The sequence below is a fragment of the Heptranchias perlo genome, chromosome 20 (genome assembly GCF_035084215.1).
Source record: "Heptranchias perlo isolate sHepPer1 chromosome 20, sHepPer1.hap1, whole genome shotgun sequence".
NCBI classification, from domain to species: Eukaryota; Metazoa; Chordata; class Chondrichthyes; order Hexanchiformes; family Hexanchidae; genus Heptranchias; species Heptranchias perlo.
Genome location: NC_090344.1, coordinates 13,367,318 through 13,511,496, shown reverse-complemented (window position 1 = coordinate 13,511,496; position 144,179 = coordinate 13,367,318). Strand labels below are relative to the sequence as shown.

At 44.2% G+C, this 144,179-nt stretch overlaps 2 protein-coding genes, 1 long non-coding RNA gene and 3 other non-coding genes across 6 annotated transcripts; all 6 read left to right on the top strand.

The window, feature by feature from the left end:
- Positions 1 to 26,093: 26,093 nt before the first annotated feature.
- On the top strand, positions 26,094 to 26,166 carry trnav-aac (transfer RNA valine (anticodon AAC)). The gene has a single exon. It is a non-coding gene; the product is annotated as a tRNA-Val (tRNA).
- Positions 26,167 to 33,163: 6,997 nt separating this feature from the next.
- On the top strand, positions 33,164 to 33,234 carry trnag-ccc (transfer RNA glycine (anticodon CCC)). Its single transcript has one exon. It is a non-coding gene; the product is annotated as a tRNA-Gly (tRNA).
- An 8,682-nt stretch (positions 33,235 to 41,916) lies between these two features.
- On the top strand, positions 41,917 to 41,998 carry trnas-gcu (transfer RNA serine (anticodon GCU)). Its single transcript has one exon. It is a non-coding gene; the product is annotated as a tRNA-Ser (tRNA).
- Positions 41,999 to 53,907: 11,909 nt separating this feature from the next.
- On the top strand, positions 53,908 to 70,685 carry LOC137336072 (uncharacterized). The gene is made up of 4 exons (XR_010966557.1): positions 53,908 to 53,946; positions 55,366 to 55,492; positions 60,709 to 60,872; positions 70,631 to 70,685. It is a non-coding gene; the product is annotated as an uncharacterized lncRNA (long non-coding RNA).
- Positions 70,686 to 77,842: 7,157 nt separating this feature from the next.
- On the top strand, positions 77,843 to 91,972 carry LOC137335930 (deleted in malignant brain tumors 1 protein-like). Its single transcript, XM_068001444.1, has 5 exons — positions 77,843 to 78,342; positions 89,082 to 89,114; positions 89,779 to 90,093; positions 91,007 to 91,203; positions 91,844 to 91,972. Exons 1-5 carry the CDS (start codon positions 78,297 to 78,299, stop codon positions 91,970 to 91,972), a joined length of 720 nt encoding a protein of 239 aa, XP_067857545.1. The 5' UTR covers positions 77,843 to 78,296.
- Positions 91,973 to 92,154: 182 nt separating this feature from the next.
- LOC137335929 (deleted in malignant brain tumors 1 protein-like) lies at positions 92,155 to 121,282 on the top strand. The gene is made up of 15 exons (XM_068001443.1): positions 92,155 to 92,344; positions 98,056 to 98,370; positions 100,847 to 101,155; positions 103,549 to 103,863; positions 107,882 to 108,196; positions 108,356 to 108,673; positions 108,757 to 108,834; positions 108,917 to 109,234; positions 109,371 to 109,412; positions 112,065 to 112,181; positions 116,714 to 116,821; positions 117,584 to 117,688; positions 119,451 to 119,582; positions 119,898 to 120,057; positions 120,651 to 121,282. The coding sequence occupies exons 1-14, from the start codon at positions 92,155 to 92,157 to the stop codon at positions 120,029 to 120,031; spliced, it is 2,796 nt and encodes a 931-aa protein (XP_067857544.1). The 3' UTR covers positions 120,032 to 120,057; positions 120,651 to 121,282.
- The last annotated feature ends 22,897 nt before the right edge of the window (positions 121,283 to 144,179 follow it).

The following is a 144,179-nucleotide window of genomic DNA, read 5'->3' as shown; positions in this document are numbered from 1 at the left end:
TTCTGAGGCAACCATGGGTATGCCTTATGGCCGCATATGAAATACGTACCATTATATGCAGTTAAATTTCCCTTTTTAGCCATATATATAAGAGGCTGAGAGTCAAGGTGATTCCACAGCAACCCACTGGTTTTATTAAGCGTTGGGGCCCATTGGCCCTGGAACATGCCCTGGGTAGTCAGGTTGACTATGGGCGGTAGCCAATAGTGGGTGGTGCTGCAATCACTATGTCCCATAAAAGGGCCATTATTTGGGGCATTCTTATTCCAACATACCGTCCCGTTTGGTCTAGACGTATTGGTCAAGAGCAAGAACGGGGGCTTATGGGCTTGATTGTAATTAGGCTGGTACCATCCTCTAAACTCATTAAGACTATACCCCGCTGATGCCCATTCTATTGTTTCCGGGGTTCCTATCGCATTTCCCGAATTGTTTCGTCTAATGACCCATTCCGCAGATTCATGGGACATAAAGGGAATCGGCTTTAAAGGGATACCTCCCTTGGAATGGATAGGAATGTGAGAACACACCCAACAGCTAGAGATACCCTGCCGTTTGGCATACACATAACTCATGTACAGGAAGGTGTTAACGTGCAGTTCGCGCTTTTGGAGTTGGAGATCTCTCTTTCGTCTCTGTAGCAGAGAACCCCCTAATCTTGGATAGTTAAAAATCTCTATGGGGGCTAACCCATTACGCTTTCTCCCTTGGTTAAATCTCAGGTACCGATCGTACCTCTGTGTATCTCTCTCTTGTTCACACAACTCAGAGGTCTTTTCCCCTTCACGTTTACAAACATAATCATATTTGCACTCAGTCCAATAAAAAGGTATTCCTCCATGCGATATTCCAAACTCTATCGAGCGGTGGGGCTGCCTCAGGAGCCCGGCACATCCATCTATCCGGGTGATGTTCCACCTTCCGAATCCGTCTGGGTCATTATCGTTGCATCGAAGTACGTCTCCTTTACATAAGTGGTGTATGCACTTAGGCTGGTCCCGTCGACATGTTCTCTCTTTGGTTACTCCCAGGGTCAGCAAGAGTTCAAGGCAGAAGATCCAAGGGAAGACTTTCATAACTGGTCACGATACCTATATAGGGAAGATTTCTTAGAAGAAAAGAGAAGTTAGCATTTTAAGTTTGAGACATGGGACTGATAGTTTTACAGTGGTGGAGGTGAACCCAAGCACTCTTCCCCTCTACCTTCACAGCGGTAGGGGTGGTGAGTAGAACCTGATAGGGCCCCTCCCAACGAGGTTCCAGTCCTTTCCTTGTCCAATTCCTGATTAACACGTACGTTCCCGGTTCAATTTTAGATGGACTGGCGATAGGAGGAAGTTCGACGTAGGCAGCTCGTACCCGAGAGTGGAGGCTTCTCAATGCCTTAGTTAATGACAAAATATAGTTAGTCATTTCTGTCGTCATGTGGTGAAAGTGGACAGTTTTCGGAACGTTTTGATTCCACGGGGTCTTGAGGGGTCTCCCGTATATAATTTCAGCAGGACTTAACCGTGCTACCCCAGCCGGAGTAGTACGTATCTGAAATAAGGCTATAGGAAGAAGTTTAAGCCAAGTAGTACCAGTCTCTGCCTGCAGTTTAGCCAGTTTATTTTTCAAAGTCTGATTAGCTCGTTCGACCAACCCAGCGGCCTGTGGCCTGTAGGCACAGTGTAACTGTTGTTTAATGCCCATTTGGGTGCAGAATTCCTTGTTCACCTGACCCACAAAATGAGGGCCGTTATCTGAACTCAATTGATTTGGGATTCCGTATCTCGGGATGATCTCTTTCATCAGAACTTTTACAACAGTGGAGGCTTTGTTATCTGTTGTCGGATAGGCCTCTATCCATTTACTAAATACATCAACAATAACTAGGACATATTTATAACCCTGACATCTTTCCAACTCAATGTAGTCCATCTGGAGGGTCTCAAAGGGACCTTCCGGCAAAGGGGTCTTTCCCCATTCGCAAGGCACTCCCTTCCCAGGGTTGTATTGTTGACAAATGAGACAGCGACTGCTGATGCTCTGAGCTAGGGCTTGCAACCTAGGATGCCACCAAGTGGCCAGCAGCGTACCACTAACAGCTTTGGCACCACAATGAGTTGCAAAGTGTACACATTCAATAACCCATACTGCTAATTTATCTGACATACAGGTCTGCCCCACAGGGGTAACCCATAATTTAGATACACAGTCATAAGTACAACCAAGTTGTTTCCACAATTGTTTATCACAGTCAGGAGCGTCCTCCTGTAATTTAATGACGTCTTGGATGGTTGGCATTGGCTTTTCAGAGGGAGACTTGCTCTGTTTTGAGCTTTTAGTCTGACTCATCATTCTAGGGACAACCACCCTCTGTGTCTGGGACACTTCCTTAGCTTCCTGATCAGCATATCTATTCCCTATATCTACTGGGGTCTGTCCTGTCGTGTGGGCGGGGCATTTTATAACCGAGATCTGTCTTGGTAGCATAAGGGCTTGTAACAAATCTGAAACTAACTTCTGATGGGAAATCTGCGTACCTACAGAAGTCAGAAACCCTCTGTTTTTCCATAACTGTCCAAAGTCGTGAACTACCCCGAAAGCATATCTCGAATCTGTATAGACATTAACCCTTTGGTCTTTCCCGAGGACACAAGCTCTTATCAATGCAAACAGCTCCGCTTGCTGGGCAGAATATGGAAACTCAAAAGCAGCAGATTCGACAGTTTTACCGTCCTGGTCCACTATTGCATATCCAGAAAGTTTCTCTCCAAAGGAACCAATAGAGGCACTCCCATCCACGTACATAGTTATGTCCGGATCTTTTATTGGGACATCAGATAGATCATCTCTGACAGAAGTGTCTTCCTTAATTAAAGATAAACAATCATGTCCTGGATCAGTCTGTTCCATGGGTGGTTCTGTGAGAAAACATGCTGGGTTGATAGTAGTACAATGTTTAAATCGCAGTCTAGGATTATTAAGCAGATATATCTCATACTTATTCTGTCGAGCCATGGTAAGATGTTGAGTCTGCAGCTGTCCTAATAATGCAGTTACCGAGTGTGAACTGTATACAGTAATGTCCTGTTGTAAAGTCAGATTAGCCGCCGACTGTAGGCTATTGTAAATGGCCGTTAAAATCTGAGTACAAACTTTGAAGAGTAGTACGCCACCGGTCTATGCTTGTCGCCATGTTTTTGAGTCAAAACAGCAGTCGAGAAATCAGCGAGGATAGTACAGTACAACTGAAATGGTCTGTCATACAAGGGTCTCCCCAATGCGGGTGCTTGTGACAAAGCTTCCTTTAATCTCTCAAATGCTCCCAAGGCATCAGAATCTAGTTGAAATTCACTCTCTATGCTGGTGTATGGCGTTAATAATTTAGTGTCCAAAGCAATGTGAGGGATCCACTGTCTGCAATAGTTTACCATTCCCATCCACTGCCGTAACTCCTTTGCAGTGCGAGGCACAGGGAATTGACAGATTGGTTCAATCCTGCTTCTTTCTAGGCTCCGCTCAGTTGCTGAGAGCATAACTCCAAGAAACTTAACCCTCTGTTGGCCCACCAGTACTTTCGACTGGGATACTATGTACCCTAGCGAGGATAAGTGATTTAGCAATTGGGCAGTGTCTTTTCGGTTACTCTGCTCATCAGGGCTGGCTATCAACAGATCATCCACATACTGGACTAGTTCAGACCCTTGTTTCAAAGTCAAGGTCTGTAATTGTTCCTGTAAGCATCTAGAAAATAATGTTGGGGAGTTAACAAAGCCTTGTGGCAGTCGGGTCCAAGTATATTGCTGTCCCTTGTAAGTGAAGGCAAAAAGGTACTGACTTGATGGGTCTAGCGGTAAGGCGAAAAAGGCGTGTTGAAGATCGACTACTGCAAAGACTTTGGCTGTTGCAGGAACTTGAGCCAGAATATGAGCTGGATTGGGCACTAGCGCGTGGAGTGGCTGTACAATGGCATTGATTGATCGCAAATCCTGTAGTAATCTGTACTGGTCTGGCTTGCCTGGCTTTGGAACTGCCAGTATCGGCGTGTTACACGGGGACTGACATTTAATCAAAATCCCTTGTTTTAACAACCCAGCGATCAATTTGTCAATGCTTGGTATCGCCTGTTGCTTTAGTGGATATTGTCGAATAGAGGGTAATACAACATTTTCCTGCAGGGCAATATGAATAGGAATCATTTTAACGCATCCCACCTGTGTGGGATCCTCCGCCCACACTTGCGGATTAACATATTCTGTTTTTTCATTGCCCACATGGTGGCGCAATTGTGCCCTGTTAACCCTCGGTGTCTGGTAAAACAGAATAGTCCGACCGCATGACAGGGTCTGTTTCTGTCGATTATTTGAATCAGCTTGTTCGACTGTCTGTTTTATCATGGATCCTAAATCTTTCGCATGGTACGGGTAATTCACTTCCCAGGTGATATGTGGGGCTCCCTTTATTTCAAAGGGTCCTGGGTCCCATCCTATTGTTTTTGCAGCACCCCGAGGGATCTAACCTGTAACAGGTGCTTCCTTCCACAACTCTGAGGGGATCTCAACATACTCTGCTCTCTCTTCTGGTCCTGTAACCATAGCCCGGCGAATAACCTCCCATTCCGTTCCTATATAGCTTCGGTAAAAGTCCTCCAATTCCTTATTTCTCCCACTCATATCGTAGGCCAAGGTTACATGAAGGGAACCCTTATCTTCGAAGTCTAGAGACCACCATTGTGGGGTGATGGAAACATAACACTGCATTTTGGGAGCCCATGGTTTCACAATCAGTCCTTCGTCCCCGCATTCAATGCTCAGGCGGAATGCACATAGCAAGTCTCTAGCCATGAGGTTACAGTCTAGTCCACTTTTAATTACAAATTGGTGTTTCACTGACTCATTTCCAAATTGTACTTCCACTGGTTCCACTTGTCCCTGAAAACCAGACAGACTCTGTTTTTCCCCGGACTCAGGGAGATTGAGCTCCGATCGGACAGATGACATGGTTGCTCCGGTGTCTACCAAGAATGTATGTGGGTTTCCTTTAATCATCAGTGACAAAACGGGCTCCTGCTCTGACTGGATCCCGTTTATCACAAGGTTAGCTAGTCAATACTGGGGGAACGGATTGTTTTGGGAAAAGTCCGTATATCTTCCTCGTCCTCGATTCCCTTGCCAACCTCCTCTTCGCTGCCCTTGCATATGGCCCCCTCTTCCCTGTCTACGGGAGGGACATTCCTTGCTCCAGTGGCCTAGCTGACCACAATTGAAACAGGCATCTGACCCTGTTTGTCTCCCTCCTCCTCTTTTCCCTTCAAAATTACGTCTCGGAGGAACGTAGGGTGGGCCATAGTTAGGGGCGGTTGGTCCGTTAGGGTGTGTATCGTACCCATACCCTTCTCCATTAACCCATCCTGGAACACAATACTGAGGCTCCATCTGATATCCTGTTCTGTCTGAGGTGCGTTTCGGCCCTTCCTTTTTCACCACATACTCAGTTTTAACTCTAACTTGGGCCTGACCTTCCTGGTGCTTATTATCCATCCAGTAGTATTTTACTGCCCTATTCATCTGGCTGGAAGTATTCTCTGACCAGTCCATATTATTAGTCCTAATTGCTTGAGAAACCGGAATCGGTAGGCAGTTCAGTAGCATGGCGCAGTACTGTGGTGAGTCTCTTCCCTCACGGTACGCTGTGTCTCCTGATTGATTCCGGTATACTTCCGAGAATCTTTCCAAATATTCATCTGCTCCTTCTCCCTTTTTAGGCCTGGTGTTTAAGATCTTAGTTATGTCAATTGGTTTTTGTAGAGTAGCACTAAGGGCACCCAAAAGACGCTCCTGGCGCTCAACATCATTGTTTGGTATCTGTGCGACCAATGCGACATGAGTCCGGACATTCAATTGGTCCAGGAATTTGGTATGTTCAGCATGGGTTAAAACTTGCTGTATTAGCGACCATAAGTCCCTTGATTCTGCATTATAGACAGAAACGGTAGTCTTAAGGAATTCTATAAATGCGGTAGGTGACTTTCTCCTATCCGGCACCCCAGATAGAATGGCCATTATCTCGTTAGGTTTCCATGGACAGTACACATCTATCGTTCGGGAGTTGCCGGCTACTCCAACATTGTCTGGGTTTGGGTCAAAAGTACGATTAGGCATCGGCCTCATTGGTAACTGACGAGGGGTCGGCTCATCCCTAGCTAGTGTCTCAGTAGTACGTTCTAAGTTTAGTGATGGCAAGTCGTCTCCTGACTCTTCGGTTTCTGCGTCTCTAAGTCCCTGACTGTCCAATCTCTGATCTCTCTGCTGACTTAAACTAAATGGGCTGACTGAGAATTTAAATGTTGGAGCCAATAATTCCCTAGTTTTACTTCTAGTACGGGAAGCAACCGGGGAGACAGTTTGAGGCATTATCACAGGGGTCTGAACAGTCTGTACCGTAGGCCCTGAAGAATAGATATTACTGTACTCAGGAGGGGCACTAGGACCCTGGGGAGCTACACGGGACCTACAATTCCACTCATCCAAATCATCATCGTCTCCCCCAGCCAAGGCAAGGCCAATCATTGGATTACATAATCCACTTTTCTCAACCAGTTTGGGCTCGCCCGAAGTCTTTTCGGACCTCTTTTTAGAGCACTTTTCATGAGCACATTCTCCTTTTAGGACCTCTACGGACTTGACCACCCCTCCTTCAGTGAGTCCTATCCCTAACTTCAACGCATTATCCTGCCAACTTGCTAATAACGAAGCTTCTTTCAGTTCTTGACAGTACTGTCTCCATAAAGCAATTAAATCTTTGGCTACTTTATTTCCGTTATTTTTCCAAATTAATTCCTGTGCTTTTATGGCAGTATCTAGGTCTTTAACTCCTCCCAATGGCCATTGACCATTCCCAGTTTTTTATTCAACCCGCCTGACAATTGTCTAAATTGTTTTGCCTTGTCCGGATATTTTTCACACAAAGTCTGTAAGGCACTCCCTGGTTCTGCAGAGGTATCCAGACAACTACCCATTCTATGTCCCGTTTTCCTTTACTCTTAGTCAACTAATTAATACAACCGTATTTGAACAGAATTCAAAGATGGACCTGACTCCTTGTGCCTCACAATCCCAAGTGCCTTTGGTCTCTACGCCCACTTCAGGGTCCTGACCTTCGCGTGGGGGATCTCCCCTCTTAACAACCGGTCGAAGGCTGCGCGTTGAGACAGGCACTTCCTCCCTTAGTCGATCAGCACAAGCAATCAGTTCCTGTTTGTACCCACTCACCAGGAACTCGAACTCTAACTCTCAGTGATAATTTTAATCACTGACTCAAGATTCTAGTTCGATCACTGACCCGAAGTTCTAGTTCGATCACTGACCTACCGCTTACAAGTTATTCCCTCAGTCCCTGTACTGACCCTCAGTGATATTCAACCATTGACCTCTTTCTGCTATTTCTGTGTATTCGCCAAACTGACCTGAATCTCGTAAAGACGCCACTCGAGTGTTAGCGATTGGACGATTCGTCGTCAGACTTAACAGATTTAGGAAAGCCGATATAGTAAAGAAAAGTTTACTCACACCGGGCGCGCCCTTCCCGTCCTCTGTGTCCAAGACAAACCGCCTCTTACTCCGCGAACTCTCGGTGAACGACCGTTGAAATCCCCGTAAGGGCCACCAAATGACGAACCGGATTCTTTGCCCTCAGTCTGGTTCAGCAAGAACTGATTCGAGTACAGCGTAAAGTTCAAACAACTTTAATAGCAGATCTTAGTCTGTAGCTTCAATTCAGATTCCTGAGAGAATCCGAACGATTCTAACAGAATAAGGAGAGACAAAGACAAAGACAAAAACTCATACCTTTATACAAATCCATAGAGGTTGGAACATCATTAACACAAAAGTCAACACCAATCATAAGCCGGGCACAGGCTACCATGCGGGGTTACATTATTTCCGGCCAATCATAGACAATCCATGTGCTGACCATGTTGCTATTAGACATCAAAGGGGTTACTTCCTCACTTTCCAACTTGGAAGGTTCTTCCCTGTTCCTTCTATTCCTTATCTCCCAACCTGGAATGTCTTTCAACTTTGGCTAAGCTCGTTCCCTATATTGATCTGCCATAAACATGGAGACATTCAGACCAGTCCTTGACTCACATCAAAGACCTATCATTGATAAGACAATGCAGGCCTGCTGACTAAGCAAACATCTGGCCCAGCAGGAGGGCCAGGCCACTTGTATCAATCTCAGTTACTAACTAATTAACCCTTTCTAACCATTTTGCATTCTGCTTCTTTGCCACATAGGCATTTTAATATTTTACTAAAAACTGACCACGTAGGGATTCTCACAGCCACCAATATAACAGTTGCCGACTGTCAGTTTACTTCTCCAAAATGATTGGTTGAAGCTTGCAGGAGTAAAAATCTAACGAGCTGGTCTTCACTCTTCAACCAGCAACTGTGAAGTTAAGAGAAACGTCCTCGATTACAGCGCGGTGACAAGGCCAGTGTGAAGCTCAGTTAATATTATCGCCGAGTGTCGAGAGGGTGGATTTGAATGCCTGAGCGCCCGCACTGCGCATTTTCCAGATCTGCTTGGAGCACCAATCCCTTCAATTCTTCACTTGCAGGAACAGTTCGATTCTCGGTTTCTTTTCCCTGAGGCTTGGTGAAATTTCAAAAATTGATAGAGACCAATATCAAAGCTAACCTTGTCACCGACATGCTCACAGATGCAAAGCGGACACACTCTGCTTCAGTGAGATGAAAGCCCAGAGCGGTTTCAAGGTCGAATGCAATTGCAAGCAAAGCTCGTTCAATGAATGTGGAAGTCATTGAGGTGCCTTTAAGGTCCTGATTGTTTGAACTGAACTTCTTCCGAAAGCGTTTGAGATTCAGGTAGATTCAGATTTAGGGACTTCTTTTCCCTCTTTGCAGAAGTCAACCGCAACTAAAGATAAAAAGTCAAGGGCTAAATTGGGGATTCTACGGGATATGGACCTCGAATCGAGAATTGTACCCCAACCTCAACGAGCCCAGAAACAAGAACGTGTCCTTACATTAATGTGTGACGCTCACATTCTATGAGAGGTCTGTCTGTAAAATAAAAGGGCATTTTGAAGAGATATTCTGAGCAGTTCCGTATTGGACCCTGAACAAAGTACAAACACCGCACGATGTTTTTGCTGGTCAAATTCACGACACATCATAAATGCCACAAAAGCACCACCGGGAGCTGAATCTTGGACCGGAGTTCTTTAACCAACGAAGCCAATTCACGGGAACGCTTCTCACTTCCTCTCATTAATATTTGTGCTACACATTCTGTTAGGGGTGCAGACGGTTTTATCTTTGTCAATTTCATCGAAAATAAGTGCAAGAGTAGATCATTCTGCTCTGCCATTCAAAATGATCATGGCTGATCGTCTAATTCAGTACCCTGTTCCCACTTATTCCCCATATCCCTTCAACATTAAGAAATATATCTATCTGCTTCTTGAATACGTCTAATGAATTGGCCTCCACTGCCTTCTGTGGTCGAGAATTCCACACGTTCACCACCCTCTGAGTGAAGAAATCTCTCATCTCGGTTCTAAATGACATACCTGTATCCTGAGACTGTGACCCATGGTTCTGGACTCCCCCGCTATCGGGGACATCCTCCCTGCATCTAGTCTGTCTCGTCCTGTTCGAATTTTATATGTTTCGATGAGATCACCCCTCATTCTTCTAAACTCGAGCGAATATAGGCCTGGTCGACCCAATCTCTCCTCATCCGTCAGTGCTGCCATCCTCGGAACCAGTCTGCAAAACCTTCGTTGCACTCCCTCCATGGCAATGACATCTTTCCTCAGATAAGGAGACCAAAACTGCACACAAAACTCCAGATGTGGTCTCACCAAGGCCCCGTACAACTGCAGTAAGACATTCCCTGTTCCTGTACTCAAATCCTCTTGCATTGAACGCCAACATACCATTCGCCTTCCTAACTGCTTGCTGAATCTGAATGCTCGCTTTTAGCGACTGGTGTACAAGGACATTCAGGTCTTGTTGCACCTCCCCATTTTCCTAATCTATCACCATTCAGATAATAATCTGCCTTTCTGTTTTGACAAAAAAAGTAGATAACCTCACATTTATCCACGTTATACTGCATCTGCCATGTTCTTGCCCACTCACCCAACTTGTCGAAATAACATTGGACCCACTTTGCATCCTCCTCACAGCTCGCATTCCACCCCAGCTTTGTGTCGTCTGCAAACTTGGAAATGTTACATCCGTTCCCTCATCCAAATCATTGACATATATTGTGAATAGCTAGGGCCCAAGCACTGATCCCGGCGGCACCCCACTGGTCACTGCCTGCCACCCGGGAAAAGACCCGTTTATTCCTGCTCTTTCCTGTCTGTCAACCAATTCTCAATCCAGGCCAGTCTATTCCCTGAATCCCATGTGCTTTAATATTGCACACGGTCCTCGTGTGGGACCTTATCAAAAGCCTTCTGAAAATCCACGTAGACCACATCCATTGGTTGTCACCTATCTATTCTACTAGTTACCTCCTCAAAAAACTCCAGTAGATTTGTTAAGCATGATTTCCCTTTCATAAACCTATGCTGACTTTATCAAATCCCATTAATGCCTTCTAATTGTTCTGTTATCACATCTTTTAAAATAGACTCGAGCATTTTCCCCACGACTGATGAGGCTAACTGGTCTTCAATTCCCTGATTTTTCTCCCCCTCCTTTAAAAAAAAAAAGTGTGGTTACATTTGCAACCCTCCAATCTGTAGGAACTGTTCCAGAGTATGGATGTTCAGTTCCCATCCTTGGTCACCCTGCAGCCATGTCTCCATAATCGTAAATTTTTCATACCCATTAATATCTGTGCTGTTAATTCATCGACCTTATTGCGAATGCTCCACACATTAAGACAATGCCTTCAGACTGGTCTTAAAGATTGCTAGTTATCTAGTATTTTTTTTTTGCACTATGGCCCTATTTGTTTTTTGCTCTTGTTGTCTCTGCCTGCCACTATTGCTTCCTCCCTTTGTCTTGTTTCTATCCTTGTTTTCCCCTCCTGTCTCCCTGCTCAGGTTCCCATCCCCCTGCCATTCTAGTTTAAACCTTCCCCAACAGCACGAGCAAACTCCCCTGCGAGGACATCAGTCCTGGTCCGGCTCCGGTGTAACCCGTCCCACTTGTACAGGTCCCACCTTCTGCAGAACGGTCCCAATGTCCCATGAATTTAAATCCCTCCCTCCGACACCATCCCTGCAGCCACACATTCATCTGGTCTATTCTCCTGTTCCGATAGCCCGAGAGACCAGCAGCCAGTGGTCATGCGAGGAGAGCCCAACACTTGCCAGGCTTGGCAAATTGGTCAATCGATGCCGTCAGGGAAGAGCCAATTCCGGCGACATGTGCCCAGGACCAGTGTTAGAGGCAAGTGAACCAGTCATTCCTGCCCGACACCATTTTGCTACAAACCCACCACAGCTTTGCCCTGGATCTCAATGCGAATCGTTGGGGGGGGGGGGGGGGGAGGGGGGAATTGTTTGCTGCAGCCGTGGGATTCTGCAAAAACAATTCTCAAACCAGATACCAAATTAACTCACTGCAAACAGTACAATCCAGCGAGCATTTGAAAGATAACGAGACCAGCAATGGTCTATAACAGGAGTTTATTATCCAACAGAAACATCTACAGTTCCATGGAGCTGCACTCGGAGCCCACCCTGCGGCCCTGCTCCATTTTCCACAAAGCAACAGTCCCGACCAACACGGCCACGGAGAGCAGCGCTACCCCAACCGCCAATCCAGGAACACGGGAGGGGGAATCAACAGCAGCATCTGTGGGGAAAAGCCAGGGTTAGATGGGCACCAGTCACTCCATCACGAGAGACAGGTGGAGCATCCTGCTTTACCTTTCTCATCCTGGTGGATCCGAGCAGCCAATCTCTCCTCACCTTCCAGGAAAAGGATGGGTCCATCAGCGGTCACCAAGGCCCCAGACCGGTTATCGGCGCTTCTTCGCCTCTCTGGGGGCGAAGGAGAACAAGAGACAAGAGTTGATGGTGAATAATTAAATCTACAGTTGTCTGCAAATCCTGAATCAGATGGCCTCATGCAAAAAACATCAGGGCCCTGGGTACCGGACAGAGTTTAGAGTTCAGGCTATAATTGCATCTGGTTCTCACCAAACCGATTCTCAGAAGGACGCACCAACTGAGCAGAGTTTGCAATTGCTGCTGCTACAATGGCCATAGAATCATAGAAGTTACAACATGGAAACAGGCCCTTCGGCCCAACATGTCCATGTCGCCCAGTTTATACCACTAAGCTAGTCCCAATTGCCTGCACTTGGCCCATATCCCTCGATACCCATCTTCCCCATGTAACTGTCCAAATGCTTTTTAAAAGACAAAATTGTACCCGCCTCTACTACTGCCTCTGGCAGCTCGTTCCAGACACTCACCACCCTTTGAGTGAAAAAATTGCCCCTCTGGATCCTTTTGTATCTCTCCCCTCTCACCTTAAATCTGTGCCCCCTCGTTATAGACTCCCCTACCTTTGGGAAAAGATTTTGACTATCGACCTTATCTATGCCCCTCATTATTTTATAGACTTCTATAAGATCACCCCTTAACCTCCTACTCTCCAGGGAAAAAAGTCCCAGTCTGTCTAACCTCTCCCTGTAAGTCAAACCATCAAGTCCCGGTAGCATCCTAGTAAATCTTTTCTGCACTCTTTCTAGTTTAATAATATCCTTTCTATAATAGGGTGACCAGAACTGTACACAGTACTCCAAGTGTGGCCTCACCAATGCCCTGTACAACTTCAACAAGACATCCCAACTCCTGCATTCAATGTTCTGACCAATGAAACCAAGCATGCTGAATGCCTTCTTCACCACCCTATCCACCTGTGACTCCACTTTCAAGGAGCTATGAATCTGTACTCGTAGATCTCTTTGTTCTATAACTCTCCCCAACGCCCTACCATTAACGGAGTAGGTCCTGGCCCGATTCGATCTACCAAAATGCATCACCTCACATTTATCTAAATTAAACTCCATCTGCTATTCATCGGCCCACTGGCCCAATTTATCAAGATCCCGTTGCAATCCTAGAGAACCTTCTTCACTGTCCACAATGCCACCAATCTTGGTGTCATCTGCAAACTTACTAACCATGCCTCCTAAATTCTCATCCAAATCATTAATATAAATAACAAATAACAGCGGACCCAGCACCGATCCCTGAGGCTCACCGCTGGACACAGGCATCCAGTTTGAAAAACAACCCTCGACAACCACCCTCTGTCTTCTGTCGTCAAGCCAATTTTGTATCCAATTGGCTACCTCACCTTGGATCCCATGAGATTTAACCTTATGTAACAACCTACCATGCGGTACCTTGTCAAATGCTTTGCTGAAGTCCATGTAGACCACGTCTACTGCACAGCCCTCATCTATCTTCTTGGTTACCCCTTCAAAAAACTCAATCAAATTCGTGAGACATGATTTTCCTCTCACAAAACCATGCTGACTGTTCCTAATTAGTCCCTGCCTCTCCAAATGCCTGTAGATCCTGTCCCTCAGAATACCCTCTAACAACTTACCCACTACAGATGTCAGGCTCACTGGTCTGTAGTTCCCAGGCTTTTCCCTGCCGCCCTTAAACAAAGGCACAACATTTGCTACCCTCCAATCTTCAGGCACCTCACCTGTAGCGGTGGATGATTCAAATATCTCTGCTAGGGGACCCGCAATTTCCTCCATAACCTCCCTTAACGTCCTGGGATACATTTCATCAGGTCCCGGAGATTTATCTACCTTGATGCGCGTTAAGACTTCCAGCACCTCCCTCTCTGTAATATGTACACTCCTCAAGACATCACTCTTTATTTCCCCAAGTTCCCTAACATCCATGCCTTTCTCAACCGTAAATACCGATGTGAAATATTCATTCAGGATCTCACCCATATCTTGTGGTTCCGCATATAGATGACCTTGTTGATCCTTAAGAGGCCCTACTCTCTCCCTAGTTACCCTTTTGCCCTTTATGTATTTGTAGAAGCTCTTTGGATTCACCTTTGCCTGATCTGCCAAAGCAATCTCATATCCCCTTTTTGCCCTCCTGATTTCTCTCTTAACTCTACTCCGGCAATCTCTATACTCTTCAAGGGATCCACTTGATCCCAGCTGCCTATGCATGTCATATGCCTCCTTCTTTTTGACGAGTGCCTCAATCTCCCGAGTCATCCAAGGTTCCCTACTTCTACCAGCCTTGCCTTTCACTTTATAAGGAATGTGCTTACCCTGAACCCTGGTTAACACACTTTTGAAAGCCTCCCACTTACCAGACGTCCCTTTGCCTGCCAACAGACTCTCCCAATCAACTTCTGAAAGTTCCTGTCTAATACCATCAAAATTGGCCTTTCCCCAATTTAGAATTTTAACTTTTGGGCCAGACCTATCCTTCTCCATAGCTATCTTAAAACTAATGGAATTATGATCACTGGTCCCAAAGTGATCCCTCACGAACACTTCTGTCACCTGCCCTTCCTTATTTCCCAAGAGGAGGTCAAGTTTTGCCCCCTCTCTAGTCGGGCCATCCACATACTGAATGAGAAATTCCTCCTGAATACACTCAACAAATTTCTCTCCATCCAAGCCCCTAATGCTATTGCTGTCCCAGTCAATGTTGGGAAAGTTAAAGTCCCCTACTATTACCACCCTATTTTTCTTGCAGCTGTCTGTAATCTCCTTACATATTTGCTCCTCAATTTCCCGTTGACTATTTGGGGGTCTGTAGTACAATCCTATCAAAGTGATCTCTCCCTTCTTATTTTTCAGTTCTACCCATATGGACTCAGTGGGCGAACCCTCGGATATATCCCCTCTCACTACTGCCGTGATGTTCTCCCTAATCAAGAACGCAACTCCCCCTCCTCTCTTACCTCCTGCTCTATCTTTCCTATAGCATCTGTACCCTGGAACATTGAGCTGCCAGTCCTGCCCCTCCCTTAGCCATGTTTCAGTAATAGCTATAACATCCCAGTCCCATGTACCCATCCATGCCCTGAGTTCATCTGCCTTGCCCATCAGACTTCTTGCATTGAAATAAATGCAGTTTAATCTAGACTTCCCTTGGTCTTTGCCCTGCTTTCTCAGACCATCTGTCCGGTCATGTTCTGTACACTCTCCCTTACTGCGTTTTGTTTCTGTCACCACTTTATTTCCCACTGACTTCCTGCATCGGTTCCCATCCCCCTGCCACATTAGTTTAAACCCTCCCCAACAGCACTGGCAAACACTCCCCCTAGGACATTGGTTCCAGTCCTGCCCAGATGCAGACCGTCCAATTTGTACTGGTCCCACCTCCCCCAGAACCGGTTCCAATGGCCCAAGAATTTGAATCACTCCAGCTTGCACCATCTCTCAAGCCACGTATTCATCTTAGCTATCCTGTCATTCCTACTCTGACTAACCCGTGGCACTGGTAGCAATCCTGAGATTACTACCTTTGAGGTCCGACTCTTTAGTTTAACTCCTAACTCACTAAATTCAGCTTGTAGGACCTCATCCTGTTTTTTACCTATATCGTTGGTGCCTATATGCACCACGACAACTGGCTGTTCACCCTCCCCCTCCAGAATGTCCTGCAGCCGCTCCGAGACATCCTTGACCCTTGCACTAGGGAGGCAACATACCATCCTGGAGTCTCGGTTGCGTCCGCAGAAACGCCTGTCTATTCCCCTTACAATCGAGTCCCCTATCACGATAGCTCTGCCACTCTTTTTCCTGCCCTCCTGTGCAGCAGAGCCAGCCACGGTGCCATGAACCTGGCCACTGCCACCTTCCCCTGGTGAGCCATCTCCCCCAACAGTATCCAAAACGGTATACCTGTTTTGGAGGGAGATGACCGCAGGGGACCCCTGCACTGCCTTCCTACTCTTCCTCTGTCTGTTGGTCACCCATTCACTATCTCACTCAGTAATTTTTATCTGCGGTGTGACCAACTCACTGAACGTGCTATCCACGACTTTCTCAGCATCGCGGATGCTCCAAAGTGAATCCATCCGCAGCTCCAGAGCCGTCAAGCGGTCAAACAATAGCTGCAGCTGGACACACTTCCCGCAGGTGAAGGAATCAGGGATACAGGAAGGAGCCCTGAATTCCCACATCCCACAAGAGGAACATGACACGGCGCTGGGATCTCCTGCCATGACTTAACCCTTAAATTAGCTTAAGAACAACTACAATGTCAAGAGAAAAAAAAAAGAAAAACTACTTACCACTCCCTTTAAGGAGTTTACTCCTTTAAATTGTTCTCAATTTAGAGAATGTTAACTACACTAGGGACCTTGATTCACTAAAAAATAAACGCTACTTCCTATAAGACCTGCAGACCTTCCCTTTCCTTTTACTTCAGTTACTGTGGATAAGGAGAAATACTCACCTGAACCTACTCACCAATCAGGTGCCTCCCCTGATCTGATTCCTGTCGTCACTTCGAACTCGGTCGCAGCTCCGCTCGGCTCCTCTCAGCGCTCTGAAATCCCGCCTTTTATCGGACGCTCCCTCCGCTCCGCTCGGCTCCTCTCAGCTGTTCTCAGCGCTCTGAAATCCCGCCTTTTATCGGACGCTCCCTCCGCTCGGCTCGGCTCCTCTCAGCGCTCTGAAATCCCGCCTTTTATCGGACGCTCCCTCCGCTCGGCTCGGCTCCTCAGCTGTTCTCAGCGCTCTGAAATCCCGCCTTTTATCGGACGCTCCCTCCGCTCCGCTCGGCTCCTCTCAGCGCTCTGAAATCCCGCCTTTTATCGGACGCTCCCTCCGCTCCGCTCGGCTCCTCTCAGCGCTCTGAAATCCCGCCTTTTATCGGACGCTCCCTCCGCTCGGCTCGGCTCCTCTCAGCTGTTCTCAGCGCTCTGAAATCCCGCCTTTTATCGGACGCTCCCTCCGCTCCGCTCGGCTCCTCAGCGCTCTGAAATCCCGCCTTTTATCGGACGCTCCCTCCGCTCCGCTCGGCTCCTCTCAGCGCTCTGAGAGGACCAGTCTGGTCTCCTGTGAAGGAGACAGTGTTTGATGCATTACTTTGACCCGCAGTTTCATGAGACCTTCAAATTGGCCAGGTGTCCGGCCCCGGGACATCCTTTCAGTTGCACCCTGAACTCCCGGTGTCAGAAAGACGACAATTAGATGCTGGTTAAATGTTCTCCAATGCCAAGGGTGGACTACTCCTAACCGGATGCGGAACACACCCATGCCAACAATGGGAGGATTCTGCTCTTCAGCGGTCGGCAAGGAGGGCAGCTCAGCATCCGGGCAATTAGCAAGAAACCAGAAATACTTCATTCATCCCATTTCAAGGATCAGAGCATCCTTCACAATTACTGACCTGATGCAAGATGTGCTCAGACCCGCTGCCCTAGATTGCCATTCGAAATGGAAACCTGCACCGAATGCAACTGGGAAAGTTCCCAGAACCGCCAGATTCAGGACACTCCTCCTGTGCCCAGTGTTCGGCCTCTTGCTGAGGGAGTCCCGTGTCCAGATGTCCCACACCCACCCCTCCCCATCAGGGTTTAGTTTCTAGTCAGATTACAGGTACTTACTGGGGCTGCAGGGAGCCGTGCAGTTCTCTCGAGTGGAAGGGTAGCAAACCTCAGCACTGCAGTGGAAATAAACCTGCAAAGCGACAGTGCAGTATGGTCAATCCCACAGCTCCCAGTTCGGAGATTAATGCTTCTACAGTCAACCGACCGACAGGGGCCTGCTCACTTAACACCCAGGGAACAAGTGATACCAAGTGACCGGGAAAGAAGCACTGAAGGAAACTCACCTCCCCGGACAGAGCACGGCCCGAAACTCGGTCCCAGAAAGCGAACGTGCTGACTACAAAACGATTATGGTGAGTTGGGAACCGCAAATGGGAATCAGCGTTTACCGGAAGGAGGCGGGTTTTGTAGTTATCACCAGCAAAGGGGCACCTGGAACAGAGACAACGAGTGAGTCACACGATTATAGGTTGACATGAAACCAATTATACCAGCGTCTGGTACAAAATATCAACTTCGAAGGAATATTTCCCCAATCACTAACCCGGACTGAAGTAACGATTTCTGTATTAATCCCCGCCCATGTCGCCCCCTCCCCAATTTGCCTCAAGCCCCCTCACTCGCTCCCTTACCTGTCCACCAGGAGGTCCCATCGGAGCCCCGAATACGGCTCGGCAGTGGGGGTCGCCCAGCAGTCATTGAGCAGCAGCACAAGGGACGGATCGTTCCTGTTCAGAACACGAACCTCCACAAACACGGGGTCCCGGAGCACACTCAGGATCGGGTAGTCACTGGCCACATACCAGCTCCGGTAGCCACCATCTGAAAAGCGAAACATGAAGGGTGGGCACTATTTGGAGAGAGCCTAAAGTTGGACACTACTATCAGCGAGCACTCGTTACCTCTCGCTATTCTCAGCTCCAGAAGCAGGATCCCGGCCTCAGTGGCTGGCAGTGGCGGAGAAAGGGTGTAAACTCTGGGCTTCACCTGCAGATCAGACTCCTGGCTTCCCTTGTAACTGCACCGGACATGGAGCCTGCAAGAGAACGGACACGGCTGGAGAATTCAGCTGCTCACTGTCTCTACCCGCTGAATGTGCTCCTATTCTCACCTGAAAGGGCTGTCCCGGGTCACCGATCCCAAAGCGCCATCCAAGATCTCAAACTCACCCAACACATCCGTTTCATACAGGACGTTCACGCCATCCAGCTACAAGAGACAGAAGACCATCAGTCCCGATCTGAGACATTGATGGGACTCCGAGCCCGCAATACCTACCCGCTGAGTAGCGCCACATTCAGTGACTGCGAACTGAAAGAGCACAGTGTCTGCAGAGGCCACGGTTGGACTGCACTCAGCTCCGTCTCCATCCTTCAGATGGAGGGTTGTTAGGTTTACAGGCGGCAGCGTCAAATCCTTGGAGATCGCGATCAGGACCCGCCCATCCTTGGTGCAGACTGCAAGAGAGGCAATGGAAGGCGGTTAGTTGCCCCACGGGGAGGGTCAAGGGAAACGTTACCGGGAGGGGGACAAACCCCATCCATGTTTCAGTTTCTATCCCACCCCATTATCTGTCTAATGGAGACCAGTGGACCAACTACAGCTCATCACCGCGCTGCTTGGACTTAAATTGCCCGCATCTCCGATAGAAATCAAATATCAAATCCAAATGGTCAGTGGCAGCAGGGGCCGGAGCTCGTTCACTCTGCCCTTCCACAGTGTCACTCCCAAGTTATCGAGCAACAGTAGAATGATTCGAACTCCAGATACTGGGTCAAAGGGCGATTAACTATTACCCTTTCTATATCTGATTAACAGCCACCCCCCAATCCCACCATCAAATCTACTCTGCGGGATTGGAAGCTCCCAATCCCACCACCGGTTCCACTCTCCGGACCGGAAACGTTTGAATTTCGAACTGGCGTTGTAGGACAAGGAGAGAGATGAAATTGTCCAGGGAAACCGCGTGCAGCTGGATTGCGGGTGACCCTGGAAAGTCCTGGCCCAGAATATCGACAGACCAAGAATACACCCACCTGGCAGATTGTCCAGTGAATAGAAACACGGCGGCGCATCCCGATTACCCGCATCGAAGCAGCAGCCTCTCTGCACACACTCACTAGCTTCAATTCCCAGAAATCCGCAGTCTTCGCGGTTTTTAGGAGACAACCAACATTTATCGGCGGGGAAAAGGAGAGGGCGGCTGAGCTGAACAGATTACAACAAATAACAAAACAAGAATCCCCAACCCCTCCATTATAACAAGCAAACTCTGCGAAGTAAGTGATAATGGAAAACCGGCTTCCCCTTTTTATAGCAGCGCTGTTTAACCCGCAGTAACGGAATGTCCCAATCAGCATGAGGCAGAGTCCGTGGCCCACGAGCTCCCGAACATCAACCCGCATTCGCACGGCTCACACGGATGGGCCTGTTTTTAATGGCAGAATAAAGGTGAGACTGGGTCCAACGACAACTTTATTTCTTCATCACAACAAAACTGGAACCAAATCGCATTATTTGTTCTTTTTTTGCTTTTTCAGTCACCTTTATTTTTTGGACCCAACGTCACCTTTAATAGTTTATTAAAAATAGGCCCCATCTCCGTGTGACCGGTGGGAATGCGGGTTTTTTAAAAACTAATTAATAAACAGAGTGAAATTAATATGTCATTGTCCAGATAAGGGACGGTAGCAGAGTGGTTATGTAACTGAAATAGTAATCCAGCAGGCCTGGCTGAATAATCTCCAAGTCATAAGTTCAAATCCCGCCACGGTAGCTGAGGAATTTAATTTCAATTAATTAAATAAAATCTGGAATTAAAATACTGGTATCAGTAATGGGTTGCCATGAAACGACCGGATTGTCGTGAAAACCCATCTGCTTCACGAATATCCTTCAAAGAAGGAAACCTGCCGTCCTTACCCGGTCTGGCCTATCTGTGACTCCAGACCCACAGCAATGTGGTTGATTCTTAATTGCCCTCTGAAATGGCCGAGCAAGCAACTCAGTTGTATAAATCTCGCTGAAAAAAAGTCATAATAAGAATAAAACCGGACGGACCACTCGGCACGGGACACGACAAAGGTCAAAACAAGCCCAGTTGACCCCGCAAAGCCCTCCTCACTAACATCTGGAGACTTGTGCCAAAATTGGGGGAGCTGTCCCACAGACGAGTCAAGCAACAGCCTGACATCGCCATGCTCACAGAATCATGCTTTTCAGCCAACGTCCCAGACTCTTCCATCACCATCCCTGGGGATGTCCTGTCCCACCGGCAGGACAGATCCGACCAGAGGTGGCGGTACAGTGATATACAGTCAGGAGAGTGTGGCCCTGGGCAGTCCTCAACATTGACTCTGGACCCCATGAAAACTCATGGCATAAGGTCAAACATGGGCAAGAAAACCTCCTGCTGATTAGCAGCTACCGTCCTCCCTCAGCTGATGATATCAGTCTTCCTCCATGTTGAGCACCACTTGGAGGAAGCACTGAGGGCAGCAAGGGCACAGAATGTACCCTGGGTGGGAGACTTCAATGTCCACCACTGACCGAGCTGGTCGAGTCCTGAAGGATATAGCTGCGAGACTGGGCCTGCATTAGGTGTTGAGCGAACCAACACGAGGGAAAAGCTTACTTGTCCTCACCAATCAACCTGTCGCAAATGCATCTGTTCCATGACACCACTGCACAGTCCTCATGGAGACGAGGTCCCGTCTTCGCACTGAGGATACCATCCAACGTGTTGTGTGACCCTACCATCGTGCTAAATGGGATAGATGCAGAAAAGATCTTGCAGCTCAAAACTGGGCATCCATGAGTTGCTGTGGGCCATCAGCAGCAGCACAATCTGTAATCTCATGGATCGGCATATCCCTTACTATACCATTACCAACAAGCCAGTGGATCAACCCTGGTTCAATGAGGAGTGCAGAAGAGCATGCAAGGAGCAACACCAGGTGTCCAAATAATGAGGTGTCAACCTGGTGAAGCTACAACTCAGGACGACATGCATGATAAACAGCTAAGCGATTCCACAACCAACGGATCAGATCAAAGCTCTGCAGTCCTGCCACATCCAGTCGTGAATGGTGGTGGATAATTAAACAAGTAATGGGAGGAGGAGGCTCTGTAAACCTCCCCATCCTCAATGATGGCAGAGCCCAGCACATGAGTGCAAAAGACAAGGCTGAAGCCTTTGCAACCATCTTCGGCCAGAAGTGCCGTGTGGATGATACATCTGGGCCTCCTTTGGATATCCCAAAATTCACAGAAGCCAATCTTCAGCCAACTCGATTCACTCCATGTGATATCAAGAAACGGCTGGAGTGCACTGGATAAGGCAAAGGCGATGGGCCCGGACAACATCCCGACTGTCGTGCTGAAGCCTTGTGCTCCAGAACTAGCCGCCCCTCTCGCCAAGCTGTTCCAGTACAGCTGCAACACTGGCATCTACCCGACAATATGGAAAATTGCCCAGGTATGTCCTGTCCAAAAAAGCAGGACAAATCCAATCCGGCCAGTTACCGCCCCATCAGTCTACTCTCAATCATCAGCAAAGTGATGGAAGGTGTCGTCGACAGTGCTATCAAGCGGCACTTACTCACCAATAACCTGCTCACCGATGCTCAGTTTGGGTTCCGCCAGGACCACTCAGCTCCAGACCTCATTACAGCCTTGGTCCAAACATGGACAAAAGAGCTGAATTCCAGAGGTGAGGTGAGAGTTACAGACCCTTGATATCAAGGCAGCATTTGACCGAGTGTGGCACCAAGGAGCCCTCGTAAAATTGAAGTCAATGGGAATCAAGGGGAAAACTCTCCAGTGGCTGGAGTCATACCTAGCACAAAGGAAGATGGGAGTGGTTGTTGGAGGCCAATCATCTCAGCCCCAGGGCATTGCTGCAGGAGTTCTTCAGGGCAGTGCACGAGGTCGCAATCCCTCAAATAATGAAGCAGTCCGAGCTCGCATTCAACAAGACCTCGACAACATCCAGGCTTGGGCTGATAAGTGCAAAGTAACATTGGCGCCAGACAAGTGCCAGGCAATGACCATCTCCAACAAGAGAGAGTCGAAACACCTCCCCTTGACTTTAAACGGCATTACCATCGCCGAATCCCCCATCATCAACATCCTGGATTCTCCATTGATCAGAAACTTAACTGGACCAGCCATATAAATAGTGTGGCTGCAAGAGCAAGTCAGAGGCTGGGTATTCTGTGGCGAGTGACTCACCTCCTGACTCCCCAAAGCCTTTCCCCATCTCCAAGGCACAAGTCAGGAGTGTGATGGAATACTCTCCACTGGCCTGCATGAGTGGAGCTCCAACAACACTCAAGAAGCTCGACACCATCCAGGACAAAGCCGCCCGCTTGATTGGCACCCATCCACCACCCTAAACATTCACTCCCTTCACCACCGACCCACAGTGGCTGCAGTGTGTACAATCTTTGGGATGCACTGCAGCAATTCGCCAAGGCTTCTTCGATTGCACCTCCCAAACCTGTGACCTTTTCCACCAAGAATGACAATGGCAGCAGGCACATGGGAACAATGACACCTGCACATTCCCCTCCAAGTCACACACCATCCCGTATTGGAAATATATCTCCGTTCCTTCATCACTGCTGGGTGAAAATATTGGAACTCCCTACCAAACAGCACTGTGGGAGAACCTTCACCACACGGACTGCAGCGGTTCAAAAAAGCGGCTCACCACTACCACCACTCAAGGGCGTTTAGGGCTGGGCAATAAATGCTGGCCTTGCCAGCGACGCCCACATCCCATGAACGAATATATGTAAAAAAACTTAAATACTGTGGCAACAATAGCAGGTCAGAAGCTGGGCATTCTACGGCGAGTGACTCACCTCATGACTCTCCAAAATAATTCTACCATCTGCAAGGCACAAGTCAGGAGTGTGATGGAATACCCTCCACACGTCTGAAAGAATGCATCTTCAACAACAATCAAGAAGCTCGGCACCATCCAGGACAAAGCAGCCCATTTAATTGGCACCCCATCCACCATCTTTAACATTCACTCCCTCCAGCGCACCGTGGCTGCAGTGTGTACCATCTACAAGATGCACTGTAGCAATGCAATTCGCCAAGGCTTCTTCAACAGCACCACCCAAACCCGCGACCTCTACCAGCTAGAAGGACAAGAGCAGCAGGCGCATGGGAACAACACCACCTGCACGTTCCCCTCCAAGTCACAAACAATGCCGACTTGGCGCTGGGTCAAAATCCTAGAACTCCCTGCCTAACAGCACTGTGGGAGAACCTTCAGCACACGGGCTTCAGCGGTTCATGAAGACGGCTCACCGCCACCTTCTCAAGGCAAATTAGGGATACACAATAAATTCTGGCATTGTCAGCGACGGTCAAATCCCATGAAATCATAGATTTCGGAGAAAGGTTGCAGCACGGAAGGAGGCCATTCGGCTCTATATAACAGCAATCCAGCTCGTCCCACTCCCCTACCGTTTCCCCGTAGCCGTGCAATTCTTTTCCTTTCAAGTAATTATCCAATTCCCTTTTGAAGGCCATTATTGAATCTGCCTCCAACACCCCCTCGGGCAGTGCATTCCAGGTCCTAACCATTCGCTGTGTAAAGAAGATTTTCCTGATGTCACCTTTGGTTCTTTTGCCAGTCACCTGAAATCTATGTCCTCTGTTTCTTGACTCTTCTGCCAATGAGAACAGTTTCTCTCCATCTATTCTGTCTGGACCCATCATCATTTTGAATACCTTGATTAATTCTCCTCGCAACCGTCTCTGTTCCAAGGAGAACAACGCAACTTCTCCAGTCTATCCAAGTAACTGAAGTCCCTCATCCCTGCAATCATTCCAGTAAATCTCTTCTGCACCCTCTCGAAGGCCTTCACATTTTTCCTAAAGTGCGGTGCACAGAACTGGACACAATACTCCAGTTGTGGCCTAATCAGTGTTTGATAAAGGTTCATCATAACGTCCATGCTTTTTTACTCTATGCCTCTATTTATAAAGCCCAGGATCCCGTATGATTTTTAACGGCTTTCTCAACCTGCTCTGCCACCTTCAAAGATTTGTGCACATAAACCCCCAGAACTCTCTGAACCTGTGCCCCTTTTAGATTTGTGCCCTCTAGTTTATATTGCCTCTCCTCGTTCTTCCTACCGAAATGTATCACTATGCATGTTTCTGCGTTAAATTTCATCTGCCATGTGTCCGCCATGCAGCCAGTCTGTCTATCACCTCTTGAGGTGTATCACTATCCTTCACGGTGTTTACCGCCATTCCAAATATTGTTTCATCTGCAAATTTTGAAGTTGTGCCAGTACACCCAAGTCCAAGTCATTAATATATATGAAGAAAAGCAGTGGTCCCATCACTAACCCCTGGGGAACAACACTGTACACCTCCCTCCAGTCCACAAAACAACCGCTCACCACTACTTTCTGTTTCCTGTCCCTTAGCCAATTCTGTATCCATGTTTCTATTGCCCCCTTTATCCATGGGCCGCAATCTTACTGATAAGCCTACAGTGGGGCACTTTATTAAATGCCTTTTTAAAGTCCATATACACCGTATCAACTGCATTGCCTTCATCTACCCTCTCTGTTATCTCATCAAAATATTCCATCAGGTTAGTTAAACTCGTTTTGCCTTTAACTAATCCGCGCTGGCTTTCCCTGATCAATCCACACTCGTGCAAGTGACTGTTAATTCTGTCCCGGATTATCGTTTCTAAAAGTTTCCCCAACACTGAGGTTACCTGACTGGCCTCTTGTTGCTGGGTTCACCCTTGCACTCTTTCTTGAACAAGGGTGTAACATTTGCAATTCTCCGCTCCTCTGCACCACCGCCGTATCTTTGGATATTTGGATGATTATGGCCAGTACCTCTGCAATTTCCCCTCTTACTTATATCAGCAACCTAAGATGCATCCCATCCGGATCGGGTGACGTATCTACTTTAAGTGCAGATAGCCTTTCAAGTACCTCTTCTTTATCAATGTTTAGCCCATCTGGTATCTCAAATATATCTTTCTATACTGAGACTCAGGCAGCATCTTCATCCTTGGTAAAGACATATGCAGAGTATTCATTTAGTGCCAACCCCTCTGCCTCCATGTGCAGATCTCCTTTATGGTCCATGATCAGAGTAGCGCTCTTACTACCCGTTTAATGTTTACATGCCTGTGGAAGTCTTTTGGATTACCTTTTATGTAGGCCTCCAGTCTATTCTTATACTCTCTCTTTGACCCTCTTATTTCCTCTTTCACATCCCCTCTGAACTTTCTATATTCTGCCTGGTGAATGAATACATAAAAAAAAAAGTTAGGATTTCCGTCAGCCTGAAACAAAAAGTTATCAGTTGATTAATGGCGATTTGAACAACTATTCGTCTTTTTTCAGAGTTTAATGAGTATTGCGAAATTAATACAGTGAACTATTTTGTAGAAGTTAATCCTCTGAACGGGAAAGGGACCCGTCTCCCACACTGAGAGCATTTGTAGACGGCAGCTATCTTCTGAGGGTTTCCTATAAGATCGTGTGCAACAGCGTTTCTGTAGTGTAGTGGTTATCACGTTCGCCTAACACGCGAAATGTCCCCGGTTCGAAACCGGGCAGAAACATTTTGAAAACGTTACCCACCAAAAATCAATCGGTGTGAAAAAAGCAAGAATTCAGTCTGTGGTGAAATGTGAATAAAATACCACACCTCACAGAACAGGTATATTTTCCATTCTCTGTATAGTTCAATACAAACTCAAACTCTACACATATACAGACAGTGTTTCACACTCACTCACGTTTCCTGCACTGACGGTGCAGAAAGCCCCTCTCAAAGCTGCACATTGCGAATAATTTAAGCTGATTTGTGAGAGATCATTGAAGGCTCCTGCAGTGCAGCTTCGGTTAATAACCACAGTTATAGACAGCATTGCGGCCGCGGCAACAAACATCAGTTTTTCGATGTTTGATCTTCCCCAGCTCCCGGATTGATTGAGGCCACGACAGAAACAACATTAAGCCCCTCTTTCGGCCCCGCTCTCTCCAATCACACGTTGCTGGCGGGAAGCTGCAATTCCAGCTACAGACAGCGCATTACTGCCCATCCCTGGAAACAAGACACCACCGAAGCTTTGACGACACATCGCAGGCATCATCTGTCCCGGAGCTGTTGCTCAGCAACAAAGGCAGAACTTACCAGCTGTTTCAAAATTTATAGCTTGAACACTGGACCCTGATATCACTACCCGCTTTAAAAGTTTGATGCTTTAACGAGTGATCTCCCCAGGCTCGCTAGTCGTTAAGTTCCTATCTTAAATATTCATAAGAGGACTCTGAATTATCCCTCGAAGACGTCGAACAGGGGGGAGGGTCCCTGTTATAAAATTCTCAGTCACGTGTTGAGGGGAATCCTTGATTTTATTGAACATGATCTGAGAAACATGGACAGCGAACTCTTGTTTGTGCCAAATGTCTTGTCATTCGTTAGCTCCAATTAAAATAACACTTTACCCATTGGCCCAAAAGCTGAACTTGTCCCACACGGGAGCTGGAAAAGGCCTCTCGACCTTTCAGTCTATTAACATCTGAAAGCTGAAGAATTTCACCCGTTATACAGGGACACCAGGCAGCAGATTTCCCTTCCAAATTTGCCCCACACGAAAATTGCAACCGATGAATATCCGCTTGACGAACAGAATAATCGTATGTTTGGTTCCTTCGATTTAAAGATCTCATCACGGCCCCTTTGCCATGACAGCTGACGCTGAGATCCCCCTCTCCCTCGAAAACAACGAAACTCGCATCTGCTCAAGCAAGACGGAAGGCCAGAGGAACCCAAGTGCCCACACGGGAACATTAAGAAGTCGATGCATCATGGAACTTACCAGTTGTACTTTGAACTCCGGTTAAAATGCTCGCAGTGAAATGTTTGATTGTTGAAGGTGAGACTCGAACTCACAACCTATGCACTTCCAGAGCCCAGACTGCTTAAAAAGTACCAAAGTATCAGTGTTTCTGTCAAACAGCTTGATTTTCGGTCTCTCAATGATCGCTTCGGGATCTTAATCAAAGAGAAGCCGCCAATCAAGAGGCGCTTCGTCAAATATCCGCAATGATCTTTAAAAGCCGTGGAATCTGAACAAAACCCCAAAAGATAAGAACTTTTATTTATATTATTATTAACTGAAGGACATTTTTCCATAATACTTTAAGGACGATTTAGGCAAAGTGGGACCTGAGACTCAGAAACTCTCTCTGGGCTGTCCGTGACTGAAGAGATGGACGTTATTTCAATTGAAAACTGAGGCGAGGAACTTTCTGATGGAGAAGTTTTACAGAAGATTGTGGTTAGTGGCAGTTGCCGGGGAGATCCAGAGGAGAGGGTGAAAAGTCAAAGTCACAGCTGCGACTGCTCAAGTGCTCTGCTTAGCTGTAATATTTAAAACGTAATGTACAGTACATGGCAGTGTCCTCGGCCCAACCATCTTCAGCTGCTTCTTCAATGACCTTCCCTCCATCATAAAGTCAGAAATGGGGATGTTCGCTGATGATTGCACGGTGTTCAGTTCCATTCGCAACCACTCAGATAAAGAAGCAGTCCGTGCCCGCATGCAGCAAGACCTGGACAACATCCAGGCTTGGGCTGATAAGTGGCAAGTAACATTCGCGCCAGACAAGTGCCAGGCAATGACAGTCTCCAACAAAAGAGAATCTAACCATGTCCTCTTGACATTCAACGGCAATACCATCGCCGAATCCCCAACCATCAACATCCTTGGGGTCACATTGACCAGAAACTTAACTGGACCAGCCACATAAATACTGTGGCTACAAGAGCAGGTCAGACGCTGGATATTCTCCTGACTCCCCACAGCCTTTCCACCATTTACAAGGCACTAGTGAGGAGTGTGATGGAATAATCTCCACTTGCCTGGATTTGTGCAGCTCCAACAACACTCAAGAAGCTCGACACCATCCAGAACAAAGCAGCCCGCTTGATTGGCACCCAATCTACCACCCTAAACATTCACTCCCTTCACCACCGGCGCACAATGGCTGCAGTGTGTACCATCCACAGGATGCACTGCAGCAACTCGCCAAGGCTTCTTCGACAGCACCTCCCAAACCCACGATCTCTACCACCTAGCAGGACAAGGACAGCAGACACATGGGAACAATACCACCTGCACATTCCCCTCCAAGTCACACACCATCCTGATTGGAAATATATCGCCGTTCCTTCATCGTCGCTGGGTTAAAATCCTGGAACTCACGACCGAACAGCACTGTGGGAGAACCTTCACCACACGGACTGCCCCGGTTCAAGAAGGCGGCTCTCCACCACCTTCTCAAGGGCAATTAGGGATAGGCAATAAATGCCGGCCTCGCCAGCGACGGTCACATCCCATGAACGAATTAAAAAAACCCTCAACCAAACAAACAGAACTTTTGGTTGGGTTCACTAATTGGGAATCGGATTTAACTGCAGTGGTTCGGCACACGGCCCCACACTGCTGAACTCCCAGCCCCTTCCATCAGCACTCGCTTTCTTTCACACACCGACTGGATTTCAATATGTTGCGGTTCCATCTGAAATTCATCCACGGACTCTCTGCCAAAATATCGAGTTAATCATAATGCTTGGTATCCTGGCAATTCCCTACGCTCACCATAAATCTTTGGTCCTTCCAGCATGCTGCAAGCAGTGACTAAATCTGTTCTTCCACCGAAGTTTTCTGCTGACTGGATATTTTCAACATTCTCGATTTAGGTGCATGGGCAGGTCATATTGTATGGTCAGACTTTCTTGTCCTCAGAGTCCAGGGCTTTGCATTGAAAAAAAGAAAATAAAAGCGCTTTTATTCTGACTCAGCTCAGACGAAAGGTCATCGACCTGAAACATTTACTCTCTTTCCATATCTAAAGATTCTGTCTGACCTGCTGACGATTTCCAGCATCGACTGTTATTATTTCAGATTGGCAACAGAGCCAGTATTTTCATTTTGAATAAAAGGGCTTTCCAAGTTCTGCTTATGTGATGTGGTGGCCGAGAGGTTAAGGCAATGGTTTGTTTATCTATTGTGATCTGCACGTGCAGTTTCGCTTCGCATCCCATCTTGTGCGGTGTTATGTTCAAGTCTTGTTTCTCTCATTCATTCCATCCAGAAGGTGTGGTTGCAAGTCCAATGCTTCTCGAAACGGCAGACGGAGGTTTTTGCGTTGTTTGCTGCAATCAGCAACAGTTCTTTCCACGAAGGTGTTGAGATTGAGAAGATCGCGACGCAACCAACGTACAGCGGTAATCATGGTAAAAAGAGTCCATCTTGTGGTCAACGTCAGAGAAACTTATCGACCAAAATTGTGATTTGTATCCCGGATCATTCCGTGTCTGTGTCTGTTCAAAAGGCATGTGCGGTAAGTCCCGGATCATTCCGTTCTGTGTCTGTTTAAAAAGGATTTGCGGTAAGACCCGGATCATTCCGTGTCTGTGTCTGTTTAAAAAGGATTTGCGGTAAGACCCGGATCATTCCGTGTCTGTGTCTGTTTAAAAGGGATGTGCTGTAAGTCCCGGATCATTCCGTGTCTGTGTCTGTTTAAAAGGGATGTGCTGTAAGTCCCGGATCATTCCATGTGCGTTTCACCCGATTTTCTTGATACCTTTTTCCTTCTGAGCTGAAATGACGTTCCTCCCTCGAGAAGAAGGTTCACCGCCTGCTTCGGGTAACTGGTAGGAAAAATAACAAAAACTGATGATTGTAAACAATTTTACAACACCAAGTTATAGTCCAGCAATTTTATTTTAAATTCGCAAGCTTTCGGAGGCTTCCTCCTTCGTCAGGTAAATGTTGATGAGAAAAAACTGATGAGACCAAGTTCATTCCGCTGGGCTTCTATTCCAATCTCCGCACTCTATCCCCCATTCAGTCCCACCCCCGCCTGGACATTATAATCTGCGATATTCATAAGGGAATGGAGAAGACGAATATCATGGTTGTAAATTTCGTGGTTCCTCAACACTGAATAGCATCAATTGTAATGATTCAGAAGGTAATCATAGAATCATAGAATCTTACAGCACAGAAGGAGCCCATTCCGCCGTGATACCTGTGCTGGATCTTTCCAAGACTTGTCAAATTAGACCCACACCTCACATTTTTCCCTGCAAATTAGTCCTCTTCAAGTACATGTCCAATTCCCTCTGGAATGATTCTACGGAATCTGCTTCCACCACCCTTTCAGGAAGTGCGTTCCAGATCTTAACAAACCCTCAGTGTGAAAAAATTCTCCTCAATTCCGGTCTCCTTCTTTTCCAATTATTTTAAATCTATGACCTCTGGTTACCGACCTACATGCCAGAGGAAACAGTTTCTCCCTACTTGTACTTTCAAAACCCCTCATTATTTTAAATATCTCTATTAGGTCTCCCCTTAACCTTCTCTGCAGTAAGGAGAATAATCCCATCTTCTCCAATCTCTCCACATAACTGAAGTCCCTCATCCCTGGTATCATCCAGATCAACCTGCTTTGAATCCCCTTCAATGCCTTTTGATCCAAAAGTGTGGTGCCCAGAACCGTACAATATATTCCAGCTGAGGCCTAAACACTGATTTGTAAGGATTAATATGACTTACTTTTTTTGTATTCACTGCCCCTATTTACAAAGCAAAGTATCCCTTATGCTTTCTAATCCGCCTTATCAACTTGCAGTGTTTTTTGAATATGCACCCCCAGGTTCCTCTGCTCTTGCACAACCCCGCCCCCACCCCCCTATAAATTGTTCCATTTAGATTATACTGCCTCTCCATGTTCTTCTTCCAAAAGTGCATCACTTCACACTGATCTGCATTAAATCTGTCACGGGACTGCTCATTTCACCATTCTGTCCATGTCCTCCTGAAGTCTGCGACTATCTTCCTCACTACTTACTATTTTGTCAAGTTTTGTAATATCCGCAAACTTCGAAACTGTACTCCCTATTCCCACATCCAAGTCATTTATATGTAACTAGAAAAGCAATAGTCCTAATACCGACCCCTGCGGGATCCCACTGCATGTTTCGCTCCAGTCAGAAAAACATCCGTTCACCACGACTCTCTGCATCCTATCCCTTAGCCAATTACGTGCCCGCATTACCACTGGTCGTTTAACCCCGCGTGCGTCCAGTTTTCGAATAAATCTGTTGTGTATTAATTTCTAAAATGTGACCTGAGAATAGCTGTAACCCCGTTATCTTATTCTTGAGCAATGAGAATACAGATATTAAGACCGAGTAATAGATCAGGTTCATTCCCATTACCCGCAGGTGACGGGACGCGAGGAGGGGAAATCCCATCTGGGTTTATATTTTCCGAAAACGGAGACGGAAAATCGCAAAGATCATCCCGTCGAAATACAACATTTGACTGAAGATCCGACAGCCATATTCTATCCAGACCTGCCGTTCAAGGAAGCCTGATAAGTCCATCAGGGGAAAACACAGAGAGAGAGAAGAAATGCAGACAGAGATAGAGAAGCACGCAAAGAAAATAATAGAATAAATCTCCACATTCGGTGATTAAGCTGAATTTAAGGTTCAGCTTAAATTAAACCCCATATCGTGAAATCTTATAAGCAAACATTTGGCTGGATTATCTCTTTATCTCTGAGAGAAGCACTGCCTGGTCATTACAGCTGTTATTTATTTGAGCATTACGTACTATGAGCGTGAGTTGGTTTTGAACGCCCAGTGAATTTCAAAGTCCACGCCTTGCCTCATTCGCTCAGTTAACCCACAGGTACCGCGCGGCTGTAAAAGCAGGCTGCACAGGAGCTTTGCAGACTGCGTATTCAAGACATATATCCAACGCTACACGTGCAACCTGCAGCTGTGTGTACATTAGCGGTTCAGTGGTGGAACCCTCGCCTGCCGGTGGGAAACCAGGGGTTTGGTTCCAGGCCAATGCAGCATCCTTTACCTTTTCATTCTGCACATATGAGATCGACTGAATTGTGATAAATTCACGTGCCGGCTTCAATCTGTAAAACTTCTTGAAAGATTATCTTCATTTCGTCTACGTGTGTTCCGTGGACAAACCCTCTGCATTCTGTCCTCTGGTGCTCAAACATGCTCTGCTGGAGATAAGTCAAACCTGCCTTCTGCTCCGCTGAAAAGATGTGAGAAACCAATTGGTGATTTTGATTAAAAATGGGGACACAACGGGGTTCATCCGGTTTGAACCAGTGAAACTCCCTGAGCGAGAATCAGACCCAAAGGCAACGGAGACGTTCAGCCAGGTAAAATTCCGTTCCCAGAAACCCGATCCGCCATCCTTTCAGAACTCCCTGTCCATCCAATCTCGCTTTCTTGGACCATGTACGATGTAGAGCAATATCAGGTTCGACACCAATTATTTCATATCAGCAATATTAGCCTCTCTTTATCAAATTCGTTTTGAATGTACGACTTGTAATATCAAGTAACACTTTGCCGAATGAACTGCGCTGAAACGACATTGTCGTCTGTCTCGGTATCGTCACAATATGCACTCGACCGGAAGTAAACTTTACTCAAATTGCTACTTTCATTCACTATGAGAGCGAAGAGACGTAAGTGGACATTTGCAGTTAGTAGATGTACCAGCATTGGTGGTTCAGTGGTAGAATTCTCGCTTCCCACGCGAGGGACTCGGGTTCGATTCCCGGCCAATGCAGGATCGCTTTGTTTTCTGCACCAATGAGCAACTTGGGAACTGGCAACGGCCATTTTGCCCCTCGAGACTGTTCCGCAATTCAATGAGATTATGGCTGATCTGTGACCAACATCCATATAACCGCCTGAGCATCATATACCTTAATTCCTTTGGTTCACAAAAACCTGTCAAACTCAGGTTTAAAATTAACAATTAAGCTCGCATCAACTGCTGTTTGCGACAGAGAGTTCCAAACTTCTACCTCCCTTTTCTTGTGGAAGTGTTTCCCAACTTCACTCCTGCAATTGCTGACTCTAATATTGATGCTTTGTCCCCTCGTCCCAGGAACCCAACGAGCAGAAATAGTTTCTCTCTATCTCCCCCAACAATTCCCTTAATATCTTGAAAACTTCGATAAAATCAGCCCTTAACCTCCCAAATTCCAGGGTAAACAACCCTAGTTTGTGTAATCTCTCGTCGGAATTTAACCCTTTTAGTCCAGGTATCATTCTGGTAAATCTACACTGCACTCCCTCCACAGCCAATATATCCTCCCTCAGGTGCGGTGCCCAGAACTGAACATAGTACTCCAGGTGTGATCTAACCAGAGCTTTGAATAGCTGTAGCATAATGTCTATTCTCCAGTATTCTATTCCTCTAAATATAAAGGCCAGCATTACATTAACCTTTTTGATTATTTTCTGCACCTGTCCATGACATTCTAATGACTATGTAGCTGCACCCCGAAGTCCCTTTGGACCAGTTTCCAGCATTTCATCATTTAGAAAGTATTCTGAAATATTATCTTTTGGTCCGAAGTGGATGACCTCACACTGGACTAAATTGAAATCCATTTGTCACAGTTTTGCCCATTCATTTATTATATTAATGTCTCTCTGTAATATTGTTCTTCCATCTGCACTGCGTACAATGCTGCCCATCTTGGTGTTATCGGCTAATTTGGATATGTGGCTTTCTATCCTGTCATCTAATATCAATGAGGCCGCCTGAAGGTAAATTCACATCGAGCTTCAATCTCCTCATCAGCTTGAGACATTTATTTACTTCACATATGTTTCGCCTTGGAAAGTTCCGTACTCTCTCCTCTGGATCTTAAAATTGCTCTGGATATAATTCAATTCGACCAACAGCAACACTGAAAAGGTATCAGAAGCCAATTTGGTGACTTTTCACAAAAAGCCTTGTGGTTGTAAGGGTCGTCGTGGATTCGAACCCGGCATCATTCGTATCATTAATCAATAAAATCCCCAAAGTGAGAATCATACCCCGAGAACAACAAACCACTGCAGCTGACGTCGTGCAGCCAGTATAAATGTCCGCTGTCTCCCACAGCCGATCAGCCATCTTTCAGACCGCTTCTGTCCATCCCATCTCGTTTTCTATTCAGGTGTACAGCAATATCAACTTGCACACTAACTATTTCCAATCACCAATATTCGTCTCCCTTTACCAAATGGTTTTGTCTGGACGACCTGTATTATCAAGTAAGACGTTTCACAATTAGTTGTTCTGAAACTACCTTGCTTGGGAGGATACTGAGAGGTGTAGATGAACAGAGGGATCTTGGAGTGCATGTCCACAGATCGCTGAAGGTGGATGGACAGGTCTATAAGGTGGTTAAAAGGCATGCAGGATACTTTCCTTAATTAGCCGAGGCATAGACTGTGACAGCAGTGAGGTTATGCTGGAACTGTATATAACATTAGTTAGGCCACAACTTGAGTACTGCGTGCAGTTGTGGTCATCATATTACAGGAAAGATGTGATTGCACTGGAGACTCGTGACTCCCCAAAACCTTTCTAACATCTACAAGGCATAAGTCAGGAGTGTGATAGAATACTCTCCACTTGCCTGGATGAGTGCAGCTCCAACAACACTCAAGAGGCTCGACACAACCCAGGAAAAAGCAGCCCACTTGATTGGCACCTCATCCACCAACCTAAACATTCACTCCCTTCACCACCAGCGCACCGTGGCTGCAGTGTGTACCATCCACAAGATGCACTTCCCAAACCCGCGACCTATCCCACCTGGAAGGATAAGGGCTGAAGGCGCATATGAACACCACAACCTGCACGCCCCCCTTCAAATCACACATCATCGTTACTTGGAAACATATCGCCGTTCCTTCATCGTCGCTGGGTCAAAATCCTGGAACTCCCGACCTCGCAGCACTGTGGGAGAACCTTCACCACACGGACTGCAGCGGTTCAAGAAGACGGATCACCTCCATCTTCTCAAGGGCAATTAGGATTGGGCAATAACTGCTGGCCTTTCCACCGACGCCCACATCCCATGAATGAATAAAAAAAATGTTAGGATTTCCTTCAGTCTGAAACAGAATGTTGCTGGTTGATTAATGGCGATTAAAACGCGTATTCATCTTTTTACAGAGTTTAATGATTTTTGCTAAATTAATACAATAAACTATTCTGTAAAAGTTAATTCCCTGAACGGGAATCTGACCCGGCTCTCGCACTGAGAGCATTTGCAGACGGCACGTATCTCCTGAGTTAAGCCGATATGCATTTGCACAGTTGACTTTTCGTTCTGTATTAATTATCACGTTCGTCTAACACACTAAATAACCCTGGTTCGAAACCGAGCGGAAATATTTTGAAAACGTTATCCACTAACATTTAATAAATATAAATAAAGCAAGAATTCACTCTGTAGTAAAATATGAATAAAATACAGCACCTCATAGAACCTCTGCACAGTTCTGCACAAACTCAAGCATTACAGAGATACCGACAGTGTCTCTTCCTCACTCCCGTTTCCTGCCTTGACGGTGCAGAAAGCCCCTCTCAAAGCTGCAAATTGCGACAGTTTTCCGTTGATTTGTGAGAGATTATTAAAGAATCCTGCAGCGCTGCCTCGGTTAATAACTGCAGTTCTAAATAGCACTGCATCCATCAGTTTTTCGATTTCGATGTTCCCCAGCTCCCGGATTGAGTGAGGCCATGACAGCGATAACATTCAGGCCGCCTGTCCGGCCCCGCTCTCTCCAATCACACGTTGCTGGCGGAAAGCAGCGAATGCCGCCGAAGAAAGCGCATTCTGTCCATCCCTGGGAAATAAGATACCACCGAAGCTTTGAAAGCACATCGCAGCATCGTCTGTCCCGCAGTTGTTGCTCCGCTGCAAAGACAGAACTTGCCAGCTGTTTCAAAATTTACAGCCGAAACCAGACTTTGAACCTTCAGATCATTATCGGTTTTAAAAGTCCGATGTTCTCCCGACTGAGCTACCCGGACTCGCGATGAGAAAAGTTTCCATTATGCAGATTCCTGTACTATGAATTGTCCATCGTTGACGTCGAACCATGATGAGGATCCCTTTTTGAAAATTCTCAGTAACGTGTTGAGGAGAATCCTTGTTTCTGTTGAACATGATGTAAGAAACATGGACAGTGAACTCTTGAGGTTACAATTCTTCTTGTTTGTGCCAAATGTCTTGTCATTCGTTCGCACCAATTAAAATAACACTTTACCCAATGGCTCAAAAGCTGAACTTGTCCCACACGGGAGTTGGAAAAGGCCTCTCGACCTTTCAGCGTATTAACATCTGTAAACTGAATAGTTTCACCCGTTACACAGTGACACCAGGCAGCAGATTTCCCTTCCAAATTTTCCCTACACGAAACTTCCAACCGATGAATATCCGCTAAACGAAAGGAAGAATTGTTTGTTTGGTTCTTTAGATTTAAAGATCTGGTACCGGCCCCTTTGCCATATCAGCTCCCCCTATAAACAAGTAAACTCACACCTGCTATTGCAAGACGGGAGGCCAGAGGAACCCAAGTGCCCACGTGGGAACACTAAGAAGTAGATGCGTGACGGAACATATCAGTTAACCTTGAACTCCGGTCAAAATGTTCCACTGTTCTAGGTGAGGCTAAAACTCACAACCTGGGCATTTTTGGAGCATCATAAGAGTACAGCACGCTGACCGTTTGCGCCACAAGAGCAGCGCACAATCGGTAACATCTGTGCTCCCGTCAAACAGCTTCATTTTCCGTCTCCCAATTATCGCTTCGTGATCTTTCTCCGATTTCTCCAAGAAGCCTCCAATCAAGATGCGCTTCGATAAATATCCGCAGTGAACTTTCAAGGTCGTGGAATCTGAAACAAAACCCCAGAAGATAAGAACTTTTATTTATATTATTATTAACTAAAGGACAATTTTTGATGGTACTTTAAGGAGGATTTGGATAAAGTGTGAAATGAAACTGAGAAACTCTCCCTGGGCTGTCGTTGATTGAAGAGATGGGAGTTATTTCATTTGAAAACCGAGGCTCGGAACTTCCTGATGGAGAAGTGTGACAGAAGATTGTGGTTAGTGGCAGTTGTCCAGGCGATCTGGAGGAGAGGGAGAAAAGTCAAAGTCACAGCCGTGACAGCTCAAGTGCTCTGCTTATCTGTAATATTTTAAAAGTAATGTACAGTACAGGGCAAACCGATTTGGTATCGGTTATCAAAAATACTGAAGGATACAGGTTCAAAGGCGGATTTGTGAAGAGGGAACGGATTTAACCGCCAGACCGAAATCATTCCACATGAATCTGAAGCGTCTTGAGGAAAACGGCAGCGCGAACTGTGATGTTCGTGTCATGACTTCAAAGACCCTCCAATTACCGACAGTTTCTTTGAACGAGTTGTGCACAAAACCGTGAGTGAAACCGATTTGCATTTTTCAAACGTGTAGGTGACGATATTGGCGTTAATAAGGGTCGATTTCAATTATTTGAAATCTCACCATACCTCTTGACCCGAAAATCGACGATAAAATCGGGTTTTTCCTGTAGGTCGTGAATTGAAGGGAAAGCCGCATCAAACAGATCAGAGAAATGAAGAGCAGAAAATGTGGATGAAATTTGCACGAGTGAAAATCCCTGTTTTTCGGAAGACTCAGTCCCCAATGGTGGAGAGGATTGATATTTCGAGCTGTTATTCACCAGCCTAAACTTCAGTAATTTCCTGTTTGCTGACAATGAGATGAGACGGAATGAACAGGTCTAACGATCCGGTCTGTAACACAGGACAATGATTCAGTGCAGCTCGTTACCCAGTCACTGGGCTCCGTTATAGCCGCTCCTGTCAGCAACACACAAAGATAAATAGTAAATCGGAAACAGAAAGAGTTAATATATAACACTTTATAGCAATCACCATTTTTTCCCTCTTCCCGGCTTTTAAAACAATCTGTTTCACAGTTTGTCAAACCCAAAACAGCCTCTGGGATTTGCTGATCGAGAATTTCAGTGGAAATTGGGACCGTCACTTAGTATCGGAACAAATATACCCGCTGAGGTTTCGGGGTTGTTACTGGTGAGTGACTGGTTTTAAACTAGGTGAGGATCTAAACCTGAGGTGAGAGCCTGGGATAGACAAGAGATTCTTCAATGTATCAAGTTAAATTACACTGATTCCACCAACACTGGACATCACATCCCTTAAACATTGTTACCTGTTACTATCTAAAACTGGTGAGGGTGGAAATGGGAAATAACTGAAGAAAACGTTCATTGTATCCAACTTATTATTATTATACAAACAATGCACAGCCTATCCCATAAAACAGACTCAATGTAAAACCAGTCGCCAGTTCCAGAGCCGCTGTGCCTGTTATGTGATTTGCATCCGATTCTGACTGACTTAGCATCAGACGCGCTCCCGTCAACAGTAAACGGACGGGGCCGGATCCATAAGAGAAAAATGAGGACCGACCTCCGCATAACCTGTCTTCATAATTTAACCATTTTAGCCCTGGTATCATTCTGGTCATTCGGCGCTGAACCCACTCCAAGGCCAATATTTCCTTCCTGATGTGTGGTGCCCAGAGCTGAATGCAGTACTTTAAATGGGGTCTCAGCAGAGATTTCTATCTGTAACCTTCTCCCCCCCCCCCCCCCCGCCCCCTTGAATACCAGCTTCCTTGAGATAAAGGCCAACATGCCATGAGACATTTATTTTAATTTTTCTACCATTCCATTGGCTTTGAGCGATTTCTGTACTTGGACCCCTAAACCTCTCTGCTCCTCCACAGTTCCTAGCTTCTCACCATTTAGAGAATACTCTGATCTATCTTGCTTCAGTCCAAAGTAGATGAACTCACACTTCTCCATATTGAAAGGTTGAACAGACTGGAACTCTTCTGTATAGAAAAGAGAAGGCTGAGGGGTGACCTGATATAGGACTTTAACATTATGCAAGGGTTTGATAGGTTAGACGTAGATAAGGTGTTTGCATTTGTGGAGGTGGGGACTCCAAATCATTGGGGCAATGAATATAAGGTAGTCACTATTTAATTCAACATGACATTCAAGAGGAACACATTTACCCAGAGAGTAGTTAGAATGTGCAATTCGCTCCCACAAAGAGTAGTTTAGGCGAATAGCATGGATTCGTTTACAGCGAAGCTAGAAAAACAAATGGAGGAGAAAGGAATATAAGGGTTTGCTCATAGGGTTAGATGAAGAGGGGTTGGCGGAGGCATGTTTGCAGCATGAACACCGGCATTGTCTAGTTGGGCCGAATTGCCTGTTTCCGTGATGTACATTCTCTGTAATTCTATGTTACTCCATCTGCCACATTTTTGCCAACTCACTTAATCTATCAGTTTCCATTGGCAACTTTATGCTTCCATCCACACGACTCACTGTGACACCTATCTTGGTGTCAGCGACACACGTGGATATACGGCTCTCTATTCCTTTGTCTACATCATTTATATGCCGGGTCTCTGTCTCCCATCTTCTAACCAACTCCCTACCCATTTCATTAGGTTGCCTTAAATTCTACGCACCGTCATTGTCGTTAACAGTCTCTTATATGGTACCTTATGGAATACTTCTGGAAGTCAATATCATATATAACAACCATGGACACTCCATCATCTGCCACGTTAGTTACATCTTCATAAAGTTCAACTAGTTTTGTTAGACTTGACTTACCCTTTACAAATCCATGCTGGCTCTCTCTGATCAATTCATGTTTATCCAAGTGCTCAATCTTTCTTTCCCTAATAACGGATACTGGCAACTTCCCCGCAACGGATGTCAGACTAATAGGTCTATAATTTCCAACATCATCTCTGCTACCCATCCCAAATAATGGAGTGACATTGAAATTGTTTCCATCAAAGGAACAATTCCTGAATCAAGAGAGTTTGAACGATCATGACTAAAGCATGTACAATTTCCTCACCGAGTCCTCTCATTCCCCTGGGATGGTAACCATCAGGTCCTGGAGATTTGTCTATCTTTAATCTAATTATTTTCTCCATTGCCATTATTTTACTTATACTGAATCCCCTTAATTTATTTACAGTTTTCCTCATATCTCTGATATGTTAGCCTCATTTATTTCTGTGAAGAACGAAGCAAAGTAAATATTTAGCAACTCGACATTTCATGATTTTCAATTACAATATCACCTCCATCTGTCTTTAAGCGGCCCACATTACTCTAAGCCTCCCTTCTTTCACTTAATATACTGGTAAAAATCTTAACTGTTGTCCTCATTTTCCAACAGGATTTTCTCCTTTTCCCTGTTTGGACCTCTTCCGGTTTTTAATTTTCAGCACCGCAATAAACAATACTTTGCTGTAAAGTTCGTCTCAATAGTTCTTCACTTTCAGAGCGAGAATTGTCTAAACTGGTAATTTATTTAATGTAACAAACATAAGTACACATACTCATCCGTATATCAACGCATTGATGGACACACAAAGATGAACACAATGAGATATGCAGGCAGCATCGGGATGCACAGGTGAACGGACAAGCGAAACAGACAAAGATGAAACGGTCTGAACCCCAAACAGACAGTGACGTATCGCTGATAGATATTAGTGAGAGGAGTGGGGGGTCAGTTGTTATGAATGGGCGCTGTGGCTTAGTTGGTTAAAACATCTGTCTTGCAAACAGGAGTTCCTGGGCTCAACTCCCAGCAGTGCTTTGCATAACTAGTTACTTTTAACTAATTTGTGGAATTCAGCGACAAAATGACACTTTGGAATTGGTATTTGTTCAGGTTTGAGGAGGAAACGGATATCAAATTGACTCTTCGAAAACGCCCTTTCATTGTTCAGTCAGACCTCTCATAAAATGTGTCTGTAACGGGTTAACTGAAAGACACGTTCTTGTTTCTGGGCTCGTTGGGGTCAGGGTGGAATTCACGATTTGAGGTTCACACGCGGAAGTAGTCCTAATTTGGACCGAGACTTGTGATCTTGACCTGCGGTGAAAATCTTTGCAAAGAGGAAAATTAAGTCCTCAAATCACTCAACCTGAATCTTCAGACCCCGATGAAATATATCCCAGGCTGTTAACAGAAGCAAGGAAGGAATTAACGGAGGCTCTGACCATAGTTTTCCAATACTCCCTGGTTACATGTGATATGCCGAAGGATTGGTGGACTGCTAAAGTTGTACTGTTGTATCAGTGCAGGTCAAAGGCTGGATATTCTGCGCCAAGTGACTCACCTTCTAATTCCCTGAAGCCGTTCAACCATCGACAAGGCGCAAGTTGAGTGAATTGGAGTTTCATGTGATTGTCATCGACCTGAAACGTTAGCTCTGTCTCCATGTATAAAGACCTGCTGAGGAAAAACACATTTGCAGTTTTTGTTACAGTATTTTCATTTTGAATAAAGGGGCTTTCCCGTATCTTCGCATGCGACGAGGTGGCCGAGAGGTTAAGGTGATGGACTGCTAATCTATTATGCTGTGCACGCGTGGGTTCGAATCCCATCCTCGTCGTCATTGTGTTTAAGTTTTGTTTCTCTCATTCAGTCCACCCAGTTGGTCTGGTTGAAGTCCCATCCTTCTCGAAACGGCAGACGGAGGGGTTTGCATTGTTTGCTGAAATAAGCAACAGTTCCTTCCAAGAAGGTGTTGAGATTGTAAAGTCGCGAAGTATCAAATTATACATTGGTGTCATTGTAAAAAGAGTAAATCTTATGATCAACATAAGAGAAACTTATGTACCATAATTATGATTTATGTCCGGATCATTCCGTGTCTGTGTCTGTTTAAAAGGGACGTCCTGGAAGTCCCGGATTATTTCGTATCTGTGTCTGTTTAAAAGGGGTGTGCTGTAATTCCCGGATCATTCTGTGTGCGTTGTACTCGATTTTCTTGATACCTTTTTCCTTCTGAACTGAAATGACGATCCTCTCTCGAGAAGAAGGTTCACCGCCTGTTTCGGGCAACTGGTGGGAAAAATATCAAAAACTGATGAGACCAAGTTCATTCTGCTGGGCATCCATTCCAATCTCCGCACTCTATCCCCCATTCAGACCCACCCCCGCCTGGACATTATAATCTGCGATATTCATAAGGGAATGGAGAAGCCGAATATCACGGTTATAATTTTCTTGGTTGCTCAACAATGAATAGCTTCAATTGCAATGATTCAGAAGGTAATCATAGAATGATAGAATCATAGAATCTTACAGCAAAGAAGGAGGCCATTCGGCCGTCGTGCCAGTGCCGGCTTTTTCGAAGACCTTTCCAAATTAGACCCACACCCGAGATTATTCCCCATAACCTTGCAAATTAGTCCTCTTCAATTATGTCCAATTGCCTCTTGAGTGATCCCATGGAATCTGCTTCCACCACCCTTTCAGGAAGTCCGTTCCTGATCTTAACAACCCTCTGTGTGAAAAAAATTCTCCTCAATTCCCATCTAGTTCTTTTGCCAATTATTTTAAATCTATGACCTCTGTTTACCGACCCACTTGCCAGAGGAAACAGTTTCTCCCGACTTGCTCTTTCAAAACCCCTCATTATTTTGAATATCTCTATTAGGTCTCCCGTTAACCATCTCTGCTGTAAGGAGAACAATCCCAGCTTCTCCAATCTCTCCACATAACTGAAGTCCCTCATCACTGGTATCATCCAGGTCAACCTGTTCTGAATCCTCTTCAATGCCTTTTCATCCTAAAGTGTGGTGCCCAGAACCGTACAATACACTCCAGCTGAGGCCTAACCACTGATTTGTAAGGATTAGTATGATTTCCTTTTTTTTGTATTCAATGGCCCTGTCTGCAAAGCCACGTATCTCATACGCTTTCTTAACCGCCTTATCAACTTGCCCTGTTTTATGAATATAAACCACCAGGTCCCTCTGCTCTTGGAACCCCCCATAAATTGTTCCATTTAGATTATACTGCCTCTCCATGTTCTTCTGCCAAAAATGCATCACTTCACACTGATCGGCGTTAAATCTGTCAAGTGACCGCCCATTTCATCAGTCTGTCCATGTCCTCCTGAAGTCTGCTATTATCTTGCTCATTATTTACTACGTTGCCAAGTTTTGTATCATCCGCAAACTTCGAAATTGTACTCCCTTTTCCCACATCCAAATCATTTATATATAACAAGAAAAGCAATAGTCCTAATACCGACCACTGGGGGATTCCACTGCATATTTCTCACCAGTCAGAAAAACATGCGTTCACCACTAATCTCTGCCTCCTATCACTGAGCCAATTACTTGCCCACGTTACCACCGGCCCTTTAATCCCACGTGCTTCTAGTTTTCGAATAAGTCTGTTATGTGTTAATTTCTAAAATGTGTCCTGAAAGTAACTGTAACCCCGTAATTTTATTGTTAACCAATGAGAATACAGATATTCAGACCGAGTGATAGATCGGGTTCATTCCCATTACCCGGAGGTGACGGGACCCGAGGAGGGGAAATCCCATCTGGGTTTATATTTTCCGAAAACGGAGACGGAAAATAGCAAAACTCATCCCGTTGAAATCCAACAATTGGACGAAGAACCGACAGCCTTTTCCCATCCCGGATTTCCAGACCTGGCCGTTGAAGGAAGCCTGATAAGTCCATTAGGGAGCAACACCGAAAGTGAAGAAACACAGACAGAGATAGAGAGATACATGCAAAGAAGAATAGTACAAATCTCCAATTCTATGATTGAGCAGAATTTAAGCTGCAGCTTAAATGAAATTCGTCGCATGTCGTGAAATCTTAGAGGTGTATGTAGGGCTGGATTATAAATTTATTTCTGAAAAAAGTAAACCCTGCCTTGTAACTACAGCTCTTATTTATTTAACCATTTCACAGTGGCGGTGTAAGCCGATTTCGAACCCCCAGTGAATTTCAAGACCTTGCTTGACCCACTCGTTTGGTCACCCACAGGTAGCACGCGGCTGTCGAGCAGACTGCGCAGGCTCATCACAGGAACTTTTTCAAACTACATGTTCTAGACACGTATCCAACGCTACACGTGCAGCCTGCAGCCGTGTGTGGATTGGTGGCTCAGTGTGGAACGCTCGCCTGCCGGCGGGAAACCAGGGGTTGGTTCCAGTCCAATGCAGCTTCCTTTACCTTTTTTATTCTGTACCCATGAGATCGCCTGAATTGGGATAAATTCATGTTCCGGGTTCAATCTGTACAACTTCTTGAAAGATTATCTTCATTTCGTCTACTTGTGTTTCGTGAACAAACCCTCTGCATTCTGTCCTCTGGTGTTCAAACATGCTCTGCTGGAGATTAGTCAAACCTGCCTTTTGCATCGCTGAAAAGATGTGAGAAGCCAATTGGTGATTTTTGACCAAAAACGGGAACACAACAGGGTTCATCCTGGATTTGAGCCAGTAAAACTCCCTGAGCGGGAATCAGATCCAAAGATCAACTGGCAAAAGAGCCGTGCAGCCCCTGTAAAATTTCGCTGCCACGCAGCCGATCCGCCATCATTTCAGCACACCATGGCCATCCAAACTCGCTTTCTTGTAAGATATACGATGTAGAGCAATATCAGGTTCTACACTAATTATTTCAGATCAACAATATTGCTCTCTTTTTATCAAATTTGTTTTGAATGTACGACTTGTATTATCAAGTAACACTTCACAGAATGAATTACTCTGAAACGACATTGTCGTCTGTCCAGGCATTGTCATAGTTTACACTCCACCATAAGTACACTTTACTCAAATTGCTGCTTTAATTCACTATGAGAGCGATGAGCCATGAATGTGGAGACATTAGCTACGAATTTATCAGCTGGGTTGCACCTTTCCTTTTCCTGCTGTCTCAGTCTTTTTTTTTCTTTCACATTCTCTGCTATTGTTACAGGTTCGATCAGCTCTCGCCGTTCAAGGAAGCCTGAGAAGTCCATTGTGGACAATACAGAGAGACAAGAGACAGAGACATGGAGAGATAGAGAGATGCAGACAAAGAAAATAAAGAGTATAAATGTCAGGTTATGCAAACGAGCAGAATTTAAGTTACAGATTTGGAGAGATTCCTTCTTGGGTCTTGAAATCTTGCAAGAGAAGATTGGACACAAGTTAAAATCATAGGCCTCGCTGTAGAATCTCTCATTCTGGGAGAGAGATAAATGCAGTCAATTAACTCCAATTAATCTATTTCAGCACTGAAGTAATCTTTAAACAGTCGCTCTGCGAGCAGAATTCAAACCTGCGCAGGAAAACCTCAATTGAATTTTGAGTCCAACGCTTTAAACACTCGGCCTCCGCAGCTGTAAACGGCATGTTCATTCAGTTAGGGTTCCAAACGGACACATGCTGCTGTTACAAACGCGCGCATTGATGGTGCTCGGGCTCTAATTCTTATCTGTTACGCTGGAGACCTTGGTTCGATTCCCAATACAATGCAGGATCATTCTGCAACAATGAGGGGCTGAGGAGCAAAAGTATACCATTTCGCCCCTCGAGCCTTATGCGCAATTCAGTGAGATCCTGGTTGATATGTAACTTAACTGCATATTATCGCCTTAGCCCCATATCCCTTAATGCCTTTGGTTGACAAAAATCGATCAATTTCAGTCTTAAAATTGACAATTGAGCTCGCATCAACTGCCGTTTCATAGAATCATAGAATCATAGAAGTTACAACATGGAAACAGGCCCTTCGGCCCAACATGTCCATGTCGCCCAGTTCATACCACTAAGCTAGTCCCAATTTCCTGCACTTGGCCCATATCCCTCGATACCCATCTTCCCCATGTAACTGTCCAAATGCTTTTTAAAAGACAAAATTGTACCCGCCTCTACTACTGCCTCTGGCAGCTCGTTCCAGACACTCACCACCCTTTGAGTGAAAAAATTGCCCCTCTGGATCCTTTTGTATCTCTCCCCTCTCACCTTAAATCTGTGCCCCCTCGTTATAGACTCCCCTACCTTTGGGAAAATATTTTGACTATCGACCTTATCTATGCCCCTCATTATTTTATAGACTTCTATAAGATCACCCCTTAACCTCCTACTCTCCAGGGAAAAAAGTCCCAGTCTGTCTAACCTCTCCCTGTAAGTCAAACCATCAAGTCCCGGTAGCATCCTAGTAAATCTTTTCTGCACTCTTTCTAGTTTAATAATATCCTTTCTATAATAGGGTGACCAGAACTGTACACAGTACTCCAAGTGTGGCCTCACCAATGCCCTGTACAACTTCAACAAGACATCTCAACTCCTGCATTCAATGTTCTGACCAATGAAACCAAGCATGCTGAATGCCTTCTTCACCACCCTTCTTCTCCCTTTGCTTGCAGAGGTGTTTCCCAACTTCACGCCTGAAAGTCCTGACCCGAATATTTATGCTCTGTCCCCGAGTCCGAGGCACGCTAACGGGCGGACATATTTTTATTCTGTTTACCCCATCAGTTCCCCCTGAACCTTGTACTCCAACCCCCCTGCAATAAAGGTCAGCATACCATTTGCTTCCCTTATTGCTTGCTGCACCTGCATGTTAACTTTCTGTGATCCGTGTACAAGGACACACAAATCCCTTTGAATACCAACATTTCTTAGTCTTTCACCTTTTCAAAGATATCCTGCTTTTCTATTCTTCCTAGCAACGTAAATAAACTCACATTTCACCACTTTATACTTCATTTTTCATCTTCTCGCCCACTCAGTTAACCTGTCTTTATCACTTTGCATCCTCTTTGCGTCCTCCTCATAGCTCACTTTCCCAACTACCTTTGTATCGTCAGCAAACATGGACACATTACACTTGGTCCCCTCATCTAAGTCGTTGATAAAGATTGTAAATAGCTGAGGCCCAAGCACTGATCCTCACGGCAACCCACGAGTTACAGCCTGCCTACCCGAAAATTTTTCCGACTTTATGTTTTCTGCACGTCAACCAATCCTCAATTCATGCTAATATACCACCCACAATCCCATGAGCCCTAATCTTGTGGAACAACCTCTTATGTGACACCTTGTCGAATGCGTTTTTAAAATCCAACTGTACTACATCCACTGGTTCTCTCGGATCTATCCTGCTAGCTGCTCTCTAAAAAGCTCTAATAGTTTTGTTAAACACGATTTCTTTTTCATAAAACCGTGTTGCGTGTGACGAATCAAATTATGATTTTCAAAGTGTCCTGTTACCACGTCCCTAGTAATAGATTCTAGTATTTTCCCTATTACTATTGTCAGGCTAAATGGCCTGTAGTTCCCTGTTTTCTCTCTCCCTCCTTTCTTGAAAAGCGGGGTTACATTTGCTACCTTCCAATCCAAGGGGAACGTTCTAGAATCTCGGGAATTCTGGAACATCGAAACCAATGTATCCACAGTCTCTGCAGCCACCTCTTTTAAAACCTTATGATGCAGGCAATCAGGTCCAAGGGATTTGTTGGCTTTTAGTCCCATTAATTTCTCCAGTACATTTTCTTTACCAATCTTAATCTTTAAGTTCCTCACTCTCATTTGCCCATTGGTTCCCCACAATTTCTGGTATATTTTTTGTGTCTTCTATTCTGAAGAGAGATAAAAGTAGTTTTTTTAACGTCTCTGCCATTTCCTTACTCCCCACTATAATTTTCCTGTCTCTGCCTCCAAGGGACCCATGTTTACTTGTGCTAATGTCTTCCTTTACACATACTTGTACAAGCTCTTACAATCCATTTTTATACTTCTTGCTAGTTCACCCTTATTCTATGTTCTCCCTTTGTATCAATTTCTTCGTCATCCTTTGCTGGTTTCTAAAACTCTCCCAATCCTCAAGCTACCAGCCTTGATGGCAACATTGTAAGCCGCTTCGTTTAACGTAATACTATCCTTAATTTCTCCAGTTAGCCAAGATTGGACCACTTTTCCAGTGGCGTTTTTATTCCTCAAGGGAATGTATTTTCATTGAGAATTATTATTTATTTATTTAAATGTTCACCATTGCTTAAAACCATCATATTTTTAATCGAATTTCCCAAACTACCTCAGCCAACTCGCCCCTCATAACTACGCAATTGGTTTTGTTTAAATTTAAGACCCTAGTTTCGGACTTAACGAGATCATTCTCAAACTCAATATGAAATTCTATCATATTATGATCATTCTTTCTCAGAGGATCATTTACTATAAGATTTCTAATTAATCCTGTCTCATTACACAATACTAGATCTAAAATAGCCTTTTCCGTGGTTGGTTCCTCGACATATTGTTCTAGAAAGCTGACTCGAATGAATTCCATGAACATAAAACAGGTTATCTTGTGTTGCTAACATGATGTTAGCATGTTGGGGTGACTTATGACTCGAAGACAAGGCCAGATCTGCCAGTTGAATTAGATGTTTGATGCAAACATGGAGAATTAATGAAACCAAGACTTCCCTGCAGGGAGTGGGAAAGAAAGATGCTGGGCATTGAGAGGCGAAGGATTTTGTTTGTTGCAGGATGAATAGATACAAGGACCTCATCTCCCTGCTTCTTTCAGATACTGACTATCTAATGTTGAAGAGATGCTCTCGCTGCCCAAGGCCCATAATCTCCAGTCGCACCTCCTTCCAATCTTGCACACGTTGCTTCGCTTTGAAATTATGCATTTTTTCACACTGGAATACCATTTGAAGACAGCACTGCTGTGATAAGCTTTTGTTGTAAAGAGCTCCGACTAGCTCCCGGCAGTAGTGCTGCAGACTTGTGCTGCAGAACTGGCCGCGCATCTAGCCAAACTGTACAGCTACAACACTGGCATCTACGCGACAACATGGAAAATTGCCCAGGAATGTCCTGTCCACAAAAAGCTGGACAAATCCAACCTGGCCAATTACCGCCCCATCAATCTACTCTCAATCATCAGCCAGGTGCTGGAAGGTGTCGTCTACAATGCCAACAAGCGGCACTCACTCACCAATGATCTGCTCACCAATGCTGAGTTTGGGTTCCGCCAGGGACACTCGGCTCCAGACCTTGGTCCAAACATGGACAAAAGAGCTGAATTACAGACGTGAGGTGAGAGTGACTGCCCTTGATATCAAGGCAGCATTTGTCCGAGTGTGGCACCAAGGAGCCCTGGTAAAATTGAAGTCAATGGGAATCAGGGGGAAAACTCTCCAGTGGCTGGAGTCATACCCAACACAAAGGAAGATAGCAGTGGTTGTTGGAGGCCAATCATCTCAGCCCCAGGACATTGTTGCAGGAGTTCCTCAGGACAGTGTCTTCGGCCCAACCATCTTCAGCTGCTTCATCAATGACCTTCCCTCCATCATAGGGTCAGAAATGGGGATGTTCGCTGAGGATTGCACAGTGTTCAGTTCCATTCGCAACCATTCAGATAATGAAGCAGTCCGTGTCCGCATGCAGCAAGACCTGCACACCATCCGGGCTTGGGTTGATAAGTGGCAAGTAAAATTCGCGCCAGACAAGTGCCAGGCAATGAAAATCTCCAACAAGAGAGACACTAACCACCTCTCCTTGACATTCAACGCATTTCCATCGCCGAATCCCCCACCATCAACATCCTGGGGGTCACCATTGACCAGAAACTCAACTGGACCAGCCACATAAGTAATGTGGCTACAAGTGCAGGTCAGAGGCTGGGTATTCTGCGGCGAGGGCTCACCTCCTGACTCCCCGAAGCTTTTCCACCATCTGCAAGTCACAATTCAAGAGTGTGATGGAGTACTCTCCAATTGTCTGGATGAGTGCAGCTCCAACAACAATCAAGATGCTCGACACCACCCAGGGCAAAGCAGCCCGCTTGTTTGGCACCCCACCCACCACCTAAAAAACTCACTCCCTTCGCCACCGGCGCACTGTGGCTGCAGTCTGTACTTCCAAAGGATGCACTGCAGCAACTCGCCAAGGCTTCTTCGACAGCACCTCCCAAACGCGCGCCCTCGACAACCTAGAAGGACAAGGGCAGCAGACACATGGGAACAACACAACCTGCACGTTCCCCTCCAAGTCACACACCATCCCGACTTGGAAATATATCGCCGTTCCTTCATCGTCGCTGGGTCAAAACCCTGGAACTCCCTTCCGAACAGCACTTTGGGAGAACCTTCACCACACGGACTGCAGTGGTTCAAGAAGGCGGCTCACCACCATCTTCTCAAGGGCAATTAGCGATAGGCAATAAATGCTGGCCTCGCCAGCGACGCCCACATCCCTTGAACGAATGAAAAAATGATATGGAGTGCAAGGAGATAAATCGAAGGATCTATATCATATGATAACAGTGCCTGTTCGGACACTGTGAGCTACAGCTGAAGTTGAGCAACATTTAAAGTGTCAGGCAGCAGGTCTTTTCCAAATCTTGACAGAAATGGCAAGAGAACTTCACGCAGACTTTGATCAGCGTCAACACTTGAACAAAGACGGCATTTTATACAGGCATTCCACACTCTGGGCCTTGACCCTTCCCCTACGATCCTCACTTCGAGCAGCTGGGATTTGTTTTGAGACAGGATGTCCCAGCTCTTCACCTTTAATGGGACAAGGAAAGCCCAGATGGGCTGAGTGGCACTGTTTATGACATTACAGCAGTGGCTAGAAACCCTTCTCAGTATGGTCTCTGAGTGTTTGATGGCTCGGTGTAAATATAGTTTTAATCTGTACCGAACAAATGCTGTACCTGCGCTGGGAGTGTTTGATGGGAAAGTGTAGAGGGAGCTTTTCTCTATATCTAACGCTTGCTGTACCTGAATGGAGAGTGTTTCAAGCAGATACTAGGTGCTCAGAATGCCAAATTCTCCGAAGCTAACATACATCACCTCGACGAGAACATTCAACCCGAAGATAGAATCATGGAATCATGGAATCATGACAGCACAGAAAGACGCCCGTCGGCCCATCGAGCATGTGCTGGCTCTTTTTAAGAGCAATCCAGTTGGTTCCAGTCCCCCGTTATTTCCCTGTTGCTTCCGTAGATAAGAGAAAACCATCAGTTTCTCCCCTGACACAGATCTGGAAGGACAGTGAGTGTCCCTAACATTTTTGTAGTTTGTTCGATATTTTATCCCTGGAGCTGAGTCTTTTGGTGAAGATTTGAAATTGATTCCCTCCAGTTACTGACTCACCGACCAATGGGAATAGTTTTTCTTGATTTACCTGATCAATTTTTGAACACCACGCACCCTTCTTTGTTCTAATGAAAAGAGCCACAGTTTCTCCAGTCTCTCCTCATAACTAAAGTCTCTGGTATCATCTCCGTCAATCTCTTCTGTACCCTCTCCATGGCCATGACATCTTTCCTAGTGTAAGACGACCAAAACTTTACACCATATTCTAACTGCAGATTAATCAATAATGTGTACAGTTTTACATGACCTCTCTTCTTTTGTACTCTATACCCATATTTGTGAAACCTTGGTTTTCGTTTGCTTTTTTAACCACTTTATCAACTTGCCCTCCCACTTTTAAAGATTTGTGTATCTGAACCCCTTGTAGATTTTAGAGATATTAACATAACATGTTTAAAACACATTGACATAAATCTGATCTAATGTGTATTATGGGAAAGAGAAATTTAGTCTGAGTTAGAAACTCAAACAAGCGTTTCACAGAAGACAGGTCGCCATGGCAACATTGATCAGACATTCCATTCCACAGAATCGGCGAGTTGGAAACTCTAATCTGATAAGGAGAAAGAATAGGAGTTTGTCTGTTATTAACCACACTATAAACTTAAACCAGAGCGAGCAAAATAATAGATTGGATGATAACGTGTGATGTTTCTACCTATAATTGTAAAAGTATAAGAAATAACATAATTAACAGTAGGCAGGGTAGCTTAGGGATAATGAGAAAATTACTGAACAAAAGTAATCGCTGGGAACCAAGGAATGTGTCCTTGTAAATCACAGATTGGAGAAGCTCCAGCTGTCATTTCCTCACTTCCGGCCTAAACCCAGCAGAGAAGACAAAGAAAATTCAGGTGACAGAGATGGATCACTACAGGATATAAAAGTGAGGGGATGCTGATGGAAGGGGGCAGTGGGGACTGGAGACACCAGAGATGAAGCTCAGAGCATCCGAGGTTCCGTCCAATGGGCTGACCTCGTTTAAGTTACTGTGGACACCAGGGTCTTGCATGTTTACTCTGATTGATGGATCAATATAAGATACTTTAGAAGACAGAGAATCTGCTCATCCTGTATCTATTAATAAAGTATTAAAGTTGCTAACGCTAGACACTCGAATCTGCTAATTAATAAGACAAGGCGTTAGTTAGAATCTTACACCCAGCTACTGTTCTGCTCCTCTACTCCTTTTAAACTTTTATCATTTAGTCCCGATTTTATCTTTTTTTTAAATTACAAAATGTATCACCTCATATTGCCCTGCTTTAAATTTCATCTGACACCCACCTGCCCCATTTACTAACCTGTGTATGTCACACTAAAGTCACTGACAGTCCTTTTCACAGTTTGCCTTGATGCCTTTTTTGGCGTCAACTGATGATTTTCATCTTGTGCCCATATACCCAAACCCAGATCGTTTCTTTATATTGAGAAGAGCAATTGTCCCAACACTGACCCTGGGGGACACCATTGTTTACATTCCTCCAGTCTGGAGAACATCCATTCACTACTACTCTCTGTTTTTTGCCCTTTCCCCAACTACCTATCCGCGCTGTCCCACTCCCTTTAATTACTTCAGCCTTAATTTTATCAACAAGGCTCCTGTACGGAACCTTATCAAACACCTTTTCACAATCCATCCACACAACATCCGCTTCATTTCCTTTGTCATGGTGTCCTTAATTAATCCATTTTACCAACAAATGTTGAAACGTTAGATCTGCTTCAAAGGGTTTCATCTGTTGAAAGCCACAATATAAAGCTCCGATTTTCTCCTGGTGCTTAAGATAAATTAAGTTTTAAAGATGATGCAGAGTTTCAGACAATTCGGGTCATCCGGACTCAGACCCGCCCACTCCGTGCCGTCAGTCCCGCCCCTCACACACTCCGACTGATTGGAGGACAAGCCGCCCGCTCGGTTCTCCATGCCATCGCCGCTCTTCCTATTGGTTCCGAACTCTCCTTAGTCACCAAAACGGGTTAATGGTGACAGTGACGTCCTGAGGGACAGTTGGGCAATAAACATTAAATGAACCCGTCAGTTGCAACATTTAATAAAACGAAATTAATAGTAACGGGAAAAAAAATCATATGTGCCGTTCACCAAAGTAGCGGGTCGCGGCTGCATTGAGTATTTGTTGCGGTTTTAATAGCACCAAGTTTTGGGGTTTCAGTTTATTTTATGACCCTTGGTCCAAACGCATTCTCCCTGATTCTAATCTCTTTGCTTTCAGTCCGGAGATTAAGTGCATCAATGGCGGCTGCAGCCCCCAGCAAGCAGCGCGGAACAGAATATCACCTATCTGAATCAGAGGAGAACGGAGCGCAGGCGCAGTAGAGGCTCTTTGTTTGGCTGTGTGTTCTGAGCATGAGCGGTCGTGGAGGCTGCGGGAGTCGGAGCGATCGGTGCAGGTAAGAGGATCGGAGGGAACAGGTTAATAAACCATTGGGTGAGCGGGCCCCAGGCCCGAGTATAAAGCAGTGAACGTTATCCCCGCACCGCGACCCACCCCGACAGATTCCGGTTTCTCCCCTTTCGCTTCGGTCCAACTCTCAAACAAAGGCCCTTGGCCCCGCGCATGCGCCAAACTCTGGGACAGCCTGGAGGTGCTCTGAATTCTCAGGGAATGTCAATAAATGAAGGAGAAACGGAAACATGTCAGGGAGTTTCCTCAATTGAAGGAAAAGTGTTGACATATCAGGTAGCGTCTGTAAATGAAGAGGATATGGTGACATGTCAGGGAGTGTCTGTAAATGAAGGAGAAATTGTGACGGGTGAGGGAGTGTCTGTAAATGATGCAGAAATGGTGATGGGTCAGGGAGATCCCTTCAGCAGAGTTGGGAGATATTGCAAATGGACAGTTCACAAGGAGGGACAGGGTGATGGAACGTGGGGAGAGAGAAAGAGAGAGATCATATTGATGGAGGGAGACAATTAAATATGAGAGTATATCAGCAAGAAATATAAAAAACAGATTGTAAGAGCTTCGTCCGGGAAGTAAAAATGAAGAGATTAGCGGAAGTAAACGTGGGTCCCTTAAAGGCTGAGACAGGAGACATTATAATGGTGAATAAGGAAATGGCAGAGACGTTAAACAAATTTTTTTTAAATCTGTCTTCACAGTGGAAGACACAAAAACATATCAGAAATAGTGGGGAACCAAGGAAAAAACATCCTCTCCCTCTCTACTCTATCGAATCCTATTATCAGTTTAAACACCTCAAGCAGATCAGTCCTCAACTTTCTAAACTCAAGGGAACACAACTCAGGTTTATGCAACCTGTCTCCGTAATTTAACCCTTTCAGCCCCGGTTCATTTTGGTCAATTTTCATTGTTCTCCTTCTCAGGCCAATCCATCCTTCCTGAAGTGTGGTTCCCAAAACTGAACACCATTCTCCAGATGTGGTCTGATCAAGGCTTGAAACAACTGAAGCATCACTTCCGCCCCTCTGTATTCCAGCCCCCTCGAGATAAAGGCCAACATTCCATTCGCCACCTCGATTCCGTGTTATACCTGTTTAGTAGTTTTTAATGATTTGTGTCCTGGAACTTAAATAATATATTTGGCAATTGTTTGCTTGTTTAAAATAATTGGCAAAATTTGGGGATTCCCTAACAATGTGGCACAATCATAAAATTAGAGCAAGGACATTCAGAAGTCAAATCAGGAAACACTTTTTCACCAAAAGGTTCGTGGAAATCTGGAATTCACTTCCCAAAAGACAGTGGAGGCTGGGTGAATAGATATTTTCAGAATGATAGAATATTTTGATGAGATAATTGTCTCCAATATTATTGATAAAAATTGATATATTGAGTTGAGTTGCAGATCAGCCACGATCGAATGAAATGACGGAACAGGCACGAAGGGCTGAATGGCGTCGTCCTATTCCGGAGTTCCCTCTGCTGGTGAATAGTGGACGGTGCAGCAGCTAGTCTGAAAACGCCCTCTGTTGGTGAGTAACTGCATTATTTAGCTTTTAAAATTAAAACCCAAAAACATTGGCCCTGAAATTGTGATCAGATTCTCCTGATCTCCCGCCACACTCCGGAATCCCCAGGTATAGATGTAGGGCAGTGAAAAAATATTGTGGTGTGTCTGGGAACCAGTTGTAGGGAAGTGTACAGTGGTGTTCCCCAGAGGTCAGTATTAGGACCAGTGCACTTTTTAACATATATTAATGATTGGACTTGGGGAGAGAGGATTTAATTTCAAAGTTTGAAACTCGGAAATGTAGTAAACATTGTGCAAGATAGTAACAGACTTCAGGAGGCCATAGACAGTCTAGTGAAAGGGGCAGACACATAGCGGATGAAATTTAACACAGAGAAGTGTGAAGTGATACATTTTAGTCGGAAGAATGAGGAGAGGCAATATAAACGAAATGGTACAATTTTGAAGGGGGAGTGCAGGAACAGAGAGACCTGGGGATCTTTGTGCACAAATCTTTGAAGGTGACAGGACAAGTTGAGAAGGCTGTTAATAAATCTAAGTACCCCATATGCTTTTTCAATCTCTGTTTAAAAATGCATATGGGATCCTTAGATTCATTAACAGAGGCTTACAGTGCAAAAGCAAGGAATTTTTGCTAAACTTTCATAAAACACTGGTTCGGCCTCAGCCTTATTGTGTTCAATTCTGGGCACCACACTTTAGAAAGACATGACCTTAGAGAGGGTGCAGAAGGGATTCACCAGGTTTGTACCAGGGATGAGGGACTTCAGTTATGTGAAGAGACTGGAGGAGCTGGGGTTGTTCTTCTTAGAGCAGAGAAGTTTAAGGGGAGATTTGATAGAGGTGTTCAAATTCATGAACTGTTTTGATTGAGTAAATAGAAACAGAAAAAATAGGAGCAGGAGTAGGCCATTCGGCCCTTCGAGCCTGCTCCGCAATTTAATATTATCATGGCTGATCCTTTATCTCAATACCATATTCCCGCTCTCTCCTCATACCTCTTGATGCCTTTTTTGTTAAGAAATCTATCCATCTCCTTCTTAAATATATTCAGTGACTTGGTCTCCTCTGCCTTCTGTGGTAGAGAATTGCACAGGTTCACCACCCTTTGAGTGAAGGAATTTCTCCTCATCTCAGTCCTAAATGTCCTATCCCATATCCTGAGACTGCGACCCCCAATGTCTAGAGCCCATAGCCAGGGGAAACACCATCCCTGCATTCAGTCCGTCTAGCCCTGTCAGAATTGTTTACGTATCAATGAGATCCCCTCTCATTCTTCTAAACTCGAGTGAATACAGGCCTAGTCGACACTATCTCTCCTCATACGACATTCCTGTCATCTCAGGAATCAGTCTGGTGAACCTTCGCTGCACTCCCTCCATAGCAAGTATATCCTTTCTGTGGTAAGGAGACCAAAACTGCACACAATACTCCAGGTGTGGTCTCACCTATGCCATGTATAACCGCAGTAATACATCATTGCTCCTGTGCTCAAATGCTCTTGGAATGAAGGCCAACATATCATTTGCCTTCCCAACTGCTTGCTGCACCTGCATGTTTGCTTTCAGTGACTGGTGTACAAGAACACACAGGTCCCTTTGTAGATCAACATTTCCCAATCCACCACCATTTAAATAATACCCTACCATTCTGTTTTTCCTTCCGAAGTCGATAACTTCACATTTATCCACGTTATACTGCATCTGCCATGTATTTTCCCACTCACACAACTTATCTAAATCGCCTTGAAACCTCTTTGCATCCTCCTCACTACTCACGATCCCACCTAGTTTTGTGTCGTCAGCAAACTTGGAAATACAACATTTGATTCCCTCATACAAATCATTGATATATATTGTGAATAGCTCGGGCCAAGCACCGATCCCAGCGGTACCCCACTAGTCACCGCCTGCCACCCCGAAAAAGATTCATTCATTCCTACACTATATTTCCTGTCTGTTAACCAATTTTCAATCCATGCCAGTATATTACCTCCAATCCCATGTGTTTTAATTTTGCACACTAACGTCTTACGTCGGACTTTATCAAAGGCCTTCTGAAGATCCAAATGCACCACATCCACTGATCCTCCATAATCTATTCTAACAGTTACATCCTCAGAAAACTCCAGTAGGTTTGTCCAACACGATTTCCCTTTTATAAATCCGTGTTGACTTTGTCTAATCCCGTTAATATTTTTAAGTGTCCTGTTATCATATCCTTTATAATCGACTCAACCATTTTCCCCACGACGTTCCCTGTTTTCTCTCCCTCCTTTTTTAATAGTGCAGTTACATTTGCCACCCTCCAATCTGCAGGAACTGTTCCATAGTCTATAGAATTTTGGAAGATGACAACCAATGCTTCCATCATTTCCTCTTTAATATTCTGGGATGCAGAATATCAGGCGCTGGGGATTTATCGGCTTTCAGTCCCATTAATTTCTCCAGCACTATTTTTTTTACTAATACTAATTTCCTTTAATTCCTCCTTTTCACTGAACCCTTGGTTCCTTCGCATTTCTGGGAAGTTATTTGTGTCCTCTTCCGTGAAGACAGATTTTGTTTAATTGCTCTGCCATTTCCTTGTTCCCCATTATAAATTCTCCCGTTTCTGACTGTAAGGGGCCTACATTTGTCGTCACGAATCTTTTTCTCTTTAGATACTTGTAGGAGCTTTTACAGTCCGCTTTTATGTTCCTTGCAAGTTTACTCGTGTAATTTATTTATCCCCGCTTGATCAATCTCTTGCTCATTTGTTGCTGAATTCTAAACTGCTCCCAATGCTCAGGCTTGCTACTTTTTATGGCAACTTTACATTGCTCCTCTTTGGATCTAATGCTGTCCTTAAATAAGGAGAAATTGTTTCCAGTGGCAGAAGGGTCGGTAACCAGAGGACACAGATTTAAGGTGATTAGCAAAACAACCAGAGAAATACGAGGAAACATTTTTTTACGCAGCAATTTGTTATTATCGGAAATATGCTGCCTGAAAGAGTGGTGGAAGCAGATTCAAGAGTAACTTTCAACAGGGAATTGTATAAATACTTGAAGGGAAAACATTTACAGGACTATGGGGAAACAGCAGGGGTGTGGAACTAATTGGATAGCTCTTTCAGAGGCATGGTAGGCCAAATGCCTTCTGTCTGTGCTGTCCCATTCCGTGAGACAACGATACCATGTTAATAACTTGAATATCGTAAACAGAATTACACCAGTAAAGGCACACATTCCAACTAAAAGAGTGAACAAACGTATTTTATTTTATTATTGAAAACTATTACGCTGTACATCACCACTTACATTATGAGTCTGCAGCAGTCTCTGCACATCGAGCATAAGGTGGGAAATCATCTGTTGTTTCAGCTTCTGTGGCTCTGGAGGGACCAGTTACAATAAAGGGGGAGAAAACAGACAGACCATTCATTGGACCCCCTGCGGGTTCTAAAACTCCTTTAATGATGAGATATGAAAAAGTGAAGCGATCAAATAATGAAGTTCCTGTAAATCCACTGTTAATAAACACAGGTTCTCTATTACAAAGTTGGTCCATCGATGCAGAACAGTATTAACACAAACTGAGCAATGATCAGAAATACATTGTTTCTGTTTTACATTTGTCAATTAATCAGAACACGGACACTTTCAGACTGAATATGGAGAAAAAACAAATCCAGTTATTTCAACACATTATGATCGATTAAAATAAAGTGATGTTCATATCGTGATGAAAAGCACATTCAGCATGTTCACACTGATGGATAAGTTAATGGACATTCTCTCAGAATTAACACAGAACATTTCCCGCCAGTCTGTGACACGTATCGGGACATCACATCCTGGATTTCACGTTGACTTTTACCTGGAATACAAACAAACGATGAGAGAGAGAGTGAGAGGGGGAGAGAGAGAGAGAGATCGCGGTGAAATCAATTCCCCCCAGCACACCCTAGAATCAAATACAGTTTTCTTCATCACTAAATATTCAGAATATTCTCTCTGATAGTTTCTGTATCATTAACTGTAATAACTATATCCCCACTATCATACAATAGAATAAAATGCGGTTAGTATAAAGGGAACAGGTTCTCTTACATAGTTTATGAATCATAAATTGTAGGAAACACACTCCCCACAATCAGACAATATAATTAAATACAGCCAGTATTAAAGGGGATTTATATTTAAACAGTAAAGACACAGAATATTCTCTCTGATACTTTCAATCACTCTCCATTATAGGACAGTCGATATCACCCGGGTCTCAACGCTTAACCAACACTGGGATATCAGGGAGAGAAACAACTGCAGCCCTTGTTTAATATGTGTATCATTATATCATAGTAGGTACAGCACAGAAAGAGGCCATATGGCCCATCGTGCCTGTCCCGGCTCTTTGAAGGAAGTCCTGCTCCCCCTGCTCTTTCCGCATAGCCCTGTAAATGTTTTCCATTCAAGTATTTATCCAATTCCCTTTGAAAGTTACGATTGAATCTGCTTCCACCACCCTTTCAGGCAGTGCATTCCAGATCATAACAACTTGTTGTGTTACAATAGGTTTCCTCATTTCGCCTCTGGTTCTTTTGCCAATCACCTTAAATCTGTATCCTTTGTTTACCGACCATTCTACCACAGTTTCTCCTCATTTACTCCATCAAAACCGTTCATGATTTTGAACACCTCTAACACATCTGCACTTAACCTTCTCTGCTCTATGGAGAACAATCCCAGCTTCTCCAGTCTCTCCACATAACTGAAGTCCCTCATTCCTGGTACCATTCAGGTAAATCTCTTCTGTACCCTCTCTTAGGCCGTGACCCTTCCTAAATGGTGGGGCCCAGAATTGAGCACAATACTCCAGCTGCGGCCTAACTAGGGTTTTATAAATGTTTACCAAAAGTTATTTTCTTTTATACTCCATACCTCTATTGATAAAGCCCTGGATCCTGTATGCGTTTTTTTAACGGCCTTTTCAACTTGTCAATGTCCCGGAAACGGGGTGGAGGAGGGGGACGGGGTCGTGGTGTGGGGGGGTTGGTGGGGGGCCACCTGTCAAGTTGCCAGGAAGTAAGCTGCCTGTCCCATCCCGTTGGGCATGAGTGTCCAAACTGCAGCTCATGGACACATGTCAACCCTCACCAAGCGCTGGCAATTGGGCCCTCAAAGCCCAGACAACTCAGTCCTCTTTACACTTACCTTTCTCATTTGCATTTGTCCAGCTTGAATTTTGTGGATCTAGAGGTTTGCACAGGGCTGCTCTTGACACTGTTGGTGGATAAACTCTCAATCAGACACCAGGATGGTTCGGATTCACGGTTTGAGACTTAACGCAGATTAACAGGAACAGGGATTTAAACTTACATGTGGCCCAGGAGGCTCAATGGTAAGTAGCTATGTCGCCCTTGAGGACGAAAAGCTTGTAAATTTCTGCTTTGGGTACATGAAGTCCATGACTCTGAAGTGACCAGCAAGGGGGATGCAGGATGAATGGGAACAGAGGAACATTAGGAACAGGAGGTGGCCGTTGAATCTCTCGACACTGTCTCGCCATTCAACTAGATCGTTGCTTTTCTGCACCTCAACTGCTTTTACCCACCTTTGCTCCATATCTCTTCATACCTTTGCCGAACATATATCTATCAACCTTCGCCTTGAAAGCTCCAATTATCCCGCAGCATCCACAGCCTTATGAATATCAATAACACCCGGGACTGGACACTCCCCCAGCACTGGGATATCAGGGATAGAAACAATTGCAGCCCTTGGTTAATGTCTGTAATAATCAATATCACCCGGGACTGGACACTGATCCAGAAATCAGCCTAAACTTCTTCTGGTTTCTTCTCCTTCACTTTAAGACCACCGGGAGAATTGCTGCTCCCGCTCTACCTGAATTTCCTGATTGATTTCGACACAGAAATATTCTACTTATCTGGACCTATGGATATTTGTTGTTGTACATTTGGGAAAGTTTACACAGAATACCGTCCTCTTGTGCTGGGATTCAGTCTTTGCGATAAGGGTTAAGTTTTTTTGCAGACACTAAGCTGTCATGTGTTTTCAGTGAATTAATGATATTACCCAGATATACTTCCCTCTGCCTGAAGGGGTTGTGGAGGCAGGAACCCTCACAACATTCAAGAAGCATTTGGATGAGCACTTGAAATGCCATAGCATACAAGGCTACGGACCAAATGCTGGAATATGAGATTGGAGATTGGAGTCGACAGCGCTTGATGGCCGGCGCGGACACGATGGGCCGAAGGGCCTCTATCCGTGCTGTATAACTCTAATGCTCTATGACTCTATGACCTGCTGGAAGTTATGCCGCCTATGTTCAAATCACAAGGGGAAAGTTCCAGCAGCATTGTGTCAATATTTCATGTGAGCAGACAGCAAAACTCGACCACAGAAATCCCCACAACACCAGGTGCTTCCTGTCAGTTCAACAGAACAGCAAAACACACAGCGACTGGTCTGAGACACTGCAGACTGTGAGCGGCTTTTCACACACTGGGGTTCGGGAAATTCATCCTCGATTCCAAGTGATCACCTTCTATAAATCACTTCCCTTTTTGTTTACAGGGAACACACCTTGTCTTTCCCTTGTACATTTCATCGATGGTGATAATGTGCAACTTCTGATTCCCAGCAAACGTGTCCGTCGGCTCTGCTTCTCTGTGAGAGTCTCACTGAGGGATCACAACACTTTTCCTCTAAACTTTGGCAAGTTGCCATCAAAAGTTACAAGCTCATTTATAGATTGTGACTGTTAAACTGTTCAATGGGTAAATACAGCAAAACTGGGCGATAAACAATTGGGGGTCCCAGTACAGTGGATAAATGAAGCATCACTACATTCAATGATAATCATCGGAGCAGGATCGGCTCCAATGCGAAACCGTTCACTAAACGATGGGAGTTCCTGTACAGTGGGGAGATGAAGCATTACTTCAGTCAGTGAAAATAGTCAGAGCGGGGTCAGCTCCAAAACAAAACTCTTCAATAAACATTGGGGTCCACATATCCGACCACATCCCCACTCCAAACCCAAAACCTAATTCCATCTTTGTAATCTCGCCCGTCAAAGCCACTGCCTCAGATGATCTGCTGCTGACACTCTCATCCATGCCTTTGTTACCTCTAGACTTGACTATTCCAATGCTCTCATGGCCGGTCTCCCATCCTCCACACTCTATAAACTTGTGCTCATCCAAAACTCTGCTGCCTGTATCCTAACTCACACCAAGTCCCATTCTCCGATCACCCCTGTGTTCGCTGACCAACATTGGCTCCCAGTCCGGGAACGCCTCGATTTTAAAATTCTCATACTTGTTTTCAATCTCTCCATTTCCTTGCCTCTCCCTATCTCTGAAACCTCCTCCAGCCCGACAACCCTCCGAGATCTCTGCGCTCCTCCAATTAATGCCTCTTGTGCTTCCCCAATTTTAACCGCTCCACCATTGGCCTTCAACAGCCTAGGCCCCAAGCTCTGGGATCCCCTCCCTAAACCTTTCCGCCTCTGCACATCTTTGTCCTCTAAGACGCTCCTTTAAACCTACCTCTTTGACCAAGCATTTGGCCTCCTGTCCTGATACCTGCTTATTTGGTTCGGTGTCAAATTTTGTTTGGAAATTGCTCATGTGAAGCGTCTTGGGGCGTTTTATTACGTTAAAAGCGATGTTAAATGCAAGTTATTATTATTGTTGTTGGTCCCTATACAGTGGGTAAATGCAGCATGGCTTCAGTGATAATTACATAGAATTGCATTGAATTACAGTAATTTACAGCACAGGTACTATCCATTCGACCCAACTGATCTATGCCCGTGTTTACGCTCCACACGAGACTTCTCCCAGGCTAGTTAATCTCATCCTATCAACATATCCTTCTATCCCTTTCTCCCTCATGTACTAATCTAGCTTCCCCTTAAATGCATCTGTGCTATTCGCCTCAACCACTCTATGTGACAGCGAGTTCCACATTCTCACCACTCTCTGAATAAATAAGTTTCTCCTGATTTCCTTATTTGATTAATTAGTGACCATCTTATATTTATGCCTACTAGTTTTGTATTTCAACACAATTGGAAACATCTGCTCTACGTCTACCCTATGAAACCCCAACATTATTTTAAAGACCTTTGTTATTTCAACCCTCAGCCTTCTCATTGCAAGAGAAAAGAGCACCAGCCTGTTCAGTCTTTCATGATAAATATCAACTCTCAGTTCTGGTATCGCCCTCATGAATCTTTATTGCACCGTCTCTAGTGCCTCTATATCTTGTTTGTGATATGGAGGCCAGCATGCTGCACAGTGCTCTTTAAGTATAGTCCAAACACGGTTCTATATAAGTTCAACATAACTTCTCTGCTTTTCAATTCGATTCGTCGAGAAATGAACCCCAGTGCTTTGCTACCATTTTATGGCCTTGTTAACCTGCATTACTACTTTTAATGATTTGTGAATCTGTTCCCCTAGATCACTTTGCTCCTCTGCCGCTTATAGAATCTTATATTCCAGGGTGTATGTGGCCTCCTTATTCCTCCTGCCAAAATGTACCATCTCACATAATGAGAGCCGGATCAGCTCCAATACAAAACTGTTCAGTAAACAATGTGAGTCCCTGTATAGTGAGTAAATGCAGTATCATTACAGTAAGTCATAATAGTCAAAGCAGGGTCAGCTCCAACAGAAAACTGCTCAATAAACAACCACAAATCTGTGTCCTTTGGTTACCGACCCGTCTGCCACTGGAAATAATTTCTCCTTATTTACCCTGTCAAAACAATTCATGATTTTGAACACCTCTATCAAATCCTCCCGTAACCTTCTCTGCTCTAATGAGAACAACCCCACCTTCTCCAGTCTCTCCACATAACTGAAGTCCCTCATCCCTGGTACCATTCTAGTACATCTATTCTGTACCATCTGTAAGACCTTCAAATCCTTCCTAAAGTGCGGTGCCCAGAATTGAACACAATACTCCAGCTGAGGCCTAACCAGTGTTTTGTAATGGTTCAGCATAACTTCCCTGCTTTTGTTTTGTATGCCTTTATTAATAAAGCCCTGGTTCCCATATATTTTTAGTAGCCTTCTCAACTTGTCCTGCCACTTTCAAAGATTTATGCATGTGCAACCCCAGGTCTCTCTGTTCCTGCACCACCTTTACAATTATACCATTTAGTTTAGATTGTCTCTCCTCATTCTTCCTACCAAAATGTATCACTTCACACTTCTTTGCGTTAAATTTCATCTGCTATCTGCTAATTCACCAGTCTGTCTGTGTCCTCCTGAAGTCTGTAACTATCTTCCACATTGTTTACTACATTTCCGAGTTCAGTGTCATCTGCAAACTTTGAAATTATACCCTCGATGCCCAAGTCCAGGTCATTAATATATATCAAAAAGAGCAGTAGTCCTAATACTGACCTCTGGGGAACACGACTGTATACTTCCCTCCAGTCTGAAAAACAACCGTTCACCACTACTCTCTGCTTTGGGTCCGCTACCCAATTTTGTATCAACGCTGCCAATGTCACTTTAATCCCGTGGGGTTTAATTTTGCTAACCCGTCTATTATGTGGTATTTTATGAAATCCTTTTTGAAAGTCCATAAACTCAACATCAGCCCTGCTACTCTCATCAATCCTCTCCGTTACTTCATCAAATAACTCAATCAAGTTATTCAAACATGATTTTCCTTTAACAAATCCCTGCTGATTTTCATTTATTAGCCCATACTTTTCCAAGTGCCAATTTATTTTGTCCCGGATTATTGTGTCTCAAAGCTTCCCCACCATCGACGTTAGGCTGACTGGCCTATAATTGCTGGTTTATCCCTCTCCCCTTTTTTAAACAGGGGTTTATCATTTACAATCCTCCAGTCCTCCAGCATCATCCCCATATCTGAGGAGGATTGGAAGATTGTGGCCAGAGACCCCGCAATTTCCACCCTTACTTCCCTCAATAATTTAGGATGCATCCCTTCTGGACCGGGTGACGTTTTTACTTTGAGTATTGCCATTCTTTTAAGTACCTCCTCTTTATCTATTTTATCCTATCCAATATCATTACTACCTCCTCCTTTATTGATATATTGACAGCCTCCTCTTCCCTCGTGAAGACAGATGTGAAGTATTAATTTAGTACCTCAGCCAATTCATGCTCGCTGCCTCCACAAGAAGATCTCCTTTTTTTATCCCTAATCGGTAACACCCTTCCTTTGACTACCCTTTTACTTTTCATATGTTTATAAAATACTTTTGGGTTCCCTTTTATGTTTGACGCTAATCTATTCTCCTACTCTCTCTTTGCTCCTCTTATTCCCTTTTTTAGGTCTCCCCGGTGCTTTCTTTATTCAACCTGGTACTCTACTGTGTAATGAACCTTAAGTTAATCGTAAACCTCCTTTTTCTGTTTCGTTTTAATCTCTTTATCTTTCATCATCCAGGGAGCCCTTCCTTTCCCCTTGGAAGGACCTGTCTACTCTGTACCTGAGCCAATTCCTCCTTGAAGGCCTCCCATTGTTCAATTATTCTTCTGCCTCCCAATTTTTGATTCCAACCCACCTGGGCAAGATCCCTTTCTCACTCACTGAAATTTGCCCTCCTCCAGTTAAGCATTTTCACATTTGATTTTTCTTTGTCCTTTTCCTTAACTATGCTAAAGCTAATGATATTATGATCACTGTTCCCCAAATGCTGCCCCACTGAAACATGCTCCACCTGCCCCACTACTTTCCTCAGAACTAGATCCAGCACTGTTTCCCTCCTGGTTGGGCCGGAAACAAACTATTCCAGAAAGTTTTCTTGAACACATTTCAGGAATTCTTCTCCCTCTTTGCCCTTTACACTCTCACTGTCCCATTCTATATTGGGATAATTGAAGTCCCCCATTATCATAGCTCCTCTATTGTTCCTTAATTCTAACCAGATTTTGTCTTTGACCCCTCAACTACATCAATCCTTTTCAGTGCTATAATAGTTCCTTTGCTCAATACTGCCATGCCCCCTTCTTTCTTTCCTTCCCTATCATTCCGGAATACATTGTAGCCCGGAATATTAAGTTCACAATCCTCCCCTTCTTTAAGCCATGTCTCCGTTATTGCCACTCTATCATAATCCCATGTGGCCTCCAGCTCATCAACCTTATTTACCACACTACTTGGATTTACACACATGCACTCCAATCGCAGACTGACTCGCATTTACCACCTATTTGTTCCCTCCTCTTTCTGAACCATTCGTTATTCTAGTGCTATTTGTCCCTCCCAATCCTCTGCGCTCCTTTTTTATCCTCTCTAATGTTTCATCCTGGTGCTCATTCCCCAGCCAAATTAGTTGAAACCCTCTCACACAGCATTGGTTAATCTCCCCATGAGGACATTGGTCCCAGCTCTGTTAAAGTGCAACCTGTCCATCTTGAACAGACCCTCCTGCCCCAGAACTGGCCCCAATGCCCCCGGTATCTGAAGCCCTCCCTCCTGCACCATTTCTCCAGCCACGCATTAACCTGTCTTATTATACCATTCCTGTACTCACGAGCACATGGCACTGAGTGTAATCCAGAGATTACTACGTTTGAGATCCTGCTTTTTAACTTCCGTCCTAGCTCCTGAAACTCTGAATGGAGGACCTCGACCTTTCCTTCCTATGTCATTGGTTCCCACATGGACGACGAAGTCTGGCTGTTCCCCTTTCCCGCTCAAGATGTGCTGCACCCTCTAAGTGATGTCCTTTACCCTGGCACCAGTGAGGCAACACACCAAGTGAGACTTAGGTCGGCGGTTGCAGAAACGCCTGTCTATCCCCTGACAATCAAATCCCCTGTAACAACTGCATTTCTTTTGCCCCCCTGTGCAGCCGTGTCCTCCATGGTGCTGTGGATTTGATCCTGACTGCACTCCCCCGAGGTGTCAACACCCTCACTGGTATTCAACACTCAATACCGCATGTGAGTGTCACACTCCCAGGGGACTCCTGCATTGCCAGCCTGTTCCTCCTAGTTTGTCTGGTAATCACCCACTCCCTCTCCGCCTGAACTCTCTGTAGCTGCGGGGTGACCACCTCCTGAAACGGCTATCCACATAATTCTCTGCTTCCCGTATGCACTCTATTGACACCAGTCTCTCCTCCAGCTCAGAAACTCTGAGCTCGAGTTCGAGCAGTTGGCGGCACTTCCTGCACATGTGGTTCTCCAGGATACACAAAATGTTCTGGACTACCCACATGGCACAGGATTTGCATGCGACGGGCCCCAGTTGTCCCGCCATGTTAGCTACTGTCATTTAAAATTTGTTTAGCTTTAAGGCACTTAACTGTTTATCTGTCACTAAAACACGAACCAGTGAAAAACACCACCCAATGAACTGAATACTGACTTGCCCTCGGCGCTCCTCCTTGTCTTGTTTAGATTCCTCGTGCAGCTCCCTTTATGCTCCACTCAGTCTTAGTCTACAGTGCTTTGGTTTAAATCACTTAGCACCTACTTCCCCCTCTGTACTTAATTCCCATACTCACTAAATTCCCACACTCACCTAACTCCCAGTTGAAAGTCCTCATCCTGTTAGCATTTCAGTCTGTTAGAGATTCACTCTCTGTCTTTCCCAACTCGATGCTCAAGCCTATTTTATCTCTTCCCTAATCTCAACATATTCACTTTTGTGATTCTCTCCTTCATTTAATTGTGTGAATGCCTTTTTCTTCAGATTCAATTTCATCCTCACCTCTTTATTTATCCATGATATCTCATTTGTTCACTCGATTGTTCTTATTTCATCATAAAAACATAAGCACATAAGAATTAGGAGCAGGAGCAGGCCTTATAGCCCCTCGAGCCTGATCAGCCATTCAATAAGATCATGGCTGATCTTTGACCACAAACCTACTTTCCTGCCCGACCCCCATATCTCTTGATTCCCCTAGAATCTAAAAATCCATCTATCTCAGCCTTGAATATACTCAACGATTCAGCATCCACAGTCTTTTGGGGTCGAGAATCCCAAAGATTACAACCCTCTGCGTGAAGAAATTCCTCCTCATCTGTCTTGAATGGCAGACCCCTTATCCTGCGACAATGCCCTCTAATTCTATACTCCCTAGCCAGGGGAAACAATCTGACGGCATCAACCCTGTCCAGCCCCCTCGTAATCTTGCATGTTTCAATGAGGTCACCTCTCATTCTTCTAAACTCCAGAGAGTATAAGCCCATTGTACTCAATCTCGTGTAATGTATTTTTCCTGGATTCTATTGCTCTCTCCTTTAAACGTTGCCCACTGTTGTTCTATCTATTTTTCTGTCAATATGTTTCTCCATTTTACGTTTCTTAGATCCTCGTCCCTCATAATTGCCCCCACCTCCACACTTTTATGTCTCTCAATCATTATCTTAAACCTCCTTATACTGTAATCACTAACCACAGTGATCTTCTCTCACACTTTTTTTTTATTCGTTCACGGGATGTGGGCGTCGCTGGCGAGGCCAGCATTTATTGCCCATCCCTAATTGCCCTTGAGAAGGTGGTGGTGAGCCGCCTTCTTGAACCGCTGCAGTCCGTGTGGTGACGGTTCTCCGACACTTGTCTCCTCTTATCTGCTCCAGCTCATTCCCCATTATTAGGTCTCCCAGTGCTTCTTATGCATTGTTCAGAAAGGAGTCTTGTACACACTGTTAAAAAGTTCATTCCCCTTCTCCCCTTTCACTCCCTCTTCCTGCCACTTTATTTGGGGGTAGTTGAAATCGCTAATGATTCCGATTCTGTGTTATTTACTCATTTCATATATATGCCGACATATTTCTCTCTCCACTTCCTTGCCACTATTTGGTGGGCTTGAGTATATCACCAATAGTGTGACTGATCCATTCCTATCCTTCAACTTAATCCTATGGATTGTGTTTTAACTCTTTGTTAGTTATATCCTCTCCTGCGACGGCCATCATGTTATTTCTGATGAACACCTCCACCCCACCGTCCCTTGCTCCTTCCCTTTCATTTCTAAACACATTATATTTGAAATATTTAAATACATGTCGAAATCCAGTATCATTCTGCCTCAGTGAATGGAAGATGAAACATCAGAGCAGGTGTTCAACATCACAAAGGTGAGATAAGCCTCGAGAGGAAGCTACAAAGAGCATTCATTGGACACCCGCTCTCTAAAGGGTGACACGATTTGTGGCCCGAACTTCTATTGACAGTAAAATTATAAACAACGGAAACTGGTCCAAGTATTGAGTGAAGAGATGTCGTTGAAATTGTCGTTGGAGCTTAATTGAACCGATGCAGAAAAGACTAGAGAGTAAAGGAGACTTTATCGCTGTACTGAACGGTCACTCACAATCTAACAAGAACTAAATGCTTGGAGAACAGACACACGGTGACCTGAGCACCAAAAACAAACAGTCTGAGCTTCAGATGACATTGAGATCAAAGGTCATCTCAATCCCATCAGTTTGCTAAAGGTCCCCTGTTAGAGCGGTTGTTCTCTCTAAAATGGAAAGCATTTTTTTGAGTATCTCTTTGGGACTTCACTGTGAAATTCTCCACTCTCCTCGCTTTGATTCACTCATAAAGCATGGATTTGGGATTCTGGAGAATCCACTGAATTGTACAATAATCAGACACACAAATACCAGTCCAAACTCACAATATTATAAATAGCCGCACAATTGTTAGAAATGTTTATGTGCGTACTTTGAAACTGGCCCCTTTTGGGGAGTTTTGGTCATCGAGGGTAGAAAGAAAAACTTTAAGCAGCTTTTTCATATGAATATCGCGGTTATGTTCAAACATGATCTGAAGGCCAGTGCAGAATAGGTGTGAATGGTTCAAGTCTGTTTCTGTCTGTGTATTTCACGGCTTGTTGAACATTTGGTTAAATACTTTGCAGTCTGTGACTGACATTAAACGCTGTAAACCACATGCTGTCTCAGTTAATACACTGGTTATAATCAGGATATTGAAAGGGAAACACACTAGGTTTAAACTGTAAAAAAAATTATTGTTATAAATGAAGATCTTTCTCTGAGACTAACTAATGAGTTATCCACATTTAATATGATCTTTATATCATGGATTAAAGGATGATATTAAGCGATTACATTAAAAGATTGAACAGTTTTCTTTTTGCTTTGTTGCCAGCAGACAGGTTCCCTCTCATGCCCAAACTGCAATTCTAGATGGAGAAGAATCATCTCTTTCCACTTGCAATATCCATTACATTTCAGGTGAGATTTCTGTCTGATCCCAGGGCCCCCTCCAACTCTATAGTGTTTTTCCATTACATTTCAGGTGAGATTTCTGTCTGATCCCAGGGCCCCCTCCCACTCTACAGTGTCTGTCCATTGCATTTCAGGTGAGATTTCTGTCTGATCCCAGGGCCCCCTCCAACTCTATAGTGTTTGTCCATTACATTTCAGGTGAGATTTCTGTCTGATCCCAGGGCCTCCCTCTAACTCTATACTGTCTGTCCATTACATTTCAGGTGAGATTTCTGCCTGATCCCAGGGCCCCCTCCCACTCTACAGTGTCTGTCCATTACATTTCAGGGGAGATTTCTGCCTGATCCCAGGGTCTCCCTCTAACTCTATAGTGTCGGTCCGTTACATTTCAGGGGAAATTTCTGCCTGATCCCAGGGTCTCCCTCTAACTCTATACTGTCTGTCCATTACATTTCTGGGGATATTTCTGCCCGATTCCAGGGCCTCCCTCTAACTCTATAGTGTCGGTCCATTACATTTCAGGGGAGATTTCTGCCTGATCTCAGGGTCCTCCAAATGTAGGCAAAACTATGGCAGATGGAATTCAACATAGGTAAGTGTGTGGTCATCTATTTTGGACCATTTTTTAAATGTTGAAATGATAGGAACAGTGGAGGCCCAATGAGATTTATTGGCCCCTGTACACAGATCACTAAAAAACAGTTGGCTGGTACAAAAATAACCACGAAGGCTAAAATAATGTTAGCCTTTATATCCATCTTTATAGCCCCTTGACCTGGTGGCCTATATCCTAGTGTTCTAAAAGAGGTGGCTGCAGAGGCACAGATACATTGGTTATGATCTTCCAAAATTCTCTAGATCCCAGAAATGTCCCAGATTGGAAGGTAGCAAATGTAACACCGCTGTTCAACAAAAGGAGGGAGAGAGAAAACAGGGAACTACAGGCCAGTTAGCCTGACACCAGTCGTCGGGAAATTGCCGAACTCCATTATTAAGGAAGTGGTAACAAGGCACTTAGAAAATTATAATATGATTAGGCAGCGTCAACATGGTTTTATGAAAGGGAAATCGTGTTTAACAAATTTATTAGAGTTCCTTGAAGATGTAACTAGCAGTATAGATAAAGGGGGACTAGTGGGAAACTAAGCTGTGAGGAGAACCCAATGAGTCTGCAAAGGATATGGACAGGTTAGGTGAGTGGACAAGAAGGTGGCATATGGATTACAATGTGGGGAAATGTGAGGTTATTCACTTTGTTAGGAAAAGTAGACGAACAGAATAATTTTTTAAATAGTGAGAAATTGTTAAATATTGGTGTTCAGGGAGATTTGGATGTCCTCGTACCGGAAACACAAAATGTTAGCATACTGGTACAGCAAGCAAAAGGAAGGCAAATTGCATGTTGGCCTTTATGGCAAGGGAGTTGGAGTACAAAAGTAAGGAACTCTTACTACAATTGTACAGGGCTTTGGTGAGCCCTCACCTGCAGAACTGTGTACAGTTCTGGTCTCCTTATCTAAGGAAGGATATACTTGCCTTAGAGGCAGTTCAACGAAGGTTCGCTAGATTGATTCCTGGGAAGAAAGGGTTGGCCAGTGAGGAGAAATTGAGTCGAATGGGCCTATACTGTCTGGAGTTGAAAAGAATGAGAGGTGATCTCATTGAAACATACACGATTCTGAGAAGGCTTAAGGGGGTAGATGCTGAGAGGCTGTTTCCCATGGCAGGAGTGACGAGAACCAGGGAGTATAGTCGCAGGATACGGGGTCGGCCATTTAAGACTGAGATGAGGAGGAATCTCTTCACACAGAGGGTTGTGAATCTTTGGAATTCTCTACTCCAGAGCTCTGTGGATGCTGAGTCGTTGAATATGTTCAAGGCTGAGATAGATAGATTTTTGCACTCTAGGGGGATCAGGAGGTATGGGGATCGCGCAGGAAAGTAGATTTGAGGTTGAAGATCAGCCATGATCTTATTGAATGGCGAACAGGATCGAGGGGCCGTATGGCCTACACCTGCTCCAATTTTTTATGTTCTTATGTACTAAATGGCTAGAACATTAGAAAGGATATATTGGCCTTGGAAGGAGTGCAGTGCAGTTTCACCAGAATGATACCAGGTCTCCAAGGGTTAGATCATGAGGAGAGATTACATAAACTCAGCTTGTATTCCCTGGAATATAGAAGGTTAAGGGGTGATTTGATTGTTGGTTTTAAGATTATGAAAGGAATTGAAAGGGTAGATAGAGAGAATTTTTTTCCACTGATGGGGAATCTAGAACAAGGGGACTTAACCTTATAATCAGAGCCAGGCCATTCAGGAGAGAAGTTAGGAAACACTTCTTCACGCAAAGGTTGGTAGAAAGGTTGAACTCTCGCACAAAAAGCAGCAAAAACCATCTCAATTCGTAATTTTAAATCTGAGATCGATAGATTTTCGCGAACAAAGGGATTAAGGGATAAGGAGCTCTTGTATCATTGTAGGTACATCGCAGGAGGAAGCAATTCGGCACGTCGTGCTTGTGCCGGCTCTTTAAATAGAATCATAGAATCATAGAATCATAGAAGTTACAACATGGAAACAGGCCCTTCGGCCCAACATGTCCATGTCGCCCAGTTTATACCACTAAGCTAGTCCCAATTGCCTGCACTTGGCCCATATCCCTCCATACCCATCTTACCCATGTAACTGTCCAAATGCATTTTAAAAGACAAAATTGTACCCGCCTCTACTACTGCCTCTGGCAGCTCGTTCCAGACAATCACCACCCTTTGAGTGAAAAAATTGCCCCTCTGGACCCTTTTGCATCTCTCCCCTCTCACCTTAAATCTATGTCCCCTCGTTATCGACTTCCCTACATTTGGGAAAAGATTTTGACTATCTACCTTATCTATGCTCCTCATTATTTTATAGACTTCCATAAGATCACCCCTTAACCTCCTACTCTCCAGGGAAAAAATTCCCAGTCAATCTAACCTCTCCCAAAATGTCAAACCATCAAGTCCCGGTCGCATCCTAGTAAATCTTTTCTGCACTCTTTCTAGTTTAATAATATCCTTTCTATAATAGGGTGACCAGAACTGTACACAGTATTCAAAGTGTGGCCTTATTAATGTCCTGTACAACTTCAACAAGACATTCCAACTCCTGTATTCAATGTTCTGACCAATGAAACCAAGCATGCCGAATGCGTTCTTCACCACCCTATCCACCTGTGACTCCACTTTCAAGGAGCTATGAACCTGTACTCCTAGATCTCTTTGTTCTATAACTCTCCCCAACGCCCTACCATTAACGGAGTAGGTCCTGGCCCGATTCGATCTACCAAAATGCATCACCTCACATTTATCTAAATTAAACTCCATCCGACATTCATCGGCCCACTGGCCAAATTTATCAAGGTCCCGTTGCAATCCTAGATAACCTTCTTCACTGTCCACAATGCCACCAATCTTGGTGTCATCTGCAAACTTACTAACCATGCCTCCTAAATTCTCATCCAAATCATTAATATAAATAACAAATAACAGCGGACCCAGCACCGATCCCTGAGGCACACCGCTGGACACAGGCCTCCAGTTTGAAAAACAACCCTGTACAACCACCCTCTGTCTTCTGTCGTCAAGCCAATTTTGTATCCAATTGGCTACCTCACCTTGGATCCCATGAGATTTAACCTTATGTAACAACCTACCATGCAGTACCTTGTCAAAGGCTTTGCTGAAGCCCATGTAGACCACGTCTACTGCACAGCCCTCATCTATCTTCTTGGTTACCCCTTCAAAAAACTCAATCAAATTCGTGAGACATGATTTTCCTCTCACAAAACCATGCTGACTGTTCCTCATCAGTCCCTGCCTCTCCAAATGCCTGTAGATCCTGTCTCTCAGAATACCCTCGAACAACTTACCCACTACAGATGTCAGGCTCACCGGTCTGCAGTTCCCAGGCTTTTCCCTGCCGCCCTTCATAAACAAAGGCACAACATTTGCTACCCTCCAATCTTAAGGCACCTCACCTGTAGCTGTCGATGATTCAAATATCTCTGCTAGGGGACCCGCAATTTCCTCCCTAACCTCCCATAACGTCCTCGGATACATTTCATCAGGTCCCGGAGATTTATCTACCTTGATGCGCGTTAAGACTTCCAGCACCTCCCTCTCTGTAATATGTACACTCCTCAAGACATCACTATTTATTTCCCCAAGTTCCCTAACATCCATGCCTTTCTCAACTGTAAATACCGATGTGAAATATTCATTCAGGATCTCACCCAGCTCTTGTGGTTCCGCTCATAGATGACCTTGTTGATCCTTAAGAGGCCCTACTCTCTCCCTAGTTACTCTTTTGCCCTTTATGTATTTGTAGAAGCTCTTTGGATTCTCCTTTGCCTTATCTGCCAAAGCAATTTCATGTCCCCTTTTTGCCCTCCTGATTTCTCTCTTAACTCTACTCCGGCAATCTCTATACTCTTCAAGGGTTTCACTTGATCCCAGCTGCCTATGCATGTCATATGCCTCCTTCTTCTTTTTGACTAGGGCCTCAATCTCCCGAGTCATCCAAGGTTGCCTACTTCTACAAGCCCTGCCCTTCACTTTATAAGAAATGTGCTTATCCTGAACCCTGGTTAACACAATTTTGAAAGCCTCCCACTTACCAGACGTCCCTTTGCCTGCCAACAGACTCTCCCAATCAACTTCTGAAAGTTCCTGTCTCTTGGCCTTTCCCCAATTTTGAATTTTAACTTTTGGGCCAGACCTATCATTCTCCATAGCTATCTTAAAACTAATGGAATTATGATCACTGGTCCCAAAGTGATCCCACACTAACACTTCTGTCACCTGCCCTTCCTTATTTCCCAAGAGGAGGTCAAGTTTTGCCCCCTCTCTAGTCGGGCCATCCAAATACTGAATGAGAAATTCCTCCTGAATACACTCAACAAATTTCTCTCCATCCAAGCCCCTAATGCTATGGCTGTCCCAGTCAATGTTGGTAAAGTTAAAGTCCCCTACTATTACCATCCTATTTTTCTTGCAGCTGTCTGTAATCTCCTTACATATTTGCTCCTCAATTTCCCGTTGACTATTTGGGGGTCTGTAGTACAATCCTATCAAAGTGATCTCTCCCTTCTTATTTTTCAGTTCTACCCATATAGACTCAGTGAGCGAACCCTCGGATATATCCCCTCTCACTACTGCCATGATGTTCTCCCCAATCAAGAACGCAACCCCTCCTCCTCTCTTATCTCGTGCTCTATCTTTCCTATAGCATCTGTGCACTGGAACATTGAGCTGCCAGTCCTGCCCCTCCCTTAGCCATGTTTCAGTAATAGCTATAACATCCCAGTCCCATGTACCCATCCATGCCCTGAGTTCATCTGCCTTGCCCATCAGACTTCTTGCATTGAAATAAATGCAGTTTGTTCTGGACTTCCCTTGGTCTGTCCAATTAGTCCCACTCCCCTGCTCTTTCCAAATAGCCCTGTAATTTTTTCCCTTCAAGTATTTGTCCAATTCCTTTTTCAAAGTTAGTACTGAATCTGCTTCCACTGCCCTTTCAGGCAGTGCATTCCAGATCATTGCAACCTGCTGCATCAAAACATGTTTCCTCATGTTGCCTCTCGCTCTTTTATAAAGAACTTAAATCTGTGTCCTCTGGTTACCGACCCTTCTGCCACTGGAAACAGTTTCTCCTTATTTACACTATCAAAACCGTTCATGATTTTGAACACCTCTGTCTATATCTCCTCTTAACCTTCTCTGCTGTAAGGAGAACAACCCCAGCTTCCACAATCTCTCCATATTATTGAACTCCCTCATCCCTGGTACCATTCATGTAAATATCATCTGCACCCTCTCTAAGGTCTTGACATCTTAAAGTGTGGTGCTTAGAATTGAACACAATACTCCAGCTGAGGCCGAACCAGTGTTTTATAAAGTCAAGTGGATGAATGGAGTGAGGAAACAGATCAGCCATGATCTCACTGAATGACGGAACAGACTCGAGGTACAGAATGGCACACTCCTGTTCCTATGTCCTATGCCCCTACGTTATAATGCCTGTCCGTTACATTTCAGGTGAGATTTCTATCTGATCCCAGGTCCCCCTCTAAAGCAATAGTGTCTGTCCGTCACATTTTAGGGGAGATTTCAGCTGTTCCCAGTTTTGCCTCTAACTCCATAGTGTCTCTCCATTACATTCCAGGTAAGAGTCCTGTCTGATCCCAGGACTCCCTACCCGGGGCAGAGAAAGAAACTGCTCAGTGTGAGAAATATACAGCTGCAGTTCCCGGGACAGGGACTGAAACTCTGCTCAGTGTGAGATATGTATAGGTGCAGTTCCCGGGGCAGCCACTAAGTGACTGCAACATTCTGAGCCCGGTCACTGAGACAAGCACCAGCTTCAGTTGGTGTGATGGAGGGAGGGATCGCCACGGGGTGGATAACAATCAGGGCATTTGTTTGGAATGGGGAATGATTTCTTATTAATGTGTTGCATAGAATGATCTCAATATGTTAGAATTTAAATGAACTGCTGCTGTAATGTGTGAAGTGACCAGTTTCTGCTCGGGCCCTGTCCCAATGGGGTTATCGGTCCAGCTGTGCCGACCATCAGTGGGATGGTGACCGGCCGGACTCGGCATTCTCCCGGCTCGGGGTGTTCATGGATCTCACATTCTCCTCACTCTACCGGGAAAGGCAATTTAAAAATGTCAGTGAAATGATGACCAGTGAAATGATGATCAGTGAAATGATGATCAGTGAAAAGATGATCAGTGAAATGTTGATCGGTGAAGTGATGATCAATGAAATGATGATCGGTGATATGGTGATCGGTGAAATGATGATCAATGAAATGATGATCAGCGAAAAGATGATCAGTGAAATGTTGATCGGTGAAATGATGATCAATGAAAGGATGATCGGTGAAATGATGATCAATGAAATGATGATCGGTGAAATGATGATCTTTGAAATGATGATCGGTGAAATGATGATCGGTGAAATCATGATCTTTGAAATGATGATCAGTGAAATGTTGATCGGTGAATTGATGATCAACGAAATGATGGTCGGTGAAATGATGATCATTGAAAGGATGATCGGTGAAATGATGATCAATGAAATGATGATCAATGAAATGATGATCAATGAAATGATGATCAGTGAAATGATGATCAGTGAAATTGATTTGAGTCAAAGAAAACACCTTCCTCCGTTTTCCATCAGTTTCCACTACCCTTCCCCCGGTTATTCCGATATTTTCATCATCCCAATGCCCTGGTTTCCTTGTCAGACTCACAAAGGCCATTGGTCTCTCAGGAGAAGGCGGTGGGAGGAACCTGGGCTCACTGTATCTCGAAACGGGCAGCTTACTTCTCATTGGGGGATTTTACCGGACTGTAATTCACGCTTCACACCTGATTAAAATCTATTGGTTATTTGGAAGGAAACATTGGCTTCTATACAAACTGTTGAGAACGGATTAACTCCCAGATCAGTCGGTTGGCGCTGGAGGGACCGCTCGGTATCTGCGAACAGTTCGGTTAATTTTCGGGTCCTATCGGTGCAAGCGGCTCCCGGACGATGCTGCGGCCCTTCCTGACCCTATTTCTACTACAGGTTCTGAACTGTGAGTTATTGATCATTGGAAGTATTCGGTTATCTATTGATACGGTGATTATTATTGAACTATCTGCCTCGTTAATATAATTTTTGATCTTTACTGCAGAACACATTGAGGTGATGTGGAAAGTAAATGTTGTTTTATTCAATTGTAATAGTGTCATGTGGAGTTTAATGAGAAATCGGGGCTTCTTTCTCAATCCCCTTCCACCTGCGGCTCTTGTACAGACAGAGCAGACTGGAGTCGAAATTCTAATCGGACGATTTAAACTGAGCCTGTTAGAAGTGGAGCGCGGTCATTGTTAGAATAGGGAGTATCGGACTCTGGGGTGTAAGTTAACTCACTGAGTGCAGAACATCAGTCAAAACTGCACCTATTGCCGACTGATCCCACACAGACTTTTCTGTCCCCGATATTTCTCAGTAGAAGCGCTGTCTGACCCCAGAGTAACACAGAGAATTGAAATAAACATATTTTAAAATAATTTCTTCAGCATTAGATTTTTGGACAAGGTTTATAAATATTGTATAATTAAATATTAACTAGAAGTAAAATCATTTTTTTCAATTGGTATTGATTATTAGCATAAATATTATTAAGGACAGTTTCCAAAAATGATGTTATTGAAATTTCCTAAATGTCTGTGGGATTTGCTGTGTGAGGATTGTTGTTCAGTTTCTGATGATCTTTAAAATGATTATCCTTTTAAATTAAATTAAGCTTTCTATTTCATACGTTTTCAAACACAGCATCATAGCATAAACTTTTCTCAAGCTCCTTCCACATGCTCCGTGATTATTATAAAGTGTTATGTGGTGTTTAATGATAGATCGAGACTTGATTTGCAATCGCCTTCCACCTGCGTTTCTTGCACAGACAGAGCAGAGTGGAGTTGAAATTCTAACCTGACTATTTAAACTGAGCCTTTTGGAAGTGGAGCGCGGTCACTGTTAGAATAGAGAGTATCACAGTCTGGGGTGTAAGTTAACTCACTGAGTGCAGAACACCAGTCAAAGCTGCACCTACTGCCGACTGATCCCACACTGACATTTCTGCCCCGATATTTCTCAGCAGAAGCGCTGTCTGACCCGCGTGTGATGCAGAGAATTGAAATAAACATATTTCAAATAGTTTTTTCAACATTCGAGTTGGACGAGGTCCGTATTATACTGTATAATTAAATATTAACTAGAGATGGAACCGATGCTGATTCAATTAGTATTAATTATTAGTCCAATTATTATAAAGTACACTCTCTAAAAAATAATGTTATTAATAGGTCCTAAATCTGCAAGTATATGCTGTGGGAGTATTCTTGTTTAGTTAGCGAGTATCTTCAGAATTTTAAACCTTTTATATCAAATTAAGCTTTTTATTTGAGGCATTTGGATGTACAGTGTCCTCTTGTAAGTAATGTTTCTTGATCTGTGTATTTATTCATCTCCACCAATAATAAATGCTGGTTTACAGATAGGGAAACGTTCTCGCACTGCTACCAGATAGATTGTGCGTTTATTTTAAGTATTAAGTTAAATCTAATTTCATTTTATAAAACTGATTGGATACTAAAATGCTATTTTTGTCGGTGATTTAAAGGGCGTTGACTGCAAGGCAAAAAACAGAGAAAAACATGACATTTTTTTTACTCCCTGAATCATTTGCACAAATATTTTGCTCATAAAAACCAATTTGCAGGAAAGGTACATATTTTATTCAATATTTATCATTGAATGAGATCGTGTAATGTGAAAATTGAAAAGTATAATTTAAATTGTAGAATGATTGTTCAATGCACACTTTTGTTTGTTTGATTTTATGTTCCATCAACGTCAAATAGAGAACAGTTCTTCAATGAACATGTTGAGAATATTTTAGATCTGATTAACACTTAGATTAAATTACCGGAGGGCATTTGCGTCAAACTTAGATTTTAAACCGAAATTGAATAAAAAATACCGCGGCAGTTTGTTTTATTTTGTCCCCTGCGGCTCTTGTACAGACAGAGCAGACTGGAGTTGAAATTCTAATCGGACTGTTTAAACTGAACCTGTTAGAAGTAGAGCGCGGTCACTGTTAGAATAGAGAGTATCGGAGTCTGGGGTGTAAGTTAACTCACTGAGTGTAGAACACCAGACAAAGCTGCACCTACTGCCGACTGATCCCACACGGACATTTCTGTCCCCGATATTTCTCAATGGAAGCGCTGTCTGACCCCCGTGTGTTACAGAGAATTGAACTGATTTTTTAAAAACAGCTTGTTCAACATTAGAGTGTTGGACAAGGTCTATAATATTGTATAATTAAATATCAACTAGAGATGCAACAATATTGTTTCAATTACTATTAATTATAAGTGTAATTATTATAAAGTACACTCTCCAGAAAATAATAACAATGTTTCTAAATCTCCGGGGCATTTGCTGTGTGAGTATTTTTGTTTCGTTAGCGATTATCTTCAAAATTATAAACTTTTTTTTATATCAAATCATTCTTTCCATTTGTGAATTTGGATGGACAGTGTCTTGTAATTAATGTTTCTTGATCTCCTTCCACGTGCCCTATTCTGTTTGCACAGTGTCCTGTGGAGTTCAATGAGACTTCAGGACTTGTTTCTCAATCACCTGCCACATGTTCGATATTTTGTTAATTTTGTCGGTCGATGACTTAGTTCAGTTTCTCGCTGTTTCCAGTGTTTGTTTTATTATATTTATTAATCTCTATCAGTAAGAAATGATGTCGTGCAGACAGGGAAACGTTCTCGCACTGTTATCAGGTAGATTGTGCGTTTACTTTAAGTATTAGGGCAAATCTCATTTCATATTATAAAACTGATTGAATAATAAAATACTGTTTCTGTAGATGATTTAAAGAGGGTTCATTGCAAAGCATAAAACATGGAAAGAATATGAAATGTAGTATACTCCCTGAATCATTTTCACAAATCTCATGCTCATGAAAGCCAATTTATAAAACGTGTGCATATTTTATTCAAATTTGTCTCTGAATGCGATCGTGTGATGTGTGAATTAAAAATAATTAAATTTGTCCAATTTTTGTTCAATGCACATTTTTGTTTGTCTGATTTTATGTTCCATCTGCTTCAAACAGACAACTATTCTTCATTTCTGTCGGTGTCAGTGAACATATTGAGAATATTTTAGATCTGATTAACACCGAGTTTAAATTACCGGAGGACATTTGTGTCAAACTTAGATTTTAAACCGAAATTGATTACAAATACTGCGGCAATTTGTTTTAATTAGTCCCCTGCGGCTCTTGTACAGACAGAGCAGACTGGAGTTCAAATTCTAATCGGACTATTTAAACTGAGCCTGTTAGAAGTAGAGCGCGGTCACTGTTGGAATAGAGAGTATCGGAGTCTGGGGTGTCAGTTAACTCACTGAGTGTAGAACACCAGCCAAAGCTGCACCGACTGCCGACTGATCCCACACAGACATTTCTGTCCCCGATATTTCTCAGTAGAAGCTGTCTGATCCCCGTGCGATACAGAGAATTGAAATAAACATTTTTAGATAATTTGTTCAGCATTAGATTGTTGGACAAGTTTTGTAAATATTGCAAAGTTAAATATGAACTAGAGGTGGAGCAATAATGTTTCAATTAGCATTAATTATTCGGATAAATATTATTAAAGGCAGTCTCCAAAAATGATGTTACTGAAATTTCCTAAATGTGGGATTTGCTGTGTGAGGATTGTTGTTCAGTTGGTGATGATCTTTAAAATGATCACCCTTTTATATTAAATTAAGCTTTCTATTTCACACATTTATGTATACAGTGTCATTTAATTATCTTTTCTCTCGCTCCTTCCACATGCTCCATACTTATTATACAGATTTATGTTGTGTTGAATGATAAATCGGGAATTCTTTCTCAATCGCCTTCCACCTGCGGTTCTTCTGGAGACAGGGCAGACTGGAGTTGAAATTCGAATCGGACTATTTAAACTGAGCCTGTTAGAAGTAGAGCGCGGTCACTGTTAGAATAGAGAGTATCGGAGTCAGGGGTGTAAGTTAACTCACTGAGTGTAGAACACCAGTCAAAGCTGCACCGACTGCCGACTGATCCCACACAGACATTTCTGTCCCCGATATTTCTGAGTTGAAGCGCTGTCTGACCCCGGTGTGATACAGAGAATTGATTAAAAATATATTGACTTGTTTGTTCAGCATTAGACTGTGGGACAAGGACTATAAATATTTTATAATTAAATGTTCACTAGAGAAGGAACCAATATTGTTTCAATTAGTATTAATAGTTAATATAATTATTATTAAGTACAGTCTCCAAAAATGATGTTACTGAAGATCCTAAATCTCCGGTGGATTTGCAGTATCAGAATTTGTGTTCAGTTAGTGATTCTATTGTTCAATTAATAATTATTAGTATTATTATTAAGTGAACTGTCTCAATTACTGAAAATTCCTAAATCTCCGGGAGCTTTGCTGTGTGAGTATTTTTTTCAGTTAATGATAATATTCAAAATTATGACCTTTTTAAATTAAATTTCTTTTTCATGTGTTTATATGGACAGTGTGATGTAATAATTAATGTTTCTCAAGCTCCTTCCACATGCCCCATACTTTTTACACAGTATCATGTGTTTAATGAGATATCGGGACCTGTTTCTCAATCTCCTTCCACATGTTCTATACTCTGGTTCTTTTGTGCAACAAATACTAAACTCATTTGTATATTTATCTTCGACAGAAAGCGACCGGAGCAATTTTCCCCGGTCTTGTAAATATTCGCTGCATGTTTGGTTATTTTCTATGCGTGGTATCGTTTATTCAGGGATTAGTTAAGACTATAAAGTTATTGTGTTGGAAATTGCTGTTTGTGCTGTTGACCACAGAGTCTGGATTGTTTGGTGTGACCTCCCTCTGTCCGGTGTTTTATTGGAGTTTTTTAAACTGTTCTACTCAGACTGAGGCATCTCAACCCAACGCCTTAACAGTTACTTCGCTAATAGTGGATATCTCTCGGCGATAATCTTACATTTCAAGTAAAGTTAAATGTTTCAGTAACAATAATACTACGAATAATTGGTGGATCGCGACGTGTTAACGGTCAAGTTCCATTACTGGAACCAGCTACAATTAATGTTTGAACTTCATTTGCTTCGTAAATCCAACATGAACTCCTTTAATTGTGAAAGCTGTCAAATTGATCCAGAAATATATTAGTATTTAATTATTGTTTTGATTATTGACATACATAATAATCTGTTGTGGGAGGAATACTTTTTATAAACACTCGGTATTGACTGTATTTGGTAATCAATAAATCACCCCTGTAGTTGATTTCAATGAACTGAAAAAGAGCGCGGCTTTGTATCTCATTCAGGAAGTTAAATTCCCGAACCAGAATATCCCCAACTTCTGCCCTTTTATTTCATGTCCTTCCAGATTCTTTTTAATTATATTAATCATTGTATTTCACTGTTTGTTGTGATACAAGAGCACACTGACTGAAATAAAACGTTTACAATTAACTCAACAATTTCGCACCAAGCACGACATTAGTGGGGTTTTGTGCGACCATTGAAATTTGAGTCATTGGGGAACCGGCAGCCAATGCAGGTCAGTGAGGGCAGGGGTGAATAGTGAGAGGGACTTGGTGCGAGATAGGATACCAGCAGCAGAGTTTTGGATCAGCTGAAGTTGACAGAGAGTGGAGAATGTCAGGCCGATCAGGAGAGCGTTGGGATAGTGGATATACTCTCTGTCTAGATCAATGATTTGGACATGGGTTCACAGAGAATTAGATTCAACATTTGTTTAAAATAGCAAATGAGAGCGGATTGGAAACTGTGAGGAAGGATACAGGAGATATTGGAGGAATCAGCAGGTTAAGAGAGTTGTGTAGATGAATGGGAAATAATACCGTCTGAGAAAAGGAAAAGACTGAACATTTATCCGATGTATCTTAGATCATAGGATCACAGTAGGTACCGCACAGGAGGATGCCATTCGGCCCATCAACCAATGGACGGATTTGGGAGTCTCGGTTGTCCTCCAATTCTTGCCTCTTGTGCATCCCCTGATTTTAATCACTCCACCATTGGCAGCCGTCCCGTCAGTTACCTAGACCTTAACCTCTGGAATTCCCTCCCTAAACCTCTCCACCTCTCTCTTCTCCTTTAAGGCGCTCCTTAAAACCTACCTCGTTGACCAAGCTTTTGGTCACCTGTCCGAAGATCTCCTTATGTCGCTCGGTGTCAGATTTTGTTTGATTACACTCCCGTGAATCGCCTTGGGACGTTTTACTGTGTTAAAGGTGCTATATAAATGCAAGTTGTTGTTGTAGATTGTTTTTATTGATTTAGGGTGGGGGCATAATTGCCCGGGGTGGAATTTATTGTCCATCTGTCCTGAGAAGGTGGTGACGGGCGTTCTTCTTGAACCCTCCTGTCCATTTGGTAATGGTGTTCTGAGGTCATTTATTGTCCATCTGCCCTGAGAAGGTGGTGACGGCCGTTCTTTTTGAACCCTCCAGTTCCTGTGGTGATGGTGTTCTGGGGTCATTTGCAGTCCATCCCTAGCTGTCCTGTGAAGGTGGTGCTGGGAATTCTTCTTCAATCACTGTAACATAAGAATTATTCAGATGGTGATCGTTTTTAAGAGAATAACTAACAACAACAGCTTGCATTTATAGAGCATCTTTAATGTAGTAAAACGTCGCAAGGTGCTTCACAGGAGCATTATCAAACAAAATTTCACACTGAGCCAGATAAGGACCTCGTAGGACAGATGACCAAAAGCTTGTTCAAAGAGGTGGGTTTTAAGGACCGTTTTAAAGGAGGAGAAAGATTTAGAGAGATGGACAGGTTTAGGGAGGGAATTCCAGAGCTTAATATCTAGGTAACTGAAGGCACGGCCTTCAAAGGTGGAACGATTAAAATCGGGGGTGCGCAAGAGACAAGAGTTGGAGGAGCGCATCGATCTCTGAGGGTTGTCGGGCTGGAGGAGATTAAAGACATAGGGAGGGGCGAAGCCATGGAGGGATTTGAAAACAAGGATGAGAATTTTAAAACTGAGGCATTCTTTGATCAGCAGCTCATGTCGGTCGACGAGCACAGGGGTGATCGGAGAAGGTGACTTGGTGTGAGTTAGGTGCGGGCAGCAGAGGTTTGGATGCGCTCAATTTTATGGAGGGTGGAAGATGGGAAGCCGGTCAGGAGAGCATTGGAATAGTCCAGTCTGGCGGTAACAACGGCATGGACAAAGGTTTTAGTAGCGGATCAGCTGAGGCAGGGGTGGAAATAGTGAAAGATTATTCCCACTAGTCTGTCAATGGGTAAGGAAAGGAGAATTTGCTGGGCACTGACTATTATCAGGGGAGAGTTGGGAAGGACTGTGAGGCACTACTGGGGTCGAAACAAGTCACGCACAGTCTACACTACAGAACCGGGTACAGAAAGACACCTGTGAGATTATGTTTGAGAAGCTGGCTATCATTCAAGAATTCTCGGCAAGCACAGCTGAGGACAGGAATCGGTGTTACACTGTCATAAGAACATAAGAAATAGTAGTAGGAGACGCTCATACCGCCCCTCGAGCCTTCTCCACCATTCAGTAAGATCATGGCTGATCTACTACCTCAACCCTGGCGAGTTGCTGCAGTGTGTACCATCCACAGGATGCACTGCAGCAACTCGCCAAGGCTTCTTCGACAGCACCTCTCAAACCCGCGACCTCTACCACCTAGAAGGACAAGGGAGCAAGCACAGGGGAATAACACCACCTGCACGTTCCCCCCACCCAAAGTCACACACCATCCGGACTTGGAAATATATCGCCGTTCCTTCATTGTCGCTTGGTCAAAATCCTGGAACTCCCTTCCTAACAGCACTGTGGGAGAACCGTCACCACACGAACTGCAGCGGTTCAAGAAGACGGCTTACCACCACCTTCTCGAGGGTAATTAGGGATGGGCAGTAAATGCTGGCCTTGCCAGCGACGTCCACATCCCATGAATGAATTAAAAAAACTGCACTTGCCCGCACCTAACCCATATCCCTTGATTCCCTTAATGCCGTAGTATCCATCGATCTCTGTCTTGAATGTACTCAATGACTGAGCATTCACAGCCCTCTGGGGTAGAGAATTCCAAAGATTCACAACCCTCCGAGTGAAGATTTTTTTCCTCATCTCTCTCCTAAATGGATGACCCCTTATCTTGAGACTGTAATACATAACCTCGAGAATAGAAAGTGACCAGGAAATCTGTGCAACACAATATCATCAGGGAGATGGGATCAGGTCAACACAATGTCTATAATATATGACCTAGAGAATAGAAAGAGACCGGGAATTCTGGAGGGTACATTACCATCAGGTGGATTGGGAGCAGGTCAACTAAATATCTATAATATATGACCTAGAAAATAGTAAGAGACCGGGAATACTGGAGGGAAGAATATCATCGGGGATTGGGAGCAGGTCAATATACTGGCTGCATTTTAAAGAGCAGTAAAGCTTAACCAGTAAACGAGAGGACCATTAACCGGTCATCATTAATTGGTAAAATGATGTCACAAATCGGAGAGGGCAGGTTACAAGAGAACCCATAGAGCAGAAAATTATCGAGGAACAGCCCGCATGGAGTTAGGAGGCGAGATCCCACCTGATCAACTCTTCTTTTAAAATTGTGTTTTGTTTGAGGAAGTTAGGAATTTAATGAGTAAGGCACCGAAATTCATCACACAATAAAATAATCTTTAATTAAAGGTATATCTCGGTTCCTTCATGGACTTTGGATCGAAATTATGAAATTCGCGACTTAACTTCACTGTAAGAGGGCAATCACTGTGAGCACTGCAGCTGGTCAAAGAGCGGGCCCATCTCCGCCATCTTCTCAGGGCATATACACACGTGTCATGAATGTTCAGAGCACCGTTACCACAAGGAGCGGACCCATCACCAGCGCCTTCTCAGGGCATCTACACACGGGTAATAAATGGTCAGAGTACTGTTAAAAAAGGCTAATGGAATGCTGGCCCTTATATCTAGAGGGTTAGAATACATGGGGGTAGAATTTATGCTACCGCTGTATAAAGCCCTGGTTAGACCACACCTTGATTACTGTGTTCAGTTTTGGGCACTGCACCTTCGGAAGCATATATTGGCATTGGAAGGAGCACAGTGTGGATTTACCGGAATGATACCTGGACTCTAAGGGTTAAATTACCAGGAGAAATTACACAAACGAGGGTTGTATTCCCTAGAATTCATAAGATTAAGGTGTGATTTGATGGAAGTTTTCAAGCTATTAAGGTGAACTGATAGGGTCGATAGAGAGAAACTATTTCCACTAGTTGGGGATTCTAGGACGAGGGTACATAGACTAAAAATTGGAGACAAGACTTTCATGAGTGAAGTGGGAAACACTTCCAGACGCAAAGGGAGGTAAAAGTTTGGAACTCTCTTCCGCAAACGGCAGTTGATGCTCGCTCAATTGTTAATTTCAAATCTGAGTTTGATAGATTTTTGTTGACCAAAGGTAGTAAGGGGTACGAGGCTAAAGCGGGTATAAGGAGTTCGGTCACAGATAGCCATGATCTAATTGAATGGCGGAACAGGATCGAGGGGCTAAATGGCCTACTCCTGTTCCTATATTTCTGTCATCATTTGTCAACACAAGGAGCGAGTTCATCATCACCACCTTCTCAGAGCACCGTAACCAAAAGGAGCGGACCCATCACCACCGCCTTCTCAGAATATTTACAAACGGCTAATAATTGGTCAGAGCACCGTCAGCACAAGGAGCGGGCACATAACCACCACGTTCTCAGGACACCTACACACGGGTAATAAATGGGGCAGATCCAGCATTGTGCACATCCTGAGAACAATGTAAGATCTTGGTACATATAACGATGAGTGGAATTATTCTCCACGTGTTACGCATCGACCAGAGCGATTATTATACTGTGTTAAATAACGCATAATATTTCTGACCCTATCCCCTCCCGCTTACGATAATTCGAGTTGAAATCGGTGACCAATGAGAGATACCGGAAATAATCAAAGTGTCCACAAGTGGATTACTCAAGGCAGATTTTTTTTAGCAAGTTTAATGGATGCTTCAGGAGATATCACTAATTGTACAGGCTATATAGACAATGAAAGTGAAGTACATCCAGTGTATGTGGATTTCAAGAAGGAATGTAAAATAGGCGTATGGTACAGGAGGAGACGAAGTAGAATGGTTAGAACATTGGGTGTCAGACACGAAACAAACGAGTCGGGTTAATGGGTCTTGTTCAGTTTGAAGGTGGGTCAGAAATATTGTTCCCAGTTGTCAGTGCTGGGGTTATATATATGTATGTATGTAAGTGTGTATGTGTCTGTGTCTTTGTGTATGAATCTGTCTTTGTGTGTATCTTCGTGTATTGTCTGTGTGAGTGTATATGTGTGTGGTTATATGTGTGTGTCTGTGTGTATGTCTGTGTTTCTTTGTGTATTTGTGTGTTTATGCGCGTGTGTGTACTAATTTTCTGCATAAATTGTAGGCACGTTGCAAATGTTGTAAAGTTTCAGAGACTGTGTTTCCGGTTTTATAATGAATGAAGAACAGATGAAATCACAGACCCCGGTATCATTTCTTACACAAAGTGACGGGAATTTTTACTCAAAGTTTGTTGTATTTTAACTTTTCTTTCTGATATTTTCATTCATTTCTTGACCAAGCGAACTCTAATTCTCGATGTCTCATTTCAGGCAGACCTGGGAACAGTCAGGCTGACCGGTCAGGTAATCGCCCTTTATTTCAGATTCTCTGTTGAGGCAAATAGAATCGATGCATTGTAAGGGGAAGCTAGATAAGCCGATGAGAGACGAAGGAATAGAAGGATATGTTGATAGGGTGAGATGAAGTCGGGAGGGAGGAGGCTCGTGTGGAACGTGAACACCTGTGCAGTAGTTTCAATGAAACTCGATGTAACCAAGGCCATGGCGATCACATGACCACCCAGCCCCGCCTCTTTCTCCATTGGCTCAGGAGGCAAAAATTCTTCCTATCTTGACTGGAGCTGGGCTCTCATTACGCTTGGCCAATCAGTTCTGAGCATGAAGGACAGCTGACCATTGAAGCCACGCCCTTCTGCCGACATCTTCAGTCTGAAATACATTCTCAGCCTATCGCCCATCCGCCCCGTGGGAGCCGATCTGCGGCTGGGAATCTCCCGGTGACGGGGATTTAATACACTGTAACCGCTTCGTGCTTACAGACTGGAGGACTGGAGAATGGGGACAGTCCGTGCACTGGGAGACTGGGGGTTTAATACACTGTAACCGCTTGATGTTATTTCTGATATTTTACAGACTGTGAGACTGGTGAATGGGAACAGTCCGTGCACTGGGAGACTGGGGATTCAATACATTGTAACCGCTTGATGTTATTTCTGATATTTTACAGAGACTGTGAAGCTGAGGCTGGTGAACGGAGGTAGTCCGTGCGCTGGGAGAGTGGAGATTCACTACAAAGGATGGTGGGGGACTGTGGATCATGATCTCTGGGACCTGCGGGACGCCGCTGTCGTGTGTCGGGAGCTGGGCTGCGGGGCCGCGCTGTCCGCACCGGGCGGGGCTCACTTTGGGGAAGGGTCCGGACCCATTGTGACGTGGAATGTTGAGTGCGGCGGGACCGAGGCCGCACTGCGGGACTGTGTTTCATATCAATGGGATCACTATTCCTTCTCACACTCCAGTGATGCCGGCGTCATCTGCTCAGGTAAAAATCTTCCTTCTGTCTCTCATCTCCCGCCGGGTCTGACTGTTTCCGGGAAAAGCGAGAGTAAAATAATCCGGGACTGTCCGTACCCGGAAAGTGAGATGATAATTCCAGTATTCTCAGATTATTATTAATGTTGTATTGTTAATATTAGGATCACTGTTTGTGTTACAATATCCCTATTATTATATTGATTAAACATCCCCCACTGGGAGCAGTAAATACCTGATACTCGGCAAATTTACACAGCAGACAGAACAAGTTCCCACTGAGATTTGACCCAGAGCCGCGGTGAATGATCCGAACAGCTGGAAATGTCCCAAACTCAATCCAACTCTCCATTCTGAACCCACCAACCGCTACCGGGCATGCGCCGTGAGCACGGCTGTGCCCCTGCATTGATCGTATGTTGTGAGATCTGAGATTTTACACAGACTCTGAAGCTGAGACTGGGGAGGGAGGTTTCTCAGTCTCGGGGGGAACCTGGACATTGGGTCCGCGATTACTGTGAGCAGCACTGGAGGAAACTGCACAGTGAGATCCCACATCTGCCTGCACGCCCTCAATCATTTTAAGCTTTGAACGAATATCGAGAAGGCAAAAAGGACAGAGTCTCTCACGAGTTAAAAAGAGCATTAAACAATTCCACTAGATTAACGCAACTATTGGAAGTAGAGCAAAGAGTTCTCCTGGAATCCTGGCCCATAGTTCTCGACGATCACCATCAAAACAGATTAAGCGCCAATTTTACAATTTGCTAATTGTAGGATCTTGCTTTGCACAAAGTGGCTGTCCCCTTTGCCAATTAACAACAGTGGCTGTAGTTTAAATGTAATTGAGGCGATGAGAAGGGCTTTGGGTGTCTTTAGACCGTGCCAAGGGCTACCGCCGGGTCAATGCTATCTGTCTTTAGATCCATTCTGCAGATTCAATCCACGTGATATCAAGAAATGGCTGAGTGCACTGGACACAGAAAAGGTTACAGGTCCTGACAACATCCCGGCTGTAGCGCTGAAGACCTGTGCTCCAGGGTTAGTTATGCCTCCAGCCAAGTTGTACCAGTACAGCGACAACACTGGCATCTACCCGACAAAGTGGAAAATTCCGCAGGTATGTCCTGTCCACGAGAAACAGGACAAATCCAACCTGTCCAATTACCGTCCCATCAGATTATTCTCAATCATCAGCAAAGTGACTTAAGAAGCTATCAACAGCGATGTCAAGCGGCACTTACTCACCAATAACGTGCTCACTGCAGCTCAGTTTGGGTTCCGCCAGTACCACTCGGCTCCAGACCTCATTACAAACAAGGGACAAAGAGCTGAATTCCAGAGGTGAGGTGAGTGACTGTCCTGGCCATGAAGGCAGCATTTGACCGAGTGATGGACCAAAGAGCCCTGGTAAAACTCAAGTCAATAAGGATCAAAGGGAAAACTGTCCAGTTGCTGGATTCATATCTTGTACAAAGAAAGATGGTTGTGGTTGTTGGAGGCCAATCAGCTCAGCCCAGAACATTGCTGCGGCAGTTCCTCAGGGCAGTGTCCTAGGCCCAACCATCTTCAGTTGCTTCATCAATGACCTTCCCTCCATCATAAGATGAGAAATGGGGCTGTTCCCTGATGATTTCACAGCGTTCAGATCCATTCGCAACCCCTCAGAAAATGAAACAGTCCCTTTCCCCATGCAGGAAGACATGGGCAACATTCAGGCTTGGGCTGCTAAATTATAAGTAACGTTCATGTCAAACAAGTGCCAGGCAATGACCATCTCCAACAAGAAAGAGACTAACCATGTCCCCCTTACATCCAATGGCATTACCATCGCCGAATCCCTGACCATCACCATCCTGGGCGTCACCAATGACCACAAACTTAACTGAAAGCCACAAAAATGCTGTGGCTACGAGAGTAGGTCAGAAGCTGATATTCTGTAGCAAGTGTTCACCTCCTGACTCCCCAAAGTTTCTCCACCACTTACAAGGCAAAAGTCAGGAGTGTAATGGAATACTTTACACTTGTCTGGGTGGGTGCAGCTGCAACAACAATCAAGAAGCTTTACGTTATGCAGGACAAAGCAGTCCACTTGATCGGCAGCCCATCCACCACCTTTAACATCCAGTTCCTCCACCACTGGCGCACCGAGACTGCAGTCTGTACCATCTACATGATGCACTTCAGCAACTGGCTGAGGTTTCTCCGGCAGCACCTCCCAAACTCGAGACCTCCATCACCTGGAAGGACAAAAGCAGCAGGTGAATGGGAACACCACTACCTCAAAGTTCCTTCATGTCGCTGATTCAAAACCCTGCACTTCCCCACCTAACAGCCCCCCCCCCCAAAGCCTCTCCACCACCAACAAGTTAGGAGTTTGATGCAATCCTCTCCACTTGCCTGAATACGTGCAGCTCACACAACCCCATGAAGCTCTACACCATCAAGAACAAAACAGTCTGCTTGATCAGCAGCCAGTCCACTGCCTTAAACATCCACTCGCTCCACCAGTGGTGCACCGGGATTGCAGTGTGTAGTAACTAAAGGATGCACTGCAGCAACTCACCAAAGCTTCTTCGACAGCTCCTCTCAAACCCATGACCTGCTCCACCTAGAACGCCAAGGGCGGCAGGTGCATGGAAACACCGTCACCTCCAAATTCCCCTCCAAGTCACACACTATCGTGACTTGGAAATATATCGCTGTTCCTTCATCGTCCCTCAGTCAAAATCCTGGAACCCCCGACCGAAAAACATTGAGAGATACCTTCACCACATGGACTGCAGCGGTTCAAGAAGTGGCTCACTACCACTTCCTAAAGGGCAGCTATGGGTGGGCAATAAATGCTGTCATTCTATAGAGGCCCACATATAGAAATTGACAAAAACATCCAAAAAAAAGAGGGAATGTTCACGGATAGGAACTGCGATTAAGGGAAGGCCCTGAACATTGATTGTAGCGGTTATCAAAGGGAGCGGTCTGGGTCCCGGTCATCAAAGGGAGCGGTCTGCGTCCCGGTCATCAAAGGGAGCGGTCTGGGTCCCGGTCATCAAGGGGAGCGGTCTGCGTCCCGGTCATCAAAGGGAGCGGTCTGGGTCCCGGTCATCAAAGGGAGCGGCCTGGGTCCCGGTCATCAAGGGGAGCGATCTGGGTCTCGGTCATCAGAGGGAGCGGTCTGGGTCCCCGTCATCAAAGGGAGCGGTCTGGATCCAGGTCATCAAAGGGAGCGGTCTGGGTCCCGGTTATCAGAGGGATCGGTCTGGGTCCCGGTCATCAGTGGGAGCAGTCTGCTTCCCGGTCATCAAAGGGAGCGGTCTGTTTCCCGGTCATCAGAGGGAGAGGCCTGTGTCCCGGTCATCAGAGGGAGCGTTCTTGGTCCCGGTCATCAAAGGGAGCGGTCTGAGTACCGGTCATCAAAGGGAGCGGTCTGGGTCCCGGTCATCAAGGGGAGCGGTCTGAGTACCGGTCATCAAAGGGAGCGGTCTGGGTCCCGGTCATCAAGGGGAGCGGTCTGGGTCTCGGTAATCAAGGGGAGCGGTCTGGGTCCCGGTCATCAAAGGGAGCGGTCTGGGTCCCAGTCATCAAGAGGAGCGGTCTGAGTCCCGGTCATAGAAACATATAAACGTAGATAGGAGCAAGAGTAGGCCATTCCGCTCTTCGGGCCTGCTCCGCCATTCAAAATCATCATGGCTGATCGTTTAACACAGTACCCTATTCCCGCTTTTCCCCCACACCGCTTGATCCCTTTAGCATTAAGAAATATATCTATCTCCTTCTTGAATACATCTAATGATTGGCCTCCACTGCCTGCTGTGGTAGAGAATTCCACAGGTTCACCTCCCTCTGAGTGAAGAAATTTCTCCTCATCTCGGTTCTAAATGGCATACTCCGTATCCTGAGACTGTGACCCCTGTTTCAGGCCTCCCCAGCCATCCGAAACATCCTCCCTTCATCTCGTCTGTGTAGTACTGCTAGAAATTTATCTGTTTCGATGACATCACCTCTCCTTCTTCTAAACTCTCGTGAATATTGGCCGAGTCAATCCAATCTCTGCCAGTCCTGCCATTCCAGGAATCAGTCTGGTAAACCTTCATTGCACTCCCTCCATGGCAAGGACATCCTTCCTCAGATAAGGAGAGCAAAACTGCGCACAACACTCCAGATGTGGTCTCACCAAGGACCTGTATAACTGCGGTAAGACATCACTGCTCCTGTACTCAAAACCTATTGCAATGAAGGCCAACATGCCATTCGCCTTCCTAACTGCTTGCTGCACCTGAATGCTCGCTTTCAGCGACTGGTGTACAAGGAAACCCAAGTCTCACTGCACCTCCCCTTTTCCCAATCTATCACCATTCAGATAATAATCTGCATTTCTGTTTTTACAACCAAAGTGGATAAACTCACATTTATCCACGTTATACTACATCTGCCATGTTCTTGCCCACTCACCCAACTTGTCTGAATTACATTGGAGCCTCTTAGGATCCTCCTCACAGCTCACATTCCACTCCAGCTTTCTGTCTTCTGCAAACTTGGAAATGTTACATTGAGTTACCTCATCCAAATTATTGATATATATTGTGACTAGCCGGGGCCTAATAACTGACCCCTGCGGTACCCCACTAGTCACTGCCTGCCACCCGGCACTCTGTTTCCTGTCTGTCAACCAATTCGCAATCCATGCAAGTATATTCCCCCCAATCCCATGTGCTTTAATTTTGCACACTAAACTCTTGTGTGGGACTTTATCAAAAGCCTTCTGAAAATCCAAATACACCACATCCACTGGTTCTCCCATATCTATTCTACCAGTTACATCTTCAAAAAACTCCAGTAGATTTGTTAAGCATTATTTCCCCTTCATGAACCCATGCTGACTTTGCCCAATCCCGTTAATATCCTCCAAGTGTCCTGTTATCACATCCTTTATAATGGACTCTAGCATTTTCCCCACTACTGATGTTCGAATAACTGGTCTGTAATTCTCCATTTTGCTCTCCCTCCTTTTTTTAAATGGTGTGGTTACATTTGCCACTCTCCAATCTGTTGGAACTATTTCAGAGTCTATAGAATTTTGAAAGATGACCACCAATACGTCCACTATTTCCAGGGCCACTTCCTTTAGTCCTCTGGGATGCAGATTATCGGGCCCTCGGGATTTGTCAGCCTTTAGCCCCATTAATTTCCCGAGCATTATTTTTTTACTAATACTGGTTTCCTTCAGTTCCTCCCTCTCACTAGACCCTTGGTTCCCTCACATTTCTGGCAGGTTATTTGTGTCCTCCTTTGTGAAGACAGAACGAAAGTATGTGTTTAATTGTTCTGCCATTTCTTTGTTCCCCATTATAATTTCCCCGATTTCTGACTGTAAGGTCATCAAAGGGAGCGTTCTGGGTTCCGGTGATCAAAGGGAGCAGTCTGGGTCCCGGTCATCAAAGGGACCAGTCTGGGTCCCGGTCATCAAAGGGAGCGGTCTGGGTCCCGTCCATCAAGGGGAGCGGTCTGGGTTCCGGTGATCAAAGGGAGCGGTCTGGGTCCCGGTCATCAAAGGGACCAGTCTGGGTCCCGGTCATCAAAGGGAGCAGTCTGGGTCCCGGTCATCAATGGGAGCGGTCTGGGTCCCGGTCATCAAAGGGAGCAGTCTGGGTCCCGGTCATCAAAGGGAGCAGTCTGGGTCCCGGTCATCAAAGGGAGCGGTCTGGGTTCCGGTTATCAAAGGGAGCAGAAGGTGAGGGAAAGGGATGGAGCAATCAATATAAAGGTTATACTGAGCAACCAGTATAAACCGGAGTCATTATGTAAATGGGAGGATCATCTGTGGATGGAATTTAATAGGGACACGTGGAAAGTGCTGCGCATTGGAAGGGAAAGTTGGCGATAGGCGGACTGCGGGAATGGGATGGGACTCGCCAGAGTGACGGGGAGAAATATCAAGTGGGTTTCGTGGCCTTGAACCTCAACATGTTCATTCACCGAAAAACAATAATCAGCGAAACAAAGCAGATGCTGGACTTTGTCACTGAAACGGTACATGACAAGTCACGGAGATCAGAGTTATACTGAACAGAACTCTGTCCAGATATCGCCTTCTGCACGGTGTATCGTTCCGGTCGCAAGGTGCAAGATGTCAGAGTTAAACTGAACAGTGATCTGTCAAGGCCCTGCCTTGTGCACGGTGTATCGTTCCGGTCTCCAGGTACAGTAGGTCAGTTAAACTTAACAGAGCTGTGTCCAGATATCGTCTTGTGCACGCACGGTGTATCGTTCCGGTCACAAGGTGCAAGAGGTCGGAGTTAAACTGAACAGTGATCTGTCCAGATATCGTCTTGTGCATTGTTTATAGTTCTGGGCACCAATTACAATTGGTCAGAATTAAACTAAACAGAGCCCTGTCAAGGCCTCGCCTTGTGCATTGTGCATAGTTCCGGTCTCCAGGTGCAGGGGGAAAATCAAACCCCGGAAGAGGTTTGTAGGAAAGCCTGGAGACTGATTTCTACGGGTAGATGTGGTAAATTGTGAGCCTTGTAGCGGGAACTGCGGTGATTCAGAAGTGAGCTGCTGGAGGTATTAAACGTAGAGGAAAGGTGAATCTGGGAAACGACATTTAATTAAATCTTTACAGTGGAACAAAGTGAGAAATGCTGAAGGGAGAGACAGACAAACTTAGGACTGGTGTCGGGATATTTTTCTCACAAAGAGCGGTGGAGGGTTGGATTGGACTCTGGTTAAGGAAAATAGAAATATTGAAGAAACTGCTGTGAAAAACCTTCTTTATGGTATTTCTAGGTTAATGAGCTGTACTGGCTTTGACCATCATCAGAAAACGTATGTATCGTGGCTTGGGTAAAAGGAGTGTGTGATCTGAGGGGGACGGGACGGTCCGCAGTTCTCCTCTCATTGTCCTACAGTTCCAGGGTAAAGGGAGATTGTGATCTGAGGGGGACGGGATGGTCCGGATTTCTCCCCTCAATGTCCTTCAGTTCCAGGGTGAAAGGAGGGTGTGATCTGAGGGGGACGGGATTGTCCGTAGTTCTCCTCTCATTGTCCTACAGTTCCAGGGTAAAAGGAGAGTGTGATCTGAGGGGGACGGGATGGTCCGGAGTTCGCCCCTCAATGTCCTTCAGTTCCAGGTAAAAGGAGAGTGTGATCTGAGGGGGACGGGATGGTCCGGAGTTCTCCCCTCAGTGTCCTTCAGTTCCAGGGTAAAGGAGAGTGTGATCTGAGGGGGTCGGGACGGACCTGAGTTCTCCCCTCAGTGTCCTACAGTTCCAGGGTGAAAGGAGGGTGTGATCTGAGGGGGACGGGACGGTCCGGAGTTCTTCCCTCAGTGTCCTACAGTTCCAGGGTGAAAGGAGAGTGTGATCTGAGGGGGATGGGACGGTCCGGAGTTCTCCCCTCAGTGTCCTTCAGTTCCAGGGTAAAAGGAGAGTGTGATCTGAGGGGGATGGGACGGTCCTGAGTTCTCTTCTGTCCCTCAGTTCCAGGGTAAAAGGAGAGTGTGATCTGAGAGGGACTGGATTGTCCGGAATTCTCTTCTGTCCTTCAGTTCCAGGGTAAAAGAGAGGGCGCCCTCTGTCAGCCCATCTTGGCCTCTGGTTTCTGGAGGAGAACATGGATTCAGTCGGCAGTGGAGCGAACCCAAAGTCAGTGCAGGCAGGACAGAGATTGTTTGACTTGGATTTACCCATCTCTCGCTATTGATAATTTTCCGAGTTCTCTCAATGCGGGTTATTAACATCACAGTGACGACAACTGGGTAAGGTAGCAATAAATAGAGAAATGTTATCAACAGCCATGCAGTCATAGTGTAACCAGTAACGTTAGGGGAAAACAGTATTGTCCATATTGAACCAGAATGGAACCAATCTGAAAGTAATAGTCACATATCTGTGATTACTCATGTGTATTCATTTGTAAATATTTAGTATTATTCTGATTATGATGATTACTATGGTGATTATGATTTTAGATCACAAAATTCCCAGACTGGTATCCGGAGGCTCCCCATGCTCTGGCAGACTAGAGGTCCAATACGGTGAAACCTGGGGAACAGTGTGTGACCTTCACTGGGATTTGAATGACGCTAATGTGGTCTGTGCGCAGCTTCAGTGTGGAGTCGCAGTGTCCGTGCCAAGAGGTGCTTATTTTGGAGAGGGCACTGGGCTTCTACGGAGTGATTCCTTTCAATGTAAAGGCAACGAGACACATCTGTGGGACTGTCCTCTTTCTCCAGTAAATCAGCAGGAGTGCACCCACAGGAACGATGCCAGTATGATCTGTTCCGGTGAGTACAGACTTACTGAAAAACAGTTAACTTCCTCCTTAATATTTGGAAAACTGATGGTGATGACATTCCTGTGTTTCTCTTTAACACAGTCATATCTAAACTCGCCCTTACAGTTTACTATTATTGTTCTACGTCTGGTGTAACACGGTACAAATTATTCACAATTATTTATAAATAAGAAGTTTCTAAACTTTAACAGTTGTTCTGGAAGAAGTAGATTTGTTACGAGTTTATTTACCGCCTGCACCGAATGTATTTTTCTCTCTCACATTTGACCAAGCTTTCGTTGTCAATCAACTCACTGGTCCTGCGCTGACTCACTCACCGTGCGCACCCTTCATGGACCATAATGGTAACTTCTTTAATCTTGCACAACATCATCAACTATGGATAGACTTCATTAACTGTAGGTTAACTTCATTAACTATAGGTTGACTTCACGCGGAACGATTGTTTTGCACAAGGTGTCTTGATCAACCGTGCGTTGACTTCTTTACTTCTGGGACTTTTCCGTTAACCATCCTTAAAGTTCATGACTTTATTCGCCGGGCACTGATGTTCCGGGCAGTCAATTGTCCTCATTGCTCAAACACTGACTTTCTGATCACTGCACTGCCCTCATTAACCATCCGCTGACTACATTAAACCTGCCCTGATCTCAACACTGCGGCACTATTTACATTGCTAACGCTCCTCTGCAATGTCGTGTGCATGAGGTCATTACCCTGACTTTCACTTCGCTCACCACGCAATTATATCAGCAGCTGTGGACTGTCCTCGTCACCCGGAAACTGACTCGGAGTCACTCACTGAACCCCTTAGTGGTGCAGACACGTTCATAATTAGCATCAAATGGATTCACGCGGCACTGAACAGCGATCGCTTTAACTGATCACCTATCTCGTTAACTGGTCACTGATCTCATGAACAGATCAATAACCACAATAACTAATCTCATTACCAGACCACTGACCTCAATAATTGAACATTGACCAAGAATCGGCCATTGATTTCATTAAACGCATTAACACGGCACTGATAACTGATCTCATTAACTGATCTCATTAACTGACCATTGACCACAAAAATCGAATATTAACTTCACGATGTCCGCACTGACCAAATCAGATACTTTGGTCTGAACGTCAGACCACACCAATTGTACACGGATAGAATATTGAAGTGAATTTCTGAGGGTAAAATGTAAGGTTTCTTTGAACATGGCTGTGAATATCACGAATAAATATTATTATGGAGCATTTATCCAAGGGAATTATAGGATCGCTGTCTGGGGGCTGCAGTTGTCCTCAGAGTCCCACACACCAGCAAGGGGGGACTAAGCCAGGGCTCCTGCTTCGAGTCACTTATGAATATAATTGTGTGTGTGTGCAGGATCTGACTGTTCCACACTGCAATAGCCTTCCGACCCTCCCTGTCCAGGGTCAGACTTACTGAATGGTGGGGTATCAGAGGGCGGCTGTACTCCATCATGGGTCAGTACAATCAGGCCAGAGGGAGGAGATTGGGAAGGTATATTACAGAATTTGTGCATTTTACTGTCCTCAGATGATACGATAGAAAATATGAGCAGGAATAGGGGATTCCGCCTCTCCATCCAGTTCGGTCATTCAATTAGATCGTGGCTGACCTGTACCTCAACTCCATCTTCCCGCCTTTTAACCGTATTCCTTGATGCCATTAACGAACAAAAATCTATCGAGCTCAGCCTTCAAAATTTCGATTGACCAAACATCCACAACCTTTTTCTTTGGGAGCGGATGGGGAAAGTTCCAGATTTTCACTATCCTTTCTAAAAGGTGCTTCCCAATTTCAGTCCTAGGACCTACTATATTCAGCTGCTTCATCGATAATCTTCCCTCCATCATAAGGTCAGCAGTGGGGCTGTTCGCTGATGATTGCACAGTGTTCAGCTCCATTCGCAATTCCTCGGTTAATGAAGCACTCCCTACCCGCTTGCAGCAAGACCTGGATATCACACAGATTTGGGGGCGGATAGGTAGCAAGTAACATTCGCGCCACACAAGTGACAGGTAATAACCATCTCCAACATGAGGAAGTGTAACCACCTCCTCTTGACATTTAATGGCATTACCATCGCTGACTCACCTACCTTCAATATCCAAGGGTTCGCCACTGACCAGAAAATGAACTGGACCAGCCGCATAAATGCCGTGGCTACGACAGCAGGTCAGAGGCTGTGTATTCTGTGGCGAGTGACTCACGTCCTGACTCCCAAAACCTCTCCACCATCTACAAGGCACAAGTCAGGAGTGAGATAAATTACTCTCTATTTGCCTAAAATGGGTGCAGCTGCAACAACACTCAACAATTTCGACACCATCCAGGAAAAATCAGCCTGCTGGATCGCCAGCACATCTACCACCTTAAACATCTGTTTTTATACTGAGTGTGATTTAGGATTTATTTCGATCTGTATTTGTTTCCAAAACAGGAAACCATGGCCCACGACTGGTTGGTGGGGAGAGCCGATGCTCCGGCCGGGTTGAAGTGCTACACGGAGACCAGTGGGGGACGGTTTGTGATATTTACTTTGGTTTAGAAGACGCCAGTGTGGTCTGTGAACACCTTCAGTGCGGGGCAGTAATCGCAACCCGGGGAGGAGCTCACTTTGGGGAGGGAAACGGCCCAGTGTGGAAGGAGAACTACAAGTGCAGAGGGAACGAGTCCCGATTGTGGGATTGTCCGGTTTCATCCTGGGAACAGTTTAAATGCTCACTTGACGCCGGTGTCATCTGCTCGGGTGAGTCCTCACTGTCTATTGAACTGACATACACCAACAGTTCTTCCCTCGAGTAGAGTCTCTCACCAGTGAATCTATTTCTACCATTCACTGATCCACCAGTTTTACTGATGAAAATCTTCATGTTTTCATTCAGCATTGGACGTGTCCCCGATGGTTGATCAGTAGATTGGTTCATTACTAAACTACATCAGACCAAAGGGTTTCAGTCCAGCACATGTTTCATAAATAAATGGCTCGACTTACTGTTTAATCTATACATGTGAATCCACTACGGATGACACCAAATTTAGGGGGGGGGGGGCAGTTCATACTGAGGAAGAATACAACAAAATTGCAGAATGTTTAATTGTCCATTTAATTTCAATATCGATAAGTGTGAGGTGGTTCAGGTTTGGTCGAATAAGTAGGCCACCGTACTGCTTGGAAAATAACAGTCTAAATGGCGCAGCGGTAATAAGGGGACTGTGGGCACAGATTCACAAATCATTAACAGAAGCAACGTAGGGCAACAAAACCATAAAAAGTGCAAACAAAGCGCTGGATTTCATTTCCAGAGGAACAGAATTCGAAAGCAGAGAAGTTATGTGAAACTTAAACGTGACCTTGATTAGGCCATACTTGTAGTCCTGCGCACAGTTCTGGTCTCAACGTTGCAAAAAGGCTATAGAAGCACTGGACAAAGTGCAAATAAGATTCACAAGGATGATACCGGAACTGAACGTGTACAACTATCAGGAAAGACTGAACAGGCTTGGGCTCTTTTCCCGAGAGAAGATTGAGAGGTGACCTGATAGAGGTTTTCAAAATTATGAAGCGGTTCGATAGGGGAGAGGGGGAGAAGTTGTTTCCACTTGTGGGGAATATAAAACTAGGGGCCATAAATATAAGATAGTCACTAATAAATCAAATTGGGAATTCGGGAGAAACGTCTTTACCCAGAGAATGGTTAGAATGTGGAAATCGCTACCACAAGGAGTGGTTGAGGCGAAAAGCACCGATGCATTTAATGGGAAGCTAGATAAGTAAACGAGGGAGAAAGGAATAGAAGGATGTGTTCATCGGGTGACGTGAAGTAAGGAGAGGGGATGGGGGCTCGTGTGGAACAAAAACATCGGCATAGATCCGGGGAACAGAATGACTTGTTTCTGTGCTGAAAAACTTTATATAATCCTGTACAAAGTCCTACAAAACAGGCTCACGTTGCTATAGCACAGAAATCCTGTTGTCGTATTTTAAACCGTTACAAATGTTACCGGCTTAAATGAATCAATCAACATAAAATTCATCGCAATGATGAGATGTGCTTTATCCTGGAAACTCTCGGCGTTAATTCGGCAGCAGATAAATGTTTCCAGATGAGTTTATACCTGGTCTGCACGTTTCAGTATGTGTTATATAGAGAACAATGTAATGTTGAGTGAATGGATCCTCTCGTTCTCTCCTTTGGTTCACGATCACTCTTCTAGTGTCAGGAGCTTTATGTTTATTACAGCCCGTCATTTCCGATAATTGACTTCAGTACGTTGCTAAAATCAATAATTAGTTTGCAGGTTCCTATTGTTTGAACAGATTAATGTCCGGCGATGCGAGAGTAAAATTGTTTTGCAGCTTAGTTGAAATTACCGTTGAAATTGTAAAAATGTGGCTGGGAGGAACTTGTGCAACTGACCCGGTGAAATTCGTGTCTTTCTGGTCATTGGGGATCTCGGTCAGAAATACACCAGTGACCAAGTGACGGATTTACACAATGCACCTGTTATGCTCCAAATCAAACAGGGCCATGAATTTTTACAGAGTAGTGATCCAGGCAGCGCTGAAACTAACAATCATCCATTTACCTGTGTCTGGATTGTGTATCTACTTCCTGTAATATAGTATCGCTGTCATCAAACATTAGTCCTGGCAATCACCCGCCACCGATTCTCCTCATTTGGTGAGGGCCTGATTGTGGCAGCTCTGCCCCCTGGCACCGTAATCCATTTTAAAAAGGGCCTTTATACTGGCCTCAATGTCGAAGGATGAAATCCTATCACTAACTCGGAATCCGCTCCCTTTAAAAGGGAACCTGAGGGCAGTTAATAGCTATTATGACCATGTGAGCACTGTCTGAACCCGGCCTCAATATATTGGATGAGGCAAATTGCGAGTGGCCAGGAGTCATTTTCTGACCGAGCTCCTGCCATCGATCGCAGCACTTCAACCACCGCCGGCCTGGGCCGGTCGCCCTCTGATTTATCTTCCAATCTCTGGAGTAGCGGCTGGTATCTGCTCTGTATTTCTCTAGATTCTCTTCACCGAGATCAGGAGACGGCAGAAAGGATGTGCTCGCAACCCGCCTGTCGAATTGGGAGTTTCAGGTTATTCGCTGTTATTAATTTATTCTTCTCCAGATGAAGGTTGGCCGTCGAGACTGACAAATGGGAGAAACCGCTGTGACGGGCGAGTGGAGATTTACTCCAACGGCAGCTGGGGGCGAGTGCGGGATAATCTCTGGGATTTAAATGATGCCAATGTGGTCTGCAGACAGCTGGGCTGCGGCAATGCGATATCCGCTTATAAATCTTCAAAGTACGGAGAGGATGAAGGGCCCGTGTGGGTGAATGATGTCCAGTGTGAGGGACACGAGTCGCAGCTCCGAGACTGCAGCTCATTCACATTCAATCAGAGTCTGACTGACAGCGAGGATGTAGGCGTGCTTTGTTCAGGTGAGTGAATGGTTCACATTTACAGAACCAGAAAGGGGAAGGTCTAATCTGCTGAGGAAAGTGGTAATATCGGTGGAGAGAAAGAGGTGGACCGGCGGAGGGGCATAGACAGCTCAAACCACAGTCATCAATGGTGGGAGTAAGGGCGTGGGAGATGCAAAAGGGTCCAGAGTTGAAGGGATGCAGAGGAGGTAAAAAGGAAGGTCGATGAGGCTAGTGCGTTTGATGTAGTCTACATGGATTTTAGCAAGGCTTTTGACAAGGTCCCACATGGCAGATTAGTGCTAAAAGTAAAAGCTCATCTGACCTAAGGGAAAGTGGCAAATTGGATACAAAATTGGCTCAGTGGAGGGAAGCGAATGGTAAAGGTCGACAGGTGTTTTTGTGATTTGATATCTGTTTCCAGTGGAGTCCGCATGGCTCAGTACTAAGTCCCTTGCTTTTTGTGGTATATAATAATGATTTAGACTAACATATAATGGGCATGATTAAGAAGTTTGCAGATGATACAAAAATTGGCCGTTTGGTTGATAGGACGAGGAAAGATGTAGGCTGCAGGCAGATATAAATGGACTGTTCAGGTGGGCAGAAAAGTGGCAAATCTGGAGAGGTGTGAGGTAATGCATTTGGGTAGGGCAAACAAGGCAAGAGAGTACACGATAAATGGGCGGATACTAAGAGGTAAAGAAGAATAAAGGGACTTTGGAGTGCCTGTCCACAGATCCCTGAAGGTAGCAGGACAGGTAGATAAGGTGGTTAATAAGGCATAGGGGATACTTTCCTTTATTAGCTGAGGCATGGAATATAAGAGCAGGGAAGTTCTCCTAGAACTGCATAAAACATTAGTTAGGCCACAGCTTGAGGACTGCGTACACCTCTGGTCACCAAATTACAGGAAAGATGTGACTGTACTACAGAAGGTACAGAGGAGATTTACGAAGAGGGTGCCAGGACTGGAGAATTTTAACTGTGAGGAAAGTAAGGATAAGCTGGGATTGTTTTCACTTGAACAGAATATGCTGAGGGGTCATTTAGTTGAGTGATGTTGTGAGAGGAAGGGTGGCGGTGTGATAGAGAGAGGGAGGATGATGGTGTGAGAGAGAGAGGGAGGGAGGGTGATGGTGTGAGAGAGAGAGGGAGGGAGGGTGATTGTGTGAGAGAGAGAGAGATGAGCGAGATGGTGTGTGTGAGAGAGAGACACTGATGAGCGAGATGGTGTGTGTGAGAGAGAGAGAGTGATGAGCGAGATGGTGTGTGTGTGTGAGAGAGAGAGAGAGATGAGCGAGATGGTGTGTGTGAGAGGGAGAGAGATAAGCGAGATGGTGTGTGAGAGAGAGAGAGAGAGTGATGAGCGAGATGGTGTGTGAGAGCGAGAGAGAGATGAGCGAGATGGTGTGTGTGTGAGAGAGAGAGTTGACGGAGATGATGTGCGAGAGAGAGAAAGATGAGCGAGATGGTGTGAGAAAGAGAGAGAGAGATGAGCGAGAGAGTGAAATTATGAGGGGCATAGATAGAGCGGACAGGAAGGACCCTTTTCCCTTAGCAGAGATTTCAATAACCAAGGGGCTTAGATTTGAAGTAATTGGTGTAAGGATTAGGGGGGAGCTGAGAAAAACCTCTTTTACCCAGTGGGTGGTGGGGGTCCGGAACTCACTAACTGAAAGGGTGATAGAGGCAGAAACCCTTATCACATTTAAAAAGTACTTGGATATGCACTTGAAGTGCAGTAACCTACAAGGCTTACGGACCAAGTGCTGGAAAGCAGCTCCTTTTGGACTGGCACAGACACGGTTGGCCGAATGGCCTCCTTCTGTGCCGTAATTTTTTCTATGTTTCTCTGTCTCGAAATGTTTCAGGGCTGGATTAGGTTGTAGACATAGGGAGGGACGAGGTCATGGAGCGGTTTAAGCCCAAGAAATTAAAGGGACAGTGACAGCGTGGATCCAAATTGGCTCAGGGACGGAAAGCAGAGTGCAGTGAGTGAACAGTTGTTTCTCACATTGAAGGGAAGTACACAGTGGGGTTACCCCGGGTCAGTATTAGGACCACTGCTCTTTTTGATATATATTAATGACCTGGATTTGGGTGTGAATGGTATAATCTCAAAGTTTGCAGATGACAAGAAACTCGGAAATGTAGCATACAACGTGAAGGTTAGGAACAGGCTTCAGGAGAACAAAGGCAGACTGGTGAAATGGGCAGACACATGGCGGATGGAATTTAATGCAATGAAGAGTGAAGTGATATATTTTGGTAGGAAGAACGAGCACTATAAATTAAATAGTGCAATTTTAAAGGGGGCGCAGGAACAGAGAGACCTGGGTGTGCACGTATACAAGTTGAGAAGACCGTTTTAAAAGTATATGGGATTGTTAGCTTTATAATGGAGGTATAGAAGACAAAAGCAAGGAATTTATGCTAAATCTTTATAAAACACTGATTACCACACTTTAGAAATAATGTTAAGGCATTAGAGAGAGTGTTGAGGAGAGATTTACCAGAATCGTATCAGGAATGAGTGAGTTCAGTTATGTGGAGAGATTGGAGAAGCTGGGGTTGCTCTCCTTGGAACAGAGAAGGTTAAGAGGAGATTTGATGGAGGTGTTCAAGATATGAACGATTTTAATAGAATAAATAAGGAGAAACTGATTCCAGTGGCAGAAGGGTCGGTAACCAGACGATACAGATTTAACGTGATTTGCAAAGGAAATAGAGACGACGTGAGGAGTCATTTTTTTAATTCAGTGAGTTGTAATGATTTGAAATGCACTGCCTGAAAGGGTGGTGGAATCAGATTCAACAGTAACTTTCAAAAGGGAATTGGATAAATACTTGAAGGGAAAAAATTACAGTCCTATGGTGAAAGAGCAGGGGCACGGGACTAATTGGATAGTTCTTTCAAAGAGTCGGAACAGGCTCGATGAGCCGAACGGCCTCGTTCTGTGCTGTGCCATATTTTGATAGTATGAGGATGAGAATATAACACAGGAGGCATTTACCAGAAACCAGTGTAGGCCAGTGAGAACAGGGCTGTTGGTGAGTGGGACTTGGTGCGGGTTAAGGTATGGGCAGCAGTGCTTTGGATGAGATGAAGGTTATCCAAGGTGGAATATGGAAGGCCTGGCCGGGACAGCGTTGGAATATTCGGTACTGGAGCCAGCAAAGGCATTGATGAGCGTTTCAGCAGCAGACAGGCTGAGGCAGGAGCGGAGGTGTGCGATGTTGCAGAGGTGATCTTTTTGACAGAGAGCATATGTGATTGGAAGCTGAGCCCAGGGGTCAAATGCAATGCCGAAGTTGCAAATATGTTCCATTATACAGTATGTAGGCGCAGACAGATGTTCTGGGGCTGTACTGGTGAGTTCAAGTATGTCGTATATAGGTGCAGTGAGATGTTGTGGGGTTGTACTAGTGTAAGTCCATTATGCCGTAAGTAAGTGCACACAGATGTTCTGATGTTGTACTGGTGTAAGTGTTCTTATGAAGTAATAAAGGATGACAGATGTTTGGGGATTATATGGTTTAAGTTCAATTATCAAGTGTGCAAGTGTACACAGCTGTTCTGGGGTTGTACGGGTGCATGTTGCATTATACAGTATGTAAGTGTAGACCGGTGTTCTCGGATTGTGCTGATGTTAATTATATTATGCAGTATCTAAGTACAGGCAGATGTTCCGGTGTTGTACTGGTGTTGGTTGCATCGTGCAGTATATAATTGTAGATAGCTATTTTGGGTTCTGCTGGTGTGAATTGCAGTATGCAAATGTAGGCAGATGTTTTGGTTCGTACTGCTGTATCTTCCATTATGCGGTATTTTGGTGGAGACAGATGCCTTGGGGTTGTACTGGTGTAAGTTGCATTATGCAGTATGTAAGCATAGGCAGATGTTCTGGGGTATTCCTTCATTTACCTATCAAAGGGCATTAAAATCCATCAGAATTTTTTTCTTCGCTGAAGAAGCAGTGGTTGGATTGAGTGATAAGATTAATATGTACAATGCTCCCGTATTGTCCAACAGAACACATGCAGATAAGATTGTCTGACGGTGGAAGTCCATGTGCTGGGCGAGTGGAGGTTTATTACAATGGGACCTGGGGCTCAGTTTGTGATGATTCCTGGGATTTGGCCGACGCTGACGTGGTTTGCAGACAGCTGGGTTGTGGAAATGCGTTGGAGGCGGCACTTCCTGCTTCGTGTGGACAAGGCCCAGGCCTAGTTTGGTTGGATGAACTGAACTGTTCGGGTAAGGAATCGTTTCTCTGGGACTGTCACTCAGCACCGTGGGGTCAACACGACTGTGCTCATAAAGAAGACGTGAGGGTGGTGTGTTCAGGTAAGGGCGCTTTCAATCTGCTCATTTTCTGCAGTGTTATACGTGAAGCCTCAATCGGGATATTTCTGAAATAATTACCGACAACCAGAGAAAACAACCGGTAAAACATGTCGTGGGCAGTGTGAACACACAACGAGTTATTTTATGTTTCATTGACAGAGCACAAAGAGATGCGGCTGGTGAATGGAGAGCATCGCTGTGAAGGGAGAGTGGAAGTGTTCTACAATGGGACCTGGGGAACAGTTTGCTCGGAAAATCTGGACCCAAAGGATGCAGAAGTGATCTGCAAACAGTTACAGTGCGGCCCTATCACATCTGTTCAGTATAACACTCGGTTATTCGGAGAGGGATCCGGGCCCATTTGGCTCGATGAGATGGAGTGTAAATCACACGAGTCGTTCCTTTGGCAGTGTCAGTCTGACCCGTGGGGTGAACACAACTGTAATCACAGGGAGGATGCAGGTGTTGTTTGTTCAGGTAACACAACGAACCTCTCAATGCGCGGGCGTCATTTCAAACATTGGTGTCTAATACCGTCAGCATGTTTCTCTTCTCAACAGATGTCAAATTGCCGGAGAGATCCCACAGTTCAAGTATCTGCGTTCGAGACTCTGGTTCTAAAGATGGACATTTACCAGGTGCTTCCTGCTCTTCATACCAAATATCTGACTTGTATTCTTGGCATTTACCAAATAAATATGACATTATTCTCTTTGCCAGACCTGGGACAACCTGTGAGGCTGGTTGGCGGTAACACCAACTGCTCCGGGAGAGTGGAGATATTGTCCAATAACGGCTGGGGCACGGTGTGTGATGACTCCTGGGATATGGCCGATGCCAATGTTGTCTGCAGACAGCTGCGCTGCGGCCCCGCTCTACAGGCCGCAGGAGGGGCCGCATTTGCCCGTGGTGACGGTGTTATCTGGCTGGATGATGTGAAGTGCACTGGAAGTGAATCCTTTCTGTCCGACTGTCGTTCCTCACCGCCAGGTCAACATGACTGTGATCACAAGGAAGATGCCAGTGTGATTTGTTCCGGTAAGGTTCGCAGCCGGATTTTCCTCGTTTTGTGAAAATGACTCATTGATTTCGTAAATTAGGAACAACTTTTATCTTCAATGTAAAATTCCTAATATTTTAAGTTCATGTCTTGTTTGTACAATATATTCCACAGGGCCCGATTTGCCCCCTACTGCTTCTCCGTCCACATCTGCAGGTATTTATCACGAGTATCAGTTTTAGCATTCGCATTAATATTTTATTTTACTGTATTATTACTATTATGGTCACCAATATCATTCTTGATTCAGGAATTGTGCCGTTAGATTAGACATTTCCTAATATTACTCCATTGTTTAAGAAGGGTGGGAGAGAAAAAACAAGTCTACAGTTTAACGTCAGTTGTGCAGACTAGAATGTGTATTAAGCATAGAGTGACTTGAACAAATATGAGCTGTTCAGGGGGATTCAGCTTGGCTTTGTTCAGGGTAAGTCATGTCTGAATATTCTAGCTGATTTTAGAGGAGGTCACTAATAAGGTGGGTAATGGAGCGTTTTTTTTTATTCATTCATGGGATGTGGGCATCGCTGGCAAGGCCAGCATTTATTTCCCATCTCTCATGGCCCTTGATAAGTTGGTGGCGAGCGGACTCCTTGAACCGCTGCAATCCGTGAGGTGAAGGTTCTCCCACGGCACTGTTAGGTAGGGAGTTCCAGGATTTGGACCCAGCGACGATGAAGGAACTACAATATATTTCCATGTCAGGATGGTGTTTGACTTGGAGGGGAACTTGCAGGTTGTGTTGTTCCCATGTGCCTGCAGCCCTTGTCTTTCTAGGGGGTAGAGGTCGTTGGTTTGGGAGGTGGTATCGAAGAAGCCTTGGCGAGTTGCTGCAGTGCATCCTGTGGATGGTACACACTGCATCCACTGTGTGCCGATGGTGGAGGGAGTGAAGATAGTGGATGAAGTGCCAATCAAACGGGCTGCGTTGTCCTGGGTTGTGTCGAGATTCTTAAGTGTAATTGGAGCTGCACTCATCCAGGCAAGTGGAGGTTATTCCATCACACTCTTGACTTGTGCCTTTTAAATGGCGGAAAGGATTTGTGGAGTCAGGAGGTGAGTCACTTGCCGCAGAATACCCAGCTTCTGACCTACTCTTGTACCCACATTATTTACGTGGCTGCTCCAGTTAATTTCTGGTCAATGGTGAACCCCAGGACGTTGATGGTGGGTAATTCAGCGATGGTAATGCTGTTGAATGTAAAGAAGTGTTGATTGGACTCTCTCTTGTTGGAGATGGCCATTGCCTGGCCCTCGTCTGGCTCTTATGGACACCATGGATGTCCTCTAGTGCACTCCCAGAAGGCATCAGATAAGTTTCACACAAGAGACTCGTAGGGAAAATGAGAATGCACGGAATTGCAGGTAGCGTTTAGACTTGGGTTGGAAATTGGTTGGGAGGAAGAAGACAGGGAGTGGGGCTAAAGGGTCATAATCTGATTGATGGAATGTGACAAGCGGTGCTCCCCAGGGATATGTTCTGGGGCCTCAAACTTTCACCATGTGTATTAATGACTTGGATGACGGAACAGAGAGTTGTATATCCAAGTTTGCAGATGACACCCAATTAATCGGGACAGTAAATTGTGGGAGCGGGAAGTTGCAAAGGAACATAGATAGGTTAAATGAGTGTGCAGAACTATAGAAAATAGAGTTTAGTGTGGGCAAGCATGAGGTCATCCACTTTGGGCCCAAGAAAGATAAATCGGAGTATTTTCTAAATGGTAGACAAAACATTAAATGCCAGCGGACAGGTACAAAAAGTAATTGGCCTAATTCTCAATGTGTCTCAAATACAGAGCGGAACAAGTTAAGCTTCAGTTGTATATAAACTTCGTCAGAACGCATCTGGGATACTGTGTTCAGATTTGGACACCACAACTCAAAAAGAATATATTGACCTTGGAGGGAGTCTGGCGCAGATTCACCAGATTAATTCCGGAGCTGAGAGGGTTAAATTATGAGGACATGTTGCATGGACTCGGCTTGTATTCCCTTCAGCATAGAAGATTGAAGTGTGATCTGATCGAGGTGTTTCAAATGTTGAAAGGAATTGATAGGGTAGATAGGGAGAAACTATTTTGTTTGATGGTGGAATCAAGAACAAGGGGACATAATCTTAAAATTAGGTCGAGGTCATTCAGGAGCGAAATCAGGAAGCAATTTTTTCACACAAATTGTCGCAAATATCTGGAATTCTATCCCTCAAAATGCGATGGTTGCAAGGTTACTTGGAGCTTTCAATCCTGAGATAGATAGATTTCTGTTGGTGAAGGGTAGCAAGGGATATGGAGCATATACGGTAACTGGAGTTGAGGTACAGGTCACCTATGATCTTATTGAATGGCTGAGTAGGCTCGAGGGGCTGAATGGTGTAGTCCTGTTCCGAATGTTTCCATGCTCCTATACTTATTATTATTCTCATTCTTATTAATAATAACACTTTATTGTTACTTTTGATCATTTCTGAAGTTCATGTGACTAGCTTCAAAATGACTGGAACGCTTTTTCCTTCCCGAGTATTTGAAAGAGATCGGTTTAAAGCCCGTTAATCCCCGGTCTCTGACTATACTTGAACTGTCCTGTACTCAGCAGGTACATGGGAGGCGGGGCTGGGACTCGGTCTCTATAATTCTGACCCGCTCATACTTTTCTCTGGTACAATGTGCACCATAGTTATTGGGGAATGTTTAGCGCGACTCATTGCGCATGAGCAGTGCATTCAATTAATAAACATTTATTGTAAACTTTTTAATACACAACGCGGACTGTGGCTGTAATACATCTTTCTGTAATCTTATGATTAAGGACAGGGAGGTAAAGGCACATCCATCCCTGTTGTCGTCTGCATAACCCTTGGAGTCCTTCTAATCTGTGAGCTGATCGCACTGATGGTGATAATACAGAGAAAGTCAACAAGAAGAGGTAAGGCTCAAATCCTCCCGCTGAACGAACACTGGATCTCGGATATTGTTTCATATCCTGGCGGGACTCCAGTACATTGTACTTTTCCATAGAGAGATTCTCACGTGGTATTGTCAGAAAGAAATCTTAATCCGCTTTTGGCGATTTGTTCCGTTCAATGTGCTGCCCGAATTAGTAAAATATGACATTTAAACGGTGAATTATTTGAAAGATAGAAACATGGAAAATTTACGGCACAGAATGAGGCCATTCGACCCATCGTATCTGTGCCGGTCGAAATAGAGCTACCCAGCCTAATCTCACTTTCCAGCACTTGGTCCATAGCATTGTAGGTTACAGCATTTCAATTGCATATCCAAGTACTTTTTAAATCCCCTCTAATCCTTCTACGAATTGCGTTAAATCTATGCCCCCTGGTTATTGACCTCTCTGCTGGGAAAATAGGTCCTTCCTGTCCACTCTATCTAGGTCACTCATAATTGGATACACTTCAATTAAATCACCCCTCAGCCTCCTCTGTTCCAAAAAAACCCCCAGCCGATCCAATCTTGCCTCTTAGCTAAAATTCTCCACTCCTGGCAACATTCTTTTAAATCTCCTCTGCACCCTCTCTATTGCAATCGCATATTTCCTGTAATGTGGTAACCAGAACTGTACGCAGTACTCAGCTGTGGCCGAACTCGTGTTTTATACAGTTTCAGCATAACCTCCCTGCTCTTATATTCTATGCCGCGACTAATAAAGGAAAATATTCCGTAAGCCGTCTTAACCACCTTGTCTACCAGTCGTGCTACCTTCAGGGATCTGTGGACATGCACTCCAAGGTTCCAAGGTCCCAATCTACCTCTACACCTCAGTATCCCCCCATTTATTGTGTATTCCCTTGCCTTGTTTGCCCTCCACAAGTGCATTGCCTCACACTTCTCCGGATTGAATCCATTTGCCACTTTTCTGCCCACCTGACGAGACCATTGATATCTTCCTGCAGTCTACAGCGTTCCTCCTCAATATCATGGCCATTTTTTGTATCAGCTGCAAAGTTCTTTATCATGCCCCCCTACATTTAAATGTAAATGATTAATATTTAACACAAAAAACATGGTCCCAGTACTGAGCCCTGCGGAACCTCACTAAAAACAGACTTTCAGTCAAAAAAACACCCGTCGACCATTACCCTTTGCTTCCTGCCACTGAGCCAATTTTGAATCCAATTTGCCACTTTCCCTTGGATCCCATGGGCTTTTACTTTTTTGAACAGTCTGCCATTTGGGACCTTGTCAAAAGCCTTGCTAAAATCCATGTAGACTACATCAAACGTGCTACCATCATCGACCCTCCTTGTTACCACCTCAAAAAATTCAATCAAGTTAGTCAGGCACGACCTTCCCTTAAGTGTCCACATTCACCGTCCCAGGATGTCAGCCGGTAAATGAGATTCCAGAAAAATTTACTTGTTGCAACAATGGAACAGAAAGTTTAATTGAACTGTTTTGGGCTGTGCTTTCAGTTATTTATTTGACTATTATTCTTCCCTGATCCATTGGGTATCCGTTCCACCCCTTCAATTTCTGGGGTCCGGAAGTCCAATCTTGAAATCTCTGACCAGCTTCTGTCCGTCATTTTGAGAGGTGACTTTCTGCTTTCGCCAGTGATTATTCTACATCCCAGCACAACTATTCCACTCACATCTCACCCACCCAACACACTCCTGCTCTCTGTTCACAGCAAGTCACTTCTCATACTGACTGAACAGGCCAAGAAACCATGACCTCCTTAGTCGGTCCTCCATACTGATACTGTCCACACACACGTGTACACGGGGGCATGCGCACATGGGGGCATGCGCACACACGTCGGCATTCGCACACACATAGACATATATATATATATATATATATATGGAGAGAGACGCAGAGAGAGATATAGACGAACAGAGAAAGAGAGAGAGACAGACACACGTCTGCGTACCCGTGCATGCATTCAGATAGATATACATACATAAACACGTGCACAAAAGCATGCATGCAGACGTGCATGCAGAAACATGTATTCATGCACAAACACGCACAAACATGCACATATGCAGATATACAAGCACAAACATGCATACATGCACAAACACACACAGACACGCACATATGCACATATAGACGCACAAAGATGCATACATGCACAAACACTCACAAACATGTATACATGCACAAGCACGCACAAACACGCACACATGCAGACACGCATGCACAAACACGTATACATGCATAAACATGCACACATATACAAACACGTATACATATTCAAACATGTGTACATGCAGACATACATATACAAACACAAAAACATGCACATATACGAACAGATCTACATATGCAAACACATATACATATAGATACACATAGAATCACGCATTCATATAGACATACATATACGACAACGCATACATATATACACATGTATACAAACATGTATACCGATAGATATACGGATACAAACAGATATGCATATACAAACACATGTACATATAGATACACAGATACAAACAGATATGCATGCAGATATATATATATATATATATATATATATATATATACAAAAATATATACATAATACACAAACGTATGCATACAGATATACAGATACAAACACGTATACGTGTAGATGTACATATACAAACACGTCTACAGGTAGATATATAAATAGACACGTGTGCATACAGACACATTGACAAGCACGTATGCATGCAGATATACATATACAAACATAAATACATATTCAAACAGATATACATATTCAAACACGTATCCACATAGATATATATATATATATCTGTTTTATATGTATATCTATCTGTATACGTATTTGTTTATGTGTGTGCATATATGCTTATTTGAATATGTATATCTATATGTATACGTGTTTGTATATGTATACGTTTTTGCATATATATATATATATATATATATATATATATATAAATATATATATATCTGCATGTTTACGTGTCTGTATATGTATATCTATGTGCATACGAGTTTGAATATGTATATCTGTTTGCATATGTATATCTGCATGTATACGTGTTTGTATACGTATATCTATATCTACACGTGATTGTCTATGTTTATCTATATGCAACGTGATATATATATATATATATATATATATATATATATATATACAAACACGCATGCTTATAGATGTACATGTACTAACACGTATACATGTAGATATACATATAAAACACGTGTACATGCAGATATACATATACAAATACATATGCGCATATGTATACATATACAAACATGTATACACGCAAACATACGTATGCAACACGTAAACATGCCCAAATACGTATAGAGCACGTTTACGTACACAATTTGTGTAAACGCACACAAGTGTACAGCATGTGTACACACACATACGTACACAGCACGTATACACGCTCACATACGTATACAAGCACGTATACATGCACACACACGTTTACAAACAACTATACACGCAAATAAACGTACACAAACACGTATACACGCATAAATACACATACAAACACGTATACACGCACGCATGCCGATACAAACATGTGTACAGATAGATATAACTATACAAACAGCTACTATATAAAAGCAGGTATACATATAGATTTACATATACAGACACGTATAACCACGCAAATTCTTATAGTATAGATAGACATATACAAACATATTTCCAAGTGACATATGTGTACATAGAGATATACATATACGAACACATACATGCAGACATACATATACAAACAGCTATACATTTACAAACACGTAGACATATAGATGTATATATACAAGCACACATGCACGCACACACATATATATACACACACACACACAAACACACACACCACATGGACAACAAAAAGAACTTGAAATTAAATATCACCTTTAAGGTAGTAAATCGTCCCAAGGCGATGCACAGGAGCGTAATCAGGCAAAATGTGATACCAAGCGACATAAGGAGATATTAGGACTGGGGACCAAAAGCTTGGTCAAAGAGGCAGGCTTTCAGCAGCGTCCTAAAGAAAGAGAGAGAAGTAGAGAGGCGGAGTGGTTTAGGGAGGGAACTCCAGAGTTTTTGGCCTAGCCAGCCTTAGGCACTTCTACCACTCGTCTATGTACACTCATGCACACACATTCGTTCATATACACTCACACGCCCATACACACAGATCCGTTTATATACTCATATACAGACACATTCATACATACGTACGCTTGTTCATACTCACACATATATACACACACATTCATACAAATGCACACTTGTTGATACTCAAACACACACATAACAAACATTCATACACTCATACAGGCACGTACGTATACTCAAACCCACGTGCGCATGCATGCACACACGAAAATCCCTTCCCTGTCCACACTACCTGCCTTTGTTCCTTGACGACCAGCTTCTCTGTGATTTGGATTTATTCGCACACAAATTAGTGGTAAATGTGCGTGGAATGAAACAAAATGTTAATCTCCCCGCCCTCCCTCCAACAGGTGCTGTCACTCGCGGCAGGGGTTCGCCTGCTGGTTTGTACCAAGCAATTTATGAAGAGATTGAGAATATTCCACCCGGCGAGAATTCCACTCAGCTCCGTGGATCAGGTCTGTACTTTTCCTTTGATACGAATCTTTACTGGATAGGCTCCGCTTTCCTTAAATATCCATTTTAATTGTAACTGTTCTGACTGAAAACGATCAGCAGTCTGTTCACTGTTCCCATGTGAGATATTGTTATCACAGTGAGAGAGTCTCTGTGTCCGTGTGTATAGTAACAACAGGAATGAGTTTGGGAAGATTCCCTCTGGGCCTTTCATTGTTCCCATGTGAAGAATTCCGAACACAGTGAGACCGTCTCTGTGTCCTTGTGTATAATGATCCCAGTATTGGCTTTGGGAAGATTCCCATTGTTCTGATATCTGAGAGCTTCTTTACTAACGGGCTTTACTCTGTATTATTGTTTCTTCTCTGATATGTGAGATATTATCGAGACGACCGGACGATAATTTGTATTAATGTGTCTGCTCTGTTCTGTGTAACAGAATCGGTATTATCGGGCTGCCCAGTTTGTTTCTTATTCATTAACGGGATGTGGGTATAACTGGTAGCGACGGCATTCATTGTCCATCCCTAGTTATCCTGAGAAGGTGGTGGTAGGCCATCTGTTTGAATCACCACAGTCCGTGTGGTGAAGGTGTTCTGGGTCCATTCATTGTCGATCTCTAGTTCTCCTGAGAAGATGGTGATCGGTCTTCCCCTTGTAACAAATTCCAGGACATTAACACAGGGACGTTGAAGGTTTGATATTATTTGTTCCGGTTTCCCAATCAATCTCTCCAATAACCATCCATGTTTTGTGTTTCACAGTTTCCAGTTCCATTGACTCCCTCAATAATATCGAATATTACACCAGTTTGGGTGTCAATGATCCGGGATCAGAAGATTATGAAGGGATCTCCTCCAGTGATCAGGGTGGGTACATTTTCACTTCCCACGATCTCTTTGATGTGTTCATGATCTCTACTGTCGAAAACCAAGAACTGAAGACATCAGAGTTATTCAAAGTAAATTGACACTGCCAATGACCCGCGGTTCTGGAGAGGGACTTTAGTTACAAAAGATTGCAAAAATACTTTGGATTTGAAGCAAATGTATCCTGTTTGTACCCAGTAGTATCATGGAATGAAAAATTCCGTTGAATGTATTTCCTCACATTTCTCTATGGAATGTGAAATGTGTGCGCTGGTTGGGTGGGTGATTCAGTGCGATATTACAGGACCCTCCCGTTCTCTGGTTTAAATCCCAGACGCTTTGGTCTCATTAACGTCTCCGCTGTCTGCGTATTGAGGCTGCATTATTTTAAACCGAATTGAGACAAACTCGGTCCATATGTCAATGACCACAGGTAACAGCACAAAATCAGTTCTAGTGCAGGTCAGTTTGCGCTCAGTGAAACAATAGGGGTGGGAGTGTGGGAGAAGAGGATCCGTCACTCTGATATTACTGGGAGTGTGGGAGAAGTGGATCCGTCACTCTGATATTACTGGGATGGGAGAAGTGGATCCATCACTCTGATATTACTGGGAGTGTGGGAGAAGAGGATCCGTCACTCTGATATTACTGGGATGGGAGAAGTGGATCCGTCACTCTGATATTACTGGGATGGGGGAAGTGGATCCGTCACTCTGATATTACTGGGATGGGGGAAGTGGATCCGTCACTCTGATATTACTGGGAGTGTAGGGGAAGTGGATCCGTCACTCTGATATTACTGGGAGTGTGGGGGAAGTGGATCCGTCACTCTGATATTACTGGGAGTGCAGGGGAAGTGGATCCGTCACTCTGGTATTACTGGGAGTGTGGGGGAAGTGGATCCGTCACTCTGATATTACTGGGAGTGTGGGGAGAAGTGGATCCGTCACTCTGATATTCCTGGAATGTGGGAAAATGGGTCTGTCACATTGATTTCCTTGGGAATGCGGTTCCTAACTGGGCTTAATGTAATTCACGAGAACAATTGCATCTTCAAGTTCTGTGAAAAATGAATTCAGCAAATCAGCAGATTTCAAATAATTATACAATCTTCAGTTGAGTTGTAAAAGTTGCAACAGAGTGTGTTCTCAGCACGCGAACGAGTGTTCTTCCAGACACGTTGAATCGACAGGCTCAATTATATCAATATGTTATCAGATTTATAATAGTCGATTTTATAAACAGAAAATGACTCTGAATCCATTAGCATTCTGATTATAATGACATTCAATCTAATTCAAATCGCAGATTTTAAAAGTTACATCTGCACGTACGGCCTGTCAATTTACTTCGATGACAAATTCCGATGTTCACATTTACAGCGGAAACTGGCGGTGTGAACGGTCACACTGTAATTACACCGTCCCACCAGTGACGGCTCTGTAGTTGATTCACTGGACGGGAGAAGCAATTCCAGCCTGACAGGTGGACACTGGAAGCTTCTGTTAGAAATTTGGACAAAGGAATTTATAATGTACATTCAACATATCAGCAGAGGATGTGTGAGTTTTAAACGGAGACTAAACTACCTTTGCACATCATGATCCAATAATTACCCGCCCTCTCACCCCACTTCACCTGAAAAATACAATTGCTCCACTGTCCCTCCCTGCAAGTCCCAGGGAGATTGACTAATAATAATATAATTCTAAGTTCCGAGTTCTATCATTTGGTTTCAGTGAGAATCACTATTTCCTCCCAGGTTCGGTTCCGGGCGATTATGACGATGTTGAACCTGGAGCCATTGACACGCAGGGCGGTCACTTCCCGCTGGAAAGTGACCCTGATGATCCGCCCACACTCACAAGAGCCGGCGGTGATCTCTGCACTCTCGGTGAGTTCAATCTCTGATATTCCTGAATTCACCAGCCCCCTCTGTAGGAATGTACTGACGTATTGATGTATTGGCGCTGTTTTGAATTCCATTCCAATCGGCGGTGACACAAATATATAGCATACATATATACACTGCAGTTTCAATCATAATATTAATACTCAATCTGTCTCTCCCCACATCATACAGCTCTCAAACCCGCACTGAGTCCCATCATTAATCCATAATCTCTCTCCCCACAGTATACAGCTCTCAGACCCGCACTGATCCCGGTTTCAATCCCATCATTAATCCATAATCTCTCTCTCCCCACAGTATACAGCTCTCAGACCCGCACTGAGCCCGGTTTCCCTGTCCCTTTCATTCACGGAAAAAATGACGATGTTGTCCATGACTCGGACGCAGCCCCGGACATTTGGCCACCGATGGACAGTGAGATTGTGGCTTAAAATAGTATAAGTTCTACATCAAATCGGTAAGAGCAGCGTTTTATTGTTTGTTCAATTGTTTGTGTCCCAGTGCTAGGAGAGAGTCCAGTCCCGGGTGATATTGATTATTGCACATATTAACCAAGGACTGCAGTTGTTTCTATCCCTGATATCCCAGTGCTGGGGGAGTGTCCAGTCCCGTGTGATATCCATTCTGTTATAATGTCGAGTGTGTTCTGCGGTTGGTAATGGAAAATATCAGAGAAAATATGCTGTGTCTTTACTATTTAAATAAAAGGCCCTTTAATAAGGTTGTCTTTAATTATATTTTCTGATTGTGGGGAATGTGTTTTCTACAGTTTATAATTCTATAATTATAAAAGAGAACAAGCTGCATCGTTATTATTGAAATAAAAGTTCCCTTTATACCAACCATATCCTGTCTATCGTATGATAGGGGGGAATGTGTTTCGTGCAGCTCGTTGACGTGACATATCAGAGAGAATATTCTGAGTATTTACTAGTGAAGAAAGACTACATTTGATTCTATGGTGTGTTGGTGGGAATTGTTTTCACCGTTCTCTCTCTCTCTCTCTCTTTCTCTCTTTCCCTCTCTCTCAATGTGTTTTTTCCCTTCCAGAAAAAAGTCAACGTTAAATCCAGGATGTGATGTCCCGAGACGTGACAGAGACTGGCACGAAATATTCTGTGTGAAATCTGAGAGAATGTCCATTAACTTTTCCAACAGCGTGAAGACGCTGAATGTGCTTTTCATCACAATATAAACATCACTTTATTTTAATCGATCACCATGTCACTTTGTGTTGAAATAACTGGATTTGTTTTTTCTCCATATTCTGTCTGAAAGTGTATGTGTTCTGTGTAATTAACAAATGTAAAACGGAAAGAATGTATTTCGGATAATTTCTCAGTCTGTTAATACTGTATATACGCGGATCCTGTAATAGAGATTAAGAAGTTGTGTTGATTAATTATGAGTTTACAGGATCTTCATTTTGTGATCGCTTCACTTTTTCATATCTCTTCATTGCAGGAGGTTCAGAACCCGCAGGAGATCCAATGAATGGTCTGCCTGTTTTATATCCATTTATTGTAACTGTCCATCCACCAATACAAAAACTGGAACAACAGATGTTTTCCCACCTTATACTCGATGTACAGAGACTGCTGCAGTCTCATAACATAAGTGGTGATGTACAATGTAAATAGCATTCAATAATAAAATACATGTATTAAATATTTTAGTTGGAATTTTTGCCTTTATCGCTTTTTCTTTGAATATATTAAACACGTTATCATAGTGTCATGTTGTGGCACAGCACAGAAGGAGGCTATTCGGCCCATCGTACTGGTTCCGGCTCTTTGACAGAGCGATCCAATTAGCCCCACTCCTCTGCTCTTTACCCATAGCCCTATGTGTTTTTCCTTTTGAATTCCCTTATGAAATTTATTATTGAATCTGTTTCTACACCCATTCAGGCACTGCATTCATTACTCCCTGCGTAAAAAAGTAATTCCTCATGTCGCCTCTGGTTCTTTTGCCAATCACCTTAAATCTGTGCGCTCTGGTCACCGCCCCTTCTGTTACTGGAAACAGTTTCTCCTTAATTACTCTGTCAATACCGTTCATGATTTTGAACACCACTATCAAATCTCCACTTAACCTTCTCTGTTCCAAGGAGAACAACCCCAGCTTCTCCAGTCTCTCCAAATAACTGAAATCTCTGATCCCTGTGAGCATTCTTGTAAATCTCTTCCCTAGCCCTAACTCTAACCCCTTCTGAGGCCTTGACATTCGTCCTAAAGTGAGGTGCCCAAAATTTATCAGAATACTCCAGCTGAGGCCTAACCAAGTTATTAAGGTTTTATAAAGGTTTAGCATAACTTCCTTGATTTTGTACTCTATGCCTCTATTAATAATGCCAAGGATCCTATGCGTTTTTAACAGCCTTTTCCACTTTACTGTCACCTTCAAAGATTTGTGCTCATACACCCCCGGTCTCTCTGTTCCTGTACTCCCTTTAAAATTGTACCATTTAATTTATATTGCTTCTCCTCGTTGTTCCGACAAAAATGTATCAGTTCAGATTTCTCTGCGTTAAATTTCATCTGCCATGTGTCTGCTCATTTCACCAGTCTGTCCATGTCCTCCTGATGTCTGTTACTATCCTGCACATTGTTTACTACATTTTCGAGTTTCGAGTCATCTGCAAATTTTGAAATCATGCCCTCTATACTCAAATGCAAGTCATTAATATATATTAAAATAACAGTGGTCCGGTCCTCATACTGACCCCTGGGGAACACCACTGTATACTCCCCTACAGTCTGAAAAACAACTGGTTGCCAGAAACACCACAATGTTGTTTCGCTGCCCTACACTATATATGGGGGTTCCGGAATATGGCGAGAAATCAGGAAAATCTGATTAGAATTTCAGAGTCAATGTTTTTGAATTTCATTCTCAAAGTTAAATACTGCAGTTAACCACCAGCAGAGGGCGTCCATTACCCTTTCAGGATAAATGCTGCACTGTCCAGTATTCAACAGCAGAGGGAACATGGAAACAGGAGGAGGGCTTTCAGCCCTTCGTGTCTGTTCGGCAATTTAATTGGATCATGGCTGATCTGTAACTCAACTCGATTTGGATCCGTTTGATCCATAATTTTTGAGACCCTTACCGCATAAAAATTTATCGATATCAGTTTTGAAAATATCAGTTAACCCAACTTCTACTGCCTTTTTGGGAGAGAGTGCTAGATTTTGGTGAAAACATGCTTCCTGATTTCACTCCTGAATGTCCTAGTTCTAATTTTATGTTTGTGCCCTATCGTTAGGGAATCCCCGACCAAAGGAAATACCTTTTTCCATTTCTACTCGATCGAATCCTATTATCAGTTTAAACACCTCAATCAGATCACCCCTCCACTTTCAAAACTCAAGGGAATACAACTGATGTTTGGCAACCTGTCCAAATAATTTAACCCTTTCAGCCGCGGTATCATTTTGGTCACTTTTCACTGAACCCCTCCGAAAGCCAATATATTCTTCCTGAGATTTGGTTCCAAAACTGAACACCGTTCTCCAGAAGGGGCCTGATCAAGGCTCGAAACAACTGAAGCATCACTTCCTCCCCTTTGTATTCCAGCCCACTTGACTTAAAGGCCAACATTCCATTAGCCTTTTTAAAATTGCTTTTTGCACCTTTGCACTAGGCTTTCGTGTTTTGTCTACCTGAATACCCAAATCCCTTTGCTCCTCCAGTTTCTAGTCTCTCACCATGTAAGGATTATTCCGAATTGACTTTATCAGATCCATAGTGCGCTACTTCACACTTCCCCACATTGAACACCATCTGCTACAGTTAAAACCACGCACTCAACCTCTCTTTGCACCTTTGTAACTTCGTGCTCCAATTTACCAGCAGTAATTGTCTTAGGTCCCTGACACAAACTCCGTTCCCTGGCCACCAACTCCATCCCTCAGTGTGGCGAGTGTCCGAGGCTGAATCAGGCTGTTCGCGACCTTGGTGTCCTGATTGAACTGAGCTGAACTTCTGACTCCATGTCCTCCCGAACACCAAGGCCGCCTACTTCCACCTGTGTAATATTACTCGTCTCCGCCCATAACTCAGCCCATTGGCTGTTCAAACACATATCCTTGCCTTTATTACCTATGGACTTGACTATTCCAATGCTCTCCTGGCCTCCCTCCAGCCTTCCAAATTCCGTAAATTTCAGCTCATCCACAATTCTGCTGCCTGTATCCTAACTCTCACCCAGTCCCGTTCTCCCACACCTCTGTGCTCGCTGACTTACATTGGCTACCGGTCCAGCAACGCCTCGAAATTAAAATTCTCATCCTTGTTTTCAAATCCCACCAAGGCCTCACCCCTCCCTATCTCTGTAACCCCATCCAGCCCTACAACCCTCCAAGATTTATGCACTCCTCCAATTTTGCTCATCCCCAATTTCCATCACCCCACCATTGGCAGCCGTGCCCTCAGCTGCCTAGGCCCTAAATTCGGAGATTCCCACCACAAATCTTTAAAATTCAAACAACTAGATCAGATCATCCATCAATCATCTATGATCAAAGGAATGCAAGCGAAGTTTATGTAACCTGTCCTCATAATTGAACCCTTTTAGCCCCGGTATCATTCTGGTGCATCTGCGTTGCACTCCCTTCAAGGCCAATGTATCTTTCCTAAGTTGGGGTGCATAAAACCGAACATAACACTCCAGATGGGGTCTGACGAACACTCTGTACAACTGAAGCTTCACTTCCTCCCCTCTGTATTCCAGCCCCCTCTGGATAAAGGCCATAATTGCATTCGCCATCTTGATTCCGTGTTGCACCTGTTTAGTAGCTTTTAATGACTTGAGTACTGGAATTTAAACAATATATTTGGCAATTGGTTGACGGTTTAAGATAATTGGCAAAAGGACCAGGGCGAAGTGAGGAGATAGAGAGTAGGGAGAAAGGGAATGTGCTCTGACTGGCGGGAAATATGAGATGATCCACTTTCAACCCCAGAAATATAAATCGGAGTATTTTCTAAGTCGTGTGAAAGTAATAAGCAGAGATTTGGGAGTCATAGAATCATGGGATCACACAGCACAGGAGGAGGCTATTCAGCCCATCGTGCCTGTACCGGCTCTTTGAAAGAACTATCCAATTGGTCCCACTGCTCCTTCCCAAAAGCCCTGTATTTTTTTCTAATTTCTTTCCCTTCAAGTATTTAACCAATTCCCTTTTGAAGGTTATTATTGAATCTGCTTCCATCGCCCTTTCAGGCAGTTCATTTCAGATCATGACAACACATTGCATCAAAAAATTCTTCTCACATCATCTCTGGTTCTTTTTCCAATTACCTGAAATCTGTATCCTCTGCTTACGGACCCTTCAGCAACTGGAAGCGGTTTCAGTTTATTTACTGTATCAAAACCCCTCATGATTGCAAACACTTCTATTTTTTCTCCCCTTAACCTTCCCTGCGCTAAGGAGAACAACCCCACCTTCTCTAGTTACTCAGCAAGAATTAATTTAAAGAGATGGGCAGAAAGAGAAACTGAAAGAGAGAGACAGAGACAGGAAGAATAAGAGAGAAGGAGAGGGAGAGAGAGAGACAGAGGGAGAGGGAGCGAGGAAGAGAGGGAGACAGAGAGGGAGGGAGAAACGGAGACACAGAAAGAGGGAGCCAGAGACAGAGAGAGAGCGAGACATAAAGACATAGAGAGAAAGAGGGGGAGAGAGACAGCCAGAGACCGACAAAAAGAGAGAGAGCTGGAGAGAGGGTCACAGAGAGAGAGGGAGAGAGAGACAGAGAGAGAGAGAGAGGTAGAGAGACAGAAAAAAAAACAGACAGAGAAACAGAGAGGCGAGAGGAACAGAGAGAGAGAGTGACATTGAAATAGACAGAGGGAGGGACATATAGAGAGATGGGGAGAGGCCGAGACAGAGAGAGAGATGAAGAGGGAGACAGAGTGAGAGGGACAGAGAAAGAGAGACACAGAGAAAAAGACAGAGAATTGGACTGAGAAATAGAGAGTGAGAGCGAGAGAGACAGGGAGTATCAGCGAGAGAGAGACAAAGGCAAAGAGATAGAGAGAGACACACACAGGGATAGAGAGACAGAGAGAGAGAGAGACAGAGAGAGGGAGACGTAGAGAGAGAGACAGACAGACAGTGACAGACAGAAAGACAAAGAGAAGGATATAGTTGCATTGGAGGCAGTTCAGAGAATGTTAAATAGGTTGATTCCGGGTATGGAAGAGTTTTCTTATGAGGAAAGATTGAGCAGCTTGGGCCTATACTCACTGGAGTTTAAAGAATGAGAGATCTTATTGAAATATATAAGATGCCGAGGGGGCTTGATGGTGTAAATGCTGAGAGGATGTTTCCCGGCAAAAGGGAATCTAGAACTAGGAGGCGTAGTCTCCGAATAAGGGGTCGCCCATTTTAGACGGAGATGAGGAGAAATTTCTTCTCTCAGAGGGTTGTGAACCTTTGGAATTCTTGGACCCAAAGAGCAGTGGAGGCTGAGTCATTGAATATATTGAAGGCTCAGTTAGACACATTTTTGATCAGGAAGGGAGTCAAAGGATGTGGGGAACAGGCGGGAAAGTGGAGTTGAGGCCAGAATCAGTGAATGGCGGAGCAGGCTCGAAGCGCTAAATATCCTGCTCCTACTCCTGTCTCTTATGTTCTTATGGTCTTATCTTCAGCTCTCCTCAAATCCTTCGATCAATTATTTTCAATCTATGCCCTTTGGTTATTGACCTCTTTGCTAAGGGAAATATGTCCTTCCTATCCACTCTATCTAGGCCTCTCAAAACTTTATACACCTCAATTACATCTCCCTTCAGCCTCCTCTGTTCCAAGAGAAGACCACCAGCCTATCCAATCTTTCCGTACAGCTAAAATTCTCCAGTCCTGGCAACATCCTTGTAGATCTCCTCTGCACCTTCTCCAGTGCAATCACATCGTTCCTGTAATGTGGTAACCAGAACTCTACGCATTACTCAAGCTGTAGTCTAACTAGAGTTTTATACTGTTCCATCATAACCTCACTGCTCTTGTATTCTATGCCTCGCCTAATAAAGGAAAGTATCCCGGATGCCTTCTTAACCGCCTTATCTATCTGTCCTGCTGCCTTCAGAGATCAGTGGATATGCACTCCAAGGTCTCTCTATTCCTCTACAGCTCTTGGTATCCTCCAATTTGCTGTGTTTTCCCTTGCCTTGTTTGCCCTTGCCTTGTTTGCCCTCCCCAAGTGCACCACCTCACACTTCTCTGGGTTTAATTCCATTTGCCACTTTTCTGACCACCTGACCCGTCCATTGATATCTTCCTGCAGTCTACAGTTTTCCTCGTCACTATCAATCATACCGCCAATTATTGTTTCATCTGCAAATTTCGAATTCATGCCCCCTACATTTAATTCTATATCATTGATATATACCACAAAAAGCAAGGGACCTAGCACTGAGCCCTGAGGGACCCCACTGGTAACAGCCTTCAAGTCACAGAACACCCGTCAACCATTAACCTTTGCTTCCTGCCACTGAGCCAATTTTGGATCCATCTTACCACTTTCTCTTGGATCCCATGGGCTTTTACTTTTCTGACCAGTCTGCAACTTTGTCTGGGACCTTGTCAAAAACCTTGTTAAATTCCATGTCGGATCATCAATCGCGCTACCCTCATCGTCCCTCGCTGTTACCTCCTCAAAAAATTCAATCAAGTTAGTCAGTCACGACCTTCCCTTAACCAATCCATGCTGACTGTCCTTGATTAATCCATGCCTTTCTAAATGACGATTAATACTGTCCTTCAGAATTGATTCCAATAATTTGCCCACCACCGAGTTTGGGCAGACTGCCCTGTAATTACTCGGTCTATCCCTGTCTCCTTTTTAAAACATTGGTACAACTTTAGCAGTCCTCCAGTCCTCGCGCACCATACCTTTAGCCAGAGAGGATTGGAAAATGATGGTTATTGCCTCCGCTATTTCCTCCCTTGGTTCTCTTAACAGCCTTGGTGACATTTCATCCAGGCCTGGCGATTTATCTACTTTCAAAGATGCTAATCCCCTTAATACTTCCTCCTTCACTATGTTTATCCCATCCAAAATTTCACACTCCTCCTTAACTACAATGTCTTCATCTCCCCCCTTTTTGTGAAGACAATCGCAAAGGATTCATTAAGACCCATACCCACGTCTTCCATCTCCACACACCGGTTACCTTTTTGGTCTCGAATAGGCTCTACTCTTTCCTTAGTTATCCTCTTGCGCTTTATGCATTTATCAAACATCTTTGGGTTTTCCTTGATTTTACGTTCCAATATTTTTTCATGCCCTGTCTTTGCTTTCCTAATTCCCTTTTTAATTTCACCCCTGCACTTTTTATACTCCTCTAGGCTTTCTGCAGTATTATGCTCTCGGTATCTGATAGAAGCTTCCCTTTTTTGCCTTGTCCTACCCTGTATGCGCCTTTACTTCCAGGGGGCGCTAGATTTAGGAGACCCACACTTTTTCTTTGTGGGAACATATTTGCTCCGAACCATCTCTACCTCCTCCTTGAATGCCTCCCACTGGTCTGACACGGATTTCCCCTCAAGTAATCGTCTCCAGTCCACTTGGGACCTTCAACTGCTGTTCTATATTTGTCCTCTTCCATAACTACGCTGAATCTAACTGAATTTTGATCACTTCCACGAAAAAGCTCTCCCACTGATACTCCTTCCACCTGCCCAGCTTCATTCCCAAAACTAAGTCCAGAACACCCCACCTCCCCCCCTCCGCCCACCCGCTCTTGTTGGGCTTGCTACGTACTGGCTGAAAAAGTTCTTCTGAATGCATTTTATGAATTCTGCGCCCTCTTTACCTTTTACACTGAATCTATCCTAGTTAATATTAGGGTAGTTGGTATCCCCTACTGTCATTGCCCTATTGTGAGAGAAGAGGAAAAGGTTGAGAGAGGGGAATGGAGAGAGAAGCAGAGACAGAGAGACATAAAGGGGGCAAAAAGCGAGGAACAGGTAGGTAGAGAGATAGAAAAAGAGGCAGTGAGAGAGGTTGGCAGGGAGAGGGAGATCGACATACAGACAGAGACAGAGAGAGGGTTAGAGAGAGACAGGGAGGGAAGCAGAGACAAAGAGAGAGATAGGGAGGGGGTACAACGAGAGAGGGACAGAGAGAGATAGACAGACAGAGAAAGAGACAGAGAGAGATGGATAGAGAGAGAAGCAGAGACAGAGTGTCAGAGAAACAGACAGAGTAACAGAGCCAGTAATGGCACACCCTGGATGAATAAAGAAAGAAGGGCATGATTGAAAGTAATGAAAAAGGGATACACAAAGAACGACAAAAGGGAATACGAAAAGGTGAAGAAAGAAGTAAAACAAAACAATTAGGACACCAAAGAGAAACTACGAAATTAAATTATCAAGGAATATAAAAAAGTAAAGTATATAACATAAATAACAAAAGAAAAAACACGATGGGGTAGGGCCACGAAGTGATACACATGATTGACTCACAAGTAATGACGGCAAAATGACAGAAATATTAAACAATTATTGGTCAACAAATATTTGTCTCATTATTGATCAGGGAGACTAACAAGGTGAGCATGACATTAGAAGAAGAATTCAAAAAAGATTTGAAGACATTTAAGATAGAAAGGGGGAGATAATTGATAAACTCATCAAATTAGAGAGGATAACACCCCTGGTCCGGATGGATTTTATCCACGTATATTAAAAGAAGTTAGGGAAGAGATAGCAGAGGCACTATTACATATATATGAAAATTCATTGGAAGAGGGAATAGTGCCAGAGGACTGGTTGACAGTTAATGTTTATCCTATATTTAAAAAGGGAGATAGAAAAAATCCAGGGAACTATAGAGCAATTAATTTAAGGTCGGTGGCAGGAAAAATAATGGAATCTTTACTCAAAGTTGTATTGGAAAAACATCTAGAAATCGAAAAAATAATAAAGAATATTCAGCACGGATTTCAAACGGAAGGTCATGCTTGAGCAATCGTATTGAATTCTTTGAAGAAGTAACAGAAAGGGTAGATAAGGGAAATGCAGTAGATGTAATATATTTGGATTTTCATAAGGCTTCTTGTAATGCACCGCATTGCAGACTCATGACTAAGGTCAGAGTCAGGGGACAAGTAGCAGAATGGATAGAAAGCTGACTACTAACCATGAAGCTGAGAATAGGAGTTACATGTAGTTACTCAGACTGGCAAAAGGTGGGAAATGATGTTTCACAATGATCAATACTGGGACCACAGTTGTTCACAATTTATATAAACGATTTGGACTTGAGAATCGGAAGTACAACTTCAAAATTTGCGACGTCAGCAAATTGTAGAATAGAGTTAATACAAAAGAAGAATGTGTCAAAATACAGGAAGACATTAATGAACTGGCGGAATTGATGTGTAATTGGCAAATGATTTTCTATTATAGATACGAGTGACGTGGTACATTTTGGTAGTGAGAATAAGGAGGCCACTTACTCCTTAGAAAGTAAGGGTCGTATTGTTAGAAATTGGACAGTGTAGAAACATGTTCAGATTATCAGTAGGAACTATTTTTCCTTCCCTGGGTTACGCTATCATATTTTTAGATATGGGGTATTGCATAAATGCGAATATCTAGTTCAGATTATAAGGGGGCATTATTGTTACATCCCTGGGTTAAATTATCTTATTGTTAGATATTGGACAGTGCACAAAGAAGAGTATCCAGTTCAGATTAGAAAATGGAACTATTGCTGCATCCCTGGGTTACACTATCGTATTGTTATATATTGGACAGTGCAGAAAGACGAATTTTCAGTTCAGATTATAATGGTAACTATTGCTGCATCCCAGGGTTACACGGTCGTATTGTTAGATATTGGACAGTGTAGGAACACGAATTTCCAGTTCAGATATTGTACTCAGGAATCGGAAGTACAATTTCAAAAATTTCAGATGACACCAAATTGAGGGGTGTAGACAATACTGAGGAAGAATGCAACAAAATGCAAGAAAATGTTAATAAACTTGCAGAATGGTCATGTAAATGACAACTGAATTTCCATGCAGTTAATTGAAATGCGGCTCATTTTGGTATTCGGAATAAGGAGGCCACATACTCTGGAAAATTAGAATGTGAATGGGATCGAGGAGCAAAGGGATCTGGGGGTACACGTAAACAAATCATTATAAATAGCAACGCAGGTTAATAATGCCTTAAAAATGCAAACAAAGCACTGGGGCTCATTTCCAGGGGGAAATAATTGAAAAGCAAGGAAGTTATGTTTAACTTGTATAGGACCTTGGTTAGACCGGACTTGGAATACTGTAATAAAAACAGAAAGTGCTGCAAACACTCAGCAGGTTAGGCCGCATCTATGGCGAGAGAAACAGAGTTAACGTTTTAGGTCGTGCACAGTTCTGGCCTCAATATTCTAAAAAAAAAGGATATAGAGGCACTGAAGAAGGTGCAAAGAATATTCACACGAAAGGTACCAGATCTGCGAGGAGATATCTATGAGGAATTACTGAACAGTTGTGGCATTTTTCTCGAGAAGAGAGAAGGCTGAGTGATCAACTGGTTGAGGTATTTACAAGTATGAAGGGGTTTGATAGGTTGGAGATAGAGAAGATGTTTTCATTTGCAGGGAGTCAAAATCTCCGGATCATCAATATATAATAGTCGCTAACAAATACAATGAGGAATTCAGGAGTAACGTCTTTACCCAGAGAATGGATAGAATGTGGAACTCACTACTACATAGAATGGTTGAGGCGAACAGCATAGATGCATTTCAGGAGAAGCTAGATAAGAACATGAGGGGGGAAGGAATAACTTGAAGGAATATATGCTGATAGGGTGAGATGTGATGGGGTGGGAGAAATCTTGTGTGGAACATAAATACCAGTATAGTCCAATTGGGCCGAATGGCCTGTTTCTATGCTGTAAATTGAATGTAGAATCTATTTAAAATCTATTTATTGTTACAACCCTGAGTTGCACTGTCAAATTGTTAGATAGGGATCAATGCAGAAACACAAATATCCAGTTCAGATTATAAGGGAAACTATTGTTACATCTCTGGATCACACTATCGTATTGTTAGATATTGGGCAGTGTAGGAAAATGGATATCCAGTTCAAATTATAAGGGTGAACTATTGTTCCATCCCTGGGTCACACTGTCATATTGTTACATATGGGGCAATGCCGCACCCAGGCTTCCAGGGTCATTCAAGCACATTGCAGATCTCAATGGAGAGACACATGAAACATAGAGGTAGAAAGAGCAGGGGAGGCCATTTGGCCCATCGTGTCAGTGCAAGTTTGTGGTTAAAACAATTGAAACATAGGCCAGGGCAAACTTTCTTCCAAATGCCTTTTATCTTCATCAATTTCAAACATGTATTCAATTTTAACGATGCGACTGTAAAAGATGCAATTGTCCCATTTCTGTTTTTTCAATTCCCTGTGGTGAAACATTTCATGCTCCACAAAACCTCTGCGTGAATAATTTACATTCGAACTCTTTCATGATGAGATGAAATTGATACACCTTGTCACTGATCCTCACAATCAGAGGGTACACTCATTCTCTATTGGTCTATCAAACACCTTCATAATTTAGAATTTATGTTTCCACTTCTCTATTTCCGTGGAAATAATCCCGGAATTTCAAATCTTTCCTAATAAGGTTCCCATCCCTGTCCTCATTCCAGTTAATCTACACCGTGCTCTCTCTATGGCTTTAATGTTGTTTCTATAATGGGGCACCAAAACTATACACAATACTCTGGAACTACTGGCTTCAACCAAAGGGAATAACTAATAAAGCCTCATCCTACTCATCAGCTGCAGAGAGCAGTAAAACGGGTTATAACCAAAGAATAAAAAGACAAATAACTAATAAAGCTTCATCCTAGTCACAGTAGCTGGTCTCATATTATGCTCTTCTAACAAGACGGTGTCCAACTATAGTTCCCAATGTTAATTTATCTAAACAAGTTCGCCTATGATATAAATCTCTTTCTGGTACAAGAATGTGATCCCAGAAATTACTTTTGCTCAAACCTTGGACAACGAATGAACACATTCCAATGAAAGTCCGCAACAACTTGCATTCACAGACCGCCTTTAATGTAATAAATATTCCCAAGGGCTTCACGGAGGAGTGAGGATAAACAGGCACAAAAGGAATAAGAAGTTATCGGGAGGACTGGCGAAAACTTTGGTCAAAGAGTGGGTTTTAGGAGGGTGTAAAAGGAGGAGAAATAATTGGAGAGTCGGAGGGGATAAGATTGTTTTTCAAGAGTAGTATTTAGATGTCTGCAGGACAAAAGTGGAACTCCGACCAAAGAAGCACTTTTTAGAAGGGATGACAAAAGCTTGAAGCAAGAGATAGTTTTCATGGAAGTTCTGAAAGAAGGAGAGAATTTGCATTTATATAGCGCCTTTCAAGGCCTCAGGACATCCCAAAACAGTGAATGAAGTACATTTTGAAGTGTAATCACTGTGGTAATGTACGAAATGCGGACAATTTGCACATAGCAAGCTCCCACACACTGGAGTGCGATAAATGACCAGAAACTCGGTTTTAGTTATGTTGGTTAAGGGGTAAATATTGGCCAGGACACCGGCAATAACTCTTCTGCACTTTCTCGAACATTGTCGGGGATCTTTTACATCTACCTGAGAGGACAAATGGGCCCTCGGTTTAACGTGTCCTACAAAACTCGGCACCTCCGAGAGTGCTGCACCCCCTCAGTACTGCACTGCGGTGTCAGCCTGGATTATGTGTTCAAGTCTCTGGAGTGGGACTATGAACTCAGAACCTTCTAACATATCAGCGACACTGCTACCACTGAGCCACAGCTGCCACTTGAAAGGTAGAGAGGGAGATGGAGGGGCTTAGGGAGGGCATTCTGGAGAGTGGATATGGCTGCCAAAATTAGGGCAAATGGACTATGGATTCACAAGCGGCCAGAGATGGGGAAGCAGAGTGTTTGGCAGGGGCTGTCGGACTAGACAAGGTTACAGAGATAGGGAGGGGTGAGGTCCTGATGGATTTAAGTGTAAGAAAGAATAATAATAAACTGCAGGCTAAGGAGACTGTAATTCAATGCATGGTAATAAGGGGTTTGGTGATTGGCGAGGGACTCACAAATCAAAAAACCAGGGGTGGGGATGGAATCCGTGGCAAGGATATGGAGATTGTGGGGCCAAAGTTCATGGCTTCCCAATTTTTAACTAGAGGAAATTGTGGCTCATCTCAAACAGAATGTCATTCTGATAGCACAAAGACATTGGAAGGGTTAAGAAAGACGGTCATTTTTATCAGCGTCCATCGGAAAGCTGGTCCATCTCTGCGGGCTATGTCACCAAAGGCCAGCATGTAGATGAGGAAGAGGAGGGAGCTAAGGATTGAACCTTTCGAAACATTAAAGATAATGGTGATAGGGAAGAGAAGCTTCTCCTGGCTATGATCAGATAGGTGAGTTGAATCTAGCGAGGATAGTCCCACCCAAAGAGGCCATTGTCCAATGAATGAGGTCAAGGGTGGTTTTCCTGTAGGTGTGGAAACGAGGAGGGGTGGGCCATTCCGGATTGAACCCAAGGATGAGAATTTTAAAAGTTAGGAGATGGGGATCTGGGAACCATTGAGGTTCAGTGAGCCTAGCAGAACCTGCTGCTGGTTGAACACGGACAACATCATTTAGGACTAGCTCACGTTTGTGGAAGGAGGGGTTTAGGTGGCCGGCCAGTCGTGCATTGGAGGGATGGAGTCTGGAGGGGACAGAAGCATTGATGAGGGTTTCAATGGCAATGGGCTGAGGAAGGAATGGAGGCGGGTGAGAGAAGCACGGGGCACTATGTGATGGACGTCAAATCGGGTCATGAGCTCAGCTCGGTGCTGCATGGGGCCAATTTTACTGGAGCCGTTAACCAATGTAGAATAAACGGGTAAACATCTGCAGTAAAATAGTGAAGAGAGGAATGTCAACGGGGCACGTTCAGTATCCGTCCCCTAATATCACCCACAGTCATTTCTAGGCTGCAATCCTCAATCTGCCCTTTAACTGTCCCCGTGTCAGATACTCAAAAATCATATTTTAACTGGGAAACTGCAGGAACAGAGTGAAACGGGTCTGCTCGTGTTCCTGGATGCACTGCGGAGAAATCGGTAACATTGATGAATGATTCGGCAGGTGTGAACATGGTCAATACAATAATATGGAAACTGTAAATGAAGCCTCTCATTATTATAGGATCAGTCCTGAATGAGTACAGCTTTTAACTTTATTCCTGAGAGAGGTCTGATTTAAGTAATGTCTTGGACTTTGAGATGTTTGTTATATCCACCACATTATTTACACCGGAGTCAAAGTGCTGATGTAATCTGTTTGTTCAAGTGTCTGTAACTAACAGCAATGATCAGGGGTATAATTGTGTCAGTGGAGACTTCTCCCTTGTATAAATCAGGGCTTGTTGGAATGGATCAACTCAGAGTGCCTGCCGGAGCTGTGGTTTCTAGGTCCACAGAAGTCACTGTTTCTCACAGAAATGCATTATTCATTAACGGTTCAGATACAACGCATTTACTATCCTGTTCTTGCAGTCGTTGGAGTTCTTGGTAAGCCGTTATCTCAGCTGTTAATGGTGTAAATCGATGTTATTTTTTTCTCCCTGCTTCTTTTACACAGTCGCCTGTTCTGTTCTTTCAGTTGAATGATGGCATGTTTTAAGTATCTGCTCTTTTGGTCTTGTAGCAGCTGCATTATATCTGTAATGTTCTCTTTGAGTATCCAAACCTGGCATTGTTACTGGATTGTTCAATGCACTGAATGTATAGTTAAATAATGTTACCTCTTTAAATTCTAAACGGTCTAGTGGCAATTGGACTCTATCCGTAATGAACTTTTTATATCCAACTCTGACTTTCTTACTGTATTATTCTCCGTACTGAATGTTTTGTTAAACACTAGTGTCTCTTTAGCTTCTAACCGACCGGTCTTGTAGATGTTACATTCTATCTGGAGTGAACTTTGAATAACTAAACCTGGCATTGTTACTGGATAATTCTCCATGCTGAATGTATTGGAATCAGGTGTCTGGTACAAGAGCTGGTATCAGACCATCAGGAATTGTTAACAGTTTCATGTTGTGGAAATAACCTGTTCTGGAATATTTTTTCATCAGTGTGTTTTCAGTGATTGACAATGTGACAGTTGTCGATCTGAGTTTTACAAGGAGGCAGCATAATGTCCTCTCTCCCCAATAACATGCCTAAGTTTAATTGGGATTTCCATATATTTATTCGTTATCACTGATATGAAATATTATTTCTTTATGTGTGTATCTGACGCCACTTCAACTCTCTGGTTACTGAACTGAGTTTGCTGCTGACTCTTTCACATCTCCATTTCTGATTCATTCTGAATAAATTCACTGACTGTCACTAGACTTCATTTTGTAAAATGAAATATTTTGATGTTATGTTGTATCAGTTTGCACTGTATCTGTTGGAATCAGGAGCCCTTCTATTTATCTGTCGATTATAAGTATGATGTTGGCGTTTTATTAATTGAACGATTCCGCTATCTATCGCTTTAGTTTATAATTATAGGAGAAGGAATCTCAACTATTATGAGATCTGTCTGGAAGAGGCATTGGATTCTCTTTATTCCATGATTTGCAGGTGAAGTGAACAGTATAGGTGAACAGGTGGACACTTGGATGATCTGTAGAAACATTAAAACATTCCACAGAAACTTCACTATTTAACACACTGACACTGAGAATAGGATTGGTGGACCACGGGGCTGGTGAACAGAATGCAGGCGCAGGATGATAGGATTTAATCGGATATGAAAATGGCCTTGTGAAATAGAGTAAAATGAGTGAGAGGGGCGACTGAGAGGGAAGGCGAGAGGATGTGGTGTGAATAATTCATCAGGATGAACTGCTGAAAGTTCCAGTACAATTAAACATAGGAATTTCGACTTGAAGTTGTTATTATGATGTGGTCAGATTGGGGAAGTTTTTATTGTGGGACTCGCTCCTCATGTTTATATCTCTGTCAGGTCCTCTGGCTGTTTTTGTGAAAGTTCCTTGTTTTCCAACTTAACACTAAACATAGATAAAAGCTACGTAAGGATTGGAGTCAGTAAGTCCTGGATCATAATGAGTTATTAGGATACATATGTTTTAAGACCGGCTAAATTCAGTAAACAACGAGGTTGAATTAATTAATGCTTCTCATTTATTTTATTGAATACATTTTATACCCAACACAAGTTCCATGACACCAATAACCACTGAACTGAACTGTTGAATATATTAGTTGGATAGTGTTAGTGGGATATATAGATTAGATTTCCTCTAACACTCTGCTGCTGTATCTCCCTGTGAATCCCAGCCTCTCCTCCCACTGCATTGAAACACCTGTCTCCTCATCCATTGCTTCAGTTTATCCGCTTTCCCAAACCATTTGTTCCTGACTCCCCTCCAGCTCATGCATGTCATTTTCATTGTCTCCGTCCCAATCTCACTCACCACCTCTGTCTCCAGTTGCCTTTCCCGTTTAGTGCCAGCCCCTGAAGGTTCTCTTAACCCAGAGAAAAAAAACCAGCTGCTTCTTCCCCTGCTCCCTCACATTCCCGGCCCAAACTCACATTTAATCTGCTGGATTCACACTCGGTAAAGCTCCTTCTCCCTTCTCCACCGGTACTGTGCCCTCACTCAGCCCTTCCGGTGGATCCGATGCTCACTTTATTCACTTTCTGCATCGATCTCCCAATTCTTTATTGATCATTGTATTTAAAAACATCTCTCTGCCCGAAAGCGCTGCCCAGTTCAATGGATCTGTTTCCACCGTTGGATGCAGCTGTAAAGTTGGAAATTTCATCCCAGATCCTCTAACGCTGCTGCTTTGGCTCAGACCTGATCAGTAATTTCTCTGCTTCCTTTTCTCTCTTACAGTTAACTTGGTGGCGATTGTGATCCTATCCCGAGGAAAGTGCGGTCTCTCCAAATGTATCAGTCGCTACCTGGTGGGAATGGCAGTGACCGATCTACTGGTCGTTATCATTGATGTGATATTGAGCTGGGTTAATGCATTTTATTTCCCAATTTCCTTCCTTTTCATTACTCCCGTGTGTAGTCTCATTATCGCCTTGGGTTTTGCAACCACGGTAGTTTCTGTCTGGCTTCCGGTCAGTTTCACCTTTGATCGATTTGTGGCCATTTGTTGTGAGAAGCTGAAAACTAAATATTGCACCGAGAAAACGGCGACCGTGGTTTTGGGAACAGTGAGTGTGCTGGGCTGTTTAGAGAGTGTCCCCTGGTACTTTACATATCAACCTCGATTTAAAATTGATAATGTTCCCTGGTATTGTGCGACTAAACTGAGCTTCCGTACTTTCCCGGCCTGGGTTGCATTTGACCTCTTTCACCTCATTTTAACCCCTTGTATCCCGTTCTGTCTGATTTTGCTGCTGAATGTTCTGACAGTCAGACGTATTTTAGTGTCCAGTCGAGTCCGCAGGGGACTCCGAAGCCACAGCAATGGAGAGAATCACAATGATCCAGAAATGGAGAACAGAACAAAATCCATCATTTTACTCTTCAGCATATCGGGCGCTTTTATACTTTTGTGGGTGACACATGTTGTATTTAACATTTATGCGCGAATTACAGACACTCGGTATTATAAGTCCTCCTCAAGCCCTTTTTTTATTACACAACAGACGGCAAAGATGCTGCAGCTCCTCAGTTCCTGCACAAACACGTGTATTTATGTCCTGACCCAGACTAAATTCAGAGAGGAGCTGAAGAACGCGGTGAAATACCCACTCAGTCTAATTGTTAAATTAGTAAAATCATAGAAAGAGCAGAAGGGTTTCAAGCACTGGAACAAAATCATATTTCAGACTCCATGTCCTACACTTCCCAGGGGACGGAAAGTACATTATATATTAGCAGCACAGAGCACTGAAATGATCTTAAATCCGATTCTGATGTTATATTTTATTTATAATCTGAGCTATTGAGGCAGGATTTAGTTTCCAGACATAAAATGAATTGTTGCTCAAAATAGGAAGGGCGGGAAAGTGGAGTTGAGGTAAAAATCAAATCAGCCATGATCTCATTAAATGGTGGAGCAGGCTGGAGGGGCCGAATGGTCCACTCCTGCTCCTATCTCTTATTGTCTTATGGTCTTATGGTGGCACTAAAGAGCTAGGCTGGACTTCAACTAAATGACCGCCCTGCAAAATGGACAAACCTGCTAATCAAAATAGCTGCTATGGGCCTGATCAGAATGGGTGCACTCCACATAAATGGAGAGGCAGAGAGACAGAGAGAAAGAGAGACAAACAGGTAGAGGGAGACGGATATAGACAGATGGACACAGAGAGAGACAGAGAGAGACAGGGGGAGAGAGACAGAGGGAGAGAGGCAGGGGAGAGAGATAGAGCGAGAGATAGAGTGAGAAAGACATCGGGAGAGAAACAGAGAGAGACACAGACAAAGGGAGAGACAGACAGACTGATGGAGAGAGAGCGGGTTAGAAGGAGCGAGACAGAGAGAGGGAGAGGGAGAGACAGAGACAGACAGGGGGAGACACAGACAGACGGGCTAACTGAGCGAAATTGTCAAACAGACAGAGGGAGAGAGAGGCAGGCAGACAGACAGACAGACAGAGGGAGATAGAGAGAGAGGAAAAAAGAGGCAGAGAGAGACAGACAGACAGAGGGAGATCGAGAAAGACAGGCATACATAGGGAAAGACGGAGTAACAGAGGGAAAGAAAGAGAGAGACAGAGACAGAGACAGAGAGAAACAGGCACACACATATAGAGCGAAAGGGAACGAAATATAGATAGAAAAAGACAGTAAAACAAAGAGAGAAAACCAGATGAAAAGAGATCCAGAATGAGAAAGAGAGAAAAAGTGATAAACAGATAGTGAGAGAGGTCGGAGAGAAAGTAAGAGGTTAACCGAGAGAGGAAAGCAGAGTATGAGAAAGAGAGAGAGAATAAATCAGAGGGGTGGAGACGGAAACAAAAAGGGAAATAGAGAGCTGCAGGCAGTGCATAATGCTTCAAAGTATAATCACTGTTATATTCCCCCTATCTAGAATTCACCTTCTATAATTCTCGCTCTAAATTTCCCAGGCCAATACTTCTCACTTGCCTTATGGAAAAGACCGTTCTTGACTTCCCACCATTTAACACAGTAATCACATACATAGAATCATAGAATCTTACAGTACAGAAGGAGATCACTCGGCCCATCGTGCTGCCCCGGCTCTTTGACAAAGCGATCCAATTAGTCTCACTCTTCCTGCTTTTTCCCCAAAGCCCTGCAAATTTTTCCCGTTCAAGTCTTTGTCCAATTCCTTTTTAAAAGTTATTATTGAACTTGTTTCCACCTCCCTTTCAGCCAGTTCATTCCAGATCATAACAAATCGCTGCCTAAAAATGTCTGCTCATCTCCCCTCTGTTTTTTTTTTACTAATTATCATAACCGTGTGTCCTCTGGTTACCGACCCTCCTGCCAGTGGAAATAGTTTCTTCCTATTTACTCTATTGAAATCCCTCATAATTTTGAACAGCTCAATTAAATCTCCACTTAAACTTTTCTGCTCTACTGAAAACAATTCCGGCTTCTCCAATCTCTCCACACAACTGAAGTCTCTCATCCCTGGTACCATTCGAATAATTCTCCTCTGTACCCTTTTCAAGACCTTGACATCCTTCCTAAAATGTGGTACCCAGATTTGGAGACAATGCTCCAGCTGAGGCACAAACCAAGACGGGTATTTGGATTTAAGACACAGATCAGCCATGATCTCATTGAATTGCGAAACAGGCACGAGGGTCTGATTGGCCGACTTCTGTTCTTATCTTACTGCACCGCCGCCGGTTGCCTAAAGTGCACCTTTCAGTAGTTATTCGCAGCTATGTAGCGCTGCTCATCGCTCACCGTATAGAATAAAGAGACGACTAACATGAAAACAAAACCCAGTTCTTTATTTAGCATCTCCTGTATCACAACATTCCACAGGAAAATTTGGTGTAATACCCGGCCTCCGTCCTTCCGAAGGCCAGCCCTGCTTTCCTAGTGCATGTCTGTCGAGCAGGCACGCAGATCAAAATGAATCGACTGGTTTCACGTCACAAATACATATCGGTGCGAATGAGATTTGCGCCGCCGAGGAACAGTGATCGAAGCAGAGCAAACATAAAGGCATAAGGAGGTGAAAGTGAATATTAGAGTAGGCAAGGCCGCAGTACAATGTCAATGAAATTCCAGCACGAAATTAAAGGAGGCCTATTAATTGTGGAAGAAAGAAAACGCGGGGAGGAGAGGTGGGTTTGAATTTTGGAGCATCAAGCACAGGCATGTGAGAGTGCTCGGATGTAGAAGGAATCAATAGGCTTTTGCATTTAACAATGTTTTTCGTGTAGCAAAGGTTGTTTTCTTGCTGCGTTCTATTCGCTTGTGTCGCAGAGGGTAAAATAAATAATCTAAACTATATCGAGACTTGGATTTGAACTGCAGCTGCTGTGAACACAACGCGCCTCTCTCATCCTGTCTTGACCACAGCAATCCAGCGCACGACACTCCTTAGAAAAGATGGATTGTTGGTGATTAGGCCAAAATAAGCAGCGACACTAATACGATATTACTGCACCGTCCCAGCAATGCAAAATTGCACCGTTCAACCGTCATTCGCAGCAAAGTAGTGCTGCCCGTCGCTCACGCACATCAACTGCTCAGAGAATAGAGCCAACTACCAAGAAAACAAAACCCAGTTCTTCAGTTAGCATCCCCTGTATCACAAGATTCCCCGAGAAATATCCGGCCTCGGTCCTTCCGAATAGCAGCCCTGTTTCCGCAGTGCTTGGCGAGCGAGCAGTCACACAGATCTAAGAGTATGGATTGGTTTCAAGGCACAAGTTTACATTGGTGCGAATGGGACATGCGCCCACTGGGAAAAGCGGTGGAAGCAGAGCAGGCTCAAAGGCGTAAGAATGTGAAAGGGAATGTTAAAGTAGGCGAAGTTCCCACGTGTGATAAGTTCAGCTTCTAATCCACTGGGAAAAGTGTTCCATTTTTCTTAACTTGGTGATAACCAATGACAAGACATTTGGCACAAACCAGAAGATGTTCAAACCCGTGGGTTACCGGTCCATGTTTCCTACATCATGTTCAACACAAACAAGGATTCTCCTCAACACATCGCTCAGTATTTTGATAAAGGGACCCTCACATGTGTTCGGAATCTCTAAGGAATAATTCGGAGGCCGAATATTGAGCTGTATTGTGGGAGCGGCCAAAATATCACTGTTCGCTGGGAAAAATCTGTTCTTCCCACTCCCATCGCGACTGATAGGATTGTTTGCTCTGCTTTAGCTGGAACAATTACGTAGCCGCCCGACGTCGACTTAAGGCCTGCGGTTTTGTAGCCACTTGCCATGGATTTGTTCCATCTACAAATTATAGGGTCCAACTGGAGCCGTAAACCAGCGCCTTTGACCGGTCAGTCACGATACTTTGCATCCTACACTTCAAGAGCTATTTTTACAGGAATAAAATGACTGTACTGCAGAGAAAGGCTAAATTGATCTATTAATAACCGCCTGTTAAAAGATACAACATTGAAAGAGGCGCAGGAGCCTGTGCGGTGTCGCTGTACAGCCTGTGGTGATTAACGAACCTTTCCATGATTCAATGATACTCAGAGTTCAACTTCCGATTCTTCTACACATTTTGAAAAAAATGATCCTTTTTATTGTTGATTTATTGAATAGATTTCATACCGAGATTTTTAAAAGTTTATTCCGATCACGACTCCTTATTTTGCCGATCCACTATTTACAATCTCATTACACGTGCTGTATAATCTGTTCCAAAAACAGTCATCAAATTGCACAGATCAACTTTAAATGTGCACCCTGCGCCCGGCGGGATGTTGCAGCCAAAACACAGATTGAAAACGTGGAGCTGTCAGGCTATGAAAAAATGCCATTTCTGTCCCTGAGTCGGCTTAAACCACCAACTTTACGGAAATTAGCGAAACACACGATTGCACCACCGATACTGATAATTGAAGAGAGTGGAACATATGGGACAAAACTCTCAACCCATCTGGGTACAGCTTCGGGTGGTAAAGACAAAATAACACCAACCCCCTCCCATTTTACATTTCCAAAAGAAAGGGTGTGATATTCATTGTGGAAACATGGAATCAGTCTGATCTCACTCACTGCAGAAATATGCCTGTGATAGCAAATCAGCTCTCCTGAAACCAGTGCGGCCTCCCTTCCGTCCTTTTGGGCTTCGTCTGTCAAATAGAGTGCTGATTTCCGTGAAACCTTTGGATTTTGTTTTCCAGATCCTCGATTTTTCTGCAGTAAGGAGAAGCCTTGACATGGTTCTGATCTCTTTATTTCACAGATAACATCAGAGTAAATGTTCCAATATCTTAATCTAGGGAACTGCGCCCATCCAGCAGTGTCTTGATCGCCTCTGGTTTGAACCACTCCAAGCAGGATTCCGCCTTTACCACAACACTGAAACGACCTTTATCAATGTCAGAAATGACATCCTCTGTGATTGTGGTGCACCATCCCTCCACTCTGCCCCCGTTGTTAGTCAAACATGACCAATTAGCTTCTCGCATCATTTTCCGCACTGCAGAAGGCGGGATTGACATCTGTCTAGATTGCAATTTCTCGCATTGGCTGCAGAGCAGCTCTCTTGCGCAATGGGATTATCCCTAAAACTTCTTTTCAGATCTTAAAACACATTTTCTGAAGATGTGGGTTCGATTCTCACCACAGTGGAATTTTACGGTGCAGAAAAGTGACATTTTGCAGCAAAACCGCTCCTGGATCATTAATGTCCTTGAAGGCAGGAAAACTGCCCCCTCCCCTTCCTGTTATACAAGTGGAACCAGTCTCACCCGACATCCATGATGCTAAATCCCCTCTGAGCTGGATTGGCGACCCATTCTCAAGAAGGTGGCTTGTGATCTGCTCAGATATAAGAAAACGAGATTAGATGGACAGAAGCAGCCTGAAATGATAATTGATCGGCTGTGGGTTGTCATGAAATCTTACTGTGACCGCATGGCTCTGCTGTCAGCGGCTCGTTGGTCTAGGGGCGATTATTTTCGCTTTGTCGGTTTTCACTAATTAGAAATGGGAGGGATCAGACAGGCATAAATGCGAGGCAGATTCAGATAGGTTTGGAATGCTTGTGCGTAAATCACGGAGTGTGGAAATATAAGGTTGCTGAGCTGCAGACAGAAGTAGGAACATGGGATTATGATATAGTGGCAATAAATGAGGCGTGGCACAAACAAGGGGAGGAATGGGCTCTTAATATTCCTGGCTACAAAGTATTCAGGAAAGATAGGCAAGGGAAAAAAGGAGGTGGGGGGAATGTTTGGAGGTTGGCATTATTGATCACACATACTGTTCCAGCACTAGAAAGGGATGATGTACTTGTAGGTTCAAAGACAGAATCTATTTGGTTAGAATTAAGGAACAATTGAGGAGCTATCACGCTGCTGGGTGCATACTATATCCGACCAAA

What these genes read in the sequence shown, in the direction of transcription:
- LOC137335930 (XM_068001444.1), top strand. Translation starts at nt 78,297, where the DNA reads ATGCTGCGGCCCTTCCTGACCCTATTTCTACTACAGGTTCTGAACT. An exon ending in CAGTCAGGCTGACCGGTCAG is followed by an intron (nt 89,115 to 89,778) that starts GTAATCGCCCTT and finishes GATATTTTACAG; the next exon opens with AGACTGTGAAGCTGAGGCTG. An exon ending in TGCCGGCGTCATCTGCTCAG is followed by an intron (nt 90,094 to 91,006) that starts GTAAAAATCTTC and finishes ATCTGTCTTTAG; the next exon opens with ATCCATTCTGCAGATTCAAT.
- LOC137335929 (XM_068001443.1), top strand. Translation starts at nt 92,155, where the DNA reads ATGCAGGACAAAGCAGTCCACTTGATCGGCAGCCCATCCACCACCTTT. An exon ending in TGTAGGCGTGCTTTGTTCAG is followed by an intron (nt 103,864 to 107,881) that starts GTGAGTGAATGG and finishes ATTGTCCAACAG; the next exon opens with AACACATGCAGATAAGATTG. An exon ending in CGTGAGGGTGGTGTGTTCAG is followed by an intron (nt 108,197 to 108,355) that starts GTAAGGGCGCTT and finishes TTTCATTGACAG; the next exon opens with AGCACAAAGAGATGCGGCTG.